Genomic DNA, 140,816 nt, shown 5'->3' with positions numbered 1-140,816 from the left:
ATTCAGCTTGAACTGGAAAATGGAATCCTTTGATCCGAAAGTCCATTCTCCTGCAAATACTTTTTTTAATAGAAAAAAATGGGCCTACAGAGAAGTAGCTAGTATGTTTTTACAGCTGTAGCTATTAAAGGACCCATTCGCAGTCGAAGTAGGATCCAGCACTCCGTGAAGTTGACACAAAGCCACTGAATTAAATGGGCCTTGGACAAGCCATGAAACTCCCTGCAGATAACATATAACTGGATATCAGAAATAAAATGTAACCAGTGCTAAGTTATTGCAAATGATATAATCAAACCCCAATAATATGCTCTTGTGTTTTGTCACACTACTGGTCTGCCACTTAGTTTCTGACCAGCCTTAGATGAACAGACTCCGTGTTAGGTGTCGGGAAGAGCTGGGCTGTAACTCCACTGCTAATCCAGATGTGCTGGGCAGTAGTTATTTAACTGTCCTGGCTAGCTTAATATACCTCCTTAAATACTTTCTCTGGAGGAAGCCATGCTCACAGTCCTCGTGTTCTCAGCAAGCACGGTGCTGCCACTAGACACATAGGGAAGGAAAGGATGGTGCTTCACAGCAGTCAGAGGAGTACAGCTGGTGCGGAAGGGCCGAGAGTGACCTTCTGGCAAGCAAGGAGGCCACCCTCCCACTCCTCCTGCCCTTCTCCTACTCCCTGTGACGCCCTCTTAGCCACTTTTGGTGGAAGGGATGGGTGGGTGCTTCTGCCAGACTGGGATTATGGTGGTCCTATTTGTAGTTTAAGAACTTCAGGGTTTAGGGTAGTTTGAGGGGTTGGTTTTTTGTAACTGTAGTGTACTCTACAGCTGCTCATGGACTTTGCTCTTCTGCCTTTCAGCTGCATGTCATACGGTGCCCTAGGACACTAATTACTTGGGTGGCTGACAGGCAATCCTCCATGACTCCTGCTGCAGCGGTTTATGAAGTAACTTCCCCCAGCTTTCCACTGTGGCAGACAGTTTATGTCTTTGGCTCTTTCATAGAAGGAGTTGAGATGTCTTTGCCCACATTGAAGTCTCTGAGATGAGAGCAACCCTGTGAGGGAAAGGAACAAACAGGAGTAGTTTCCAGTGCCGAGTGAGATTCTTCATGACTCACCTGTCAATGGCCACAGTGAGTCTCACAGCGCCCTTGGGGACTACATGGGATGTCGCTGTTCTGGTCTTATGAAGAAGAATGTTGCAGCAAAAGGGGCCAGTGTTACGATCAGGCACAAACTCTGCAGTGACCTGTTCCAGCTCCTGTCCCACCTTTGCTGAAGCAAGGGACCATCTCCAGAGAAGAGGTGAGTGCTTGCAGCATGCCTGGAAATCCCCAGACATTGCACATAGTCACTGCACGTCAGGATTTAGGTCTATACAAACACAGAGATTTCTTTGTAAATGGTAGGGGCCTTCGGTACGTCAGAACTATGTCCCTATTTGATCTCTGTTTGTTCATCTAGCTTGTTTTGAAGTTGTGTGGGGGTTTTCTGAACAAAAAATGAGGCTTCTGGACATATGCATTGTGCCAGTATATAAATCACTGGCTTTGCTAAGCAAAGGCTCTCCTCTAAATCCCGTGCTGAATCTCTCATGCTGCCTGAGCCATCAGCTGTGTCATTCCTGAGGGATCCTCCCAGGCAGGGCAGTAAACCATCCAGCTACGGAGCATCTTCTTGAAGGTATGCTTGTTACTGTGCATTTTACCTCAATTGCTCAATAGCACCTATTTCTCTCCGTTCAGCAAAGACAGTTAGGAAATATTACACTTCCTGAACGTACACTCTTTCATTTCATGTGCCCATTTCACTCAGGGCACAGGGCACCCTGGAGGCACAACAAAAGACATTTGTCCATTTGATCTAGTCTATTTTCTCTTCTTTAATCTCCAGGGCTTTGCTCTTTTATTCCTCTCCTCTTCCATTGAAGACTATACATTTTGTTTAGTGTGGTGGTTTTCCAGTGTGAGGATACCATCAAGAATATTATAGTAACTCATTCATGCAGCTCTCCTGTCTTAAATCGTTCTTCTGCCCTTCAAGGAAGAGTGGGACAGAGCCAGGATGGAGCCCAGCAACACGCAGGCACCTGAATTCTTTTTGAATGTGTTCACTGACTACTGTCCATTTTCTGCCCCAGCATCACCTACATCACTTATTTTTCCTTCTAGTGGGGTGCCATGATGTCATACAACCACACAATTGTTGTGATTTCATTGGTCTTGAGGACATACACTTCTGAGGTTCTGAAGGAGTTAAATATTGGAACCCGTATCTCACAGGACAGCCTGCTACAGTGGGAAAAGATACTCTGCTATGCGTGCAGTTGCCATTAGATGTCTCTAGCCCCTTGGTGTTGAAAGTGGAAGCAGTCGAGCATGACAGTCGGTGGTTGGAAGCAGAAGATGGAATTGGAAAGTGGTTGTTTCTCCTCCTAGTTAGCAAGCAAGAGCTAATATGAAGTGTCCAGCTGCTTGGAAAGGAGGTCTTGGACTGCAAACTAAACTTCTTATAAAGCAGGGTCCTCTCTGACCTCTGGTGGACCTGGACTTTCTGAAGGAAGCAGTCTAGTGCTCCAGTGGAAACAGAGGCAGTGGTGGAAAGTATGCTGAAATCAGGTTGTTCTGCATGTTATAGACGTGGGCCTACAGGATTTGCTTCTCAATCATTGAGGAGGCCGCAGCTATTTTCATCAGTTTAGTCTGCTTATTTAAACAACACAATGGATTTTCCCTTTGTGATTAACAGGGACTTTTCAAAAAGGTAAGGCTTACTTTTCCGAAAAGACTTACCAAACCAAGCAAAGCTAAGCAAAGCCAAGCTTCTATTATCTTAGTTGGGGTTGGAGTAGACCCTTAATATGCATGAGTTTGCTATTTCCATTTTCTATATGAATAAAACAGCCCAGAGCAAAGTGAAATGACTTGTCATGGCCACATGGAACTTAATGGTAGAGCTGGAATTTGACTAAATGTTCAGTCTGATCAGTTTCTCTTCTTCTAATGTTTTCATGTAGCAAATCACAGAAGAGAATGATATATCTGTGCTTTGCTGTGGGCTCACTGAAAGTAATTAAGAATGGCAATAGGCGTTAAGATGAATGGAGGTCTCAAAGGTAAAGAGATGTAGATAGGAAAAGCTGAAAAGTACTAATTACATGAATTGTGGTCAATTAGAGAAAACTCTCCCCTCCCCTCTTCTCTGAGTGAAAGAGTTTGACTCATGAACCATGTCTGGTGCTCAGCAAAGCTTCATAGGCCCAAAGCTAACTGGAAGAGTCAAAGCAGCAAAACTAGACCAGCAGCAGACATAAGAATGGCTCCATCACCTCAAAGCAGAAGTCCGTTTCCCTCAGATCACCCAAAAGTGGGGGCCTCGGGGTGAGTGTAAGCCCATGGCAAAGGTCTGCTCCCTCCCAGAAGGTTCTTCTCCTTCTCTGCCTGCCACTGGCACCTGGCTATGCCCAGGCTAAGGGGACGCTCACACCAGCGCTGCCCCTGGGCATGGGTATTGCATGTGTCCGCACCATTCGCCTGGGCACCCTGGCTCTTTGTCACACAACCACTGCAGGCACTGGCAACCCCGTAAAGGACAGGTCCCTCATGGGCAGGATCAGGGCGGTCATGCTGTGTTTGGCCTCATGAAACTTTAAATCACTGGCCATGAAGAGCTGCAGGGCCACATAAATAAATAATCATTTCAAAATTTTCCGATAGCTGCTGAACTCCTTGTAAAAAAAGAGTTAATGAAGACAAATGAAGCAAATTCTAAGTGTTTGAGATTTATGGTCTATGTGATGACCTTCCTTTGAAACAGTGTCAGTGTCATTCCCCTTGCTGTCTGAGCGCACACACACACACACAGAGTCTCTGCAGCTCTCCCAGCCCATTTCTTTCTGGTTTTATTTTATCTCCACCCTGATTTATAAGGATGTGCCCTATCTTCATGTCTCAGGGAACACACAGGACTTCCAGTAAATATACACAAAGCAGTTCCTTTTTTCCCAAGAGTCAAGAGGAAAGGGTTCCTCCCCGCAAGATAAACAACCCACTCACCCATTCCCTCAAGCAAATATGTAGGAGAAGAGATGACTGACTTTGTGTTGTGCCCTGTAGACCTTCAGGCTGCTGCACTCTGTGGTGGAGAGCCCCATTAGTGAGGGCTGCCTCTTGAGACTGCCCTGCCATGAGTCACCCCAGGTGAGGTGTCGGGTCTTAGACTCAGCAGTACCTCACACCTGGCTTCTCTCTTACCCCATTGCCAGAGGGACAGGCATTTTTCACCAGGGCGATATAATGCTCAAGGAGCCAGGTTTTACAGACCACACTCCATGGTCTGCGGTAGCTGATCCAGTTCCTGTTGAAGTGATACCCAGTGATTTCTATGGCTGATGGTTGAAATGTCTTTTAAACTAATAGTGTGGTGTGATTTTGATTAAAAAAAAAATCCATTGACCTAGGGACCTTGAACCTTGTCCAATTTGCCTTACGACCTGACCCCAAGACCATTAAAGTCAGTTTAAAGTCTCCCTTTGATTTCATCTAACTTTAGATTGGCCCTTGGAAAATGTTTCAATTAATCTTTGCCAGGTTCCATGTTTGTAATGAAATCTAAATTCATGTTAGTTTTGTGCAGTTCCTGTTTTTATAACGAATGTTCTTCATCCCCTTATTTCCAATACGGAGATGTACTCACGCCCTACAGACCAAGTAGAGCCTTAGATAGAAGGTAAATCAGTGGCCACATGGGATCTGCATTTTAGAAGGATACCATAATAATGTCAAAACCATGGTGGTTATATTTCAGAGGGTCCCCAAATCACTTTTCACCACATGACAGTCTGTTTATCCCTTTACCCTCTGTACAGGAACAGTCTTGTTATTGGGGAGCAACTCTGGGCTCACTGACTTGGTTACATGAGGAGGGAGGAAAGAATTCCATCACAATAAGAAGAGCCAATATGGTCAAAATACAGGCAATGACACACTAATCCAGTCTCAGACACAGAAAAAAGAAACCACGGGAGAACCAGTTGCCACCAGTCAACTGGTGGAAGACAACGGTCTATATAACTGATCTTAGGCTACAGCATATGTGAGGTCATTCATATTAGCATAGACCTCTCTCATCTCCCCTTCCTTGGAGGATGCAGAGATCTCAAATTAACCCACATACACCACCATGCAAATCAGCAGGGACAGTTGCCATGGATCAGCAGACATCTGATTATTTGTTTCCCAGCAGTAAGTTCTTCATGTCTTCAAACCCATGATGTCCCTTCAGACTGAGAGGTGCTCTGCCACGTTTTGGAGTGTGCCAGGCTTTCTGCCTAGCACTCAGATCTGTTTAGCCCTTTTTAATGCCCTTGTATTGTTGTTTATTTTTAAGAATGTGGTCAGAATTGCAGTTCCTGCTATTTTTTATTAACTGGCATTTCTTGTTATTCACCTGCTGACTAGAGTGATTATTTTGGATTATCCTTAGTCCTTGCCCTCCTCTTCACTCCAGTTTGTGGACTATCCTTTTTGGCGCTGCTCATTTCTGGGAGGGCTCTGTGTTTGATGGTATCTCCTAGTGGGGATAAATCACTCCCAGGTGGGCTGTGAACACTCTTCCTTCAAACTACCAATATTAATCAGGCTCCAGCCATTATCTTTTGTATTGCTGCTGCTTGTCTCCCTTATCCCACCAGAAAAGTTTGAAACTTAACCAGAGCCAAAGGAGCTTAAATTAGCTTTCAAGGACACAAACTCTACACTATATTCACTTCCATTCAATTTTGTTTATGTTCTCAACAGTGTTGGCTCAACGATATCCCTATATTCCCGTCCAGTGCTTACTCAAGATCGGTCTGCAAAGCACATCTTCTGATGACAACGTGGGTTTCCCATTTGTAGTCCACGAAGGGTCAGGTTGTGAAGGTGGTAACTGGTTTTGGTGCCTTCTAGAATAAAACCTTGCACAGGCAGAAGCCACAGTATGTGTCAATCTCTCAGCATATCTGAGCAGAAAGGCAGGCTGGGTAGCACATAGCATATGGGAGACCTGGAAAAGTTGTTTTAGTGCAAGTCGAGCTTCCACGGCAACCAGCAGCAGTGTCACATCCTCGTGGTATGTTCTGCTAAGGAAACTTCTGCTGACGTGATGCTCAGACCTCACTGTCACCCAGGAGCCTTCTGAGGGATAAAGCAGTGTGGCATTCCAGTTGACATCGTCGCCGTTCTGCTTTTGTGTGCCATTTCAGTCCTGCGCGCCATGCCCAGCGTGGGTTTCCGCAGAATTAATAGTACATGCTAATAATTAAATGATGATGGTCTGCATGTTCTGCAGAAGGATAATTGAATACATTGGAGTCCCTTGCTGATCTGCAGTTCGGGTGCCTTTCTTTATCTGGTAGTCAGCTGCATATCCTGAATTAACACAGATAAGCTCAGCTGAATAAAAATTCCTTTCATTCAGGGTTTAAGGCCCCATTCCTTGAGGAGGTAGACAAATGTGTACTAAAAAGCCAAGTCTTATCCCAAAGTATAAGCTATCTTGGCTAGTAACACACTGCAAGAGATAGATTTAAGAAATGTATGGTATTCTTTGCAAACTCCAAAATATTGTGTTGTGTTGCATTGTGCATGTTGCGTTGTGTTAGAGAAGTTGTTCCAAGAAAAGAATGGGTTTAATATAAGGCAGATCCTTATGTCTGACTCAGGGTAGTTAAAACAACAAAAAACCCCTATAAAGCAATAATTAGAAGGACAAGCAGGAACAGAGAGCAAAAGCAAATGCAAAACATACAGAGCCTTGGAAAATACAAGAGAGCAGAAAAAGCCTATAAATACTTATGTCAATAACAAAAGCCACTGGCCCTCATTTAATTAGCAATTTTTATTAACAGTGGTTTGTTGACTAGTGTAGTGTTTACCTAGAGCCTGCATAAAAAGCATTACAATCAGTAGATAGTGGCATTTTAATCCCCCTATTCCCAGTGTAGAAATGAAAGTGCTAAAGTGGTCATTTGTGTCCATCAATAGACAAGGGGCGGAGAGAACAATCTTTGTATTTTCTTTGGGGGATGGGATGCAGGGGGCTACATCCGTGGGCCCAGCTGAGTTGGAGCTTGCAGAGACGCAGGAGGTAAAATGACTTTGGCCGATGTTGTTTCATCTGTTGCACATGGATTTGTAAGACTGTGGCCAGCAAAGCAACTGCTGGTTCCCAAATCCATCTCTTCCCACTGGTGGTGTAGGTGGATGTGAACCTGAGGTCACGTATTTTATGTTTGATATTTAGACTCAAAACCCATTAATTAGAAATCTGAAGTCTAGTCTACATCTGAAGTGTAGGCTTCCATTCCAGCAAGACAGATACACTGGAGAATTCGGGTTGGAGGCAGGGGGCCAGGACCCACCTCATCAGTTCATTTACCACAGTGCTGGAGTTCTTCTCCTCACTCTCTGTTGCCAAATAGGAAACAAGGTGGTCCATGATGTTGTTTGGGTTTTTTTTTCCAGAAGTAAGGTCCTCTGTAGAATTCAGAAAACATGGCTCTGTGCCCCATTTCTGCTTTCTTTAATCTGAGGTCAGGTAGGGACTCAGCCAGATCCAGAAATTGCTTAAAGGGGTCAAAATAAAGTATTAGATGGGGCTGTTTAGAGTGACCCCAAGAAATCAGTGCGTCACTGAGGCTTGCTAGTCCCACTCCACTCTTTCTTAGTGCCCTGTGCCTGCCTAGAAAGGCCTGCGCTGCGAAGGTCAGGGGGCTAGTGGCAAAGGGCTGGTGATGCTGGCCCTGGGGACAGGGTGGGCTTCCCCTCCACTCTGTCTGTTCCCAGTGAGCCGTGTAGAGGAAGCCAGCTGGAGCAATGTGGCTGGCTGGTGTAGGTGGAGGCCAAGATATTGTCTGCAGTCCTGGCCTAGATGCAGCAGTGGGTCATCCCCATCGCTGCTGGACCCTCAGCCTGCTGAGTGGACTCCAGGGATCGGTCCAGGGAAGGCTAGGGTGGCAGGAACACAACCTATCTAAGTTACATTACATCCAATCCCTAATTGCAGCCATAGAATCATAGAATTGTAGAACAGTTTGAGTTTGAAGGGACTTTCAAAGCTCATCTAGTCCAACCCCCCTGCCATGAGCAGGGACATCTTCAACTAGATCAGGTTGCTCAGAGCCCCGTCCAGCCTGGCCTGGGATGTCTCCAGGGATGGGGCATCTACCACCTCTCTGGGCAACCTGGGCCAGTGTTTCACCACCCTCATTGTAAAAAATTTCTTCCTCATGTCTATCCTGAGTCTTCCCTCCTCTAATTTATAATCATTATTGCTTGTCCTATCGCACCAGGCCCTGCTAAAAAGTCTGTCTCTGTCTTTCTTTTAAGTACTAAAGGTCATCTTTTAAGTACTAAAAGGCCACAAGAAGGTCTCCCAGAGCTTTCTCTTCTCCAGGCTGAACAACTCAAACTCTCTCAGCCTTTCCAGATACTTCCAAGTCAGACACAAGTGGCTAAACTGATGTGGACTGAAATCCTCTTCCTGGTGAGCTGGCTGGGCTCCAAGGAGGCAGCTGGTCCCCTGCCAGGTGGCAGGAAGCCGACCGACACGTTGCAGGGCTTTCTTGTGCCTGCTCCATCCCAGCTCTCCTCCTGTCACCCCACAGCACACAGAGGTCGGGCTTTCCAGCTATATCCAACAAGAACCCCCCAGCATTTTTCGGGCTGAGGCCAGCAGCAGAGGCACAGCGGTTCCCGGCTTCGCCCCGGGCTGGGGGCTCGCAGGCGGTGCAGCCCCAGGGGCCACAGCCTGAACCCACGGGCACAGCCCAGCTCTGCCTTTACCCACCCGGAGCGAGCATCCATCATGCCCCACCACACAAGGTCATCCTCTGGCTGATGCAGACATCTTTCTGCTTCCTCAAAAAGCACAACTAACAACTATCCCACCTCAGTCTGCTGCAGCGGGCGGTGAAAAAAATGAGCTTTTTTTCCAGCTTACCTCTTCCTCAAAAATGAAGGAGACTGATCTGCGCTGTGCTGCCGAAGCAGGCGTCAGGATCTCCAGCTTGCTGCCTCTGTGGCTGTGCTGGGTGTGAAGCGTACCTGACGGCTGATGGCATTAATGACCTTTATCTCCAGGCACGAGGAGACGAGGGATAACTCACAAGTGGCTTTAATGGGTGAACATAAATATAACAGGAGACCCGCAATCATGTAATTGTCTGTCTTATCCGTCCATCTGTCGTACACACACTTTATTGATTATACGAACACACACACACACACATAACATATATCTGTAATATGTATATATATTTGCAAAGCGCTTAACAAATCATCCACGGACTGGAAGATTTATCCTACTTGTCATGACCATGCAGGCTGCCGTTGCCATTATAGCTATTCTTTTCTAGCGTGCCTAACTTTCTTCAGCGTGGCACTTTTATGCTGGTGCTTAAACGTTGTGTTTCAGCAAAGTTTGAAAGGAAAAATATGAAGAGATCTTGTTCAGCCACTTCTAGGTTCAGTAAAAATGAAAAATTACTTTCCCCACATTTTTGTGTTAATAACAAACTCCTCTGCTCTGTTTGACTGTTGATGAGACAATTTACCTGGGAGGCATTGCAATTCTCTCAGCAAAACAAAGCAAGAAACTTCTGTAACTCTCCCTGGTCCTCACTGCCTCAGGGGAAGGGAAGGGAAAGGGAAAAAAAATGCAAATAAGTCCATTTCCTTCCCAGGGAAAGAAAAATAAATGTACCCAGAAGAAAAAAAAAAAAAAAAAAAAAAAGAACCAAACCTTTACAGGTGGATATGTCAGCACTATTTGTAAACATTCTCTAAGCTTGAAGCTTTTTCCTTCCTTCTTTTTAATAAGAAAAAATGTGGGAAGGGGTTCTGTCTTGTTCCATGAGAAGAATTCATTGCAGACAGGCCTGCCATTGCCCTGCTAGCCCAGTGCTGCAGAGCGGCGTTGCCAGACGAACAGGAGAGCCGTGAGGGACGTGAGGGGATGGCAACACTTCCCCAGGCCACTGCCTGCCAGGTATGACCTACATGGTAACATTCAGCTGCTCCCTCAGTAACTCTCTTCAAGAAATAAAGAGGATTTTTGCCCCCTTTCTCTCCCTCCAGCACAAATGAACAAGCAGCAAAATAAAGACCCAAAACGGAAATTTTGAGGTAGTATAGTTTTCAAAGGTTAGGCTATATATAAAATGAAAGTAACCCTGATTTGAGTGTTGTATTTCTTTTGTGTTATCAACAGAAATGGGTGGAAATAGGAGTGCTTTTAAGGCAAACAGCACCTGTGGGGTTCTGCCCTCTGCCCTGCCTTATGCAGGAGCTCAGAGGGATTGCTCAGGCACTCCGGCTGCTCTGGAGAGCTTCATGTCCCAGAGGTGTTAATGGGAAAGCATCACAGATGTGCCCATGGCCGAGATAACTTTGTCCTGGAGCCTTAACTCCCAAATTTCCTGGCTTGAAGTTTGTGAGTTAATTGTGTGGGCCTAATGACTCTCTTAACATAGTGTTTGGCAGGGAAAGGAAGGGAAGGGAAAAGGAGGAAGGAGGAAGGAGGAAAAAGGACTCTAATAAATGGTGAGAGTAATCAGGCTTTATTACAAGAGGATACAAAAGACACCTTCTGCACATGGAGCCAAGGTGTGGAGTGCTTCTGAAATCAATCATGGCCTAAATGCCCTAAAACTGTGAATGTGGCAGCACGCCCAGGAAAGCTGGACTCCTCTGATGTGTAACCATGGCCCACTGGGCTCTGGCGGCACCGTGGGGCTGGCATCCTCAGCAGTAGCCTCTGTGGTGGAGGTGAAGCTGGCTACCATTGGGCTCCTTTGTTTAAGACAAATCTGACCTTTTTGCTCTGTAGCAGTCCCTGACCCTCATCCTCACCCCTCCCTTCTGGAGCCGAAAGTCAGATATGCCAAGACAATACCTGTAGGGCAGGAGTTGTTGAGCCAAAGTTTGCTGAGGCTGAAGGATATTTCTGAGAGTGAGATCACTGTGTGTGTGTCCTGCGCTTGTACTCCTCCCTGTGCAGCTGTGGCCAGCTGCTGTTGGAGAAAAGATGATGGGTTAGGTGGATCTTTGATCTGACCTGGCACAGCAGGTCTTATTTTCTAATATGTTTTCTTTAAAAACTAGTCCCTCTCTGGTTTTGCATATTATGGCAGACAAGGTGCCAGCCCAGTGCCTTTTAAATGCATTGAAAAGCCATGAAATTTCCTGAATTCCTACCTGGGAAAAACACAGTGATGGTACTGCTACACCCCCGTGTGCCAGGAGGCTGCTTGCATGGCCATGCCAGTGGTGATCAGAGTGACCTAGAGGTTGGGCTTCACGCCAGGCTGCAGATGCTTGGAAGCAAGACCAGGGAAAAGGAGGTCTAGGGGCTTTGAAGACAGTGTGATATCGGTGTAGAAGGTACGTGAGAGCTGAAGGTGGATCGATAGTGAATTCAGGCTTTGCTGCTGATTGCCAGATTTTGAAGGATTGCCCTGATAAGAAAGGTGTTTTTGTAAGCAGGAACAGATTGGATTTTTTTTTTTTTTTTAATGACTGGGCTTTCCTGTCTTGAACATATATGTCAATCTTTCTGTGGTGTAAATTAGTCTCAGCTGATGATTTAGACCTACCAATAGTCTGCTCACATATCCTTTTGTTCCTTACTAACTTGTTTATGGCTCAAGTTATACTTCCTCCAGGGCCATGTTGAGCTTGCGGTGAGGTCCAGCAGGCTGTAGAATTTGCTGGAATACAGCCATTTCTCACACAGAAGCCGCTGGAGGCTGAAGGCCCCATGCCAAAACACCACAGCCCAGTTGTGGCCATGGCACACTTTGGCATGGGTAGGTGGGATGGAGCAACCTCCCTGCCTGGTCCTGGGGCTGTGCCGGCAGTGAGGAGGGCTAGCACTGGTCCCATCAGGGCTTCTGACCCGCCTGCAATGCTGCACACTGCAGCAGTGAAACCCCAGCGTTAGAGGCTGCCGCCCAAAAAGCTGGCATCGCCTGGGTGTCTCTGCCGTGACAGCGGCATCTTTGAGGAGTGTGCAAGTCCCTTCATGCCACTTGGCTACCGAACCATGGCCCTCTTCTAAAAAAAACATCACTGCCTCCCTGCTGGGCCTTCAGGGGGCCGGTCAGCCCTGCCAGATCGGGCAGCACGCAGCAGCAGCTCCCGAGGGCCAGCAGCCGCAGGGAATGGAGCAGGGAGAGGCGAGGGCTGGGGACATGAAGCGGTACCTCCTGGGTAGCAAAGTCCCCGGGCACGCAGTCGCCTGGAGCCAGCAGCCCCCCTCCCTGACTGCAGGATTCGGGACAGCCCAGCGGCCTGCCTTGCATGCCCCGGCGCTGGCCGCATACATAATCCCCCGGCGGGAGCTGTGTTTGAACTGCACGTGAACCGTAAATCCCCGCTCCTAAGGCTGAGGGCAGTTCCCGCTGGCACGCCTGCTGCGGCGGCTCGGCCTGGTCCCCGGCACTGCTGCCCAGAGCAGCCGTCTCATTTAAATTGCTTTATAAATGGGCCAAGGAACTCCGGCTCCAACCTTCATCCAAGTAATAAATACACAATAAAGCGGCCACAGTGGCTGGGGAAGGCCAAACGATCAACGCTTCCAAAACAGGGAGGATGCTCTTACTGAAAGGAGGTCAGCTTTTGTAATGTTTTAGCCCTTTTCTGCCCCTTCTAAGGATCCCTCCTGGAGGAGATGGCAGTAGAGGCTACATTTAGCCAGCTGTATGCCCAGATGGTCACAACACTTATAAACACTATCCCCTAGGAATAATTGTATTAAGTTTTCTTTGGATTTTATACTCCTGGAGTTTAAAAAAAAAAAAAATTCTCTCTAAAATTAATGGTTTAGTACTTCTGCCTTTGATTACTGTATTAAGAAATCTGTCAATACCCGGCAGATTCTTGTAGCCACCTCCAAACATGAGACATCACACAGACCTGTGACTTCCTAATGAAAAGCTAGAAAGTACATGATCGAGGCTGAGGTAGAACGTGCTAACATGCCAAAAGGACATTTGAACCCTGTTATACCAGTATGCCCACACAGGTTAAACTCCATACTCACCAATCAGGTGAGGAGCTCTTCTCGCATGGACAAGAAAAGCCAGTGAACAGCCTCCTGTTAAGCAGCACACATGGAAAGGAAAGTATGCTCTCTCTGGCTTGAAAATTTTACATCACCTATTGCATTTCCACCCGCTTCTTTCTTTGGGGTGAAAGAAAAGAGAGCAACCAAAGAAAAGAAAGCAAGCAACAAGAGAAAAAACAATGAACCATGGCAGAACACTCTGCTACTCTGCTGCACACACACATCACACTCGCCTTGAGAAAAGGCAGGGAAGAGCAGGGGGGTGAGGGACGAATCAAGGCAATGCCACACAGTTCAGTTAAGGAATATGCTGAGAGACAAGAGAGATGATAATGCAAAAACTTTTCAAGGAGACTGTTTTGAAGGGTATGTAAGTTTTTAAAGCTAACATGCACTTCCCTGGTACATCCCAGTGGAGGATCGTGAAGTGCTTGGCAAGCAATGTAATCCCACAGCAGAGCCCTCCTCCTACCCAACTCCTGCCTAACGATGTACCCATTTTACAGGCAGGGACACTGAGGCACAGAGAGCTTATCCAGTTTCTGCAACGAGAAATCAACTTACATTAGGGATTGCAGAGATCTGATCCTGATGGTCAGGAGGTTCTTTCCCAAAGACTTACATTTTTACTTATTTGCAATATCGGAAAAGCCAAGAATTAGAGACGTATGAAGGATCTGTAAAACATCCACCCCATACGCCAGGGTCACCAATGCTTCCCTGCAACCCATCGCAAACTGTAGTAAATGACCTGCAGCCACAAGTGTTATATTCCATAAAAAGGACCTAGAAATGGCATGACTGGTGGTCTGGATCCTTGTGATAGAGTACCAAATGGCTGAAACAGAAATGAAGACTGTTACTACCCTATTAGACCTCATCCAGCAAGGTTTGAATACCACAGGTAAAGCTTGCTGGAGATGTCCTACATGGCGAGCACGGGAAACCAAATCCATGCTTCCCCAAAGCCATAGAAGCCCACACAGCATCACACTGCAGGCAAAACCAGCTGTTACTGACCGAGGAGACCCCAGCAGAAACCAGTTGTCCAGTGTCAGAGAGAAGGGAGCATTGCTGTCTACCTTGTATTTGATAGTTGACTTCTGAAAAGTGACTGCCACAGGACTGCTTGTGTCTGGGTGCAACAGCCTCAGCTGCAAAAGGCTGCTCTGATGGCTGGGAATAACAAGGTTGCAGCCACCTTCTGGCTGTGGCCCATTATTCCTCACCATGGCCCTTGTTTGCACACCATGGGAGGGTCTTGGCAGGGTATGAGCGTGTGATTCCTGCTCAGCCACCCCATTCCTCAAGACTCCGGCAAAAGGTCTTCGCTGCCCCTCTCTGCTCCTGCAGCACTGCAGGGAGCCACAGCAAACCACATAATTTGGCCTCCTGGCATTATCCTCCTACCTCACACAGGATTTCTGTCTCTAAAATGGAGCAGAGATGAGATTAGCATCTTCTCACTCTCTTGCTACACCAGCTTTTGCCAAACAGGCAGACAGGAGAGTAGTACATGGTGCACGGATAGAGCTGTGAGTTTTGATAGAAATTGTCATCAGCCTCATAGCAGAAGTGTCAGCTGGGGACAAGGTATCTCTGACCTGCTGCAAGACACCATCTGGAGGAGAAGGTGGCAGAGAAACACAACATGGTGTGAAGGGGCTTTACCTCTGCACTGCCCATGGAGTGAATGGGGATAACAAACCTCTGCCTCTGCCCGCACCCCAACCTTTAACGCATAAAACCCTACAAATCCAAGTCACACGATTCACCCTATTGAAAGTACTACTGCAGCCTGCAGGATCAGGCTTGTACTTTAAACCAAATTAATGTATCATTCAAAATTAAACCAGGTCGTTTTTACTTGTCTTTTAGAAGACACATTTTTTCATTATATATGCACCAAGTAGAGGCTAAAGATCCAGAAACTATGGCTATGGAATTCTGGCGTTCCCTCTCATCAGTTTGGTTAATTGCTCGTTTCATTTACTAGCTGGGTTTTAACTTGCCTATGGATCACTTGGCTCTTGAAATTCCATAAGTACTGAAAGTCAGCAAATTTTGGAAAGTGTTCTCTGGAGGAAAGTCCTGGAACTCTTACAACAGGCATAATTTTCATTTGTGCAGGTTTAGTGCTCTCACAGAATAAATAAGCATTAACTATCCCACAACCATGCCAAAATGCCGTGGGTTTGTAGCCTGCCGTGTGCTGTACTAGAAGCCTAAGCATTTTACCTTGCAGGCTAAATGCCTCTGCGAACAAAAATGACAGTCATTACTCAGCAGATACCTTCCAGCTGAAACCTCACTCAAGAATAGCTATGTCTGGATTTAACACGTATAACATCAAGACAGCGGTATTTGCATTTAAATGCTAACTTTTATGCAAGGGGAAACATGAGAGACAAAGGTAAATTTTTTATTAACCCTTCTAGCCACTGGGTGCCACTGGTAATTTGTTACATTAACAGAATAGCAGCAATCTTGCAGCTTTACAGGAGCAATCCACACATTAGCGGTTGCAATAAACTGTTAATACATAGGGAGCTCACCTTTGGCGTACTCAATTTATTTAAAAAGCATCCATCCTGCATGCCTTTGATTTCCCTCTCTTCCAATTTTCAGTGACTGCATTTCAGTGTTGGGGTATTGTTTAAGGTGCTGATTTAGAGGCTGTGTATCCAGCTCTTACAAAGCCTGATGAAGCAAGCAGAACACTCAAGCTTATGCTTACCTTTCAAAGAACTGAGTAGTGCCCTTGCAATCAGTGAAACTGCTCACATGCTTACAACTAAGCATATATTTGACTGCTTTGCTGGAGTAATGCGTGAAGTAAGGGGAACTGAAGATGTGGTCAGCAAAGGAGCTTTTGAGCTATTGTCTTTGCTACCGGTTATCTTCCCCAAATTCATCTTTGCAATGCTGACTCAATTCCATATCCACACACAAGATACATATAGCTATTGCTATTAATTCTTAGCAGGGGACAGGATCAGACCACTGGTTTTAATGGTCTGCTTTTCGTCTCTGTAATCCCTATCCTATCTCTCATTCTGCTTTTCACTTCAAAATATCCTTTCCTGCCTCCCCCTCCTCCATCCTTATTGTTCTGATGTTCCCCGCCACGATTTCTCCAAAGGCAGGATGGCGAGGTAGTTCAGTAAGAACAGTCCATTTCCACAAATAGGCACATACAGGTTGAAGTATGTATATGAATTTAAGCTGCACCCGAAAGCATACAGGGCAAAATAAACCCCTGGGATCTACTTGAATGCTGTACCTACAGAGAGGTCTCCACTGTTTTTTTCATTTGATTAAAGTGATATAAATTCTGTGTAGGGCCAAGTCTTAAATAGCCGGTAATTTGCAAGTGCACATTAAACCCCTACAAGCCAGGTTTAAATTGAAGCTGGGCCCTTGAATAAGAACACCAACAGAGGAACACGTTGCTGGAGAGTAAGGAGCTACTGAGTATCAACTGCATCGGGGGAATTTGCTGGCTTGCAAATGCCTTTAGCCGGTGCTGCCTGCACCGAATGCGATGCACCCCGTGTCTCTGCCCACCCTGCTCCGCACATCTCCAACGTGAGAGCAGGCACACGGACTTTATACTAGACTGGCTGGTGTAGGTCCACACATCCATACATCTCGCAGTAAAAGCTCCCACAGACCCCAGTTTGCCCTGTTCTTTCTTTCCTCCAGAACTAGGCGTATCCAAAGTCCACTGATGGCTCCGCTCACCCTTCCCACATTCCCCGCTCCCCAGTGCTGCTCCAGCCGCAGGGGCTGGCTGCTCTCACGCTTCCATTTGTATGTCACTCACGAGGGTCTCCCCACTCAGAGCTGTCTTCTGTTTCCTGCTGCCAAGAATTGTCTCTGTTTGAGACTCCCTCTCGAACCCATGATTACCAGAAGCCTTGTTCTCATCTCATCTCTCTGCAACTCTTCCTTACTATTCGCTTCTTGGTCTGCATTTAATTTTTGTCTGCAGTTGATTGCTCTGGGGTAGGGAAGCCCCACGTGTATTCACTGCGCTGCAGAAATGACGTGACAGCATGCTCCTTGCTGCGCAAAAGTGGCCTGGAGAAATGGGTGCCTCGTCAGCTGAGGGTGGACAGGACAGCAGCGTGACGATTTTTTTAACTATTATCCCTGGTTCTGCAGTCAGGAACAGTCCCATGTCTTCTTCCCATCAGTGAGGCAGCTCCTGCATCAGGAGTATGGGAGAACAGGAGCAGAGGTGACATGCAGCTGCCTGCAAATCTCAGCTGCTCTGCTCTCCTCTGGGCCACCTTCTAGCATGGGCTGGAGACCAGGCTCAGAGCAGCTTCGTGTGGCAAGCTACAGAGCATACTGACGGGAAGCTGCGGGTGCAGAGAGACTGTGTGACTGAGCCAAAAAATTAAACCAGAGTTTCGTTTTCAAGTAGCTGTGCTAGGTAAGTGGGGCAAGGACACAGATGGGTAGCATGCATTGCTCAGGCCAAGTCCATGGACCATGTTCAACTGCTCATACCCAATGGGACTCTCTTTTAAATTAATTAAGGTTTTTCTCCTTTAGATATTTTTAAAATTGCTCAAACAGTTCCTCCGAGCTACAGGTTTCACACAAGAGAAGGGTTGCCAGAAATCACCATTTAATTAAATAAACATCTCTTCAGCTGATGACCCTTCTCCAAACTTGGGCCCTCCTTGCCATCATTACAGCCCCACATAAACCATAGTAGTTAGCAGTCTGCTTCAGGATTACAGTGTTCCCAGCAAGAGAAATTGCTCCTGAGATCATTTAACCTCCCCGGGGAGATGACAGGAAGGAATTAATCTTCTGCTGCTAATCCGCCCTGTGCTGCTGGATCAAAAATTGGCATCGATGGGGGTGCCTGCGTAGGGGAGCCTGCGGTGGCATTTACCATCCATATGTACTCCCTCCCTCCTCCTCCCCCGCACGGCTGAGGAATCAGGGGGCAGCTATTTCAGGAAGTCTGTGTAACGTGCTATTAAACTACTTGTGCTGGCTGGGAAGGAGGTTTAGTTTCTAGCGTTACTCTCCAGTCCTATCTATGTCAAAAAGGTGAATGCTACAGAAAAGCTTTCACTTCAGTCCATGAATCAGCCTCTTCATCAGTTTTGCTGCTATTTGCAGTCTTTTTTATATTTATTTGGGGGTTGCTATTACTATTATTATAATTATCATTATTATATTTATTAATATTTTTCTAATAACATTATTCACCAGTGCATCAGGTTTGTATTCCCCAGAGTGCTCATAGGAAAACAAAATGCACTGGCATGACCCCATGCCCATGAGAGCCTTTCTATTGGAAATAGCTCTGCAGCTGTTTTGGAAATCTCCTTTCTTTTTTTTTCCTGGTGAGCACAATGGATCCAAGGAACAGTTCGATATGTTTGTGGACAATCTGCAGGCAGAGAGGGGGTTCTGGTTTATAGACCGGTGAGACCAGTCCTGGAACTGGGACAATACCTTGGGATACAGCGACCAGCTGTAAGGCGTGAATAGCAAGCAGTAAATGCCCTTAGCAACTGGCTTGTGGAAAAAAAAAATAATTTGCTAAAGAGCATTGGTACTAAGTTGCCTTGAAGAGCTGTAAATCACAAGCCTGTAGATAGGGAAACTTGCTCCTGCGCAGCCTGTGAGCAGGGACAGACTGTTAAGATGGATTGGACTACTCCTAACTAGCCTGAACTTAATAGAAAGAGCTCAGAAAATAGTAGGCTCACCTAAATCAAAGGCCAAGTTCCCACTGATGTTGGCAGAGGGAGAATGAGAGTCAACAGGCAGATTTTTCCCAGTTGAGGACAGCTGTCTGTTTCCTTCTCTGCAGCACTCAGGTTTTCAGCCCAGGTCCAGCTGCATCTACTGAGACCTTGTGCTCCCAGAGCTCCCACAGCTCCCACCTCACCAGGCAGCAGGACCAAGGGGTGGGAGGCAGGGTGCCCAGCCCAGGACCTTTCCCTGGCATGGAAGGTGCTGTGGGTAGGAAAGCCAAGCCCTGAGTGGGACAAAGCAGCAGTGAGGGCTCTCAGGAAGGCTCTCACCAGCTGGAGAAGGGGGCTGCCCAGCGTGAGAGCAGCATCAGTCCCTTCTGTTGCTAAAACCGATCCTAACACAGGCTTTTTTCTCCCCTGACTGATCCAAACACTTGCAAAGGGCAGGTTTGCATGCCACCAAATGGGATTTGCAACAAGGAGGTGTGAAGGATAACAGCCCACCCCTCATGCCCGACAGAGCCTGCAGGCTTCATTTGCTGCTTTCACACTTCCCATGCATTAATCCCCACAATAACACACGATCACCAGGAAAAGCTTGGGAAATAGGGGGCAGGGGGATACATACACTCTTCAGAGAGAAACGTATAAAAGGAAGCAAAGAACATCACAGTGGAAAAATATAGGTCATGTGCTCTTCCATTTTTTTGTCAAATGGTGATTAGAAGAGAAAATAGTCTTTCCATACCACTCAGGAAAGGAAGAAACATGTTCCACTTCTCTTAAAAAAAAAATCTAATGAAATAAGAGTGATGTTATTTCTCTAACCCAGAGAAGCAAGGCAATCCTCAGGGGTCTGTGAAGGTTTGTAAAGGTGCCTTTGCAGTTATTGTCCCAAACACTGAAGAAAGCTTGTTTCCCAAATGTTCAGGGTGGCACAGATGACTCCTCCAAGATGCTCGTCGGTTCCTGGGTATCCCCAGCTATCTAAACCTGCCTCCAGTGTCTCTCACCTGCAGTTTTTCAAAGTTTTCTGTACATGTCCTGCTGATTGTGCAGCTCTCTGGAACTGCTCCGCCATTTGTCTCAAGATGTCATTGAGCCTTCCCAGCGCTGGTGTTGATGTGGCTTGGTCTTGCTGTGCCCTCCAGATGCTGATGCTGGAGGAAACCAGGGCTTCCTCTGAACAGATCTTTTGTCTTCTCTGCTACAGGTGGCAGTTAGGATGTACAGAATACACATGTGGAGCACGCAGACTTTGATATTCTTTATTTCTGCTCAGGAATCATGGGTTATTGTATTTTAAAATAAAGGATAGCTCAGATGAAAAAACCACAAGTTTCAGGTCACCTAACAAGTATATTTCTACTTAATTTCTTTTCCTGAGGTTTTCTACACTGTGATGCTTCTTTTTTGTACACTGAGCATTTTCACCTGGGCCACAAGAAATGTCTGGATGTGTTTAGGGGGACCCTACTCTGCATTTTGTTTCAAGGACAGCACATGTAGGTCCACCGAGGCAAGTCCAAAGAGCCTACGAATGCATCAGCTATGGTAACAAGCACAAGAAAACGTGAGCACGGCGCTGAACTCATGTGGCGGTCAGGGAGGCGCTGGGTGGGAGCTGCCTGGTCAACATGCAGCAACGAATGGGTCAGTACTCCCGCATGGCTGTGTCACCCCTGCGGGCTCTGCCACCACACTTCAGCAAGCCCTGGTGCCCAGTCATGGCCTGCCTTGGGTTTGTAGGCACTGAGGACGTGCACCAAGCACAATACAGTCTGATCTAATGCAGTCCATACAAGGAGTCATGCAGGCTAGCAGTTGTAAAATAGGTATATTCGACATCACCCTTTGACAGTCAATTCATGTTCCCTATCTAACACAATATGGTTAAAAACAAACAACCCAGTACAAAACGTAAGTAGCTGCAGCAGAATGTGTATTTCATTTTTACATTAAAAACTACTTACCATGATAAATGATAGCACTGTACAATCCAGAAACCAGTTGCCTATATTATGCATTAAATCAATATTTATTTTAATTCCAAAGAACTGTAGTTTGGGGACTTATAGTAAAATAGACGCTGTAAATGGTATCCTGATGGATTACATTTTGCACACAAGTAACTTTACTTGGACACCTCTGAATTCTGTTTGTCACTTTTTCTTCCCTGAGTTTTTCAGCACGCTGAAAAAAGAAATGATGGAATAAAAATAGAGCTAGCTGTGTATCTGTGCTGAGAATTATTTTCCCTGGCAATAGAGCGCAATTGCTCTCCAATCCTAATTACTGCCTTTTTACTCTCTAACAATAGATCTGAAATTGTGTTTTGGGGATATGGGGCTTTGCTTTACAGAGCCTTTGCTGTGTGAGTCTCTATGTCAAGGGACTGCACTTTTCCCCTCCCCCCACTTAATCCTTTCCCAATACTACTAACGTACCACCTAAGCAAATACTATACACGTATAGCATGCTGCTATATGCAGAGCATATTGCCTAAGCACATAACCCAAGCTGAGGCTCTGCCAGCACTGCTGATGGTGCTGACTCCACTGAGACCCAAGGCAGAGCTGAGCAGGGCCAGCCGCAGCCAGAGCCCTGCATGCACAGGAGCTTACGCTGGCTCTGAGTGACCCAGGAGCTTACGCTGGCTCAGACTGACCCGGCAGTAGCAGTACCCCAAGGCCACTTCTCTAGAAGAGACAGAGGCTCAGCATTTGCAAGCCTGATCCTCAAAGACCAGTAATAAGGGAATTTTGCTATGTCAGTGACCAGCAAGGTTTTTCCCCTGCTCTTTTCTCACAGAACCAAGAGTGAGGTATCATAGAAAACACAACATGGGAGTTATCAAAAAGGAACACGGACTGTTTTCATTCCTTGAAAATGCATTTATATTTTTGCATCTTTTTCAATGCATAGTTGCCTGTTTTGATGGGCAGCATGGCTAAAATATAGCATTCATTCGTATTAAAAATCAGAAACAGCGAGTTATTTCTTCGGTGCAGCCCTGTTTATTTGCAAACTCTTGATTCCTAGAATGCAGAAGGAATCAAGCAAGAGGAGAAAATTTCTTTGCCTACAGCTTCAACATTTTTTCAGAAAGCACTTTAACCCCAGAGCAATTGCTCTGATTATTTTCCCAGTCCTACTATAAGTGGTGTTATGCTTACTGCTTGCTGACACTTTCCTGAAGCTGCCCATGCAGTTTCTCTTACCTATCATACATACAGGGAACATCTTCTACCTTTTCCATAGCTACCCATTTCAGTTTAATCAATCTCTTAAATGAGAGAAGGTGGGTGCACACTTCATTTTCCCTGTAGCTGTATCAGCCAGGTTGATGATAATTTTTAAGACCCAGCACTGTCTTGGAGATACTCAAATCAATGAGCATTGCTTTGTTATCACTGTTACCACAATGATCTGGCATCATTCAGCCCAAATACTTTTGGGAGACCACTTCAGAGGGAATCAGGCACTGCCATATGGTCTACCAGTCTGTGCTCCCCTCTCTTCTCCAGGATGACTCCTATACACAGTATAGTACCAACATCCTCACTGCTCCTTGCTGGAGTCTGAGCCCTAGACTGCTTCATCATGGGGAGCCAGGGCAGAATCAGGGTATCATTTCCTCCCCCGGCACTGGAGGACTCAGGGTCCACCACAACAGCTGCATGGCCAGGACCTTCCAAATGCCTCTGTTGCAGGGAGTGAGTCTGAGGCAGGTGCCTGTGATGGGACTCAGTTTTGCCTTGGGTAGTTTGCAGCAGACCCAGAACAAGCTCAGCCTTCGTACGAAAAACTTCATCATCTCCAGACTGCCGGCTCCAAACAGGAGCATTTCTAAAACTCTTGAATTGAAAAGATCTCCCAGCAAATCTAAGAGAATCAATCTCACCTCAGAAAACAGTTTACTAAAATGTTATGATGCTTTTAGTATTGACATTAAACTGCCACCAAATTTTACTGGGAGGTGCTCAGTAGCGACAAGGCTTTTTCTGCACTTGCATTATTTAAAGGTTAACAGTAGAAGGGCATATTACTTAAGATATAGGACAGCATATATATGTAAGGTTAATGATTCTTCAAACAGCGAGCCCTGAAAAGGACTGTGCAGGTGTAGCCTAAGAAACCACATAAACATCAACCAATTATTTTTACTTTTTTTTCCTTCTTAGTGTAAGCTTCAGCAGCTGGGTCCCATATGAATATGTCATGACAGATGACAGTGACATGAGCAGATGAACCCCACGGCAACCCACTGTCCTGTCAAGGAGAGAGCAAAGCAGGGTCCCCTAAGTATGCATAGGCTGTGTCACTGACAGAAATTCACTTTAGTGGTCAGGTGCCTGGAGTCTGTATTCTTCCACAAGAACCAGATTTTAAAGTATTTTTAGACATAAATACCATTAAAGTTTTTCTTTAGTAAGAATCACTGACAAAGAAAAGTCAAATCTTCTACAACCTGGTGAAATTTCCCATTTTCTTGCATCTGGCATTTGAAACAATGCTTAACTAAACCCCACTAGCCTTCTTAGCTGTCCCATACAGGGTAAGGTCAGGAGTGTCATTTTCACCAGAGGCCACATCAGCCTCGCGGTTGCCTTCGAAGGGCTGAACGTAATTTTAAGACTGTATCAATGTAACTACTCCTACATTCATACAGTCCTAAAATTACGTTCGGCCCTTCAAAGGCAACCACGAGGCTGATGTGGCCCCTGGTGAACGTGAGTTTGACACTCCTGGTCTAGAGCACATTAAGCTGCAGAGAGAGAGGAAAAAAGGTTAGTGGAATGATTTGTCATAAAGTCTTACATTATTGTAATTGCGCTTACACCTGTGTTTTGTCTGGCTCTGGCCATGTGGTTCAAAACACTGAAGATGGAGGCAAATACACAGTTTCTTCCTTTAAGGTGAGGCCAGAAATGTTTTTAGTGTCAGTAGGGTGAAAAAGAGTGGCTAATCCATCACCTCCATCAGGAGTTGTATAAACAAACCAGCCACCTTGTGATACTGATAAGTACAGCCTGTTGCTCTAAAGCTTGGATCAGTTCCTCTTCTGGCATGCAGCACGGGCAGCACGGAAAAAGGCAAGATGACTGTTGCAGAGGTGCGTATGACAGTGCAAAGCAAGGGCCAAATCTTGCTCCCCATGCCTCTGTAATTGGTTAGGTTCACAGCCTGGTTTAAATATTGTCTTTCCTTTTCCGTATCCCACTTTCAGTTGTATTCTCTGTTAGAAATAGCTTCTCTGCTCTCAAGAGGTGACCAAACACTTTCCATGGCATTTCAAAGGTGTGTCAATGATTTCTTATGGCAGGGATTCATATCAAGGGAAGCCGGTATGCATACTAGCTAAAATAAACTGTCCTCAATCTAATAAAAGAGAGGATGTCACTACTGAGGCCATAGTTTACAATTATTTGGAATTTTCAGCCAAAACAGGAATCCAATTGCACTGTATCAAACTTTTCTGACTAAGTTTAATCTCCAGGTTTTAGAGACTAGCTCTTGCATAAGGCAGGGAGGGGTTAGCACATTGTTTTCTGGCATATTTAGTCATTTCTAAATGATGTTCATTTTCTTTCACATTTATTTCTAAGTAACTGCAAATACCAGACTTTACAGATGAAATATCTGATGGCATCTCAAGACTTCTGTTTCTTTGTACCTTGGAAATTTCAGGCACCACAAATCATTCCTCCTGTTCTGGGTGGTGGATCCAAGTAATGCTGAGTTTAGCCAACAGGACTGGTTGGGTTTGCGATTAATGCAGGGTTAAAAGCCTTCTGCCTTTTGCATTGCTCACCTGAAAATAGAAATTACACAGGTGAATTTTCAAGGTACCAGGGGTGTGAGAGGAGTGGGATACGCGCGTCTGCGCGCGCACACGATGTGACAAGCGAGTGGCTGAGCACTGGATGTGTGTAAGTGGTCAAGCCCTGCTAAGCCCCAAGTGCTCCAGCCTGTCTCTGCAGTAGAGGAGGAAAGGACTAAGCCTGGCCTGGGGCCCTGAGGTACTGCACCACATCAGCAGCGCTTGAGCAGCTCTCCTTGTGGATGTCTCCCCCGTGTCACCTTCCACTTCTCTGCGCTCAGCCCCTGCCAAGGGAGCTGCATCTCTGTGCTGGTGTGCACCAGCCCTGACTGCACCACAAGGCTGAGGCAAGAGCGAGGGGCTCCTTCTGAGGGCTGTCCCCATGGGGGTGCAAGCTTTTAACCCTCCGGGAACCCAGCCCTGGTTTTGCTCCCTTGGTCTCTCCTCCCAGCATTTTGGTTAGCTGTGCCATGGTCAGCTTGGCTGGCAGGGGCAGAGGGGATGCAGCTCAGCTGCAGCAGTAGGGTTGTGTGAGGCAGCGTGGAAGAGGAGGGAAAGCCTAGAGGAGAGATGTTTAGGGGAGAGGGCTGTGCAGGCTTTGTCAGCATGCAGTTCCTCTGTTTCTCCCTGCTCAGACCCATTCTGGCTACAGAGCCAGTTTTCTCACATCTCACTCCCCCTTGGAGCTTATCAGTCCTGCAAACCCAGAGAGCACATTACAGACAAGCCCCCACCTACATTTCAATATCTTTACCACACCTCCTCATGCTGCCCCTCCTTACTATCCTATACATATCCCCTTTCTGTTTCCCTGCTCCCTTGCCACCTTTATTTTTTTCTTGGTGCCCATATATATCAACTCATGTGGCTATTTCCAGTGATTCTGTATAAATGAGCAGTGAAAGAGCAGACCAAAGAGTCAGAAAACAGAAGAAAAGGGTTAATTTGCACTCTAGGAGCAACAGAGTATAGATTAAATCCAGGACATGGTCTGGAAAAGGAGACAGAGAAGGGGAGTCAGATAAAGAGATCATACAGAAAGAGGGGTGATATGTGAAGACTTAGGGTTTTGCAAGACACTACGGGAGCATCAGACATGAAAATACCTGAGCTACCCATGCCATCTGTCAGTGTTTGCACAGAAATCCCACCAAATAAAAAATATTGTTAAAAATCCATTAAAGTTGCTCATGGCACTTCCCACCAACAAAAATATCAGAAAGCCGTGAAGTCCTTAGCCAAGCCTTCGCTCCTGTTTTGAAGCCCTTAACCACAGCTTCACCTTCAGCACATCGCTCCCCCAACTTCTAGAACCCACAGGTTTCCTCCCTCCCTTCCCACTCGAAACCTTCAACCTGAACCCTGTGCACAAACCCCTCCTGCCGAGAAAACAAAATGCAACACTGTACTTCCTCGTTGCACCACCGAACTCACACGATGGTACAGGGAGCAGGTGAGAACTTCTCAAAACCACGAACTCTCCTATAATCAATTCCTGCTTACAAGAAAACTAATGACTGGCATCAACCACGATCCCCTGACATAGCACCCTTCTACCAGCTGCTAAAATCATATACCCTGGACTTCAGCTGCTTCACAAGACACCCCGATCCACACAATTGCTCCTCTTGCAAACCACACTGCAGGGTTTGAGCTTATGGTTATACAGCTTGTGTGGGGATGGAGAGAGGAAGCAGGTGGGTTGTGGGTGGTGGATGTGGCTGACATCATGTGGAGAAGGTGAAATCATGCTCGCAGATAGTCAGAGCTGGCTGAGAACTACCCTGGACATTTCGTTGATTATTTATATGGCTCTGGTAGTGCCTTGTATAGGTGAGACACTTTTCTGAGTAAATTCAGAGAGAAGGTAAGGAGTGACTGTGAAAACATGACAAAATTATATTTTGCTGTCATTCTTTCCAAATTGTTGTACTGTTAACATGTTAAGGTCACAACTATTGGCTTCACTGAGTTTTTCCCCCTCCCACTTCTCTCCACATCTTGGTGTGAATACATAAGAGTGGGTTTTTTGCCATTACACTGTGCGCAGGCCACTGTGCACTGTGCACATGGCCATAGCACCTCACAAAGCTCCAGGCTGTTGCAGGATTGGGTAGGAGGAGCAGATGGCCTGAAAGTGCAGTTGTTGATTAAACAACAGAAATCAACTGTACTTAGCAAAGGTAGCAAAGTAAATTATTCTAAAACAGGTAAACTCATTGTGCAGAAGCAGTAGAAAATATCTTAAAGTGCACCCTCTGGTCACAGTTTTCACCATCCTCCAACACTACTGCACCTTGCCTCCACGTCTTAGCATTTTTATCCATCTTTGGCCAACCAAAATTAAGCTAGGCATTTTTTTTTAAGTAGATGCAGATTGTAAGTGCACCCGCTTTTGCATACAGGGTGTAGCTGACTGCTCCAAAAATGAAGACTTCCATAATAAGTGCCTATTTCTAAAAGCATCTCCCAAAAGACACCTATCCAGTGCACCGAACCTTTTTTTCGGAGTACTTACAACACAGAGAGAGAGCAAAAGCACCATTTTTCTCCTGATGTCAATATCTGTAATGAGCATTGCTATTCCAGTGGTACCACAATTCAAACTGTGCATGACCCCTGACGACTCGGTGCCAGTTGATGTGATACAGGCATGAGCAATACCTGTCTTACACCCACTGGGAGCTGCCTTGTAGCCTAACCTAGCCTGGCTGCACATCCACCTCCTCTCCACCTGCCTCGAACTCCCCGCACCAGGGTCCCGCTCTTCCTCAGAGCTGCAGGATGCCTTCCCTGTCTGAGTAGCTGGGAACTACAGGAGCTCTGCACCCTCCATACAACTCTTCCTTCTCCCAGTGGCATGCCCAAGCAGAAAGGATCCCCGAGGGACTCAGTGTCCATGGCTCCCAGGAAGCGAATGAGTGAAGGAAGAGGGGGAGGTTATTGGGGTAAGCAGTCCTATACCTTGGGGAAAGGCAGGGTAGGAAGAGAAACCAGGCTTCATCTTGCAGTATACCTTGGGTTTAGTGTAGCCCAGTTACAGGGCTTGATCGCCTTGGTGAGATCACATCAGCCAGGAGACAATGAAATTGCTAAGTACCTCTTCTTCCACCCATACCATTCTGCGACTGAGGAGATTATGATCCTCTTTGCACTACTATAAAAGAATCAAATATTATATTATATTATATATCATTATTTAGTAGGGTACATTCTGAAATCACTGACAGCAACTAGAGAAGTAAAGAGCAGAGCTCATTTAAACAGAAAGGAGCAAAAGCCACTGCTTGAAATCTGGCAGCCTTGCTCTTTGCAGGGCCGGCTGGCCGGGTGCTCTCCTCTGGCAGCCAGATCAATGCTTCCAGCCAGATGCTACATTCAGAGGAGCGCTTCCCAGCAAATCACAAGTCTCCGAGAGAATCTTTGCTCATCAAATGCTTGGCTTTTCTACCAAGGTTTCCCCAAAAGATACCAGTTGTGATTATACTGGCTACTCAGTCCGGCTTAGCTCATTGAACAGAAAACATAAGCTTAAAAAGACTTTAAGGTAACCCCGGACATGAACTTAGTGCACAGGTTAGATATTACCCTGCATAAGAGCTGACTTGAGAGAGAACTGACATGGATCTTTCCAGTGACCAGTACACTGATTTCTGCAGATTGTAAAAGAGTTTGGATCAACCCAAGAAATTCTGCCTATGCTAAACGTCACTTACAAGGTGCCAAGTGTTGTCAGAGCACCATTGATGTTATCGAGGCTGGGCCCCTATGTACAGCACATGAAGGGTCGCCCGTTTTGGGGTGTTTGTTTGACCAGGTCCCTAAATTGTAGGAGAGTCCAGATGTAACGCAGAAAGAGAAGTAGACCATACAAGAGCATTTGAACCAGGTGTTTGGTATGGTTGCTGGTGCAGAGGCCACCGACAGATAAAGTAACCTAAACCAGTAACATAGTATAACATAAAGCCACAGAACACGACATAAAGTAATAACATGAAATCGCTTGCGTGCTGCGGCGGGTTTCCCATACGGCAGGAAAACATTTCTCCAACAGGAGGAGCTCTTTGCTTTGGTGAGACGATGTCAAAGGAGTGGCCACAGTTTTACTCCAAGCCCCCTCCTCCTCTCCCTCCCCCTTTTTATACGAGAGCGGCGGCTTAATTGATTTGATAACAAAATAAACAGCAGCCCAGGGCTGCCCGCGGGATACGGCAGAGCAAGCTGAAGGATGCTCGTTGTACGGCCCATCGCGACTTTCCCTTGACGCCGCTCTCCGGCTCCGGGGGGTGCGAGGTGCGGAATGCCTCTGTGCATCCCGGTACCCCCCTTCCCCGCGCCTGGCACACCGCGGGGGCGCAACTTGCGCCTGGCTCCGCAGCCCTCCCGGAGAGCTTTACCGTGCGGAGCCGGTAGCAAGGCTTTCCCTGCCCTTCCCCCGGAGGAAGAGCCGGAGGATGCCGTGCAAAGGCGATGGCTGAAAGCACAACCGGGATCAACTCCTGTGGCTCCTGAGCGGAGCGAACGGTCAGATCCTGGGATTTCCCCTAGCACTACGTGCTGGTGATGGTTTGGGCTGCTCGGAAACTTGGAGGGAGCGGGGTGGGGAATAATGGGCAGCGCTGTCCGCACATTTTATTAGTCTGTGGGGACGGAGTCGGGGGGAGTGGGGGTCCTCCCTGAGTTTGCGGGGTAGCTCTTGTCTTCAGGGCGGTCGCTGCTGTCACCTTAAACGTCCTAGAGGATCCCAAACTCACGGCGGGGAGAAGCTGCATCGCTCCCGTGGCTCGCCCGCTAAGTCTCGATCCCTCTAAACACGGCGGCCGTGGTGGTCGCAGCCGGCCTCGCATCTCCCACCTAATTTGCCACCCATGCAACAACACCCCCCACGCCGCCGCCTCAAGCGATAGCAACTTCGTAGCACAACTTAAAGTGCTTGCCATTAAGCCTCTGCGCCGTATTTCCGGGAACTAACGCACCGAGTGCATTAGGGAAGGAGCCCGCTTAAAGGTTGCCGCGGAGGGAAACCGCCGTGGAGGCTGAGTTTGCCCGCGGGGCATATTGTGAGGGGGAAAAGTGGTTCCCGAGCAGCCGCAGCAGCAGCAGCGGAGGAAAAGCCGCGAAATAACTGCGCTAAGCTGTACGCGGCGACACTCGTCCCCTCCCGTGGGGACTGGCTGCGACCCTCGCCTCCCGTGGGTACTGCGGGCTGTGCTCGGCCTCCTGGGACAGTCCCCACGCTGGGCCTCGGCAGCCGTCTTTGCCACGGGAGGGTCACACCTCGAGTCCCTCCCCGGACCCTCCGTGTCCCTTGGGCAACCGCAGCGCGGCTTGGAGCCCGGCGACCTTGGCCGGGGGCTGGTGGGATCCCTCGCGGCTGCCCACGCGTGTGCGTGCCGCCAGGGTGGGGAGTCAGCGGGCAAGACGGCGGGCAAGGCATCAATTTGCTCTCTCCTGCACGGATTAGCGCAGCCACGAGCAGCAGCAGCAGCGCGGAGTTCCCAGTGTCTTGTCCGCAGTTTCAGCTTGGTTTTCTTCCCAACTGTTTTTTAAAGACTCGATGACTTCTCTGTGTGGGGTTTTTTTTGGTTGGTTGGTCGGTTGGCTTTTTTTTTCTGGTTTTGTCTGCTCTGCTCTGCTCTGCAATGGGGATTTTGAGCTGTAGAACCCGAAACCAGGAACCGTGACTAATTTAGGGGTGTATTTCTTCAGCGCATTCATTTTAAGACAGTAAAACTTAAGAGATGGAGTTGAGGGGCTGTGAACCGGAGAGAGGTGCGAGCAGACACCTAGAGCTCTCCTTGAAGTTTTATACACCTTGAGCCACGGTAAAGTCGGGTCAGTGTGGGGGGCTGGGCGGCGCGGGGGGGCACACGCAGCAAGTAAGGAGCAGACTGCCGTATGATCTAGAAGGATGATGAGGTTTATCATTTGAACACTGATGGGAACATGAAAGCTGCAATTGACATTCTTAAAAACAATTAAATCGGTGGGGAGTACTGCTGGAAAATCGATACGTCCCAATGTAATATGGTTTGACTATAAACAGATTCCTCCTCTAGTAATAAACCACGAAGTGAGTGTGAAGTACGGCAATTCCCCAGCTGAAAAGAGGTCTTCAGCGCCCCAAAACGCATCGTCCCTCCCCCTCGCAAATGCTTCCCGGCTCCCGCGGCGTGTCCTGGTGAGCCGGGGCGACAGTACCAAATACCCTTGTGAAATTCTCCAGCAGCAAACGTTCATAACCCTGAAGGGAGGTCGAGGAAAGTATTTAAATAGCTTCCCGAATAAGTAGCGAACGCCTTTGGTCTAGGACGAAAATAAACTGGGAGTTAAGCTTTAAATATCCAGGCTTGATTTAAGAACAACATGCACTCGGCTGAGTAGCTCTCGGGGTGGGTCCCGGGAGGGGGGCGCGGGGAAGGGGAAAGGGAAACGTGAAGAGAAGGCATGGAAAGGGGAAATGAAGAAGAAAGCAAAGGGAAGGGAAGGACGCCCCGGGTCCCCGGGCCCCGGTCGGGCCGTGGCGTCCCCGCTGCTCGCGGCTGAGCGCGGCGAGGAAGTTTCCTGCGCCCGGAGGCGGTGGCCCGGTCGGAGGCGGGGGAGAATAGCAGACCCCCACCGCCGCGGCCCCGCAACGAGCGGCGGTTTCCAACAGGGGGCGAGGGAAGGCCGGCTGCCGCCCGCCGCCGCGCTGGGAGGCCCCGCTGGAGCGGGGTCGGCGAGGGGGGCCCGGGGAGAGCTCGCCTCCCCGGGCCCCCCCAGCTCCGCCTGCGGCTCCCGCTGGGGAGAGGCCTGCCCTTCCCCGGCGGCTGCGGGGAGCAAAAGGGGAAACCGGCGCCCGGCAAACCGCGGGGACGTTTGCGGGGCTGGCTTTTATTTCGGGTTTGGCTGGCGAGCGGAGCGCTGCGCCCGAGGCCGCCGAGCCCCGCTGTGCCCGCGGCTTGGCACAGAAAGGCAGCGCAGACTGCCAGCGCCGCGCCGCCTTCCGAGAGCTGCGATCGTGCGGTTTGCAAAGCAGCGGCTGCACGCCGGGGGCCCTCGCCTGCGGGCGGGGGCCGGGAGCCCGGGCGGCGGCCAACCCCCCCGACGACGCCTGGCAGGGCCCAGGGGCCGCCGCCGTGCGCCGGGCGGGGGCGGAAAGCACCCGCTTCCCGCGGAGCTGCCGCTCTCCGCCGGCTGCGAGAGAAACAGGATCTCGCTGCCGTGCGCTGCACGGGAGCCTGTTCTGGCAGTCTCCGGCTTCCCAGTGCCTTCACGGAAGAGGATACAAGTTGAATATTGTTTGCACGGCCGGGACAAAATGTCCAGAGCCGGCGGAGGGGGTCGCGGGGACGGATTGTGTTCGTCCGCCCGTGATGAATAATCCGGGCCGGCCTCCCGGCTGTGGCGGCCAAATCGCCCTCAGATCTGCCAAGAGATCAGCCGGTACCTCTGCCCGCGCCTCGGGCGCCGTTGGCCTTTCCCCGGCTGGCTCTGGCAGCACGCACATCGCAACCGCCGAGCGCACGGCGCTAACCCCGCCGGGGCAACCCGCCCGCGGGTCGGAGCGCAGCCGCAGCATTAGTCTGGGACGGAGGAATGGAGCGAGGTGGGGGGAATAAAGAGTATCAGCGAAGCGAGAGCGGGGCGGACGTGTCCCCGGGGCGGGGTTGCTCGGTCGCAGGTGGAGTCCTCGCCGCTGCCCCGCGACCCTCGGGCTCCGCGGTACCGGCTGACCCTTCCTACCCCCGCCCGCCTGGCCGTCTGGTGGGAGCAAACACAAGCTGTTCCGGACCGGGGCCGCGCAGCTGGCCCGGCAGTGGCGGCGTAGCGCTGCCAAAGGGGCCGCAGGGAGGGTCCTCGGGTTTCCCGCAAGCGAACACACGCGGCCTCCCGGTTACGGCGCTGGGGCCGCCCCCGCGGGGCCGCCTGCCGCCCCGGGCGTGAGCGCCGGAGGTTCGAGAGGGGGAGGCATGTACGAGTGGCGACGTGCCCGGGGAACAGCCGAGTACGGCGTGCAGCCACACACTCCGTGTGTGGAAGTCTGCGGCGGCGAGTGCCTGCGAGACGATGCGCATGGGGGATCGGGAGCGTGCTGCGAGGGAGGCAGCGCGCGTGTGCCTGCGTGGGAAACCCTGAGCGTGTACGATCGCGGGTGCGGGTCGGTGGGAGTGTGTGTGGCTGTGTGGCAAAGTCCGTGTGTAAGAGAAGGGAACATGTGGCTGCGTGCGACCTCCTCGGCGTGTGTCCGGGGTGAGAGAGGTGGCGAATGTGAGAGCTGGCGGGCTTCCCCGGAGGAGGCAGTGCCCGTGCGAGAGAGGCAGCAAGTGTGCGTGGGAACAAATGTGAGTGTGACACGGAGCGCGCGCGAAGAGGCCGTGTGTGCCACACGCAGCGTGTGCGTGACACTGTTCCGAGAGGCGGCGTGCCCGTGTGACTCAGCGTGCGTGCGAGTTCACGCGTGGGCGAGAGCTGCCGAGCGGCGCGGCGGGTGGGCGCGCCGCGGGGCTGAGGACGCGAGCAGAAACTGCCCCGCTGCCGTGCCGGCGCTCTAGCCGGGCGGCTCCCGCTCCCAGGAGCGCCCGCGGAGGCCACTTCCCACCGTCAGCCCCGTGCCTTCGCCGGACGGAGCCCCCGGGCCCATCCTCCTCCGCACACTGCAGCGCGGCCCGCCGGGGGAGGGAGCTCCCGGGGCAAGAGCCGTGGCTGGGCGGGCAGCGGGCCACGGAGGAGGGACCCCACGCCCTTCCCCTCCCGCGCAGCGCCGAGGGCCGCTCTGCCCGTCCCCACCTTGTTTATGTGCGGCAGGAACTGGGATTTTCCATCTGCCTGTTCCGCTGGTCGTGACCTCCACGCAGGGCTCACAGTCAGCTGCCGTCCTGAGCGGGGTGTGACTGCACGGGCAGCGGGAGCTGCGGCCTCCTCCGTGGTGGAGAAGGCAGGCTGGTCCTCGCACAGGCTACCAGTGTAAAAAGGGGACGATGGCAACGGCGGGAGGAAGGGATGGAGCCGGTGGTGGGAGGCCCTGGAGACCTGCCTTTCCCGGGAAACCCTGCCAGTGTTGTCTTGCCTCTGCACGTCCAACTACTTTGCACAATTTTGCTCTTTCCCTGCCCTGGCCCGATCCCTCCTCCCGGGGACAGCATAGGCCCTTAAAGGGGTTTTGGTTAAAGGGGTTTCGGGGTGGTGGTAGGGATCCCCAGCTTCCCTGCTCTGCATGGAGTAGGCAACCCTGCTGCAGCTGTTGGAATACTGCCGGGAGAAAGGCCCTCAGTTCAGCGCGGGGAATGGTGCTGCTCCGCTGGGTCCCAGAAACACGGGCTCCTCCATGGGAAAGATGCTGCGCTGGCGCGGGCGCCAGTTCCCGCTTGTGGCTGTGTGACTTTCGCCCGGGGAGTGGGGGGCAGGGACACGTGTCCTGCTTTCCCTGGTAGGGATACGACTGCCTGGGGGGGCTGGATGCGGGCCGGGCCGTAGAGCTGCCGCGCTCCCCCGGGAGCCACGTTCCCGCCGCCAGCGCCGTGCCGGAGCGCCGAGGATCCGCGCAGCCCCCGCGCCGTGCGGGTGTCGGATCCGCCCGTCCTCGCCCGCTCCCGGACAGGCGAGCCGACGCTGCCCCGCTGCTACGCTCACTCCTGGGGGGTGGGAGGTCCCTCAGGAAGCGGACGAGGGGTGCCGGCAGGCTTCGCCTGGAGGCGGCACGGAAACAGCGCTGCGAGGGAGCAATGGCTCTCCTCCTCCGGCGCTGTAAAGCAGAGGCTGGCTCTGCCTGAGCAGCCATCAGTGGTAAGAGCTGATTTACAGGTAGGGGTGAAACGTGCTCTGAAAACCTCGTGACACTTTCCTCCGGTGGATTCAAATAATATATAAAGACCGTGAGGTGGCGATCTCCCGGGTAGCTCCTAGGATGCGTGGCGTTGTTGTTAACACATGTTTCAATTTTGGATTGAGACTGTCAATTACCCGCTGAGCTGCGAGTCTTAGCCTCAGGCGGGCTGGGGGAGAGGGGACGGGTGTATTTATTAACCTCTCAAGCCTGGCGGAGCAAGGCTTCCAGCCTCTCGCTCGGGCTTTCTTGCACTTGCCCCCCCATCCCAGCCGGTGCTACCCGGGCTACTCCAGCGTTCCTGCTGCCTGTGGCAGCCGTACTTTGCCTCCTCCGGCCCCTGAGGAGGAGGCTTTCAGCCGTCACGTCAGCGGAGCACCGCTGTGAGTCGAGCCGGGAACGGCTCTCTTGGCCGAAACAATCCCGGACGGAGAGGGGAAATGCACGGGCAGCGTCTTCCCGCTTACCAAACGAGCTCTCGGTCGGGAAAACAGGCCAGCTCTGCTTGGCGTACCAGACTGGGTATAGTTTTGGGGTTTGGTGTTTTGATTTTTGTTTTCCCCCAAGAGGAAGAGACCCCCGTCTCCCCCGGAGCAGAAGCAAACAGCTCCGAAAGCCAGCTTCAGAGGCAGAAGCGGAAGGGCTGATAATTAACATTTCATCTGGTGGCGGAGATCTGCAGACAAATCGCTCGGGAAGCGCATCGCCCCCTCCCGCGGCATGCCCTCGCCGCATCGCGCGGTGCCTGCTTAGGACTCAGCGCCGTTTCCCGAGGGGCTTTCTTTCTGGAGGAGCCCTCCCGCTGCCCCCGACCCTTCCTCCCACCGCCCTCAGCATCGCGGTTTGCCCTATTTGCGCTTTCGCCGCTTCTCCCGTCGCCTGACAATCAGCCACCCTAAATCGTTAAACGCGGCGCTTCTGCCGCTTGTCTTCCTTTCCCCCACCCTCGCCGCCCCGAGCTCCCAAATTTCGGTGGCCGCGGCCAAACTGAGCCCGCCCCGCCCCCCCGTACGGCCCCGCACGCCTCTCCGTGCTGGGAGCCGCGAGTGCGCCTCTCCGCACCAAGCCTCCGTGACGAGAAAGGCATCGTAGGCAGCCTATAAATAATTTCCATTATGTTCAGCTGACAGCGCGAGGCGATTAATTTTAATAGCTGTATATTTGCCTGTTTCTCCTAATGCTCTGTAATGAGATGAGAAGCCATCCAACCCCAGATGGCTCCAGCCGCCTCGTTATTTATTTATTTTGTGTGTGCGTGTGTGTGTGTGTGCAAAAGGGAAGGGGAAGGGGGGGAAGATGTTCCTGCGGGGCCGGCAGCCCCCTCCCCCCGCCCCGAGCTGCCCGCGTCCCACCGCCCCCGATGCTACCCCCGGTGCTCCCGCGGGCCGTGGGAGCCATCATGACACTGCACATTCAGACGCCGGGGACCGGCCACTCGTGCGCACCTCCGCGGCCGCGGGGCCGGAGGAGGCAGGGCCGGGGGCCACCACCGGCTGGATATTTCGGGGATATTTATTTATTCTCTCCGGTCGCGCAGAGCGTGACTGCGGGAGAGCCAGGGGCCGGTCGGCGCGGGAGTAAATGCAGCGGATCGATGTCGTTCGGGGTGAGGGGAGGGCGAAGGGGACCACGGATCAAAGCCCATCCTATTAACCTAAATTTCGGCTCTGCGTGGCTTGTGGTCCGGGGGCCGGCGGGAGGGGAGAGCTTTGTGGGAGCCGGGAAAGCAAACACGCCGCCGGCACCAGCCAGCGCCGTGGTGGTGTGTGTGGCGGTGTGACAAAGCCTCGCCGCGCTGAGCAAGCTGTCCCTCAGCCCGGGCGGCGGGCGGGGGAAGGGGAGGATGAAGGAGATTTCGAAATGTAGGAACGGTGGAGGGAGTCTCAGATTTGGGGACTGCAAAGGCGGGGGAGGGGGGTCATTCCCTGGTAGGACGAGGCTGCTCAACCAGGTGGAACAGCACCGACGCAAGCACTTGTGTCCTTTTCTAAAAGGCGTGTACTGATAATTACGAGAGTTAATTGCATTGCTTTGAAGGTCATTTGAAGTTACGGGGCTGTGTTTTCTTTTCAGGCTAGCAGACAATGCCTGTGCGCTGTTTTAAATGTAAATCAGAGGGTATCCGCATAAACCTGTATTGTAGGATCGAGGCGTAATGGATTCACTCCGGCTGTGCCTGAGCTCGCCACAATACAGCTGAGCTGCCGAGCTGGGAGCGCGCCGGGGTTTCTCTGCGGAAACGCAGTTGCCGAAGAACATGAAAAGCATTAAATCGTGACGGGAAGGGGGCGGCAGCGGGGGGGATGCGTTTACGGTCGGTGGGGGGGAAGCTTGGGACCGGAGGATGCGTTGCGGCGGCGCAGCCACCCGTCGCTAGCAGCCAGGAAGTTTCTTACCCCGAAGAGGCACGGGGCTGGCGTGTCACGCACCGGGGCACCGACGAGGGCAGCCCCGGCATCGCTCCTCCCGCGAGCCGAGGGGGCACCGTCCCTTGTGCCCCGCCGTCCCCCACCTCGGGCACGGCCGTTCTCAAAGGCTGCTTGGCCCCGAGGGTGCCCGGGGGAGAGGGGCTGCTCCCCCGACTGGCTAGGGGACCTTGTCCTCGCCGCCTCTGCCCCCTCCCCAGAGAGGGGCGAGTCCCAGTCCGGCCCGAACCGGAGGAATGCGACACAAGGGGCATCGGCCTGCAATCCGTCCCAGCTGCTGCTGAGCCTTCATTAATCGCACCGCCCGCGGCCCGGGCGTCCCGCCGAGTTGACCTGCCATGCGATTAGCCCGACTCCCTGGAGTACGGCTCTCCCCGGCAGCGCTGCCAGCCAGCCCGGCCCCCGCTGCCCGCTCTCCGGCACCTGAAGGCGACTCCGCCAGAGGCGAGGACGGGCAGCACCGAGCCCGCAGAGAGCCTTTCTTCCTTCCCCCCTCCCCTTTCCCCGCTAATAACAGGGCATCGCTCCGAAGACGGTCGCGCCGCACCAAACAAACGCTCATTGATATCCTCTGCCGGGCTGCGGAGAGATGCGGGCATCCAGGGAGCGGGCAGCCGCGGGGAGCCGAACCGTGCTGGCCCCGCATTTGGGGATGGGGGCACGAACCGGAACGGTACCCGACGGGGGGGTGTGTTCCCTCGGGCGCATAGGGTATGTTTCGGGGGCCGACTGTAGGGAGAACGCTCCTCTCCCCAAACATGTGCCGGTGACTCAAGGTCGCCTCCCGGGCGGGCAGCCGGTCGGAGGGGCCGCGGGGCGAGCGGCGGTCGCGGGACAAGTGGCCGTGGGACCGCTGCGGTCTGTCCCTTCCCGCAACGCCGGCCCACCCTCGTGCAGATCGTGGCGTGTCACCTCCCTAATGGCAACCACCACCTGCCTCTCCAGAAAAGTCGTCAGCCCGGTACCGCCGCTTCCCCTGTTGTCCACGGCAACCGGCGTATCTGATTGAACCTCGTTGTAGGCAGTGACACCCGCGTAATGGATCATTCTGTCAGTGCTTTTTTATCACAGGCATTTATTTTGGTCACGGCTGGTGATAACTTTGGTGTTTATCCCTTGTGTCGTTACGGGACCGGCCGCGATCTCCCTTCTACCCCCACTCCCCGGCGGGCGAGCGGGGGGACGTGGTACTCCGGGGCGGCTGGGACCGAGGCTCCCTCTCCCTCCTCCCCCGACCGCCCGGGTGCTGCTGTGAGGGGCGCCCCCCCGCACCCCTCTAGGCTGCCGCAGCTCCGGCTGGGGACAGATCGATCTGTTTGGTTTGGTTTGGTTAAGCACCCTCCCCCGCTCGCCCCGGCCTCCCCGGGGCCGGGTTATCTTGGGTCATGCAGAGCTGGCGCGGAGCGCCGGGTGCGGTAAGAGGCTCCGGCGGAGCCCCGGTGCAGGAGGGAGCTAGGGGAAGAAAGTGCCGTCCGCAGTGTTCCATCAATCCAGACACTTCAAAAGTAAATAAAGCAAGGCAGGGAAAGGCCTCCAGGGAGGGGAGAGAAGAGGCCTCTGACAGGCGATTGTCCAGGGCGGAGCCAGGGCTATTTCCAGCCCGGGAATAAAAACACTGGGGCTGCGGTGGCTCCGACCCGTGTGTCCAGGAAAGACCGGATCGGGGTGTTTGTTTTGCCTTTAATTATTATTTTGACGGCGAGCTGGCGCAGCGCAGGCAACCAACGACCCCAAGCCATCCGAGAGGGGCACGGGGTGGGGGGGGGAGCAGCACCGCCCCAGCCGAGGGGGAAGAGCCCAGCGATGGGGCGGGCGCGGGGCCGGGTTTGCTGCCCCCGCGGAGGTCGGGGCCGAGGCCGTGGGGCCAGGAGGAGCCCGCTGGGCCCGGGGGCAGCCGGGAGGCGGCCCCGCGGGGCGGCAGCGGGAGGCGGCGCAGCGGGCAGGGAGGACTGGTGGGAAGGCAGGCCGGGGCCCCCGGCGAGCTGGCTGGCGGAGGTGGAAGGGAGGCCGCCGCGCTTATCTGGGTCACTGAGGTTAGAAGGAGCAGCTGATAGGAACAGAGGAGCTGAGCTCCCGCTGCTGCAGAGATAGAGCCGCGATACGGGCCAGGCAAGCACCGAGCTGGAGGAAGGGCGGGAGGGAAAGAGGGAGGAGGAGGAGGCGGTGGCTCGTTCCGGCTCCCGAGCCGAGCCCAGGTGCGCTGTGGTTTCCCTGCGCTCAGCGCTGTGCTCGGCAGCCCCCCTCCCCTCGCTCCCCATCCCCCGTCTTCCCCCCGCTCCGTCACCCTCCGACGTTTAACCCTTTCCCACCTCCGCGGGGCTGGAGGCAGAGGCGTGCGCTGGCCCGGCCGCGTCCCCTGCGGTTCCCCACTCCCTCCGTGGCAGAGGCTGATCGCGGTAGGCGAAAAGGGGGGGGAGAAGGAGAGAGGCTGGCCTTGTGGTGCCAAGTACCGCCCTCGGGCAGCTCCCAGGACCCGGCTTTGTACACACACACGCACGCACACATACACACACACACCCAGCTGCGCCGAGTCGAGCCAGCCCTGGGGCCAGCCCACGCCTGCCGTCGCCGCCGCCGCTGCTAACGCGGCCGTTCTCGGTTGCAGTCAGCCACGCAGCGGGGTTTGCTGTTGCAGCCGCCTCCTTCCTCCCTCCTCTCCGGTCCCCGCCGCCCTTTTCCTTCCTGCTCGGCCTGGGCTACCCCGGAGCTCCCCTGGCTCGGCGGCGGCGGCCAGTCCCCGCTCCCGGGCCGCTGCCGGCGGGGAGGCGGATGCGAAGCGGCCGGGAAGAGGAAGGGCAAGGACTCTCCGAGCGCCCCCATCGCGCGCCCAGCCCTTTAATCAATTTCACCCTATTAATTATTAATTTTACGCCAGTCAAGCTTGCCCAGGAGGAGCGAGGCGGGGGGGGGAGGGGAGGCGAGGCTGATGTCAGTCGGAGGCGGTGGCGGGGCCGTGTGCCAGGCTCCCCGCTCAGCCCCGGCCCAGCAACTTTCGGCTCCGCTGGCTCGGGCAGCTCCGCTCGCCGAGAGCCGGGGGAGCCGGCGATTCCCATTCCGGTGGATGATGCGTCCCCCCCTCACACACATCCACACACGCTCTCTCTCTCTTTTCCGCTCCCTCCCCTTCTCTCCCCGCCCGCCCCCCGTGTAGACACATCCATACAAGGGCCCATTGCATCGTAGCGATGATGGATCGTGCCTGGCGGGGGTGATTTGGTGTTGATCGCATATTATCACGGGCAGGTTGGACTGGTTGCTGATGGACGGCTTTCTAGCAAGCCGCTCCTTCCGACGCTCGGGGAAGCAGCTCGATCGAAAAAGCAGCTTGCTTTTAACTCCTTCTCTCACCAGCACGCGTAGGGCAAAGCTTAGCATCTGTCACAACAGCTCTCCGGGTAGCACTTTTCCCTCCTCCCACTCCATTTTCGCCTCGGCAGCCGCGCCGCCGGCTGGCTCTCTCCAGCACCGGGCGGGTACCGGGAAGGGCTGGGGGCTGGCTGGCGGCGAGGGCCACCCCAGCTCTTCGGGCAGGAACGCTGCCTGCCGAGCGGCGCGGTGCCGCCGCGGAGGGAGATGCCCGTCGGGGTACCCACATTCGCCCAGGGAGAGCCCCCAGCCCGCCGCCCCGGCTCGCTCCTTGCTTGGGGAGGGCTGCTCTCTCTCCCTCGCCTCCTCATCGCCTCTTTTTGTTTCTAATGTAAGTGCATGCAGATACAAAGGCGGTTTCGTAATGCCTCCCGTCTGCAAAAGCTGGGGACCTTGGCTAACCTTTCGTAAAACTGATGGCAAGTGCCCGTTCACAGTCCGTGCTGACCGCACAAGGGCACCAGGGGAGGGTCGTCATTTCAGTGACAGGCGAGGTAGCCATGGATCCACGGCGAAAGGCCTGCTCGCAGCCTGCCTCCCCAGAAACGCTTCGTGCGAGCGCTTATTCTCTGGCGAGAGAGGAGGGCGGTGGAGGGGAGGCTTAACCCTTTCGCTCCGCGCCGCCAGCCGCCTCCCAGCTGCCCGCCCGTCCGCTTCGAGCCGCGCCGGCCCGGGGCTGCTCCCGCTGTGGCCAGAAACCAGGTTCGGCCCTGACCCGGGACAAACTGCCCCTTACCCACGTGATTGTGCATGACGGGGAGCCCCTATATGCCTTTTTTTTTTTTTCCACACAGGACTCGAAAGAGATGGTAAAGGGAGCTGCCTCCTTATCTCGCTCTTCGCGGCCGGTTTAACTCCTTCCTGCAGCCCCAGCACAGGTTCCTCTGGCCGGGGATTGTTTTCTGTTTGGAAACCCGAGAAGAGGGGAGGCTATCGTCAGGGAAGCAATAGCTCGCTCTCTCTGGAGAGCTGCTCTCCAACAGGCAGCGCCTTGAAATCTATTTAAAGAGAGGGAAAGGCGCGGGGGGGGGGGAGAGAACAAAGGGGGAGGAGGAGGAGGGGGCCGAACCAGAGCCAGAGAGAGAGGGAGAAAGCGATGGATCAGCCGGTTTGCAGTGTACATCAAGCTATCACATCTGTATATGCTCCGATCGATGAAAAGGATGGATAATATTTGTCAGCTGCAGACCTTTTTCTTCTCACTTCCTAGGGAAAGGACAGGAGGGGGGAAGCAAGAAAGGTAATAGGGAGCTTCAAGGCCAGAGGCACTTCCTGATACACCAAATAGAAAATAAACCCTGGGGATGATTATTGTTATTAATTATTTTTATTATTCTACAGCAGCCAAAGGGACGATCAGGGGACCGTGCAGCCCTCTTTGCCTGCTTTCTTATGCTTCCACTCTTTTCTTCTCCCCCCCTGCTTCTTTTCTTTTTCTTTTTTTTCCTTATTTTTTTCTTTTTGTTGAAACTCAGCTGCTTTCGTGCAGAGCTCCGAAGATTTAACCCTTTGCCCGCGGAGGCTTGAGGTGTGAGAGCACAAAAGCAGATCGCGAAAGCCTTGGACTGGAAAAAACAAAACAAAAACACGCGCCCAGCGAGAAGTCAGTAAAACGCACCGTTACACACACAGCGACGTGGTTTGGCTTTAGGGAAGACGAGGGGAAAAAAAAGCGAGAGAATCTCCGCCGGCCCCCCGGCTCTGCCAGCCCCTCGCCTGGTGCCTGCAGTTGCACTCTGAGTAAATAGTTCCCACACATGGTCCACATTTTGCACAGCAGCAGCGTGTTTCCTCTTGGTCTCTCGTTGCTGCACTCCGAGCAAAGGAAAAAAAATAAAATAAAGGTTTAGAGGAAGTTAAAAATCAGGCGAGCTGAGAAAAGTCTCTGTGTTACACACATCCTGAATGAAAGCGAAAGCCCAGCATTTCGGCCCTCTGAGCGCCAAGCTCTCACCTCCTTAGTAATGTCACTAACATACGTGTTGGACATATCACAGTAATTGCTTACACCCGGCGGGACGGGCTTTCGGGTGTTCGCAATAGCCGGGCTCCCCGTGGGGAGGCCGCCCGGCTGCCTGGTCGCTGCCTCCTTGCTGCCGGCGAGGCGGGCCAGGCTCCAGCTGCCCGGGGGTAGCGCCCCGGGGAAGTCGGGGTCCTTCCCCGCCGCCGGGGGATTCCTCGCCCCTGGAGACGGGAGTGCCCGGCAGCGAAGCTGTGTTCGCAGAAACGGCGATGTCCTAACCCGCCCGGCGTTCGCTTTCGCAGAGCAACGAGCGTCTCTGGAGGGGCGGCGGGAAGAGGGAAGAGGGGAGAGGGGATGCTGATGTGCCGGGTGGCCCCCCTCGGAGGATCGTGCCCGTCCCCTGCACCCGCGTCCCTGGGCCTGGGAACTGCTGCCTGGCCCGTGGCTGAGGAGCTGGACTTCAGGGTCCCAGGGCGATGTGCGCCGCTGGGAAACAATTATCTGGCGTCCTTCTTTTCTCCTCCCGTCAGGCCCCGGCTCCGTCCCAGCCTGCACTAAAGCCGGGATCAGGCATATGATTCTCCAGCCGTCGGCTGAGCGGCCGCCGCTTCGTGGGTAGCATTAGGGCTCGGCCACTCCGCGCTCCCGTGACCTCGCCACGTCTCTCTCTCTCCATCGCGGCCCCTCCAGAGCCCGGTGCCTCACCAGCTCTCGCTGTGTGATATTTAAAAGAAGGGTTGCATTCTCCCCAATAGAAGCCCACTCGTTTCCTTGTTGCCAGGAACAAAGCGTACATTCAGAGGGGTGGCTGTTGACGGCTCCCTCTGTATAGCACTGGAAAGCGGGTGGCCTTTGGTTACTGGCAAGGAAAATTCTAATCAGGGTGCTTGTAAGCGGGGCTTTATAGAAGCTTAGTTACAAAAGGCTTACACCAGAGTAATGCAATAACTATAATAACAGCCAGGGAGCCCTAAAGAGGGTGGAATGTGCTTGTGTCTGGATGATTTTCCCCGCTAGCACAGAGAGGGACTGTTTACCGCGAGTGCCATTAAGTATTGCTGGAAATTCACCAACCGCAGACTTATTTCAATATACTTTATTGTTGTATCTGCTCTAAAAGCTGCTTGCTTCGGACGACTTTTAGATCATTCTAGAGAAGAAGGGGAGAGAGGCCGCTCTCGAGGTGTCAGAGGAGGCTCGGAGCAGAGAGGCAGTGCCAAGGGTGAGGGAGCTGCGGGCCGGGGCCCGCCCGGGTAGGGCTGACCGGAGCGCGTCCCGGCAGGCAACACCGCCTCCGAACAAAGCGGCGAAGAGAAACGACTCCCCAAGCCCAGCAGCACAAAGCTGTCGGGCTCCCGCCCCCCGGGGTGGGCAACGACGTCGTCTCCGCCGCCCTCCTCGGCTGACACCACCGATAAGGGCGAGGGAACATCGGGGGCCCACCGGGGGGAGCATAGTCCTCCCGCCGCTCCGTCCGGTGGCCCGGGGCGCCCCGGGCAGCGGTGACCCGGCTGTTCGGGCTCAGCCCGGCTCCGGCTCGGCGCGGCTAATGGGATCATCCCCTGTTCTCCGCCACCGCCGTCGTGTGTTGATTTTTCCATCCCGCCGCCGCCGATTCTCTGCCCTGCCCCGCTGCCCGCCGTCCCCCAACCAGATCCAACTACCGCTTGGCCGCCGGCGAGGGGCCGCGGCTGCGAAGGGCAGGAAATGTCTTGGCTGGGGAGCCAGGGCGGTCACCCCGCCCCGCCGGGATCCCGGGGCACGGCGGCGGCGGGCGCGGGATCGGGCTGCGCCGGAGGACGCCCCGGCAGTCCGCACCGGACCCAGGCGGGACGCGTGAGACGGGCATATCTCCACTGCCCCCCCCAGCACCCCCGACTTTGCAGCGCTTTATTTTAACGGAACAACGGAGCGCAGCGAGCGAAGTGCTGCTCCGCGCAGGGCAAGAAAAATGGGTTTTTAATAGGCAAGGTCGGCGTGCTTGGCAGCCGGCCACCGCGGCCGGGGAAATAAACAAACAGAGGAGCTGCGGCTTCAGGTCGGAGCAGAAGTTACGCTCCCGGCGAGAGGAACCCGCGGCACGGTCCGCGGATCGAGCATGCAGCCGCTCACGGAGCCGCCGTGGCGAGCACGTCCGCCCCCCCGCCTTGGCCCCCCACCTCGCCCCGCTCTACGGCTCCGGGGGCGGTGTGCTGGCTTCCCGCAGCCCCGGGACAAGAGCGGGCCGGGCGGCGGGGTGGGGGCATGCTGTCGCCCTGCGGGGCCGGGTGCGGTGCCGCCAGACTCGCAGCGGGCGGAGGGCAGCCGGCCGTCCTTGTTTATCGCGCTCCGGCGCTGCTGCACGCGTAACCGCTGCCGTGCGGTGCGGCACGGCCCCGGGGAAGCAGGCAGGGAGTGAGAGCGGAGTCTCTCGATCGCGAAGCGGCGGGACGGCGTCTGACGGACGGTTTCCAGCCGTGCCGGCGGGGCTCCCGCTCCACCGCCGGGTCGGCAGGGCTCGGCGGTGCCGGCCCCGCTGACCGCACCGCGGGGGCGCCGCGCTCCCTCTCTCGCCGCGCGTTCCGGGCTCGCTGCCGAGAACTCCCGGCTGCCGCTCATCAGCCTCCCCGCTGCCTCCCGCCGCCTCCTCGGTCACTCCCGGCTCTGCAGGCGGTAGGGCAGCGCGGATCCCGTGGTCTCCCCAGCGGCACTGACCGCCGACTGGCCGCCTTGCGTCCTACTGCAGCTCGTGGAGGAACCTGGGGCGGCCGTCTGTTTATACGTTCGCCAGCCATCCCCCAGGTCCCTTCCAAGCCTCTTTGCAGGGTCGTCCGCTGCAGGCCCACGCGGGGCAAGAGGCGGCCCTCTGCCCGGGGAGGGCTTGGTGGGCACAGCCATCGCTTCAGCACAGCCCGACAAACCGGGCTAGGGAAGCCCCACTGCCCCCCGAGGGCGGGAGAGACTGGCCCAGCATGCCCTCAGGAGAGGGGGCGAAGGGAGCCGGGGCAGGAGAGGCGAGAGCGAAGTCCAAGACTGGGGAAGCTGGACGAGAGCTCGAAGAGAGGTCGGCAACCCCCACCCCGGCGGTCACAGCCCTTTCCCGGCGCTGCGGAGACAGGCGAGCACCTTTCGTTGCTGCCCTCGGCTGTCACCGGAGCACGATCCGGGCTGGGGCCCTGGTACGCCGGGAGAAGGCGCGGGGACGAGCCGATCCCCCCAAGTTCCCACGGGTCCGCGGCCTAGGCTCCCAGTGTTGATTCATCGTAACCATCACCTCCCGGCCACACCGCGGCAGACGGCAGAGCCCCCCCGGTCCCATTCCCCCCACCGCCGCTTTCCCCAGCGCAGAGCTCGCAGCTGGTCGCAGAGACAACGGGGTTGCGACCGGGACGGGCGCCGGGCAGGGCGGCGGCGGCTGTCAGCAGCACTCCGGCCCCTCGCCGCCCGGGCAGCTGCCAGCTTTTTGGCAGATCGCTCTGCAGACGTCTCCCAAGAACTCCTGCAAGGGCTGAGAGGGGTCACAGGGAGCAGCTGAATAGTGCAAGAGGCCGGGCTAACGGAAGGCAGCTCCGCCAGGGAGTGAACGGATCGGCTAGGGTGGAGGAAAGGGAGAGGTGGAAAGAGTCGTGGGGAGACGACAGGCAAAGCCACCAGCCTGCAAAATGCTGAGTTTGCAGCATGCCGGGGAGCACTGCAGTCCCCAGAGCCAGGGAAGGGGTGATGAAGAAGCAGTCTGAGTGGGGCAAAGACTGTCTCTTACAGACCTGGCGTGACCTATGGCTTACAAAATCTGGCTTCCCGTTCTAGTGCCAGGGTGTACCTACAGGGTAGTCTCTGCCTCTCTGTCTCCCGTCACATTATTCCAGTAGTCTAATCCTTGTGTTGTGACCTACAGCAGCGCTCTGATTTATTTTTAATGCGTTCCGATTCCTGTTCTGTTGTCAGGAGAAGCATTGAGATTCATTTTCCATCACCTGCTTTTCAGACTTCTGTTCTGCTGGAGGGTCCTGCCAATAGAGTTTCATTCGATTTGATACGATTTAATGAACACCTTTATCTTTTGTTTTTTTTTAGCAGGACGATGAAGAACACAACTGCATTCAGCTTTTGCTAAATCAGACACGTTTCCCACTGAAATTCTATCGGGTGACACACACTCACTGTAACATTTCATTAACAACCACCTTGATATATTGATTTTTAATATTTGTATTAAATGTTGTGTAAAATTGAACTCAGGCGTTAGAAGAGATTGTGCAAGTCACAAGACATGACTCCTACTTAATTGTTATTTTTTTCGGTCCTAGAACAACAGTTGGAAAGAGGCCAGCAGGAGGAAAAAAAAAAAAACAACAAATTATCCACGGGGGGAATTAAGGGCCGTGCCCGGGAAAGCGCGGGAGAGATGGAGAGAAAGCGCACTCCCTCGGGAGCGCGGGCGGCAAGGCCGCCCTCCCCCCGCCCCCGTGCCCCCCAGCCCCGCAGGGCCTGCGGGGGTCACCTCACCCGCCCCAGCGCCCCGGGCCGCCTGGCTCCCCACTCCTTTCCTTGCTCTCCCGACTCGCTCTCTCCGCGTCGCCTCCCTCCCTTCTGCTCCATATGGTTTCTCCCCTCCTCCTCCTCCCATTCTCCCCCCTCCATGTTGTCTCCGTGACTCTCCCCGCTCCATGTTACGCCTCCGGCCCCCGGGGGAGCGTTTCCCCGGCGCGGCGTGGAGGGGCCCCGCAGGGCGGCCCGGCTCGGCCGGGATGCCTGAGGCGCTCAGCCGGGCCGGCACGCATCGCGGAAGGGCGAGGGGGTGGGAGAGAGACAGCAGGGGGGAGACTGGGGGTGGAGAGAGGGCCGGGGGGGTGGTACCAGCCAAAACTCCTGGCCAGAGTTTCCTGGGTGTGCGGAAGAAGAGCCTGAAGAAGTTCATCGCCCCACGCTTCCCCCCTCCTTCTTGTTTTCTTTCTCTCTCCCCCCAGGAATACGAGGCATTCAGAGATCAACATAATTCACCTGCATCAAAAAAACCTCGCGAGCTATAAACTAGCGGCTGATCCTCCGCTTAGACTAGTGTTTAGCCGTTCATGCATCATGAGTGTCAAATAAATGCCTGATTGAGGCCCTCAGCGGAGGAATTAGCTTTCCTTGTGCTGGAAATGCATAATAGAGAAAGTGCTGAGGCATCCTTCCCGGAGTTAGCTCGGGCTTCACTCCCTGCGCTCCTCGTTTCGGGACCTTTCCCTCCCGCACCTCGACTCCATCCCTTCCCCGCCCATTGCACGCCCTTATCAGGACGCCCAGCTGGCCAGGGGCGAAGGCAGCCCTCCCGGGGGTCTCGGACAGAAGGGGCCGGGATGGGGGCGGAGGGAGCAGCTGAGCATCCCTCCCGGTGCCCAGGTCTCTGGCACTGCTCCGCCGGTGCTGCGGGGAATCCGCGGGAAGCGCTGCCCCGGGCCAAGACGGCGGGAGCGGGGAGGACCAGGGGGGAAGCTCCCTTCAACGAGCAGCTTGTCGCTTGGTCGCCCTTCGGTGCCTGGGGCCTCATCCTGCCGGCGGGTGCGACTCAGCCCCGAAGTGTGGTGGCGAAGCTGGGTGCAGCGCTCGGGTCCACTGCCCTGGCGCCTCTCCGCGGCTCTGCACTGGGCTCGCTGCTCGGACGGGGCCGAAGTCCCCCCAGGCAGGGAAAGCTGGCGGCCGAGGCACACAGGGGTTAACTGCGCCGCGGCCGGGAGGAGCAGTTTAAGTGCACGGGCTGCAGATGCTTTTCAGGCCTCGGTGTCTACCGTTTTAAATTAAAAAAATGCACCCGGCCCGACCATGCACCAGTGACCTGCAATTTCCCCTTCTTTTCAAACTGAAATACGGCCAAACTATCTTTAAGTTAACTTAGGGGCTGGGGACGGAGGCGGAGGAGGGGGGGAGGAAATCGCTCTGGGTTGAGATCTCTGTGTCAAGTTTCATCCCCTCCTGACATTTCTGGCTCCGCGCCAAAGTCCTGAAAATGGAAAATTGGGAAAGGGCGGGCGGGGGTGGGGTGGGTGGAGGGGGGGAGCGGGCTAGAGCTCTCGGCGGAGCGGCAGTAACGAGAGGCTCTGGCCAAGAGGGATGCATGAGCGAGCCCGTCTGAGCGGAGCGCGGCGGCATCTTCCGCCATCCATTCTGCCGCCCAGACGCGTGGAGAGCCGCCGGCCGCTGCCATTGTTACCGGCGGGCGATGCGGGGACCGAAGCCGACGCTCCAGCGAGAGATAAATAGCCCCTGACAGCGCTGTTCGCACCCGCAGCTCGGCAGATTGCACTCGGCGGACAGCCGCAGGTCTGTGTCGCTCCCTTTCGCGGCAGTCCCTTTAAATCACCACTCCCTCCCTCACCTCTCCCAGGGGATGCTGGCGACCTTCTCTCCCCCCTGCCCCGCACACCGTCCTCTGCGCGCATCCCCTCCTGCAGCGGGCTGCAGCCCCGCTGCCAAGGCTTGGCACGGCGCGGAGCCACCGGCCCAGCGTAGAGCCCCGCCGGGGGGGGCGGGGGAGGAAGAAAAGTCTCTGCTGAAATACTTTCGGCGGGCTGTGCCTTTGCCAGGAGGGGTCTTAGCGCCGAGTCTTTTGTCTTGGGGACTCCGCCTGCGTCCCCCGGGGCGGCTGTCGGCTGTCCCGGGAAGAGCCTCCGGGGAAAGCACCGAAGCGTCCCGGGCTGCCGCCGCGGGCAGCACCGCCCCGGCCCCCCGCTACCAGCGCCCAGCGGGCACTGTTGCAGGCTTGCCTACCTCCCCGTTCCCCTTTCCCGCCGCAGGAGCCGAGGGGCTCGGGCTGAGTCCTGCCCTCCGGAGCCCCGTCCTACCCGCGCCGCCCTTTCGCGTGGTGAGCGTGACAGTGGTCCAGGGTAGGGTCCCCTCGCCAGCCGGGGTACTCCCCTCCACCGGCCGTGCCGGGAAGGGGACCGGGGAGCAACTCTCGTAGCCAAAGCGTTACTTTCCAGCTGCCCCGCCCTGTGCCCGGCGGCACCGGAGCGAAGCGGCCAGGCATGTGGGTTCCGGGGCCTCTAGCACCTCTCCGGGCTGCTTTCGCTCGGGACACCGCGGAGCGCCACGTCCCCCGCGGGCTCTGTGAGCAGCTGCGGCGTGAGGCGAGCCCTCACTTTATTTTTTCCGGCATGCCTTTCCTCACCCCTGCGCCCCAGCCGAGGCCAAGCCGGTGTGTATGTGTGTGTGTGCGAGACGAGGTTATCGCCAGCCCGAGTCATTATTTCCAGGCCGGCTGCCGCGGGAGTCTCTCCCAGGTGGAGCCGGTACGGGCGGCCGGCTCCCGGGGAGACAAAGGCGGGAGCCCGGGCTGCGACTGGAGCTCCGCGGCGCGGGCAAGTCCGGGCGCTGCCCGCCCAGCCGGGGTCGGCTCGACCCCCTCGCCGCCGGCGAGGATCGGCCGGGGCCGCAGGGTGCTGCTGCCGCACAGGGGAGCCCGGGCTGGGTTTTCCGAGCGCGTCTTGCCATTTACATTGAATGCACTTTTAGGCGATTTTTTTCCCTTTCCACTTGTTTGTCTCCTGCTCGCCTCGTAAACTGCCTCATGATTTATTACCTAGGCTAAGTGCTTAATTTGTGAATATGAAACAGATTAAAAGGAGATCGGCGTATTTTAGCAGGCAGGCCAGAGCAAAGCCCGGCAGCTGTTTCGAGTTTATAGGCATCTCCAACCAACCTCGTGTTAAGCAGGCTAGGCTGCTAGTGCTCAAGGGGGTATCCCCGGGCTCTCTCCGAGAGGCCCACCGCCGCTGGCTCCCCGTGCGCACGGCTGGCGCGGAGACCGGCCGCGGGATGGGCGCTGTGGGGCTTTTGGGGTGGAGGACACACCGTCAAAGCGACGCCCACGGCTGTGGGATTCAGGACACGCTGTGGCCCCGCCGAAGGCGGGCTCTGCCGGCGGAGGGCCCAGCGGGCACGCACAGGGTTAACGACGACTCTGCCCTCGCCTTCAAAGGACTCACTCGAGATAGAGTAAATACGGTTGGGGGGGGTGCCGCTCAGGCCACATGATGCAAAAGTAAGACAAGCACACTCCGGAGAACAAAGGCTTCCTACCCCCTTCCTCCCCCTCCCCCCAAAATCTGTCTTAATTCTGCAAGTAAACTTGAGCAGCTATAAAACAAAGGGGAACACTGGAAGTTATAGCCAAGGGACAATCAAAATAAATACCTTTGATGCAGTCCAAGCACGCACTCGGTGTTTTCTGGAGTCCCCCGTACCCTCAGCCAGGCGGGACATCGTGAGCTCTCCCCACGACAGGGTGATGTGCACTGCCAGGATTGTGACTCGGGCTGATCTAGGCCACATCCCAAAGTCCGGGGAACACCCGCTGCTGGGGCAACCACCACCTCACAGCCCCACAGGAGGCATGCCGGACTGTGCCGTTGGGGCTGGGGCCTGGAGTGGCAGCAGTGAGGCAGGGCTGCCCCAGGTGTCCCACAGGGACAGCTCTCTAGGACTGTGGGGATGGGACATGTCCCAGTAAGCGGTGTGCAGGCCCTCGAGGAGGCACGGTATGGGGCTAGAAGGAATGTCTGGCCCTGCAGCGAGCCATGCCCCAGCCCCACGGGAGCCTGACTGGAGCCAGCCAGGGTGGTTTGCCTCCAACCTGGTGGTGGCCCTGGCCCCGGTTTATGCAAGTGACACCTCTCTACCCGTGACCCCTTGCTCCAAACTGCCCTGGGTTTGCAGAGCAAGCCAACTGCTTTCATGCTTGTCACCAGCACCCTGGAACAATTTCCAGCTCCAGTGCCCACTGAGCCTACCTGCTCCCTCTGTGTGTGTCCCCACCTTGGCCCAGGGGAGGATTTAATGCATCAGGGATGGCAGGGCAAGTGAAGGAGGAAAGCAGCAAGCCAGCAGCCTGTGCAGTGGAGCTGACAGCATGGCCTGCCGAGTACAAAGCGCTGCTGCTAAGCTCAAAAGCCAGAGAGAGGCAAAAATCTGTAACCTGGCATGTACCTCTGAGTGCTGCTTAAGAACTGGGAGCAAGCGCACAGCAGACAGGGCTGGTTAGGAGGAGAGTGACTCATGTGCCCTTGTTGCACCTTAAGTGGTTGCTCTGGTGCTGTGGACACAGCTGGTGTCAGAGCTGTGCAAGGAGCAGGAGATGGAGACAGACCCTGGGCAGAGCATGCAAACCAGGTGTGGGGTGGCACGTGTCTGGCCAGGCTGAGCCCAGGTCTGCCAGAGGGCGGGAGAGAAAAACACCATGCACACAGCGTTCAGAAAGATCCTTGTGTGTGTGTGCATGAAGATGTCAGAGTAACAACTCTTGTCTGGGCAAACCTGAATATAAGCTGTGGCTGGTAAACAGTCCTTTAGGTACATGTGAGTGACGGCCTGGGGACACCCAGCAAGGAAGCACCTGAAGGAAGAGTGCAAGAGCGAGACAGTAGTGGATATGTGTGTGTCTACGTAACTATTTCAGGTTGGCTTGAGACAAGGTTCTTCTTCCATATTTGGGGCAAGGTTTGTGGCAAATCAATGCTGGAACCCATTTCCCAGTGGTCTGATGGGGTTTAGATGTAGTTGACGGGTCCTTGCCTTGTGACAGGAGAGATATTGCATAGGTATTATACGCCACCGCTGTTTCTAGCCCTGGGCCTCATTGTTCACTGACTGGAGGTAGGATCGAAACTTTTCAGCAACCTGAAAAGCAGTAGGCAAAAATGGCCCCAGGGTCTCCATACCTCGCTGTAGGTTCTGCACAGAGCTGTTCTCGCCAGCATTTTAGCAGGGAGAGATAAACACAGGCTTGTGTCATGATGATAAGATACAGTGCTTTTCTCTTCGAGCAGTATACATAACAAGAAGCCGGAAAAAAAGACAGTGGCAATGGAAAAGGAAGAAAACCCTTTCCAACTTGTTGGCTTGGTCTTTGCTGTCATTCCTACCTCAGGGAGAGCTATGGCCACAACGTTAAACCTTGGTTACACTACTGAAATCCACTACACTAAAAGTCACCTGGTCTCTCAAGCACTCTTTTAAAGCACTCCAGGTCCCCATAGAAAATGTTTTGCGTGTGCTTAAAACTATGTGAATTGGATTTGCTTCCAGCAGCGCATAATGCCAGTTTCAGCCTGATCCCGTCTGGCTTTCACTGAATTAACGCCTGGATGGATCTAAGTCCAAATGTCTCAGACCAAAGTGGTTCAGATAGTCCTCCTGCTGCTGTTCCTCATTGCCCTGAAGGCATTTTAAAAATCTCCTTGGAAGTGCTCTTATGCAGCGATGGCTAAGCCTCAGAAACAAAGCAACGAAGAGCACTATTAAAGCAGAACGGGTAAACCCCAATGGTTTGGAGCAGTCAGCAGGGACACCGAAGCATATGAAAGCTGCTTCGGTTTGGAGCACAGGCACATCCAGTCTCGCTGCATAGCCCCATCCCTTTCCTGCCACCAGCAGCAGGCTGCAGGTGCCCCATCCCCGCCAGCCTGCAGCCCTTCTTGCAGCCGGGCTTACACATTTGATGTTTGCTCAGTAACAGTTTGTCAAGTCACAACATCTTTCTTTTTCACCACTTCCTAGCATCTCACCACCTCCAGAATGCTCCTGAGAAGGGGAAAAACGTTTCAATAGTCCTGTTGTCGAGATCTCTTAAAGACCTCTACATGACCACCTAGACAATTTCTTCATATTCTTATAGCCTCTGTTTATGCTGCCTGTCTGGGCTCTGTTTAGATTTGTAAGCTCTTCAGGGTATGACTCTGCCTTGCATTGTCTAATGTACTGTGGCTATGATCTAAACACAAAACAGCGGGGAGAAGTTTTGGACTAGGGTAAAGCTCAGGACGTTCAAAAGTAAATGGAGGGATGGACGCAGGCTAAATTTTAGTGGTGTTTTATCTTGCCAGGTTCACGAGTATTGTATTACCTGCTAGCAGCTTTAGTGTGCTGGGCACTCTGTACGCACAGGAGGCAGATTGTGTCTGCCCGCCCAAAAAAGGGAAGCAGAACTGTAAAAATTACAATGGCAGCTGACCAGGAGAGCCATGCTGGTGGTATAGTGAGGCAGGGAAGCTCCTGGCTTCAACCTTGGACTCCTTTGCTGCGACTCTCTAAGGCCACCGCTCCCAAAGCCTGTGTCCTGCAGTTAGAAGAGAACAGTGTGTGTTTGTGTGCGTGTGTTCATGTGAATATAATTTTGTTTCTACATAATGTGGATTATCTTTCTTTTGGCAGCAAATCTGTTCAGGGGTTTAGATAAAAAGAGAAATCCCGTAGCCGTTCCGTCCCTGGAAAAGGGCATGTCTTCTGTCACTTTCCCTGGTCCTTTTTCCAAGCAGTCCCCAAACACCCTTTTTCCTAGCTCAGCATCCAATCTCAACTTGAGAACGTGCACACTCTCCAGGTGAAGCACTCTCACACGGGGAACAGGGGGAAAGTGTGAGGCATAAGACAGGGCAGGCAGGGTGCTGCTTGGATGACTGGGAGGAGAATGGAACTGGGGTACAGGGGTGTGGAAGTACCCCAAAGTGGCATTGCACTAGGTAGTGCAATGTGGGGGTTTCACCCCTACAGCCCCCAAGGAAGCCCCCCAGCAGGGAGATGGGGTATGCTGTAGGTGCAGGACACCTAACAGCTCTCTTCTTCTGAACCCCAGTAGGACTGCTTGGCTTTACAAAGTGTGAAGGCACCCTTGTCAGGAAAGAGAGCTCCATTGATTTAAATGCAAAATTACCCTCCTGCAGTTCTCATTTCCCAGGCGAGGGCTGTGCAGGCTCTGAAAACATGAAAGTTGTTGATGTATTGGTTCAATTAATTTTTAAAATAAGTTTGAATGCCATTTGTTTCAAATTTTATAGGAAACTGCTGTAGATTTTTGCAAGTGAAGACTGAGGTGAGCGTGAACGGTGTATTTTGTATAGCTTTGAAAAAGGGGCTTAAATGAGGCATTCATTTAGTACCAGGGCTCCGCGCAGCAATGAGTGAGACCCGCAGTGAAAGAAAAAGACCTGAACATCTGTATTTGCTAAGTGGCACCGGCAGCAGTCAGCCAGCTCGCGGAGAAGAGCAGACGTGCGGGTGTGAGGCCCAGCGGAGACTGCTGGGTCCCTGGTGCTTTTTAAAAGGAAATAATAGCTTGTGGGGGAACCCTTTCTGGTGGCCTTGGCTCCCGTGACCCTCCTCTGATGTATGATATTTAAACAAGGAAATGTCAATATTGGTTTTCCACATACAGCCTTGTTCTGCTCTCCATGAAAACTAATGACAAACCCCTCAGAGGGTTAGAGGAGAGCAGACCCCAAAACAGCCACTCAGACCCAAATACTGTTGGCTGCAGCAGCCTGGAAGGAAGAAAGAGCAGGTTGGCATGAGCTGCTGGGTGATGTGCACTTGCAGGTAAATTAGGAAGCAGAGAAGCAATCCCATCCTGCGGTAAGCAGTCCCTCAAAGCTGTGCAAGTCTGATGGTTTGAATTGTTATTGCTTTTTTAAATTATAAATTGCATTTTGGTGCAGCGAGTGAGGATAATATGATGCTTACTAAAATTACGTACAACTCAAAGGTGTTTTGTTACAACACAGGTGACTTCCCTATGCTTGCTTTTTCATGGTTGGAGCTAACAGAGAATTTGATTTGAACTCGATGGCTATCTAGAAGTGGTTTTGGAAAGGGGTGATGCCAGTTGTATGAGAAGACACCCATAAACTGGGCCATCAGATGTATCTTCTGATATATGTGTCCTCTGAGGCAGGAAAGCGTAAGTCATAGGAAGAGAGGGCAAGTGTGTCTGACTCATAGTAAAATGAGGGCACGTGGAAAGTATAAACGAAGGGAGGGCTGCTACTAGTAGGGTGTGCAGGCTGTGCCATGTGTCATGGGAAAAATAATTTCATTGTGGATAATTAAAGCTTAAAGGGGCGGCTGTGGTGCAACTGTGTGGCATAGACCAGGAGGTAGGGCATATACACAAAAGCAATTTAACCCTTAATCCTGTGCTGCTCTTGTCTTGGTGTTGGTTTATGCAGGCTGGGCCTCTCTGGGTGTTGCAGCAGTAGCTTCAAGGTCCTCTAAAACAGTGTGAACTTCATCATAGTTCACCCCAGGGCGAGAGCATAACTACACAGGCTTTACACTGTATTGGCGCCATGTCCCTGGAGGCAGTAGTATGAGTCCCCTAATCATTTCTGTGCAGATGGAGAACGACTAATATATGGGGAACAGCTTTCCTGGACTGGTAGTAGCTGCTTTCCCACTAAAAGGTGCCCACAATGCAGGCCCACTACGCTCACCTGGTCTCCAGCACATACCATGACCTCTGTTAGGGCAGAGAAGTCAGTGGGAACAGCCTGTGGAACTGAGTGAACTAGAAGACACTGTGGGCCAGTCTGATTGCCTTTGGTGGGAAAAGCACCTTTGGTCTGATGCATGACCATGACTTCATGATTAACGTGAATCTCCAACAGGGACTATGGAAACAGACCTATAATTGGTAGGAAAATAAATAAAGGAGTGTTGCTCATATATGAGTCCTGTTGGGAAGTACAGGGACCATGTATAAAGCTGAAGCCAGGCCATTTCCAAGACAGTGTCTGTCCTACATGATTTTCTGCTTTTGAGGGTACAAATGATATGAAATGAGATCTTTGGGCTGCAGACTGTTTCACCCTCATTATACAAGACCTGGCACAATGCAGACCTAGATACAGCTGAGACTATTGAGTGCCAGTCTCACCTAGATAATCCAGGGCATCTCAGCTACAACTCAGACCATGCCTCATGCAGAACAGAGTCCACGTTTGCAGCACATAGTGCAATGGCACTCACTGCATGTGGCGTTTCCTGGTGTAGCTTGAGAAGATCAGAGATTGGGAAGATACTGGAGCAGTGTAGTTAATGCTTCTCTAACACATGGAGCTTGGTCCTCCGAGATCCTGCAGTTCCACACTGCCTTTGCACAGCAAGGCTGTCCCAGGAACTGAGATAGATTGAAAATCAGATGGGCATCAGCAGGATGGCCAGAGGAAGGACAGCTCCTCTTTCTTTATCAGAGGACATGTTTCATCTGGTATCTAGTGGGACAGCTCTGCCTTGCTTACTGTCTGTCCTTTGGAGCAGACGTTCATGCATGTCCATGAAGGGGGAACCCAACCCCCCCATAAAGCAGGCCATGTTCCATGGTTGAAGGAGCCCTCATGGAAGCTGTCTGTGAACTGCCTGGGGAGGAATGCCTCAAAACTGAGCCCCACCATGGCCACTGAAACGACTGAACTACTCCTAGTCTTTCTGGAACTTAACTGGGGTTTGCTGCATTGCAGGAGAGGAAAAGGGAAAAGAGGGAATGATGTAGTGGAGCTCTGTGTATATGCTTCTCTGTTAGTGCACAGCCAGGGCCAGTGCCAGTGCCATTGTGAGAATATGCAGCAGTTCCTTCTTACAGACAAAAGAAAAAAAACCCCAAACAATGAAGTCCTACTGGAGGCTAGGTAGGGCCGATGAAGCACTGAAAAAGTCCCAGCCAGAAAAACTAAGCTAGCTCTGCAGTTTGGTCAAGCGATGCTCAGCGTTGTGAATTTGATGAACAACACTAGTGTGCATGAAAACAGGCGACTTTTTAAATGGGGTTTTAATAAAGTCCATATTGCTAAGGCTATCTATAAAGATAATCTGCATAGGGTTTTAAACAAGTAAACTTAATGATGCCATTAACACTTCTGACGTGAATGAGACCATTGCTGGAATACCGTGCCCGGCTCTGTTGTGGTGTTTGCATGTTAAAATTGCATTGGCAAATTAATACGGGATCAGAAAAGAGCCACAAGAGTGATTCAGGGTGTGGGAATCGCATCTTATTGCAAAAGACTAAAGAAATCCCATCTATTAATTTATCCAAGAGGAGGCTATGACTTGGTTTGATCATAGTCTTTAAGTGCCCTAAGTGTCTCTATGGGGAGATTTCTGATAGTAGAGATCTCTTTAATGTGGCAGACAAAGGCATAATGAGATCCTATGTTGGAAAATGAAGCCCTATGAATTCTGAGCAGAAATAGGTGCATTTTTTTAAACCAGCGAGGGGACATAACCACTGGAACAACTGAGGCAAGCAGTGCGTTTCTGTTACTTAAACGTCTTCAGAGCAAGATTGGATGCCAGGCTAAAAGCTCGGCCAGAATTTATGAGTCGGATACAAGAACGTCTGGCTGAAATTCACTGGCCCATGATATGTAGCAGGTCAGACCAGCTGATCACAATGGTCCGTTCTTCGTTTAAAAACATATATGAATTAGGTATTTTAAGTCCCCTGAGCCCCCATATTGCTGGAGGTCTTGAACGAGTGCATTATAAGCTGTAATAATTTAATTGTAAGCAGGTAGGGGGATTGCCTTTTCTTTTTTCATTAATAAAACTTCTTTTCCAAGAGACTGTTAGGCATCAGGGTTAAGCAGCTGTTGATAAACATGACATTTTAAAAACAGTTCAAATAAGTTGCCTTCTTCTGTTTGCTCAGCTTTGTTTTGCAACAGCACAATTTCATTAACACTGCATCTACCAATACTTCTCCAGATGAAATTGCAAATTCCAGCAAAACAAAATAAGCAACCTACGTACTTAGGGTAGCCCCCTTACTCCATGCCCTTCTTCACGTGCATTCCTTGGTCTCACAGATACGTTTCAGGCTATCTCTCCTCGCCATACGTGAGCAGAGCAGGGAAGTCCATCCGTTTTCTAGTTCAGGCCCCTCAGATAGGTGGGAATCTATTGTTTGCCACAGGAGCGCTTGGCCTTTAGAGCTCCTGGCTTGTCGGAATGAATGACAGGGAAAGGGAAAAAGGTATTAAGGAGACACCTGGTATTCCTGAAATTATGCAAGCTATTAAGCTCATTGAGGTTTCATAAAATGGCCTCCAGCAAACGGTCAGAATGTTTTTCTTACACTGGAGGAGTAGTTTTCAAGACAGCACAAACTTTGTTAATATATCTTCGAAGGGAAGAAGAAAAAAAAAAGTAAAAAGATAACAAAAAATTCAGTCATGGCTCTCGGGAGTCTTAAAAATCATATCCACGGTTGCGTAAACGTACTAAACCTATGATACATTCAGTGCCTCGTTAGTCTCAGCTATCAAAACTGAAACAAGAGGTGGTAAGGAGTGCAACAAAAGGTGGAGTTTAAAGTCGCTCAGGGACTGGGCTCCAGTCAGCGGGAGTCCTCACCCCCCCATCCGCCTCCGCTTCTAAACCCCGCAGTGTTTGATATGCAGGCAGTGAATCAGAGGGACGAGGCATCGGGGCTGGGTGAGCTGCTCGGCGGAGCGGCCGGGGCGAGTGGAGCTGCTGCCTCCCGGGGCGCGGGCGGGGAGGTCGGCGGGGAGCCGAGCAGTGGGGAGAAAGGTGAACTCGGAGCCGAGCGGGGCACAAACCCATTAGTCGCACATAACTTGGGAAGACGCTTGGCCTCGCCATGGCAACCAGCGGCCCGGGCTGCTCCCACGTCCCGCCGCCTCCCCCGGGAGCCCCTTTCCTTCCAATTTCCCGGCGTTTGGGGGATGCGGGGCTGGATAGACGAGCCCAGTGCGGGTAACAAAAGGGGATGAAAGGGGCTCTGTAGTTCACTTTACACGTCCGAGAGGCATTTTCGTGCTCCGTAATGAGAAGGGATCATTCCGAGGAAGTTCAGATCAAAGCGGAGAGCATCTCGTGTATTTGCATAATTGCCGGATTTCGGAGCACGGGCAGCCGAGGGGCAGCTGGCCAACCTGGGCACCGCACCGGGAGCTGCTCCCCCTCGCCCGGGAGAGTCGGGAAGAGGAGAGACTGCAGACCATGCTGATGCGTGGAGACAGCGAGGCCTGCCCCGGGGAGCGGGGCTATGGAGGCCGCGGGGCGCTGGGCGGGGTGCTGGGGCACAGCTCCGGTGCCCGACGGCAGGGAGCTCTCCGGGACTCCGAAGGGCGAGAACCGATCCCCCCGGCTGCGCGGCCGAGCGGTGCCCAGGTCCCTGGGGGGCCGCCCCCCCTTCCCCCTCGCTGCTGTTGTGAAGGTGGTGCTGGTGGGGATCGGCTCCCCGCTCCCACCCGGCGACATCTGCGCCGCGGAGCCAGCACGTCGCCTCCCCGGGCGGCTGGCGGGTGGCTCCCGGCCCGGCAGCTCGCACCGCCACCAGCGAGCGGGGATAAAGGGATTAACTGGCACACTCGCTCCGCCGGGCGGGGAGGCACTTGGCCGGCTCCAGCCTCCCGCTCCCCCCGCACGCCTCCCCCGCCGCCTGCACCGCCGGCCCCGCGGCGCTGCCCCCGGCCGGCCCCGGCAGCGGGGAGGCACCGGGCGCGCCCACGGTGGCTCATTGTTCCCGTAACCAGACGGGGCTGTCGCAGGCAGCCGCGGTTCTCGGGGCGACAGGGCTAGCCGCTGCTGCTCCCGGGGAGGGGATGCCCGGGGACACCCTTTTCAGCCATTTTATAGCAGCATAGCTGGAGTTTCGCGGCTGGTACCCCGGCCCTCCCGCCTCTGCTCGAAGTCAACTCCGCGCCCGGCTCGTCTCTCCCGGCTATGCGGGGCTCCCCCGCCCCCGAACCCGACAACTCCCCCTCCCCCCCGAACCCGACACCCCTACACGCCCCACACCTGCGGTCCCCGGGCGAAACTCCACCCGCAGCTCAGCGGGGACACCATTTTTGCACCGCGCCCTGTCCCGGGGATGCGGTCAGCCCCGGCCCCTGTTCCTGATCGGGTGCAGCCAGCCCCAGCCCCAGGCTGGGGCGCAGGCTTCCCGGGGGAGCGGCGGCTTCTCCCCGCATGGCTGGGCCGGGGCCGGCTGGCCGGGAGCCAGGGAGGTGAGGTTAGCCTCAAAGCTGGCTGTCGGATGGCATGTTATTGTGAAAAGCGAGCGAGGAAGGCAAATAAGAGTATGGCACCGTATAGGCTCGCCACGTGACCGAAATGTGTTTATCTCGCCCCAGAGAAGCCGGGCTGCCTGCGGAGGCCAACCTTGCTTTCATGGCACGGGCACAACTCGCCGGCCTGCGGACGGGGCTGGGCCCTGCGAGAGAGCAGAGACCACTTCTGTTTGCTTTTGCTGTCGCTTCGGCTCTTATCATTTGCCTTGTCAGTCATCATCAACCTCTCCCGGTCCCACTCCCTCTTCCCCCTCCCCGCCGCCTCCCTCAGGGTCAGTCGGGAAAAGACTAGGAATCCATCTGAAGAGTGAGACGTGGGAAGAAGAGTCGGATGGAGATGTCGCTGGGGCGGAGGGGGGAGAGATAAAAACAGCTGTATGCAGAACAAAGATGCGGGAGGGTGGCTTTTGGTGGTGGAGCAGAATCTCGTAAATGGGAGATTTCCGTTCACAAGACTCCGCTTGCACAGTTTCTGTCCTGCCCTTGAACTGACAAGTGAATATCTGCATCGCAACCAGAAAGTAAATCACACCGAGCCTGGCTCTGGGAGGGAGGGCACAACGCTTCAGTCGGTTGCTAAGTGCGAAAAAGTGGAAGATTTCAGCTTTCCAGCACGGCAGCCCCGTTTCTCCGATACAATATTTACGTTGGGAGCCCGGCGAAACACGCTCAGCGTTTATTACGGAGAGTGCCGGAGCAAGCTCGCATTTGCGTGATTAGGAGCAAGCGGAGGAGCGGCCGTGGTGCGGAATATCAAAGCGAGACCGCCTTGGCAGGGCTCCCAGGCAGGGCTTTACTGGCACCCGCGGGATTCCGCGGGGCAGGGCGAGCGCGGCCCAAGCGGCGGCTGCCGCTCCCCGCTCCCCGCCGCCCGGACACGGGGGGAGCCGGCAGCCCTTCGCGGGAGGCCAAAAGCAAACGTCGTTTCTGCCGTGGGCTCCGCGTTAACGAGGCGCAGCGGCTGGGCTGGGCTCTGCCCGCGGGCTCGGCGCTTCGAAACATCAGCTGCGGCCAGCCGGGCGGTAATCTCATTAGTGCCGTCGCGTTTGGGGAGAAAAGCGCCCGCCGTCCCCGCCCGGCCTCAGGAGAGCAGACAAAGGTCTGCGAGGCAAGGCCCCGCGGCCGTGCCACGGCGGGCCGGCCCTGTTAATGTTCAATCGGAGCCGGGGAGCTGTGACTCTCCTTCCCGGCTCCGCGCCGCAGGGGTGCCGACCCCCGGCCCGCCGCTACCGGCGAGGCTGCGCGGAGGCGGGTCCAACGCAACGCGCCTCTTCGGCTTGGCCCGCCGGGATATTTTCTCCTTGGAAGTTATGCTAAAATAACATTTGTGTGCACGTTAATGATTTATTTATGTGGCTAATAACGTTCACATTCTCGCTGATATTTGTCTAGGCGAAGGACCAGCTGTGAAATGCCCCGCAGCTGTAGCCAGTGCTAGAACAGAGTGCCTTGGAACCAGAAATCAATGCTCCTGAAATGAACAAGTGGACAACTTATTAGGCTCAGTCACTCCACACTCTGTCCCCTGATAACGAAAAGATGAAGTAGGTGCTGGAGAAAGTACGAGTCTAGGAAGGCCACACATGCCCGCTACTTCTAGAGAGACCGAGTAATTCTGCGGGGCGCAGCTGGCCACACGGATATCCAAGGGCAGGGGCTGCGACACGGCACTCGCGAGCTGCCTGGGGTTACATGGCGATAAACACGGCGGGCACTCGGGACAACGGCTCCAGGAGTCATTGATAAAAGTGTCCGGTTTCCCTGCTCCAGAAAGCAAAACGGACAGGTTCAGCGAGATCGCGTAATCGTGGCGTCTCTGCCTGGAAACAGTGGCGCTAATTTTGCATTTTTACCATCCACGGGGAGGAAAAATACCTGTCCTCCCGCAATGCAAATCCTTACGCAAATAGATCTGCGGGCGGACAGGGAGCCGCTGCCACTCTGAGTCGCTCGCCCGGGTTTCAGAGCGGCGGGCCGGCAGCAGTACGCCCCGAAAGGACACAGAATCGTGCGAACTCCTCGGCAGCCCCTCGCAACTCGCTGCTGAGAAAAAAGACCGAATAGGAGCCTGCGGTTAATCTCCGAGGCCTTCAAGCATCCCTGGCGAGCAGCGCCCCAGCGCTAAGTGCAATTAACATAACAGACACGAAAATAGGAGAGAGCGGCGCTGAATTTAATTTGCAGGCTTAAAAAAAAAAGAAAAAAGAAAAAAACCCCAACAACTTAGCACTTGGAGCGGTCTGGTGATGAACGCGAGGAGAGAGGTGGAAGGCGGCAGAAGAGCCCTCCCGCCTCGGAGAGGGGCCGCGGCTAGTCCAGCGAACCCGCTCCGGGAGCTTGGACCACCTTAGTGCACACAGCATCGTAAACCATTTCTAGACAGGTAGATTCCTCCGCCGGGGATGCCTGAAGCTGCTCCAGCACGGCTACCCCCGGGCCTCCCTCGGCGGGCGCTCTCGCGGCGGCTGGGGCAGCCGCAGCGCGACCAGGTCGCCGGCGCGGCCAGACACCTCCCGGATCCTCCTTCCTGCCCTCTCGACAGGCGCACACCTCGATTCGACTCGCTTTCTTACCCCTGCTGCCTCAGGGGAGAAGAAGGAAATAGATGGAAGGGGGGAGAAGCGGCTGGGTAACCCCCCTCCTCGCTTTTCCTCATCTCTCCCCCCCCCCGCCTTCTGCGAACTGCCTCCCATTAGCCGCAGAAGTTCACAAAGGAGCGAGACATAAAGAGAAGGGAGATCGAGGTTTCCGAGAAAAGGGAAAGGCGAAAATAGCGAGGTAGAGATTAAAAAAAAAAAATCGTCGCAACCGAGGGACCCACCGATCGGCTGGGAAGCTGGTGGTATCCGGCCGGGGAAGAGGAGGGGAAGGAAGGGAGAGGGAGAAAAGAGGGCTTTAAAAAACTGGAAGGCAAAAGCTGTTGGGGAGGAAGTGTAAGCCGAGAGGGAGGCTGGGGGAGGGGAGAGAGCGCCATCTTTTCATGTCACAGTCACAGAGACAGCACTGGGCTCGGCCACAGCGTCTCTGTTTCTTTTTAACAGCGGAAAACGTGCGATTAGCAGGCAGACGGGCGGAGACTACCAGCCCTGCGCACACACACAGCCCGCAGCTCTGTCTCCGTGCCGTGTAATGCCAGCGCTCAGCCCTCCTGCACCCCCTCATTAAAAACCCGGAGATTTCCTCCTCCGCTCTCCGAGGAAAACAACGCCTGCCACCGCCTGAACCCGGGCAGCGCCGCCCGCCCGGGGGCCGCCCGGGGGCCCCGCGGCGCTGCCCGGCCCGGCCCTGCCCGGCGGGCTTCGCGATCCCCACCGCTCGGCCCCTGCTTCCCCCCGGGAGGCTGATGCTCTCTCCCCATCCCTGGGGGCCGCCCCCAGGGGGGCGCGCGGGGCGCGGGGGGGGCTGGCTGCAGCCCTTCCCCGCGTCTCTGGAGGCTGCTGCTCCCTTCGCGCCCTCTCTTATTCCATGCCGAGGGCGAGGGTGGGGTGCGCTGAGCCGAAGCTCCCCGCACTGAGGACGGCTGTGGGGAGCCCCGCGGGATCCCCCGGGACACGGCGATGCCGCGGCGGAGCCGGGCACCGCCGGCTACGGCCCCATGAACGGCGCTTTATTCCGGAGCGCTCAAACCCCTCATTGTGTTTGGCAGAATCACCTGCCTCCTCCGGAGCCGGGCGATTAATTTAATGCGATACAGAGCGCGCTCCGTCCCGGCCTCTCCTCGGCGGGGAGATCTCCGCCGGGCGCTCTCCCCGCAGCCGCGTCGCGGAGGAGTGGCACGGCACGGCGGGGCACGGCACCGAGCGGCACGACACAGTAGGCTGGCATCCTCCGAGCACCGGCTCTCCCGGAGGCGCCCGGGGAAACCTTCCCCGCCCGGTAGTGGCCGCGGCGGCAGCTCCGATCGGAGTTACACAAGCAGCCACCGCAGAGACCTGCTCGGTGCCCAGGGGGGGCTGCGAGGCGGGCGGGGGCCGAGCCGTGCCTGGCGAGGGGATTTGCTGGGTCGTTGGCTGCGCCTGGGGAAAGGCGGGCGGGTGGGGGGGGTTGGCTGCGCCTAGCGATGTGGGATTTGAGAGGGAAGGGGAGGGGGTAGCTGGGCTCAGTGGAGGGAGGGGGGACTGGCTGCCGCGACTGCTGGGGACGGCGGCTGTTATTATTGTTATTACTGTTATTGTTATTTTTAGGGGGCGGCGGTGGCTGGGAGCGGGGGGGGGGGCTGGTGCGGGCTGCGCTCGGCGGGGGGTGATGAGGAAGGGGGGCCGCCGGCTGCGCCCGCGGAGGGGGCATGAGGTGAGGGCGGTGGGAGAAGCGTCTCCTCTGTTTCTAATAAAGGAAACGACTTTTATTGAACGATAAATGCAGGGGAACGAAAGTCGTGTGGGTGCGCCTGGTGGGGGCGATTGATTTGGCGGTAGGGGAGGCGGCTCCCCGTGCCGGCGCGGGGTGTTTGGGGCAGGGGGCGCGGGACGGTGAGAGGCCGGCTGGCCTCGGCTGCTTCTGCCCGAGGAGGATCTCGGGGAGGGGGTCTTGCCTGCCCCGGTGGAAGGGAGTGAGAACTGACCCTGTTTGTGGAGGGGCTGGAGAGGAGGAGAGCGGGATGCTCGCGGTGGGGGGTCCGGAGCGGGGGGGGGCGTAGGCCGCGGGGTGGTTCCGCCTGCCCCTCTCGGGCAGGGGGGGGCTGAGGGGGAGGTGTCGGCTGCGCCTTGCCAGTTGAGATTTGATAGGGGCGGTAGGAGACACGTCTCCTGTTTCTAATAAAGGAATCGGCTTTTATTGAAGGATAAATGCAGAGAACCAAAGTCGTGTGGGCTGCAGCCGCCGAGCTTCGTTAGCTGCCGATGTGACTGTGAAGATAAAACGCTCCACAATAAGTCGAGCGCGAAGAGCGCCGGGGATGGGGATGCGCATTCCCCGCTGGCCCCAGCCCCGGCCCCGGCTTTCCTCCCCCACCGTGCCCCCCGCCCTCGGCCTCGGCCCCGACCCCGCGGCGGAAGGTGCCCGGGAAGCCTCAGACCGTGCTAACGGCTCGGCCTTGGGACTTTGCCAAGTTTCTCTGACTTAGGGGAACTCTGGGGATGAGTAATCGCGCTAGGCTGGGGCTTGGGAGGGTGTTCGTTTTTTTTTTTTTCGCTCGTTCTCTCTCTTCTTTTTTCCCCTTGTCATCAGCTGCTGACCCACTCACTTCGAGAGCACGGCACCGACTGTTTTCTGAGAAAGGGCGGCGGGAGGAGACGGGGGATGTGTCGAGCCCGGGGAAGTCCCCCCCACCGTCTCGGCTCCCCGCCGAGCCACCCCGGCTCCATTCTGGCCCCGAGCACGTTTGGACTACGCGGGGTCCCCACCATCCCGGCTTCCATGCAGGGTCCTGGATCTGGCTTTGCCGGGGGACAAAGGGACGCACGCAGGTCCGCGCCATACATTGTCCACTGCTTCGCATGGAGGCCTGAGCGGAGGTTTCCCAGGGCAGCGAGGACACGGCGTAGCTGTGCCTTGCCCTCGAGGAGGTATCGGGAAGCCTTTTCTACTCGGCATCTCGGCTTATCGCAGGTGGCGACGGCTCAAGGACGGCAGGGGGAAACGCTGAGCCTGAGGGGAGGCCCCCGGGGATAGGAAGGCAGCGCGTAGCACCGTGGCGGCGGTCGTGGGTGCGCTGAGCCCTGCTGCCCGGCGGCTGAGGAGGAGCGGTGCCCATATCCTGCCGGCGAGCTCCGTAGCGGGTGCGGAGGGGCCTTGCCCGGTGCCGCTCAGGGCAGGGCCGCCGCCGTGTGCCGTGCCCTGAGCGGCCTCCGCCAGTGCCTGCCGGGCGGCGGCTAGCGGGGGCATCCGCAGAGTAGGAAGAGGCCGGAGGAGCTGAGGGGGTGGACGGGGAGGAAGCCGAAGCCACTCGACGCCGAGCGCGGCCGCCGACGGCGGATCCTGTAGCTTGGCTGGGGGTGATGCCGTCGGGGGTGCTGCGGCGAAACGACCTGGAAAAGCCAGCCCGGGTTTCACTCTGTCTCACCCGCTGCCGCGTGTGGTGCCTGCGTGGGGCTCTTCCCAGCGGAGCTCCCTGCTCGTTTTACACGCAGCGAGGGGCCAGTGAGGCGGACTGCGTCCCCCGCCTGAGACTGCGGTGTAGGCCGGGCACAGCCGGGGAGCTCCGCGGAGCGGGGCGCGCTGCTAATCTCGGCGCCTGGCGGGTTTCAGTCCTCTGATTACCTGCGTGATTTGGCTTCCGAGAGGCGCGCTAGGAAGCAACTGCTGTCCTGGTTTGGGTACTGGGGCGGCGGGGGGACACGACATAGGCAGATGAAGTGAGGACGGGGTTTTATATGGTATTTCTGAACGGAAAATACTTTTATTTTCCCTTGGTTTTTTGAAGCTGCTTTCGAAATGAACATTTTATGCGATAAGAGATGACCGATCAGAATCGCTGGGGGGAGGTTGTAAGCAGACGTTTTGCCCCAGCTTACTGTTATCTTATCTTTCACACTTGCAGGGCGAAAAAGTGGCTTATCTTTATACCCACCCCCCTCTCGCCTTAATTGCTAAAAACACTGTGAAGTGTTAAGTACAGAACTAAAGAATCTCTCCGCGTGTCTGCCATGGGAGTGAAGAAAAAAAAAAATCCGATTTGAAAAATTAGGGGCTTTTCTCTGGAAAAGTACACACGTGTACACACCGAGAGCCCCTCCCTGCCCCCGCTCCGCTGCCGCTTTGATGTTGCAGGCTCTCATTTCATATGTATGCACCCCGACGAGCCACCCGCCGCTGCCGGGCTTCCAGCCGTGGCGCAAATCCCGCTCCGCACACAAGCGAGCCTGGGGGCCGCGCCGCGGGGCGCGGACGCGGAGGGCGGCAGAGGCCTCCGCTGTCACCGCTGGGGCGGAGTGAATAACCCCAGTGTTTATGAACCCGGGCGCAGAATTGGTATTCAGCGCCGAGGCACGGCATCGTCTCCTCGTTTTCTCTCCCCACCCCCTCCGAAACAAAACACAACACAAAAACAAAACCAGGAGGACGGAGGTGATTCATCGACTGTATCCAATTATTAACATACAAGCTGTAGTCTGCACAAACACACCTTCAAACCATGGCGGTTCCCCGGCCGCCGTATTATATTTAAACTCGGGAGCGTGGTAGCAGCCGTGCCTCCGCCGAGCCGCCGCTTGCTGCCGCTCCTCCCAGGCCATCAAGGGACGGCGACGGGTCGCAGCCTGCGTCCCCCGGGGCTGAGGGACCCCACCGGGAAAAAGGAGTGCAGCGCTCGACTAACGTGCATCGCATTCAAAGGCGAAGACTAAACCTCAGCCGCACCGGTCTCCGGCCGCGGCCGGGTTTTTGTCTGCGGCTTCTGTCCTCCACCGGCGTCCTCCCCGCCGAGCCCCGCCGCGCGCGCTGCCCGCTGCCCCCCGCCGGGCAGGGGGAGGCGAGGAGAGCGACAACCTCGCCGGGGCTATTTTTACTCCTCTCTTTAGACTTGTGCGGCGCACGCCCCCTCCCCTGCAGGGCCTTGCCTGGCGGCTGCATCTCCCTGCTGGCAGGAGCAGCGGTCGGGCCTGCCGGCGACCCTCCTTTCACCTCCTGCCCGGCCGGCCCATCCGCGCCACCACCGGCAGGGTCCCCGCGGCAGCCCTTTGCCCAAGGGGAGACAGTGCCGGGGCGAGGCAGGGGGTGACAGGCGCGCCGCCAGCCGACAAAATGGCCGAGGTATGCAAGTGTAGGGGGCAGCTTGCAGCGGGGCTGCCGCCCCTCTTCCCCCGCCCGGAGCACAGGCTGTACCTCCAACCCGTCTCCCGCGGCCGCCCCGGTGGGCTCGGCGTAACGCCTTCCGCACCGAGCTGCGCCCGGTGAGGGCTTCGCCCGGCCGCAGCTACAGGCGGCCGTCGGCAGGCCGAGCTTTCCAGCTGGGGGCTGGCCGAGTCCTGCGTGTGTTTATGTGCCTGTCCCTCCTGGGTTGTCCGTTCCAGACGGCAAACGGGGCCGGGAGGACCGCGAGCATCTCCGCTCTTTTGTCGAGCGGGGAAAGGGTGCGGAGCAAGCAAACACAACTGGAGAGATTTGTCATCCGCCTTTGTAAGAAAGATAGCGGCGCTTAGTCCGTGAACCGAGAGCGTCTCTGGCCCTTCTGGGGAAAAGGAGAGAAAATAATGGATATCCTGTCAACAGAGTGGCCCTGAACTACGAAGTAAAATTATAGTACTTGTGCTATGCAAAACCCCCTTGATTGCACGAGGAGTTTCTATGCGGTGTAACCATATGCTGGCATCGTGTCAGGTCTGAAAGCGCTGCAGACCCTGTATAACGCCAATTGAGGCTTGTCTTGTTTTGTTATTCAGATTTCTACACTTCCATTAAAAACAGCCTTACAATAAGAAATGATAAAGGTCTGATTTAAGACACACTCAAGCAGGGCAATTCAGAGCTTAGGACAGTGATCTGTTATTTATAGGCTTTTCCTAGCACTCATCGCCAGGCTGTCTGAGCACCTCGCTTGCATTAATTCATTTTACCTTCGCAGCGCCCATCTCCCCTCTTTTGTATTTCCTCTGCCCGGGAAGACCCGCGTGCTCCGGTTGCCATTTGGTGGGCAGGGGAGCGGGAGTTGGAGTGGGCCGGCCTCGTCGCTTCTGGTCTTTAACCCCCAACTTTCGGAGATGTGCGAGCCGGGGGCGGAGAGAGGGGGGAGGCTTCCAATTAGAGCCGGCGCTGGAGGTAAATGAGAGCCGGCGTAAAGCCATCCCACTTGGAAGCCTCCTGCGAGAAGCCCATTCTGCCATTAACAATGGATTTGTCTTTACGAGGAGGTTAAGTACTTAGAATTATCGGAGCAGCCGTTTTTGCGAGCGCATCCTCGCCCGGCTCCGCAGCAGCAGCAGCAGCAGGGCTGAGCCCCGAGCATCTGTGCGCGGAGCCCCCTCCCGCCGCTCCCGGGGAGAGAGCAGTGTGCAGCGGCCTGACCCGGGGGTCAGCTCCCTTCGGGGCGTGTGGGAGAGGGGGAGGCGGCCCAGTAATCCGCAAAGCAAGATCATGCTCTTGAATTTTCCGGGGTTAGCTCGGCGGTGCTCGCCGCACCCGCGGCAGGCGAAGGCGGCGCGCAGCCGGGCCGAGCCAGGCCGCGAGAGGAGCGAACTGAAGCCCCAATGTCTTCGCCGGGAGCCGCCAGCCTCCCGCTGCAAAGCTCGGGGACCCGGGGAACAAAAAAGGCACAGAGGCGAACAAGCGCGGGTCTGTTCCTCCGCGCCACGGAGGAAACTGCGTTCACAAAGAAAGTTTAACTGCTGTTAAAAAGAAAAGTGGAGCGAGTTTACCCCTATTTCTCGAAGTCATTAGTTAAAAAAAAAAAAAATAAACACAACAACCCCAACCATCAAGCCCCATGCTGTAGGCGCACACATGTGATCCGGAGTTTGCAGCCCGGGGGAAGGGAAGCGGGCGACTTTTGTGATGTAAGTGCGGGCCGATAGCACCGCGGATCCAGACTTGCGGGAAGAGACAAAGCCCAGATCCATGCAGCCCTGAAGCCGCGGCTGCGGCCACCTCGCCGGGAGACGGGCTAGTTCTGATTTTCTACCGAAAGGAACAATTTTAATGAGGTTTTCCGTAGGAAAGGGAGGAGAAAAAAAAAGAAGAGAGGCCTTTCCTCCAGCTGTGTGTCTGTAACTCACGTGTGTTCAGTCTAATAACTTTTAATGTCTAGCTCTAAAACATCTTTATAAAAAATAGCTTTACAGCGTAATAGGCCAGGTGTCCTTCTGCGTGTTATCAGAGATTAAAAAAGCGTGTGGGACGCTTTTCAGATGCGTGGACTGCCGCGCCGGGAATAAATCAGGCCGGCGCCCCGAGACCGCAGTCTGGCTGCTGCGCTCCGTGGCTCCCCGTGCTCCCCTGCGAGGAAGCCGAGCTGGAGTTTCGGTTTTCAGACGGTGGATATTTCACTTCTGCTTTGAGACGGGCGAGTTTTTGAAGAGCGACATAGCAAACACCCAAAGCCCGTGATGGCACTTCCATGAAATACCAACCCGCTGGCCGTGACCCGGCTGCGTGTGTATGTGTGTGCGCTGTGTCCTCCTTCCGAGCAGCTGGCAATCCCTGCCTTTTCTCGAGACATCGCTTAGATTCTCGATTAAAAACTTATGGGCGTTTTTTTGTTGGGAAGGGGCGCTTTGGTAGAGACCACTTTCGGGAACTCCTGCTTCCCATCCTCGGAGATAAGCAGCAGCGGCGGTCCTATTCTGGTGCTGCTGAATGCTCGTCACCCTGCTTGCTGCTTGTGCGCTCTCGGCGGGGAAAGCCCCCGTCTCCCCTGCTTTTTCGTGCAGCCTCTTGGACGTGGCGATTAAAAATCCCCCCAGGGGCGAACTGTCCGCGTTAATCGCCTGGCGTTTGGCTGGCGGTCGCTCCCACACGGAGCGGCGGCGAGAAGGGCTCGATGCGACGCCGAGGTGGCAAAACTCCCGTTTCCCCGGGAAGGCGCCCGGCGGTGCGGGGGAGCTATGGGTCCGCGGGCCCGCCGGGTCCGCCCTGGGGCCGCCCCGGGATCCTCCACACCACGGGCTCCATGGGAGCAAACCAAGGAGTATCGGCGAGGCTGGGCGTTGTGAACGTGAAATTTACGAGTCGAGCTCGCCGAGCCAAAAGTTGCCTTGCCAAAGTAAATAGATGCAGCCGATAACTACCAACCCGGAGATTAAAGGGCTCCTCAATCCGGGCAGAAATCTTAAAGCAGCCGTAGAAATGCCAGCGAGGGAAACGGCACTTCAGTCGCCACCCCACCCCGGGTTGCCACACCGCTCACACGCGGTAAAAAACCCGTAAAGGGCTGCCAAAGCCGGATCAGGCGAAAACGCGCTTTAATAAGCGCCCCCTCCCCCCCCGCCCCGCGCAATGCAGACGTTGACAAACGAGTGGCTTTTTTCCATCCCGATTCACAGCTTGGAGAAGGGGACCGCGGGGAAAGCGCAAATCAGCGCGTCCGATCCGCGGACCCCACGAAGTTGAAGGCGGCGGGTGGGACCAGAGAAGGGCCCCGGGGGGACCCCCTCCACGGGTGGGAGGCTGAGAGCGACAGGGTCCGTGCGCGCTGTGACCTGTGCGGGGGGGTTAGGACGGCTGCGAGCCCTCGGTTGTGTCCTGGGGCGGTGGGGATGCCCTTGCGCGACGGGGGAAACCCGGAACCGGCGGGTCTGGCTGGGGGCGCGGGCTGCACCGCCGAAGGGGCATTCCGGGTGCCGCGGTGCGGCGGGGCGCGCTAGGGGGATTGAGGCGGGAGGAACGGGTGCGTCCAGCGGAGGGGCCAGGGGATAGCGGGGGGCGGCAGCGCGGCGCGACCTGCTGCGGAGCCTCTCAGCGATGTCTGGCAGCGCCGCCGCCGCTGCCGCCGGGGTTTTGACAGCTTGGCGGAGCGGAGTGAGCGGAGCTTTATGGTAATTGCGGTTCTCCACTGGCCTTCTGGGTAGCGAGCGAGGGGAGTATCGGCGGGGCGGGGGGGCGGCTTTCCTCTCCTTGTCGGCCGGGGAGCGCGGGAGCGCGGAGTCCCCCCAGAGCGCCGCAGCTTGGCAGAGACCTGTGCCAGCCGCGGGGAGCGGGCGAGGCGAGGGGCCGGCGGTGCGGCGGGGGTGGGTAAATCAATTAGTCAGGGCAAGGGGAGGGAGCGGGCGAGCGCCCGGGCGAGCCCAGCCTGGGTAGGGAAACGCAGCCAGGGAAGGGGGAAACTTGCACAGGGAAAAAGCGGTGGCGGCGCTGCTGCTGCCGCCGCTGCTGCTGACGGCGGCTCCCTCGGTGCAGCGCTTGCCCGGGGGGAGGGGAAGGGAGGGGAGGCGGTGGCTGGAGGAGGAGGAGGAGGGAGAGAGGGAGGGGGGATGCGAAGGGAGCGCAGCGTGCAGCAGACGGAGCCTGGTCTCCCAGCGGCAAGGTGAGGAAGAGCGGCTTTCCCGGCGGACTGAAGAGGGGAGGGGGGGGGGGAAGAGGAAGAAAAAGAGAGAGAGAGGAGGAGAAGAGGAGGAGGAGAATTAAATCCCCAGCCACACACACACAAAGCCGCGGCGGCCAGGGCACGGGAGACGGCGGCGCGGGCGAGATGTGGGGAACGCCGCGCTCGCCAGCGCAGGAACTTCGCCCGGAGCAAGCCAGCAACATGGCGCTGCCAAACCAGAGCCGGCAGCCGGAATGAGCATCGCGGGCTGCCGCTCTCGCTCCCGCCGCTGAGCCCAGACGAGCCGAGAAGTAAAGCCCTTCCCGCGGGCACCTGCCCCGTCGGCGCAGGCGGCGGCCGCGCTCCTGCTCCCTGCGCCCTGCAGCTCCCTGCCTTCTCGCACCCTTCCGCGTCGGGGCAAGACGCGGCACACGCACCTACGGAGAAGGGGAGAGGGATCGGGAAACTTTTCTCGCCCCCCCCCCCCCAGCCCCGACGGGGCTGCCCTTCCCGTGAGAGCCGCAGGGCGAGGCGACGGTGTGGGGACCCGCGGCGCGGCAGGAAGGTCAGTGCTCCGCTCCGCGAACAGCTCCCGTGCGGAAGCACCGCCGCCGCCGGGTCCCATGGTGACGGGGTGGCCGCGGGGCTCCACTCGCCCCGCCGCTGGGACGGCAGCGCGGCGGCGCCTCCGCTGAAAGTTACGGCACGGGGCATCGGGAGTTGAGCAGGGGTGGCGGGCAGGCGGCGGGAGGAGAGGGGTCTCCCTGTGCGCCTCCGGAGCAGCGGTGGTAGAGGGGAAGTTTGGAGGCAGTTGCTTGTAAAGATGCCTGTTTGGGGCGGTGGAGGCGGAGTGGGGGGAAAGCTGCCGGTCGCGCTGTTGGCTCCAGCGCGCCTGTGAGGAGTAGTGATGGTGATCCCGTCGTCTCGCATTTTGCGATCGGGAAAGCACCGGGGCAGCGGCGGTGCGGGGCTTCCGCGGGACGGGGCGAGCGAGGAGCGGCGCTGCCGACCCGCGGAGCGAGGACGGCTGCCGCGGCGGGCGGGCTGTGCTCCGCGCTCCCCGCCGAGAGGAGGGGACGGCGGGCAGGTGGGCGGCGGGGAGAGCCCGCTGCGGGCTGCGTTTCCCTCGCCGAGAGAGCCCGGGGCGCCGCTCCCCCCCGCTTCCCTCCGCCCCGGCAGGGCGGGCGCCGCCGCGCACGTGGGGCAGGGCGGCCCGGGGTTTTCCCGTGCGCGGAGCTGTGCTGGCGTGAGGTCCGGCGCGACACGGAAGTGTAGTCAGCCCTAAAATGTAGTTTGGAGTTGGAGAGCGAGCCGGAGGGAGGCTCGGGGCTTGCCATCAAAGGGCCGGCCGTACGGAGACGGCCAGGCAGGGAGGCAGCGGAGGCTGCTTTGTGAAGCCGGGGCCAAGTGGGGCGGCTCTGCGCAGCATATGAGGCATGCATTTGATGTTCGTGGAGCGAGTCCGGGGGCGAGGGCTGCGGAGCGTTCGCGTTCCTCTTTCTTTCTCGATGTGTGTGTGTGGTGTTTTTTGGTGCTCTTTTTTTTTTTTTCCCCCCTCTCTCTCGCTTACGCGATGTCTGTCGGATCCCGGGTTTGGTGATTGCGGAGGGGGAGGCGAAGAGCACGTCCCCCCCTCCCCACGACCAAAAAAAAAAAAAAAAAAGGAAAACCTGACGGTAGTGAGTGGTGTAAAACTGACAAAGTGTGGTGACTGGCTTTAATGGTATCGCCTCGGAGCTCCTCGCAGCATTAATTCCCACTAATGAATCTTTTCCAGAAACTCCGTTCATTGCTTTCATCTGCTCTTTGGGGCCTGCAGCTTTTGTATTCGCGTTTGTATTAAAAGGGGGGGGACGGGGGCAGTAGGAGCCCAGCCCGCACAACGTAGCCCCGTAGCAAAGCCCGGATTTTCCAAAGGTTTCCATTAACTTTTTTTTTTCTTTTTCCCCCGCCCCCTCCCCGCGGCTCTACCGCAGGGGGCGGCTCGGGAGAGACGTGCCCCTCCAGGGCCGCTTGGGAACAAAGCTGGGGGCGAGAGCGGGCGGGCGGTGCAGGGTCTTGCCCCCCGGGGCAGCGCCTGCACCCCCGCTGGCTCCGCCGCGCCTGGTTCGCCGCCGCCTGCACTGCGCCCTCCCCGCCCGCGCTTTTCCCGCAGCTTTGTGCCCGCCGAGCCCGGCGTACCGCTTCCTCCGGCCACCGCTCTCACCTAATTTCGTCCCTGAGACGCTGGTACTTGCCTATCTGTCTAGAGCCCGGAGCCGTCGCGCTTGCGACACACCGATTCATTTCCTTTCGGTTCTGCTGTCGGAGCCGCTGGGTGTTGTTTTGTTGGTGTTTTTTTTTTTTTTTTTTTCCCCAGAGGTAGCCAGCGCAGCGCTAACTCTAATTGCTTTTAGGAGGATTAGGAACAAATTCCTTTTCCATCTCCCCCCCGCCCCGCGTCGCCTGCCCCCTTGTACCCCCCCGGGTTGCCTTCGCGCGCCGGGGCTGCAGTTTATCCCTGGTGCAGTTCTTTGAATTGCTGTCACAAATAGGTGACTCAGAGTTAATTAGGAAGTATGCATCGGATCAATGGGCTGCACAGCTCATTAGTTATTCCCCAGCCTTTTGCAGCGTTGGACCTCCGGCTCCTCGCCTCGTATATACCCCTTTAATACGCAACCCGGAGGGCTGGCAGGGATCAGGGAGCACTTCGGGTGAGGGGGGCTGGGTGCGAAGGGGCGTGATGAATACGGACATTGAAGTTTCCAGGTTGGGAGGTTGCCTGTGGACTAGCGGCAGGGTCCCTCTCGCTCCCCCCGCCCCTCCCGTCCCGGTTATCAAACCTGCCTCCCCAAATGGGCGTGGAGGGCCCTCGCCCACCCCGAGACCGGAGGGACGAGCCCGGAATGTTACCAAAAACAAACAGGCACCAAAAAAAAAAGTGTGTGTGTGTTTATTGGAGCGTACGCTGAGAGAGCAGACAAAATCTCATTTGTCAGGCATGAAGGTGGGCTGTGTGGAAGGCTATAAATATACCGAGGAGGCTTGTATCGCGGTCACTTTTCTGTTCTTCACCATTTCTAAGGTGAGTGGCGGAGGCTGAGGGACCGGGCAGGGGCTTCTCCTGGTATTGTTTGTCCGTCTGTGATAGATCGGTCTAGACAGCCGCTCAGGCTCCCTGCGAGCTCAGGAACCGGAGCCTGAAAGGGAGAGTGGGGGAGTCGGAGAGGAAAAGGTCACAGCGATTTTTTTTTTTTTTGGTGGCTATGGTTGTTAACCCTTAAAACCAAGAGAGGATCGCGGCTGGCTACTCCGGCCTGGAAGGGTGCGAGAGCAGCAGCGGTTGCGGGGAGGACGGGGCAGCGCACCTCGAGCCCCCGGCGCTGCTCCCTCCATCTAATGGCTTTATAAAAGCTGTTTCCCACAACAGGAAAAGAGTTCACGAGGCGAACGCCAGATTATTTCGTTCCCTGGAGTTTCCTCTCCCTGGAAACTCCGCGGAACGCTTGGAGCCAGGGTCGGGCGGTCGTGGCGCCAGGGAAGCCTCCGCAGCCCCTCGGGCTTGGGGGCGGCGGGGCCCCGGGGGTGTCCGAGCTCCGGCAGCGGGCGGGCTCCCGGCGGCTCTCCGGCTCCCCCGGCCGCACCGTGCCCCCCATCCCCGCGGGTTGCAGTGGAAACCCCGCGGCGGAGGTTCCTGACACCACGAGGGGAGCGAGTTTCCGCGGCCGCTTTCAGGTCCCGTCAACTTATGCAGCTCGGCACCCTTCGCCCCACGGGGCTGCGTGCGTGTTCACAGCGTGGGGCAGCCTCCCGCTCGTGTCTGTGCACGCAGAAGCCGGGTGTACCTGCCTCGGGGTGTTTGGAAGCCCATGGGGGTACGCACAGCTCGTGGAGCGCAAGGGCTGGTGGAGAGCGGGGTCTGCGTTAGGGCTCGGGTGGGCCGGGGGTTATTTGCAGCTCCTGCGCGCGTGTGTGCTTGCTTTTGTACCGAGATGTCCTCGGTGGATGAGATGCTGCGCTGATCGTGGCGTGCAAGCCTGGGCGGTACAGATTAAAAGCAGTTAAGGCTTTAGAGCGATAGATAAAAGCTGGTTTTGTTGGATTCGCCTGCAGCGCAGACCATTCCCATTCCTCTTTGTCTGAGCCCCAGTTCCGGGCGCTACAGCCTCATTGGAAATGCTCCCGAGCAGTCCGCGCAGCCAGGGCAGCAGGCAGCTCAGCGCTTATTTACACGTCACATCTAAATACATCTCTAATTAGATAGAAGCAACGCCGGAAATGGCAGATTTGTTGCATATCTAATAGAGACCAGTGCAAACAGACTCAGCAGGGTTTCCCTCTCTTCCCCCCCCCAAAAAAAAGACCAGCAAGACCAAGCTAGTAATCCGAGACTGAACAGAAATGACTTCTCTCATTTGAGTGCATTATGAACCACATTGGCAAATGTCTCTATTCTAATATTTAAAGCAATACTTAGGATGTGTGAACTGAATGCCCAAATATGGACTGGGTCTTGAAACAATGCTGGTGCCTTGGCTTTATTCCTGTGCTGGTGGACAATCCAGGCTCCGTGTCACGCACTGTATCATATCTGCCCTTACCAGGATGTGCCAAGAGCTGCAGCTTCTCAAGCAGTTCAAAATTATTGTCCCTTTTCCCTCCTGTTCCCCCACCCCATGATGATTGAGGTTTTTTTAAGGTTGATGAAGAACCCAGGGTCCACCTAACAGGGATGCCAGGGGCAAGACAACTGAGCTCCAGGGGCTCCTGTACAGTCCATGCAAGCTGACTTTGTGGATCTGTGCAGCTGTGAGACCACACAAAGTTGTTGACATGCTTTTAGGTCTCCGTGTGCGGAGAAAATGGACCCAGATCACCACAGCCCAAAATAATGAATGCTGTGCATACCAAAGTAGTTTTAGCAATCTGTGGCTGTCTTTTAAAAGGTCTCTCAACTTTGACCGGTGAGTGGCCCCTGCAAAGACAGGCAAAAGGCCTGCTCTGGCTCAGGTTGTAGCTCTAGCAGCCACGTTGTCCTGTTGCCCTGAGAGTAAATGTGGCTTGGAGTAAATTGGTGCTTGGCGTGGAGAAGTGGGCTCTGATTTCTGCACGTCTTGACAAAGGTGTGGGCTGTTGCTGGGACTTGGCAGTGTAGTTGAGTTGCACAGGTGATATGCGATACGCTATCTTTCCCCCAAACACCGCACTAGATCACATTTTAGTGTGGGCTTAGAAAGAGCAACATGAAGCCGAGCTTATATACTTCCTCCTTAGGCTGATGTCGCTTTAGAAATAATTGATGGCCAGATCGGGCCTGATCCCCTCTTTTTCTTGGTTTTGCAATTCCCTGAGCGGCAGAGGTGAGCTGGCTGGCTGGGGAGAGCCAGGCTAACCCCGTTTAACTCTGGCGGGCAGCTCTGGCTCTGTGTCTGCATGCGGGAGGCCTGGGCTGCAGGCAGGGGGAGTTCCCGTGGCCCTGAGCAGCTCCCGTTAATCCTCCTGTCCTTTCTGGGAACGGGCTTATGGCGGTCGCTGCTCCCAAGCGACCTTTCCCTCCGACCCGACCCCCTCAGGTCCTGAGACTGTGGCGGACAGGGGCATCTCTCCCGGGGGAGCATGTATTTCGTGGGGGTTTCTCCGGAGCAGGCAGCCGGCATGCCTTTGAATAGCTGAACAGGCAAGGTGGAGACGGAAAGGAGGAGGCCGAGAACTCGTTGCAAATGTGGATTTAGGAAAGTTCTGCCGCTTTCCAGCAGGGAATTAATTTTTCCTTGTTTGCTGGACAGCAGTTCTTGGCCGAGTGGAGGTTTTTTTCCCGTTCCTCTCTTCCACTGCTGGGAAAGTTAGTGAGTGAGAGCATGCTTCAGTACTTGCCTGCTTGTTTTCCTAAACCGTTTGAATTATTTGAGACTCCTTCCCTGTGCAAATAGGTGCTCATCTCACCCCAAACCTGCCTCGTGAGCTAATAGATTCCGTGCCGTGTGATTAGACATGCAAGGAAGTCCTCTTGGAGAAGATCCTGACAGCATGAAATATAATTTGTGATCTGAAAGACAGTTTCCAGTATAATCTCATTATGCACCACAGACTCCCGGTGTTATTTTGTAGAAGGCGGACAATGATCAATTTACATTGACCTGGGGCTGGGCGAGCTTTTAGATGGTAATTGCCATATTGATTTGCATGCAAAAAGAAGACCTGCTAAAATTAAAGACCGGAAGCTAAATTAAACTAAATTTATTGTCTAGGTGCAAACTAAAAGACTTGTTAAAGTCTAGGCTAGACTTGGAAAGCTATGAAGTTCTGAGAAAAAATGTTCTCATCCCGATCACTTTGGAAAATGAATCTACATGACGGAGATGAGCGCTGCAAAGACCCTATTGTGAGCGGAGGCACACAAGCTGGGGCTGTTCCGTGTAAGCCCCGACTCTCTAAACAATCGGAGAATAAAATATCTCCTCTGTCCAATGAAAATCTCCGCCTGAATGTTGGGATTGTCGTGCTAAGGAAAACAAAGCTTTATTTGGATAAGACAATTAAAGTGGAAAGCGCAGAATCCACCAGCCACACTGGGAATGGCTCGTATAAAGAGCTGAGTGTGTTCAATAGAGCGCTGGGGAAAGGGGGAGGCTCAGGGCTGCGCTCCGCGGCTGAGCCGGCACGGGGAAAGCCTGGCATTGTGCTTCCTCTGCCTGCTCCTCGGCCAGGAGGGGTGAGAGCGCTCCCAGCCAAATGCGCTCGCCTTTCCATTGCTCCTGCTGCTCTCAAAGCAATCTGCCACGGCCGGGAGCTGCACCGGCGCAGCTCTGCGCAGGGTCGTTCCCTGTGCACCTCCAGACAGCCCGTGGTGGGTTGCAGTATGCCAGCACTGCCAGCCAGCCTGTTCTTTCTCAGTGCGTGTTTTGTTTTTCATTTTCAGTTGGGGTAGTTCTTGCTCTTTCCCCAGGTGTTCGTTTAACGCTCAGGCATACCTCACCTAGGGGCCTCAGTATTTGCATATTACAAAACATTTGGGCCTGTATCCTCTGTTATAACAGTCGGATCTCCTCCACAGGAGTATCGGAGTCGCTGGTGCCTGGCACAGTTGATAGCAGAGAGAAGTACGCCTGTACTTGCACAGGCAGCAGACCCTGTGCCTGGGTTAGCCCGGTGGCTGTCCTTGTGCTTGCATGGACTGGGTGCCATGAGGCTGCCCGTCCCTCACCTGCTGCTATATTTCCCCGCTGCTCCCCAGGAATGGGGCAGCATTGTGGCCGGGGGTCTCCTGGAGGGGGTGGGAGAGCATTGTGAGGCTCATTTAGCCACAGCTCGAGTATGGCGTTTGCTCATGGTGGCAGGTAGGGAGAGACAAGTGAAATCAAAAGCCTGAGGGGCGTATTCTCAGCTCTCCTTGAAATTCACAGAGAACTTGCTAATAGCAGGAGAAGGGATAGGCAGAGCTCCTCTACTTTCCAAGTGTAAATTCCTTCCCTGAGCCAAACTTTCTCCATGCGAAAGCTTCTGGCTATGGAGAGATCCTACAGGGATCCCTGATCCCCAGGCAATCCCCTTTGCTCCCACGCCCCGGTGTGCTGGGTGGTGCTCTAAGCCTCTCCAGCTTGCCCACAGCAGGAGGAGGCTGAGCTGGGTGTTGAGGGAAGCCCTTCCCACAGGATGCCGTCCTCCCCGGCTCACCTTGCTCTAGCCTGGTAGTGCTCCCTGTGCGGTGTTTTCCTTTCCTCCCGTTTCAGTAGTCAAGCACAAAGCAAATTAGCAAAGCCCCGTGCAGAATTAAGCAGCCCAGTACAAAGTTATGCCGAGCTGCTCCTGGAGGACTTGCTTGCCTTAACCCGGCAGACCTCCGGTGCCGTGCCATGCTTTGCAGTGCCAGGGCAGACCAGAGCCAGCGGGCAGGGGTGGATGCTTCCCAGGGTCTCCACACAGCGGTGGGCGAGGAAATAGCTCTGGCTAAAGTTGTGAGCAGCAGGGGAAGCTGGAACAATACTTGCAAGCAGGAAGTCATCTCCCAGGGTAAATGTTTTAATGGAAGTGTAACCTGGCATTGCACAAAAACCCAACCCAGGGCGGCTGCTGCCAGCTGGGGAGGATGCAGGGTTCGGGGAGATGCGTGGGAGGCGGTGCCGTGCCGTGCTGTGCCAGGGGCGCCCACGGCGGAGCCGTGCGTGTGGAGCCGGGGGCGGCTGCGGTGCGGCCTGCCCTGAGCAGGCGGCTGAAGGTTGTCTTATTTTAGCTACAGAAATATCTCTCTAGATCCGTTACTGTGAGATCTCGTTTGCAATAAACTGTATTGGCTCTCCTCTTTATACAAATTGCTGGTATGAAAGAAAACCCAGCCTATATGCACGGAGGCAGGCATGAGCTAGTGAGATCAGGTTTCCTACTGAGCTCCCGGAGGAGAAGTCAGCATTTGATTGAAGCTACACTTGGTTCTTGGTTCCCAAGGGACAGCAGCCCTGAAACACGAGAGCCCTCCCTCCTTTTTTTCCCCCCTTCGCTCTCTTCTTCCTCTAAAAGCCTTTGTGCTGAAAGAGCCTCAGTAGGCACGAATCGCCAGTCTCTCGCAAGAGTGTGTTGCAGCCTTTGCTGACATTGTTTTGTTAGCAGTGGTTTTTACCAGGCCAGCAGATTTCTAGCTACGTATAGGCAATGAATAGTCGATGATCCTGACCTGTGAGTACGTACTGGCATCATTTGTCGGTGAATCCGATTCGGAAGTCGATTGGAAGGTATCACATTGGTGCAAAGCACCTTACCTGCCTGTGGAGCACTGCCCTTTGGCAGGAGTCAGGCCAAGACGGAGATGTGCTTCCAATAAAATGAGCTATTTTCCGTTGCTGGTGCTGGCTCCCAAACTGCATATAAGCACCTAGAAAGTGCACTTCCAGCTCCTGTGTCCTCTTCAAGAGTTCGTGTGGTACACAAATTTCGTAAAGTTGCTGTGTTGTGGTTTTCCCTTAAAGATGCACAATTTGGGTAGTGCTGGGAGTCAAACTGAGCAAGGAAAGCTTTCCTCGAGTTGATTTATTTCTCCCTCGCTTCTGTTCAGTATATTTCACCTCTCCTATAACTTCGATACCAACAGAAAAATGCTTAAGGGCAGGGAAGGAGGTACGGGGGATTGACACTCAAATTCCAGCTGTGCCCAACAAAAGGCCCGCTGAGAGCGCGCAGCACACTCCTTTGTTGCCAGGTGGTTGTATCGCAAGCAAAGTTGGACTCGTGTTTTAGGTTATTGAGGTGTGTTGTGTGTGTTTTTTTTTTTCTTCCATACGAGGGAAAGGGCTGAAAGCGGAAACTCGTCTCTGCCGGCCGGCTGCGCAGCGAGGCCGGCGCTGCCGCGGGCTGCGAGCGGCGGGGTCATCGCCCGGGGGCAAGGCCGGCGGGGGCGGCCGGCCGCGGCGGAGGGCCCCCCCGGCGGGAGGTTTGCTGCGGTAACAGGTCGGGCGCTGCTGCCGCCAGCCCGGTGCGAGGCGGCAGGGCAGGGGCGGGGAGCCCGGTCTTCCCGGGGACGCGCCGCGGGGGCGAGCTCGCCGTGTGTCGCGGGGCTCTGCGCAGTTGCAGGCGCGGCTTTCCCCGCTGCTGCGGGGTTCCCCCTCGCCCTTTCCAAAAGTCAAACCGAGAGCGGAGCTCAGCTTCGGATAAGGGATTTCGTCGGGCGGGAGTGCGGGCTGCAAACCTCTCTCCGCTGTGGAGGAGAGCCCCTCAGGGCTCGGGACCCCGCTGGCATCGGGTTAGCGGAGCAACCCATCCCCCGGCCGGCAGAATTCCCCCGGAGCAGCGAGGCACCGCCTGACCAACCGCCGGGAACAAGCACGTTTCTGGCCCCGGGGCGGGGGAGGCGGGTAGAGGGTGTTCCTTGTTTCGAGTAAACCAGCTGCAGTAGTTGATGGTAAAGCAATGAAGGCAAGACACAATGCTGCTGTTGTTGGTTTGATCTCGAACTGGGGATTGTTGGTCTGGATTTAACTCTGTGGCGAGGGGGGGAAGGCGAAGGCTGTTTACAGCCAGTGCAAATAATGTGACAGCTGTTGAAGCGCGAAGAGTCCGCGCCTCGCCGGCACTCGCACACAAAAGCTCTCGCTGCGGCCGGAGCAGCCCAGGGGCCGCCCCGCCGCTCCCGGAGGCACCGCCCGCCGCTGCGGGGCCCGGCGGGCATCCCGGGTGGCGGCGGGGCGGCGAGCCCTGCTCCCCTGCCGTGGCGGCGTCGCATGAGCAAACGCGGCTAGGCGGGGAGAAGCCACCCCCCCCGTCTCTCTCCTCCTCCGTTTGATTTATAAGCGCAGGGAAGGGAGGCTGCGGGAGGAGCGGTCGGCTCCGCGCCCGACCCCGACCGGCTTCAGCGCTGGGAAATCCCTCACGGCGGCAGATTTGCGCCGGCCCCCGGTGACTTTGCCGGAGCGGCAGGCAAGGCGTTCCGGCAGCCCCTCGGGAGGAGAGGGCAGCCCTGCTCCGAGGCGGTTCTGGCCTCGGGCAGGGCACGGCGCCGTGGCTGGCTGTGCGGGTTTGCTTCCCGAGCACGTGTTGGTGGTGGAGGAGTTGTTGTTGTCTCTTGAGATGGCAGCGTGCAGCCCCTGGTAACCTGGATGTACAGACACCCTTAGAACAGGTCCTCACTGAAAAACTCCTCCTGCGTAAATAGCCAAAGTGGCTATTTCTCATCAAAGCCTCTGCATCTAAGCCCCTCGGTTTGCATTTTGAGTGTGGGATATAAAATGCTGCCTGTTCTTGACGTTTGCTCCGGTACCCGAAGTACCAGCCCTTTCAGAAGAGCCTCTGGAAAGTCGAGGGAACTTGGAGAACTGGGTTCCGGCCTATATTTGTACCTGACATAGTTTTGCTACCTACAAGAATCGCTATGTTTTATATAGTAAGTGACCTCCACGTACTATTTATTGTCTTTTTGACAAGGTGGCTCTGGGGTGGAAGGCAGGTAGAAGGGGGAGATGCCTATTTTCGCCCCTACCCTCCCTTTTTGCAGTTTTGCTCAGTGGGTTGCCTTATGTATTTCTCTCCAGTCAATCTATTATTTTTTTTCTTTCTCTTTCGGCTTTGACTGTCCCCTTGGTCCTTTATGGATTACGCTGTGCTATTAGTGGCAAAAGTGCGCCAGTATTCAACAATTTTAGCATCAATTCCTATAAAACGGTGTTTTATGTGACATGTGTCATTTTTCTGCAAGAATACTGCTTGTGAAACTAGTTTCGCCTTGGAGCAAAGGCGGAAAGATAAACAAGCCTGCATAGCCAAAACACTGGCAATCTCTGCCTCCTTCCAAATCTTTTAAAGTCACGGAGTAAAATTTTCAGGATTATGCTGCTGCCTCTGAGGAGAGAATGTCGCTGGCGTAAAAAAAAAAAAAAAAAGAAAAAGAAAAAAGCTAATGCAAATTAGAGAAAAATAATTTTCTTTCAGCGATATGCAATGTATTAGTCACTTGTTATCATGCTTAGAGGCAGACCTCATTTGCGCGTCTGCCAACTCGTTCACATCTGCTCAGAGCTGTTCAGGGCATTTTAACCTTGGCGGTGTCGTGTCGTAGTCCCACGGATCAAGAACGAGTAATTAAAGCTCTAAGCAGCAAAAAAATTCATAGCCGCCCATCTGCACGGCAGTTGATTCGCTGCTTTGTTTCGGTGCGGAGCGCCGGGATGGGAAGGCAGGGCCGACGGCGGCCTCAGCGCTGTCCTCCTCTCCGGCTGGGAATCACCGCCACCGGCAACTTTATTCTCCCCCTCCTTTTTTTTTTTTTCCTAAATTTTCTACGGAAAAGCCGAGCCTTGGTGTGTTTTTTTCTTTTTTTTTTTTTCTTTCCCCACTGTTTTCCGGACGGTGAGACGGGTGGTGCGCGCTGCTGGGTGTGCCCGGCCTGGACGTGCGTTTCTTCCAAAGGTCTGGAGAAGGTGATGTGACGCTGGGACACAGAGTTACGGAGACGTTTTCCGAGACGGTTGTAATGCCGCTTTCGGAACCGAGGGCTCGCCAGTGTTTTCCAGAACTGCTCAGGAAAGCCTTTACCATCCGAGAGAAACGTTAGCGCTGTAAACGCAACATAAACTTTGGGGCGAGGCTAATTTTTATGCATTGTTTAACAGAAACCGAGCTGTTTATTTGTTGTTGGGGGGGGGGAAGGGAGGAAAAAGCCCCAACTTCCCAAGCACTTTTTCTTAGATGCGGCCGCCGAAGGTCTCCGTGCACGGGGGGCTGGAGCCGGCCCCGCCGCGGCTGTGCAGACAAAGCCCTGCGGGGAGCGAGAGGTTTGCAGGCCGGCCGCGCTAGGGAAAACGATAGACGGAGGCACCTATGTTTAATATTTAGGTGTTGTGCGCTGGCCATTTGCTGCATGAGGCGCTGAGCCGCCGTCTCCCGGCGGGGATGCCGCGGGGGGGGGGTGAGTTGGGGGGAGCGGACGGAGCCGCTCCCCATCCATCAGCCCCTCGAAGCTGTTGCTCCGTAAATGAGGGAACCACAGGCCCTGTCAGCCGCAATTATGCAAAATGAAGTCGTCCGTGATCAATATCTCCCAACGTCCCCGACGGATGCGTGGGGGGGCCGCCCCCGCCCGGCGTGCCGCGGCGGCTCCGCGCCGTGGAGCGGTGCGCCGGGGTGGCCGGAGGGAAACCAAGGGCGTACGTCCCATTAATCACCCCTCTCCCTCGGGGGTGCGGCGGGGGCTGAGGGAAGGAAACGGGGGCCGTGCTTCGGTATTTCTGCAAGGATAACGTTGCGGAAGTGAGCGCAGCCTTTCGCCCAGCTCTCTCTCGCAGGAGAGCTGGGACTTTCGTATTTAATGTGTGTCTGGGTCGTCCCCCCCCAACCACTTAAATTTCTGGGGATATCGGGGGGCGGGGGGGACGGCGGGGCTCGGAGGAGCTCGGTGAATGGCGAGCCCGTGGCGCTGGGCTCGCCCAGCCTCCCGCGGCCGAACAATGGGGGACGGGGGGGGGTGGGGAAGGGGCTGGCTTGGTGGTATTTTTCTTTTTTTTTCTTTTCCTTCCCTCTCTCTTTTCTTTATATCCCCCTGCTGAAAAGCAAAAGCCACACGGAATAAAGGCAACAATGAAGGGCTCCCGGGATGCCGATTGCGCGGCGGGTTAACGGGGTGGGGGCGCGCAGGCCTGGGCTTTGCTTTCCCTTCCCCACGCCGGGAATGCGGCCTTAAATTACCTGAAATGCACATTTCTGCCCGGCCCGCGGTGCGTGGGGGTGTGTGTGTGTGTCCCTCTCCCGCTGCTGCCGCTGCTCCTCCTTCCCAGCCCGGGCTCGGCTGCTGCGTGTTGTCTCTGGCAGCAGCAGCGGAAACCTCGCTCCCGTGCGTGCGTGTGTGTGTGCGCGAGTGTCTGTGTGTGGGTGTGTGTGCCTCTAAAATGGCGCGGACGGCCTGGGTAGGGAGATGCCGCGGCGGGTGGGCGAGGGAGGGAGGCCGGGCTCTCGCCGGGGGGCCCCGTCTGCGCGGGGGCCCGGGGATATCTGCGGCAGAGCCGGTTTGCCTCTCCCTCTGCCACCTCCTCCTCTGGCAGCCTTGCTCACGGCACGGCCGGAGCGGCGGCAGGCTGAGCTGCCGGGCTGCCCGCCGCGGCGTGCGGGGGAGGAAACCCCTGCCCGCCCCCCCGCAGAGAGCAGCCTGCCCGCCTGCCGCCGCGGCTTGTGCTGGGGAACGGAGGCATCGCCCGCGCCCGGGCGGGCGCCGGTAGCGGCGGTGCGGGGCTGCCGGTGCGGCGGAGGGGATCGGTGTTTCCCGCGAATCCCCGGGAAATCCTTCATGCAACGATGCCTCAAAGTTGGGTACCAGTCTCCTCGCCTCCCCCAGGTGTGTGTGGGGGAGCCTTTACAGTCTCCCTATCGCACGTCTTCGATGCCTTTCAACCGGGGGGCGCGGGGTGGGAATGGGAGCGAAGGCTCTCGCTCTGCGAATGTCCCGTAACCTTCAGGTGTGGGCATTGCCGGGGCAGCCTTGGCCTCGCGGGCTGCCCCACGGAGGCGTGTCTCTGGGGGTCTGGGTCTTCCCCCGGGGCTCCGCGGCAGGCGGTGCCGTTTGGGCTCCGGGGGAAGGCGGCCAGGGTTATTTGAAGGATCGCCAGCCATTTTAACTTTCCCTTATAGGCCTCCTCCCCCGCCCCCTTCCCCAGTTTCTAGGCTTATCATTAATTGAAAACTTTTTTTTTTTTCTTCTCTTTTTGGCTGCCGCCGGCGCTGAGAGCGATGCAGGAATTCGCCTCGCAGCATATGGGAAAGGGGGAAAGCGCCGCTGCCGCTACGGCGCAGCGACTGTCTGTGCGGGGTCCAAGGCGTGACAGACGGCGCGGGGGGGCGGGGGGGAGGGCGCGGGGGCCGAGGCCGCCTCTCCCTCGGGCTGCCTGTGCCGGAGGGGGCCGCCCCCGCCGGAGCCCCGCTGCGGGCGGAGGAGGAGGAGGAGGGGGGGCGTTTCTCCGCCGGGCCGGAGCCAGGCACAGCGCGGCGGCCAGCCCGGAGCGGCCGTGCCCGGCGGCGGGGAGGATGCCCCGAAGGCGCTGGTGCTGGCTCGGCGTCCCCGGTTGTCCTCGGACGGCTCCGCCGCGCCGTGTTTACACGACAGAAAGTCCCGGTCGCCGTCCGACACGTGACGGTGCAGGAGCCGCGGGCGGGGGGGGACGGGACACGGAGGACGACGGGGACGGGCAGGCGGCTGCGGCAGGAGCCTTAAAATAGACGCCGACCCCTTTGCGCTGCCTGCACGCTGCTTAAACCGAAATGCATTACTGTCGTGCATGACTCAATATGTATTTTAAATCGGTTTAGCGATCTCGCTGGCGCATTGTGCTTAGCTTTATGGTTAAATGAAATGCCACACGTCCCGGGTAAAGGTCAAACTTCTTCTCTAATCCGCGGATCCGTGCGGCGGCTACTTAGTCTGGAGCTTCCTCCTCTGGTTTACAAAACGTGTCACTAGCGGTGATGCCGTTTGGAGAGTGCAAAAAATAACCCACCGTGGTGGTTTTTTTTCTTTAAATTGTAACCAACCCTGTTCTTTAAACACTTGCCTAATATTAGATCGCTGGTCTCTGCCAGAGCTTTATAGGGCGCACTGTAAACCGTGCAGCAATACAGTGTCTTTAAAGTCTCCTTTCTACCCGTGGCACAGGTCGTTGTTTTTATAACTCGTAAATATGTAAGTCGGAGGTACAAGATAAACGAGGTACCTAAACACATTCATAAGCAGCTGACCGTATTTAAGCTTATAAATACCGTACAAACACTGCCCTTTAAATCAAGCTCCAGATGAACGGGTAGAGGGCTAATCGAAGGAGATCGCTACGAGTCCCCGATTGCTTTTCAGTCCTCTCGCAGGGATTTTTACAAATCTAGAAATGATCCTTTCAGTGGCCTGGAACCGGGCGCCGACGGAGGTGGGGGGCGATCAGAGCCGGGTAATTTATTGCATCGCTTTTAATTTCCGAAAGGCCGGGTTGTTTGCCGAAGCGCCTGCCGCTCCGTCGCTGCCACCGGCGCTCGCAGACTTTTTTCTTTTTTTTTTTTTTTCACCCCGTGCAGCCCTCCCCGCCGGCTGGCGTTGCGCTGTTGCTGGCTCTGTGGCTTGTGCAGTGGAAACTGGCGGGCTGCCAGGCGGAGCTCGGAGGTGGAAAAGAGTAAAGGCGCCAAAAGGGAACTCGTGCGCCGTTGCAATTCTCCTCCCGCCCCGCTTCCTGGCTCGCTGCAGCCGCCGGCCCCGCCGGGCTTCCGCCACTCCACCCTCCCCCCGCCGCCGTGACTTTCACCTCGCACACTCGGTGCCGGGCACCCCAGGGCCGGGGGGCGAGAGGAGGCTGCCCCGGCCTGGGCGGCTCTGCCCTCCCCTTGTCTTTCCCCGTAGGCACGGAGAAGCGGCCGCTTCCTCCGCCCCCCCCCCCCCCCCCGCCTTCCCGCGGGCTTCGGGTTTTTCTCGTTTCCACGCCAGGAGCGTGTTAACAAAACTTTGCTGCTGCTGGCGTCAATGGCTGCCAAAAGTCTGTTGACGTTGCGAGGGAGACCCAAACGTTTCCCTTTTTAATCAGCTGCCCAAAACAGCGCGGTGCGTGTCTCTGCCTGCCTCTGCGGCGCGGGGCGCGGGCAGCGCGGGGCAGTGAGTGTTCCCGGCGCGGCTCGCCGGGGCCCCGCTCGGCACCACGCCGGGAGGCAGGTTAGTGCTTGCAGGGGCTTTTTCACAACTGGTTTCACACGGCGGCATCGCTGCGGAACCGCGTGTGCGTTGCGCGTCTCGCTCTCCCCCTCCCTCCCTCCTCCGTGCATCACCGTCTATATTTAGCTGCAAATGGCTTTATCGGCCAGACACCTCCCGGAGGAAATGCCGTGCGCTCTCCGGCGGCCGGGCCCCGCTCCGCGCCACGCCGCGCAGCGCAGCGGGGGCGGCCGGGGAAGGGCAGGGGGGCTGCGGCGCCCCGAGGCGTGCTGACAGCGGCGGGGGGGTGCGTGGTGGCCCGGCGGTTAACGGGGAGGGAGGGGGAGACGTGTCCTCGGTTTCCTCTGTGCGCTGGGGCGCTCAGCCCGTCGTCGGGGTTGCATAACGGAGCTGGCTGTGCCCGCCCCCGCGGAAGCTGGGCATAAATAGGAGCGGTGCTCTCTCCCCCCGCGTCCCCGGTCCTCCCTCCGCACTGTTCCCGCAGCGCTGAGGGCTTGCGGAGCTGCCGGCGTTTGCCCGAGCCGCTGGCGTCCCCTGAGAGCCGCTGGCCCCGACGGGCGGCTGCCTGCGGGGAGAGAGAGGAGGGGAGGAAGGGGCGTGCGAAGAGTTAAAAGTCTTGCTGCTTGTTGCAATGAAATTATGGCTGGCAGTGGCGCCGCTGCTCGTTCAGCAGACCTCCACTTTTAAACAGTTCACAAGAAGTTCATCAGGGCGGCGATTATAACTGCACACACACGCACCTCCGGGGCAGTGAGCACCCAAGGGCAGCTTTTGGGGCAGGGGATGACAGTTGGCAGCTGTTGGGGGTATGGGCTCTGACCCGCCTGGGTGGGCCCTGAGGCATCCCACCACCTCCCCACATCCTGCACCCTGGCAGGCTTTGCCCTGCTCTGGCGGCGATGGTGGGACGTGGGGCCTCCAGATTACCCGCTGCGGCTGGGCAAACTCTTGGCGTCCCGTGCAACTTCAGCGTTTTGCTATCTGCACATGTCAGGGTATTGACGGGCTCTAATTTGGGCACTGCGCCTTATCTTAATGATACACTTCCACAGAGGAAACCAGGCGGGTGCAGGCAGCCCCTCGGAGGAACGAGGAGCGGGTGGCCTTGTGTGCCCCCGAAGGAAAGCGGGGAGCGGGGCCATGCGCTGCCAAGGCCCGTCTCCTCCAAGCCAGCATCCGTCCCTCACGGATGAGGTAGCGCACGGGGCGGCTACTAACCTTATGTAAAACCCTAAATCACTCTCTCCATGCTGCTGCTGCCTCTATTGAAAACATTACGAGCGGCACATCTGGAAAACAGTAAATCTGTCCAGAAACCGTCTTTCCAGCGAAATAACTCCTTTTGAATGATAGCGTGGTATCTATTCTCTGTGGATTGTTGTTTCCTCGCAGCGATTTTTTGCGGACTTCATTAGGGAAAGCTAACCGTTCTGGAGAGAGGAGAGTCAACACGCCGTTTCATTAATATACATTTGTTCCAGACGTGGAGTTTTCCACAAAAGGCCTCTTTGAGGGGAGAAAAAAGTGTTGGGGAACAAGGGTTTCCTGCCGTTTCAGTGCTTAAACCTCTCTGAACGTGTGTGAAGTATTGTGTTGAAGGCCCGATCTGGGCTTCTTCCCCATTAAATGCCAAAGTGATCATTTGCATATTTTGTAGCCTGACAAAGGAAATGAGTTTGCTGGGGAAGCATGGATGCTTTGGGAGACGTTAGGCATTAAACTCCCAGTGGTCAATCGCCCGTTACTGGCTTGTGTGTGTGTGTAAAAGGAGTATCATGCCCCCTGCTTAAAGGCTTCTATTTTTGTGAGAGAGGAAGAGCTGAGGGATATCCTGTGCATTAAAGGCTCCCCCTACTTATTAACCCAGCATTTAGCAGCAGGATGCAGGCTGAAGCTCAGTCAAAAGAAACGACTCAACCTCCAAAGAGCAATTAAAATCTTGCACTGGAATAAATCATGCGCCGCGATAATCCTGTTAATAAAACGCAGCTTGTCCTGACGCTTCGCTCATGCAGCAAACTAGAATTTAATGCGAGCGGAGGTGGCGTTAGGCAAGGTAGAGGGGAGGAAAAGCCTTTCCCCATCCACCACTGGATGCAAAAATGTGGTTACCTTTCACCTGCCACTCTGGCTGCACACAGTGCCGATCCTCTTGGACTGCTAATACTTCTCCAGCGAGCCCGCTAATGATTTCTTTCCCTGGAGTGAACAGGCATCATTGAATTACTGAAAGCGCTCGCAGCAGCAGCAGCAGCAGCAGCCCTGATGCAGAAGCCACCAGGGCTCGGTGCTTAATCAAATCACGGGGTGGGGAGCTCGCCAACCCACTTACTATTTTTAACCCCTTTCTCCAAGTTAGTCATGTGCAGATGCAAAAGGGGAGTTTTTTATTTAGATCGCTTCTGTAGCAGCGTCTCTTCAGTTTTAAGTCCTCGCGTGAAAGCTTTATCAGCAATCAGCGTAGCTAATACACACAGTATGTGGCTGTTCTTGCTCCTGTTCCTGCTCCTGTGCGTTCCTAATACAGGGCTTTTGTGAGCACCCGTGGGTAGTTTAGCATGTTCCCCCAACCCACGGGGTCTCGGGGTCTCCCTCGTTGGTTCAGCGTACATGAGATGAAGGTTTGGGGATTGGTGTATACTTGGCTGGCCGAGTCATTTCTTGTTCAAATGAAATGCAGCGGAGAAACTTTTATTTGTCGATAGCCTGGAATGATTCTTAATTTTCTGGATGTGTGCTGGGGAAAAGATCCATCTCCTCTGACCTATAAATGCCCTCAATTTGCTCCTTTATTGCAGGGTATCTCCCTTAGCGGTTAACGTAGGCAGCTCACTCCCCGCACCAATCCTGCATTCATTATTAATTACCCGGAGGGAGGCTGGCTGCTCCGCCGTGATGTTTGCACTTCCTCCTAGACAAATCTGCTCAACTTTTTTTTTTCTTTTCTTTTTTCTTTTTTTTTAATAGAATATAAAACCGTGAAGAAAAGTGTCGATTTTTAAGAAGACGTCATGCTTTCTGCAACTCCCCTGTATGGCAACGTTCATAGCTGGATGAGCAATGAAAGGGTCCGCATGTGTGGAATTAATGAAGACAGGTAAATATTTAAGCTTCTGGCAAGTTAAACCACACTGTAATTCTGCAACGTGAGGTCTCGGAGTTCGCTCGCTTCCCTAATGCCAGAGTAGGTAGCTGCTGCCTTGCATCGAGATCAGCCTGGCTTGCAGGGGGGTGGGGGGGAGAAACAAGACGTGCCTGAGAGCGGTAGAGCAGCCGCTGATTTACTATTTAACAGGCAACCTGGGTCAGTGAAGTGGGGACGCCCTTTAAAGAGATTACTCCCCAAAGCAGCCTTTAAATGCGCTTTTACAATTAATTTATTATTCGTATTTGTGAAGGGGAATTAAACCAAATAGTGCACGCGTTCTTGCAGTGATTCTGTACGGTGGAGGAGCTCCTGCCTGCAACTTGGCATTCCCTGCCTTCGGACCAATGGATTGTCCTATGAAATAGGAACAGCGGCCTTTCTGTCTCCACAAGTCAATTTCTCTTCCTCTGGACATTTTTTACTGTTGAATGTAATTAATTCAATGATTAAAATTGCAGTCTTTAATAATTTTCAATGGAGTGATGCAGGCACTGGCCATTGTCCTCTTCCCTTAAACTGCAGCTTTTTAAAATGCGAAATGACACTGAACAGAAGCTGCAGGTATGCCTGTGGTTCTCTGTGCCAATTTTGAGTGGTTTTAGTGTTTTTCTGTCTTCTCTGAGCCTGTGTTCTCACTGTGGTGTGAAAAGCCTCCGAGAAGCTGGGGAAAGTTTTTGGTCTTGCAGGGAAAACCTATTTGCAAGCATAAACTGGAGGAAAATTGCCAACCGTCTCTGCCTTTGTACCCTCTCTCTCTGCTTTCCTTTCAGTTATTTAGGTATAATATTTTTACATGCTACTTGCAGAAAGGTGTATCTTTGAAAAATGAATAAACAAATACATTAAAATAGCATTTCTGCTTGAAGGTGATGATGTGCCTTTAAGCACTTTGATTGAAAGGGGTTCTTTTGGATAATGCTGAAACTTTCCTTCTGCTGCGCGTCAGCGATTTTTATCCCTGGGATTTGAAATTTGGCACTAAGGTATATTCTTTATCAGTGCTTTCTGTGATAACAAGTCCCAGTGCTGCAACACTGGTATGGCACAGATGTGCAGATCCCTCTTTAGCATGGAACAGCTGACGTTCGTATGATATTAGCGTGTGTTCTAATTTTCTCTTCAGCAGCATGTATGGATGGTACATGAACAGAGTATGTTTAAAATGGGATATTCTCTCCTTGGAAAAAGAAAAGGGCAAGGCTTTGACAAAAATGACTTGTGTTGGAAGAGGCTGTTCTGAGGTGTGCTTGGTGGGTTCTTGCTGTCAAAACCTGTTTTCAAATGGTCCTTGCTTTCTAAGGTAGGGGCTGTGCATTAGTACACAGAATGATAAATATGATATATGGGTCTTCTCTAGGGGAGTCAAAATGTGGAGGTGATATAATCTTGTACTGATCTGAGATGTGCAGGATGTTTTCAGTAAGCTTTTGTTTCTTAATAGGAAAATTCCCGTTAACGATGGCGATGCACCGAAAAGCAGACTGGAGCTGAGGGAAGAAAATCACCTGAATCACAGTGTGGTAAGAAGTTTACAGCTTCATGCTGCAGCTGAATCTGTGTCTGTCCTTCCCACCCCCAGGTGTTATTACATGATCCATTTGGAGAAATTATTAAAATAACTTTCTCTTGCACCTCTAGTCAGGCTTGGGCATGTACCAGTTGTTTCTGTGAAACAGTGAAATGGGACTTTGTTTATTTATCTCATTAATCTCTTGACGCTGACTTCCTGGAGTTTTGTTGTTGTGTGACATCGTATTTTTACTTTTGCTCTGTTATGAATAATGTTGTGCAGCACCCTCGCATGTCTAACGTTAAAGAATAGTTCATGTAAGTGTTAAGTACATCAACACTGCGGCAAAGTTGGTGGTTTTTTCCTTCTGTGAGCATACGTGGGGAGCAGCGAGTGGGGAAGAAATTTGGCAGTGGACTTTCCTTCATGCTGCATCCTCAGATGCCTGAGCCTGTGAATCGTGTGTTGGTGATGAGCCCTGGAGCAGAGCTGTGGTGGAGAGAGAGGTCCTGGAGGAGGAGGAGAGGCTCTCTATCCTCCCTGCTCTCCATGCACCGGCCCACATCCTCTTGCTCTGGTGGGCCTGGGGCTGAGGAGCTGGTTGCCAGATGGGAGCGATGCCACTTGGTGTCGTCTCCAGGCCACTTTTGGCTGCTTGAACTATGGGTCCTCATGCCTTTGTTTCTAACCGATGGATTTTGGGTCTGGAGAGATTTGTATTAATGTGAGTGGTGATACATATTCCTCCGTAGGTTCCCATTCTAACATTCTCCAGTGTGATCAGCCTCTCTGTTTTCCCAACAAACAAGGTGTTTGCATTGGCGTTATTTTTTTTCTAAATGCTGACATGTCTGTAGTTTGAGCGGTAGTCGTTGTAGCGAAATGTGAAAGTAACATACTTCTTGTTCTGTAAAGGTGGATGCGACTACAGCACATCGCATTGACAGTCTCGCAGCTCTGAGTATGGACAGGTCTGGACTCATGCGAGAAGGACTCAGAGTCCCCAGTAGCATTGTCTATTCCAGCTTGTGCGGACTCGGCTCAGAAAAATCACGGGATGCTACGGGTTCAATAGCTGGGCTCGGATTTACTCCTGAAAGAAATCCAGAGATGCAGTTTAAGTCTAATCCCCCTGAAGTGGTAGAAAACGCGTCTGTTTCTGGAAAAGCCCCCAACGGCTTCAGCGCTATATACAAAACGCCACCTGGAATACAAAAAACCTCTGTTCCGACGGGAGAGACGCTGGGTTTGGACCGAGCTGCGGGTGACAAGCAGAGTCCTCTTGCTGTCAATGGTGCTAGTTACCTAAGGCTCCCCTGGGTAAACCCCTATATGGAGGGTGCGACGCCCACCATATATCCTTTCCTTGACTCACCAAATAAGTATTCATTGAACATGTACAAGGCATTGCTACCTCAGCAGTCCACCTACAGCTTACCGCAGCACCTGGCTTACTCGCCTGTATGTACAAACGGTGAACGTTTTTTATACCTGCCTCCCTCCCACTACGTTGCCCCGCACATCCCTTCGTCGCTGGCATCGCCCATGAGGCTCTCGACTGCTTCGGCTTCACCAGCGATCCCGCCTTTGGTGCACTGTCCGGATAAGAGCTTGCCGTGGAAGATGGGGGTCAGCCCTGGCACCCCTGTCGACGCGCACGCTTACCCCCACATCCAGAGCAGCAAGCAGCCCCGGGTCCCCGCTGCCAAGCCGGCCCCCGCCAACATGCCGGCGGACCCCGCGCTCCTGCTGCCGCACTCGCCCCGGCCGTCCCCCCGCCTCCCCCTGCCCGCCCAGGTAGGGGACACCTATGCCGATTTCCACAAACACTTCCCCAGGATCACCACCTCTCCCTCCTCTGCTGTTACCCTCCCAAAGCCCTACGTGAACGTTGGCGGCGAATTCCCACCCTCCCGTCTCCCCAACGGGAAGCTTCCCAAAGGCAGTGATGCTGGGGAGGCACCCCAACCAGCTGCCCCCCACACGCGGAAAGCTGGCCACGACCGGAAAGATGGCAGGTCTCCCCCGCTCCTGGAAAAGCAGACCCCGACCAAAGATGTCACCGACAAACCGCTGGACTTGTCGGCAAAAGTCGTCGATACAGAAACTGCCAGCAAGTCGGACCACAGCAAGAAAATGACGCCGACGGTGCTGGTGCACGGCAGGGCGGGAGGGGGGACGCACTTGTCCGGCAGCGACATCGTTCAGAAGGAAACCATTTCTCCCGGGAACGGGTGCCCCATCTACAGGCCTGAAATTATCAGCACGGCGCCCTCCTCCTGGATCGTTCCTGGTCCCAGCCCCGGCGAGGAGAGCGGGAAGAGCGTCCAGCTGAAAAACAAGGCTCTGGACTGGGTGATCCCGCAGCAACGGAGCTCCTCCTGCCCCAGGATGGGCGGCACGGAGGCGGTTGTCGGCAGCGTTTCCGGGACGGTGTCGGCAGGAGGGCGACCGGCATCGGCGTCACCGGCTCCCAACGCCAACGTGGATTGCGCCAAGACAGCCAGGAGCTCCGCGGAGAGCACCGCCTCGGTCATACAGCACGTCGGGCAGCCCGTCGCCACCCCTGCGAAACACAGCAATAAGGTGGCCAAATCCTGCGGCCAGGAAGCCAACTTCAAGGCGAGCGAGACCGCCCTGGCGTCCAGCCCCATCTTCTTGCCACCCAACGAGGCGTTTCGCTCCCCGCCTCTGCCCTACCCCAGGAGTTACCTCCCGTACCCGGTGCCGGAGGGGATAGCCATCAGCCCTCTCTCTCTCCACGGGAAAGGACACGTGTATCCTCACCCCGTCTTGCTGCCCAACGGCAGCCTCTATCCCGGTCACCTGGCTCCCAAACCCGGCCTCCCCTACAGCCTGCCGGCGGGGCGGGGGGAGTTCCTGACCTACCAGGATGCGCTGGGGATGGGGATGGTGCACCCCATGCTCCTTCAGCATTCGGCTTTGGAGATCAATAAGGAGGAGAAGGCAGAAAGGAGGTCGCGGTCTCACGAGAGGGTCCGCTACGAGGACCCGGCTCTGCGAGGCAGGTTTCCGGAGCTCCTGGAAAGCAGCGGGAAGATGCATTTTGAAGTACCCGGGGACAAGAGTGTGAAATTGCACCAGAGCTCCGGCCATGGTAAAAACTTGGCCAAAAGTGACAAACACCTCTTCCCAGATCTTCTGCGAGACGAGCAAGAGGCTAAAAGTGAAGCAAACATAACGAAAGCCGGCTTTGCTATGGAAAGCAGTAATCAGGCTAATGACCCTACAAAGCACAAGATAGAGCAGGCGTCGCAGCACAGAGATTTTATTGTAATGAGAGAGGAGTTTGGAAGAAATAATGATCTTCATGAAACCTATAATTTCAAGCAAGCCCAGAGTTCATCGGTGTTTGGCTTAAGGAAAGAAGATTTATCTGTCAGCCAGCCTAAAGAGAGAGTGGCGGTCCAACCTTCGCCTGCTTTCTTGGAAAGCGCTCATGAGAGTGATGCTCCGGCTCTGGCTTTTGGCAAGGTGCAGGAGGACGCGAAGCCATTCTGCATGGGGACCGCGCCGCCGAGCATCGACGCCAACCAGACCTATACCAAAGACGGAGCTGAGGATGCGGAATCTGCGGATGGCAAAGTATTGAAACCCAAGCCGTCTAAGTTGGCCAAGAGGATTGCAAACTCTGCCGGTTACGTAGGTGACCGGTTCAAGTGTGTGACAACCGAACTGTACGCAGACTCCAGCCAGCTCAGCCGGGAGCAGCGGGCGTTGCAGGTGAGTCCGCGCGGTCCAACGACCGCCGCGCTTTTTGTTGTTATTTCTCTGTTGAAAGTCGCAGTCAAGTTTAAAAAGTTGAGAGAAGCAGCGCAGGTGGGGAGATCAGAAATTTTTTTGTTACGGTGTACTCACTAGAAGTGGTTTTAAATAGCAAAGTAAGTTTGTTACTGAGAGCGAAGTGATGTAAAGAATAGTATGTATGGTTTTTACATATGTACATGCTAGTAAGCTTTAAAGGGCTTTTACTAAGATCTGGTAAGAATGTTAATGTACGTATGAAATGCTTGTGCAGTTTCAGAGGGGAGTCGGACAGGCATGCATGTTACCTTGGCACTAGCGATGGCTGTGATTTCTAAGCTGACCTGCGGTGCCAGCGAGCAAAGCGCACCCAGAAGTGGCGATTAATATACCAAATGTGCAGTTTGATGGAGAAGAGTCACAGCTGTGCGTTAGCGGGTCTCAGGCAACGTTTGTGCTAAGTGAACACGTAGAAAAGAGTAGGAGCGGTATTGAGGTTGATGCTGAGGGATGACAGACAGATATTGTATTGGAATATCCTTAAGGTATTTTACTTTTAATGAAGGGATGAGTTAAGCCAAATTGTTTTGCATTGTTAAGAAAAGAATTGGTTTATGCTTATAAAAATGGATGAAATTATCTAAATGATCCATTGAGTGCCCATTTTAATTACATAGATGGAAGGATTACAAGAGGACAGTATTTTATGTCTACCTGCTGCTTACTGTGAGGTCAGTTCTTCAAATTTTTATTACTAGACTCTTACATAAACCTTTGAGTTAAATTTCATTTCCAAATACACAAAGGGAAGTTTGTGGGCCATGGTCGTCTTTATTCATTGTATGGTTTTGTGTTGTTTGTTTTTTGTTGTTGTTTTTTTTTTTCTCCCCCCTTTTTGTTTTTGTCTCTTTTTACCTCCAAAATGGAATGTTTTTGTTTTATATACAACATACATTTATATATATATCTTACATATATACACTTATATATGAAAGAATTGTGTGGCTATTTGCATATAGATGCTAGAACACTGTTTTGCAAGTCAGGTGTATTAAACTCCTACCCTAGCTGTCTATCTGAAACCTTGGTTTTGAGCCGATTTTCCTTTGGAAATGCTTTCATATAAGGTAAGGTAAATGAAGTAGCTTTTATTGCAAGACTTTTTTTTTCATATCAATTCTCTTTCTAGCGTGCAATGATGCGCTTCTCAGAGTTGGAGATGAAAGAGAGAGAAGGCCAAACAGCTACCAAAGACTCAGAGGTCTGCAGATTCAGCCAGGCAGACTGGGAAAACTTGAAAGGAAACGGTGAAAAGAAGCCAAAGTCTGTCGCTCTGGAAGATGCCATTGCCGACCAAAATGACAATGACAGATGTAAGCGAATTTAGATGGCTTTCTGAAGCGTGTACGTGTCTCTGTGCCGCGGCAGCTTGCAGCAGAGCCGCGCGGGCAGTGTAATCTTTGTGTTCTCGCGGTGATGCTGGTTAAAGTCACTGACCTTGGCCTCTGCGGGTATGGAGCTGCCATGGCTGGTGCTCTCTGTGCTTGTTTTGGAGTCTGGAAGTTACTGGTTATGGTTGTACTCGCTTTTCAGGAGATAGTTAACTGTCACCAAAGTCACTGTCCTAAAGAGATCGTCTGTTTAATTGATGAAGTACCACATCAACCAGTGAAAGCAAAGGTCTAAGGCTCTGTTTTAAAAGCAGAAAGGAGATGGGGGAAGGGTGAGAGGCAACAAGGAGTTCAGCTTCCCGAAGGTGCTGTAGCGCTGGGAAATGCCAATAGCGCAGCTTCCAGGCAAAGCAGGGATGGAGGACAGGAGGGTGATGGCGAGCAGGAAAGGGCATCATCTGCCAGGCTGGCTTATCTATAAAGGCTGGATATATAAAACTCCAAACTATGAGAAATGAGTTTGCCTGGGCGACTTCTTGCTGCAGTGGCTGGGGGGGGTTGGTTTGTGCAGCTGGCTGGCAGGCGGCGGGATGTGAAATTCCCCATGGGGCCGGCTGGGCTGGTTGCTCCCTCTAGGCTGCTGCAAGGTATAGGAGGACTATGGAAAGTGTGTGCTAGCAGCACTGTCCTGAAAGCAAGACAAACTTAAAAATAAATGGTATCAGTTATGATTTTTAACTGTATGCAAGTTTTTTTTTTTTTTTTTTAACTTGTGGTAAGCATTTGGCTTCGATCCATTTTCCCAATTTTTTTTTCTTTTACCTATACAATTAAAGAATGGATCAGTCCCTCCTGCTGCTACTTTGTTTTTAACAACTCAGAAAAAAAATCTATGCCTAAAGTACTGCAAAACAAGAGGAAACAGACTGCAGGCTGCATTATGTGTGTGTGCATGTGCATTGTGTAACTCGGTGGTTAAGTGTGCTCTTCTGTAGGTTGAGATTCATGAGTAGGGCTAGTAGAAAATTTCATTCAGGCAATTTAATAACTTTGAATTATTGTTCTGGTCTTTGGTTAATGCTTTTGGCAGAGAGCATGCTGGTCAATCGTACTTGCTCGGTTCCTCACCTAAATCAAGTTACTGTGTTATTGCTGTCACTGCAACAGCAGCCTCAACAAAAATCGGCCTGGCAAAATAGCAATAGAAAGTTTTAATTGTGGAAGTAGAGGGTGTGCCAGGGTGGGGAGAGGCAGACTGAGCCCCTGGAAGATGAGCGAGGCTTCCCCTTCTGCAGGCTGCATCGAGGTGGCTTCGGGGAGGAAGGCGCTGCTGCCTTTCAGTCCCCATGCTAAAGGCGAAAGCTCGGCAGGCTGCTGCCCCAGGTCTCCCCCTTACAGCCCCCCTTGCTCATCAGAAGGCTCAGAGTGCCCTGGTGATGTCCTCTGTTAAATCCCACCCTGGGTGTGCTGCGAAGCGTAAAGAACAGCAGCAGCAGCAGGGTCCTGGCAGCTTGTTCTGGCAGCAGGGCAAGGTGGGTCTGGGGGTGAGAGGAGGACGGTGGTCTTTTGGGTCAGGGATGGGCGCAAGGGAGGGAGGCAGAGCCTTCTCAGAGGTGGGGGAATGCTGCTATGGGGGGGGTCGCTACGGGGAGGAAGAGCGTGAGAGCATCATTGTTTGGTGAAACATCCACCCTCCCATCCTTGCAAAAGGCTGATGATATGGTGTGTCCTTAAATTCATCATTTAGTGAGGTGTCCGGCACTTGAATCTGCTGGCTAAAATGTCTTGGAGGCTGTTAAATAACTGTCGGAAGCAGGGAAAGTGCGTTCCATCTTCTATTAGTTTGTTCCTCTCCTCTTCTAATTAGCTCTGACTTAACAGGCTATTTCAGAGTTTGGCCGAATGTCTAAACTCCTAAAAGTGCAGATCCGTTCTGCTGAGGGAGCTCCTCTCCTGTATGCCTGCCTGTACAACAGCAAATACTTACCCGTACAGATTCAGATCTCAGTAAAAGTTTTTTATCGTGGTGGTTCACCTCCTGCCCCTTGGGATAGCAGCTGATAAATCAGGAAGCCACGTTTTACACTTCTTGAATGCCTCTGGTGTAGTGGCTTGGGCTCTGGCGGGGCTTGAGCTGCCAGTGGTCTTGATGCATCTCTCACCGAGCAACCGGCGAAGGAGCGATGTGCTCTGCCTGCTCTTCCCCTTTGTTTATCACCAGCGAGAGCCGGGGCTACTTACCTCTTGCCTTCGCTTTCCCCGCAATTTCTAGCCACGCTGTTGGTGCGTTTGGCTGTAAAACTCTCAAACGGGAACTAAGCTGATGAGTTGCAACCCCTTCCGTTTTCCTTTCTGCCTCCTGCAAGAGCTCTTGCTGCTGCTGAAAAGATGCTTCACCTCGTTTTACGTAGCATTCATCCAGCCCTGACTACAAGCAAAGCAGCGTGCTTTTATGTGTGTGAGCGGGGGGAATTTAGGAGCAAAACGGGTGAGCTGTTAGGCACGACCCCTGCTGTGAGCGCTTCACCTGCCCGGTGTCAGCGGGGAAGAGGAAAACCGCAAGCGAAACCGTGATTGTGGCACGGATCTGGCTCGCAGGGCTCCTCCGCCGCCGCCTCGGTGCGGCCGCAGCCCTGCCTGCCGGGGGTGCAGGGGCCCATCGGGGCCGTAACAGCTGCTCGCCCCCCTGGATCCTCTAAATCTACCAGTGTGACGACAACAACAACAACAAAAGGCTAAATCACACAGGCAGGTGATGCTTACGGAGGGATGGGATGGAAACCCGCTTTTTTTAGCTTGCCCTGGGATTTGCTCATTTTCCTACTTTTATAGCATGGGTATGGACTTTATTTTAAGCAAATGAAGGCAAAATATCAGATTCCTTGAACTTTTCCTCTGACTTGCTCATGTGTGGCTTTCCCATACCGAGAACCTTCTTAAGCTTCATTGTGCCTTCTGGAGAGGGGAAAAAAAGGTGGTGGCGTTGTGGTTTTTTTTTTAAATTTTATTTATTTATTTATTTATTTATTTTAAGGGAGGTATCTGTGTTAGCTAATTAATGAGCAGTTAAAGCTAAGGAGTAAAGTAGAAGTGCTTTAATTCTCTCCCATCTTGTTTAGGTTTTGCCGGGTGTTCTGAGAGCAGCCACGAAGCTGCTTTGTTGCCAAGGTGACTTGTAAATGTTGCTGAGGCGATGCTGCTCCGGTGCATTTCCATAGCACAAACATGATAAATTATGGGATGCATATGTCATGAGTCATAGGATTGTTCAGAGATCAGGTGATTTGAGCTATTGGCATGGACACAGGCATCAATACAGGCATGTGATGATCGCATGTCGGTTTGTAACAAAGCTCTTCCAGCGGTATTGAAAAATCATACCCAAGTGTGAAAGATTGAATAGATTCTACAAGCTGTGAATTTCTTGATTGAAGAACGTAGTTACCTGTTTGTCTAATTTTATAGGAGGAAGACACTGCCCGTTTAAACCTTAGGTGGGAAAAATCTCATATGTTAAAAATGTGATCTTAAGATGTGAGGTCATGGGGAAAAAGTTGAAGTGGTTTCTATGTGTGAAAGTGTATGGTGTATATGGACTTCAGAGCTGATGTTCAGCCATGGAGTGACATGCCGGTGTCTCTTTGCATGGTAATCTGCTGCTTTTCTTTTCTTGCTGGGCTGTGTGTGTACCTGAACAAATGAAAGATGGAGACAGTAAACATGTCCTTTGCCCTGGTCAGTTATTACCTTCCTCTGATGGGACATAGTGCAAAAAAAAAAAAAAAAAAAGAAAAGAAAAAACCAAAAGTCTGTGCAGGGAGAATGGTGGTTGCTTGTCTGTGCAGCACAGTGAGCTTGGGCAGAAGGAAACAAATGTGGAAAGTTTCCAAGGAGGGGTAGTTGGAGGGAAAAATGGAATCAGCTGGGTTCCCTCTGCCCCATGGGATACTCAGAATTGGATGCTGAAGGTGACTTATGGAATCTCTTGTGATCTCTATGCTGAATACTGGGTTTTAGCTTTTGGATAGTCATTACTGTCCTCGGATGAGTAAAGGGTGACTTACATAAGTGAGCACAGTGAGAGGTTGCTCCGGGGAAGAGGAAAGGCTGTTTTTAGCTGCCATGTTATTTGAACAAAAGAATTGCAGGTTAAACACTCAGATGTGTTTCCTTGTTTGCATCCTATGGGAGGACCTGCTCTCAAGCAGCTGACAGCAACAGGAAGATGGAAAAATGAAGGAAAGTTTTTTTTGGGCAGCATGTTTGTGCATACGTGTAACTGTTTCTTGTGAGATTGTAACCCATGCACTTAAGGAGATACTGCTTCAGGCAGAAACCATATGGGAAGAAGCATCTTCTTAATTCTTCCTTGTTTCTAGTTGGGTAGGACAGTGAGAAGTGGTTTTGAGTTGTTGGTGCTGGTTCTCACAGCTGATGTGAGACTGGCAAATGCTGGAGGCTTGAGGAAGGAACACGTTTAGAAGTTTAATCTCCTTACTCATAGAGGTGTGTTGCTATGAGAACTCAGCATTTATCCTGTGTTTCTGGCTACCTTGTCACTGTTTGAATAATGACGATACAAAAACTCCAAGTATTTTGTTGTTTTCTTCCTCGGGCGGAGAAAAGGATGTTGTAGATACATGGCGGGGGGCGGGGGGAACAAAAGCAAATCAATTCTCCTTGTCCTTGTTGGGCGTGCCCAATAATGCTTATGTTGCTGTGCCTCATGTTGACATTTATATCTTAATTTGGGGAGACATCGTGTGTGATCCGCATTGCTTGCAAAACAGTTCGAGGACAGAGTGAAATCTGGTGGTAAAATATTAATAGAGCTTGCGCTCTGCGAGGCGGTTGCCGCTGTGCCAAGGGGAAAAACCTCTGGGCGTGCGATGTGTCCGCGCAAGCTGTGTGGAGAGCCTGTGTCCCGAACGGCGACTGACCTTTGTTCTTTTGCGGTGAAGAGGCGGGGAGCGTCAGCGGCAGAGCAGACAGGCGAGGATGCGGCTGCCCGGCTTTGCCGGCGCTGTCCTCCCGTGTCGATGCAGGATGATTACACAACCCGGATTAACGTGCGGAGATGTCGCTCCTCTAATGGTCTTAACCGCATCTAGCGGGGCGGATTTCAGAGGCGCGTGTGCAGCGGGGCAGTCCTCGAGAGGGATTGCTGGCTCGGCGGCCGAGGAGGCGTAGCTCTGGTTGCCTGAGGGTCCCTCTCTGATGTGACCGGAGAGCGGAGGCAAAGGTGTCGCAGAGCTGTTGGCAGTGAGGGATTTTTGGATAAACTTTTTGGATAAGCTGTGTGCTGTTCTCCTCGGCACGTGGATCCCCAGAGAAACGCTGATGGTGATGAGCTGTTAGCGAGGTTACAGCAAATGTCTCTCCCCTCCTTTTCATTTTTCAGCGCAGATGATGTGAGCGAGCAGCGCTTGGCATCCCTGTGCCAAGTTCTCTTGCAGATAGAGACAGAATTAATCTGCAGCGGGTCGCTTTCGGTGGTGGCAGGCTGGAATTAGTTTACTGTTTCCTGCAAGCCCCAAAGAATTAAAACCATCACCCCCCCTGCTACAGCCTGCTACTTCCTCTGACCCCGTGAAAGCTTCTCCGGGAATTGGTCAGGATGTGCCTGCCTTTTCTCAGGCCAGACAGTCTGAGGAGCAGGAAAGCTTGTCCCAATCTAGCAACTCTTCAGTCACTCCATGGTGTGTAGTTGCTGGGATGGCTGGAGACACGAAGGCTGTAAACAGTGGGAGTGTGGCGGAGAGAGCCCTTACCTGATCTCTTTGGGGAAACCGAGCGTATAAGTGTAATGTTTCCTTACGTAAGGGGGAAAAACAGCAGATTGCATTAAAAATGTAAAATGAAATCCGATAGAAGCATTTCTGAAAGTGATATTTGAAACGTGGCTGGTCCAGCATCTTTCGTTCTGTGTGAAACGGGACTGCCAGTGCTGTCGTTGTGGTTATAGGGTACAGCTGTTGGGCAGCATTTTCATGCCAGATGTACAAGCTCGGGGTGTTGCCAGATTTGTTCTGGTTTGGGGGACACTGGCAATTAGAGGCACAGTTGTTGTAAGCTGAGATACCTGTTTTCTGGAATATGTGATCATTGCTGGCCAAAAGGTGTGTGACAAACTGTGTTTTAAAGTCTTGAAGGGAGCAGGTGTTGCCCAGCCGGCCTTGTGGAGAGGAGCACTGCCAAATAACAGAATGGCCCGAGCATCCCGCTTGCCTGGAAGAAGTCAGCTTTTGATTTGATTTTCTTGGCCAAACATCTTCTGCTGCTTTATAAAGCAGCCCTGCAGGCAGCTTCCCAAGCAGCGTAAAAATGATGATGTGGTGTCTTCTGGTGCTTGCATGTATGTCCAGAGCCCTAGGTACTTCTTAGGGCCGTTTCTAAGTTGTGGTGAAGAAAAATCTCATCAGAGAGGTTTTTCCCCCCCCGCACCCCTCAGCCTTCCGTTGCTGACAAGAGGTGTGTCAAGAACGGTGGTGAAACCAGAGGTGTTGGCAGAGCCGTAGGAAGGTGCTCCCAGGATAAGGCGGGGTGCGCCTAGGCTGCCCCCGGGGGCTGCCGGTGTCTGGGTGCTGGTGTGGTGGGTCTTGGAGGGGACATGTGGGGAGAGGGGGCTGCAAGGGAGCAACGCCCGCCCTGGCGAGGGGGAAGAGCAGAAGTTGATGGCCGGGCTGTATGGAGGAGGAGGCTGAGTAAGGACGGGGAGGGAAGGGGAACGGAGTCCAGGTAGGAAACCAGCAGATGTGTTTGCAGGAAGGGAAGTGGGAGAAGGAGGAAGGGCAAGGAGGAGAAAGGAAAAGGGACAGGGAGCCGTGGGGAAGTAAGAGGGAGCACAGAGCCAGTTTGCCAAACAAGTGGCAGATGTGCAGAAAGAGTGTATTGGTCAGTCAGGAGGGCTAAAACGCATGGGAAAACCAACTCATTTGTGAGAATTGTAAATAAGAAGCTGATTAACCATCTTGCAGTCTGTACCACATGTCTGCCTAATCATGTCTCGGCTAGTTTAGTTAAACCCCAGAAAAAAAACCCTGTTCAATACAATGATAAAGTACCATTTTAAGTCAAGCATCCCTTTAAAATCACTTAAGCTGTCTCTAAATTTGGAGGGAACATTAGAGAGGGGGACCTGAAGTTAGGGCAAGCATGGCAACATGGGTGTTTTTGTGGGTAGTTTGTCAGACTAGTTTCTAGTAAGCTTTTCAAAGCTCAACCAGTCGCTGCTCCTGGAAATACTCCCTGAAAAAAGTGAGGTCTTTTTTGAAAGGGGGTGACAGAGATCATGTGATTTAGAGTGACTGGCTGGTTACTTGAAGTGGGGAAGCCTTTTTATAACCTTGGATTCAAGTAGTGCTTTTTGCAAAATATCACAGCTATTCTTAGTGGTATTACCGTCTATGTGTGTGCGTGCTCCATATCCCATTTATATCTACAGAAGGAGGGACGAACGCTTTTAAGTCAGACTCTGCAATTCGATGCGAGAAGTTAGGGAAGGATAGGAATTAGTGAAAGACTAATATTTTATTACCATCATAAGGTGTTTCTGCAAAGGAAGGCATTGCAAAGTGAAGCCTGGATTACTACCTACCACGGTTTTGGGGAGCGAGGTTGCTTTCTAAAAAGGGTCTGTGCTTTCGATATCAAAAGATGTTTCTTTATTTAAAAAAGCATATTGTGATGTTTCTATGGCTGTAAGTATTGTGAATGTCGTACTTCTTAAATTGATGTAAAAAACCCACAAAATACCATGCTTTTGGGGGGTGCTGTACTAGGCTGTGGAGAAAACTGCTGCCTTAGGCTGGCCAGAGACTTGTTCTGAAGTAAGATTTTCTGTTTATTTGCATGCCTCATAAACCATAAGTCATGGTGAAGATAACATTGAAGAGATCAGAGAGCATAACTTTCTCACAATGAATTGTTTTATATTTATTAGGTCTTGTGGTGTTTGTTTGTTTGTTTTGTTTTTAGGTAACTTTACTAGTACGGAAAACAACCAAGGTCACTTTCTTGAAACTCCTGAGGAAAAAGATCTCTCAAATGAGCAATGTTATTTAGAGAGACATTCTATATATGAAAAAGCAGAAGACCAGCCAACAGACGATATTGGCCAACATCCATGTCCACGTCTGGACAGGAAGCGTAAACACTCTGGTGAGAGAGTGCAAAATGATGGCAGCCAAAATGAAAACTTTGTGGATGAACTGCAGGATGAACTTATATCAAAAGCAAAAAAGAAGAAGAACTCCAAAGGTAAGACAGCATTTTGCTTTGGTCTCTCTCAAGGAATGTCTTGTGAAAGGAACGTCCCTTTGGCTTAATGTGTTTCCATTTTTGAACTTGATAGTTACTAATGTGAGCACTGTCATTTCACTTAAAATTATATATATGTATATATATGTATGTATATATATGTGTATATATATATGTATATATAAAAATCTTGGCATATAAGGGTAAAGCACTAGTCGTTGGACACTGTAGCCACAGCAGTGCAAGTTACTGTAGTGCATGTAACCCTTAATGAGCAAACCTTTAAAATGCATAGTGTGGTGGTAAAGCTGAGACTATATGCCCCGAAAGTGAAATGTAGCTTTTGTTTTAAGTTGAGGGGGCTTTTTGATTAATTTTTAGTTATTTTTCCATTAGATGACTGGCCTGAGAGGGAAATGACAAACAATTCCTCTAACCACTTAGAAGAGCCCAATTGTAATGAGGTGACCAACCTGAAGGTGTGCATTGAATTAACAGGGCTCCATCCCAAAAAGCAGCGTCACCTGCAGCATCTTAGGGAACTATGGGAGCAGCAGGTGTCACCAGAGAGATCCCCGTCCGGCAAGTTGGGCCGGCAAAGCAGGAAAGATTTAGCTGAGGCTGTTCAGCCAGAGGCCACTGCAAAGGTCAAAGACTTCACAGAAGAAAGGCACACCAAGAAAAGGTCAGAGGCCAAAAGCAATAGAAGTTGGTCTGAAGAGTCCCTCAAAACAAGTGACAATGAACAAGGTATGCAGAGACTACTAGGGAAAACAGCCGGCTTTAGCATTTACAGTGACGCATGCTGCCACCGATGTTAAGGAATTGTCTAGAGCTTTTTTTTAAAACTTTTTTTAAAATTATATTTCTGTAGATGTCCATTTGTATAAGGACTGACACCTCTTTAAGAATTGCACTGTAGCTCGTATTTGGCAGACAAGAAAATGTGTTCGTGTATGTGTGTGTAACTTTATGTTTGTGCATGTGTGTGTGCGTGTGTGTGTGTGTTTTGGCTTTAAATACTCTTTCATAGATAATGTGAAGATGAAGTTAATGTCTCTAGAGGAGAGCTGGGGGGGCATACAACGCGGGCATGCTTCTGGGCGAGGGAGGGAGCAAACAGGCTGCTAGTTGTTATAAGAGTGTTTAACCACACATAGGATTTGAGGGGCTGTGACCCTCTGAAATGGCATCAGTGCAGCTAGCAGCTCTTGATCTTGGGAACCCAACGCCTCCAGCACCCTCAGCACTGCTGGGTTTCCCTGTCTTTCCCAGGGCATATGCGCAAGAGCAAGGCTCATCCTCCTCCCAAAGATGATGCCTTGCCGCTTCGCTGCGGGCATGTCCTGTAAACCCCTGTGCCCCACTCCCCACCCCCTTGGCAGAGATCTTCCCAGTGTCTGTTTTCTAAGGGCTCACTTCCTCAAAGCACATCAGCTTTCCTTGACTTGTTTCTGGCTTCTTCTTTCCCCCTCACTCCGCTTACTCCTTTTCCCTCCCTCTCTCCCTTTTCTGCTTAGTCGCTATCCTGGGGAAGAACCCATGGAGGCAATCTGCCAAATTTTCCTTCAGATGGACAGGACAGTCTCCTGTCCCCACTGTCCTCAGCCCCCAGGCGTGTTGTCTGCTCTGCTGCTTTTCCCCTTCCCTGTGACGTTTTCTGCTGTAGCTCGGCTGGAGGACGCGTGGGGAACGGCAGCACGCAGCCCACATGGCTGATCCCTCTCGAGCATCCCCTGCATCTCGTTGTGCGTCCCTGTCTCCTCTGGGCACAGCAGGCAGCCCTGGTCTCCTCGTTCAGCTTTTCAGGTAAAAGGTTGCAAATACTTTTGTTTTCTTCCTTCCTTTCCTCCTCTTGCTCCTCCAAGTCCTCTGCCTGGACTGGCTGTTTTCTGGGAGAGGGAGCTCTGAGTTGGACATTTGGGCTCCTTCCTTCTTCACAGACCTGGAAGCTTCATCAGACTGGTAGACATTCACCCTCCAGCTGGCCTAACCTTTAGTTCAGCTGAGATCCCCTCAAAAGAGAGAAGAAGCATGAGGGGAGTGGATCTTCTTGTCCCATGCCGTGGAAAGGACTGAGTCCAGGTCATCCTGCACCGGTAGAGAGTTTTCCTGGGTAGCATCTCCAAAATGTTCACAGGCAAAAGTATCAGCTTCCCTTCTGTCCTAAAGCTCCTTGTCGGTCTTTCACCCTTTATCTGAGGGAAGAAAACCCCAAACTTTGATGCTTATTGTTGGGGAAGGTTCTCCAAAAGAATCTATGGAGCAGGAGATCAAAACTTAGTTTAAAAGGAGCTTTGACTCTTCCTCCCTTGCTTTATGTGCTGCTTGGTGTGCATGGTATCAGCTCAAACATCCCTGCCCATCACCTGCTTCCCTTTGTACTTTCAGAAGGAGAAACCTTGTAGAGATTAAAAGAGGGTCACTAACAAGAAACCACATTGTGTAAGGATGCTCTAGCTTTCCCCTGCAATGCCTCCCATGGCAGCGACAGGCTTCTCTAACACATGACCTTGGAAAAGAAAAAAAAAATGGCTCCCAATTTATGCACCGTTCCCAAAGGCATTCAGATTCAGTCGCCCCATGGCTATGAAAAACCTCTTGGTTTTTGAAACCGCTATAATACCATAAACCTGACTAAATTATGCCTCGCTGTTCACTGTGCAGAGGCACTGGAAATTGTTCAGATCACTTTGCTCCTGCTCCTCCAGCCCCGTTGAAGTGTAAACCTGTAAATCTCGCACTAGGATGAGGACGTTTTTCTTGGTTGGTGTGACAGAGCATCCTCGGCATGACAGTCACATGGGGATGGAAACTTGCAGCTTGTCTTTCTTGCCCAGGACTAGTCTTCAAACTTTTCTTAAACAAGCAGATGTTGTGAATATGAGAATATACCCTGTCGCTTGCAGCTTTTTTTTCCTCTGGGCCTGGGAACAGCTGTTCCTGGTGCCCAAGCACTGCCTGTGAATGTGTCAGTCTGCTGCTGGAAAGCTGGTTGTATCCCAAGAAGTGGGCTGTAACGGGGCATCGAGGTCTGCCCCTGCACCCCCGAAGCCTTAGTCTAACAGCAGGATGATTTGCTGCCTGTGTCTGCAAGTCTCTGGGAAGATGATGGGTGCTGACTTCTGGGCTTGTTGCTCCAGTTGTGTTCAAGCCAGGATTTTAGTGTAGGAGGCGTCGTGTGTTGCACTGCAAGCCACCACTGGCCTGTCACCCCTCTGTCCCCCGGTCGGTGCCTGCTGGCTGGGTGACCAAGCAGTGGCTGCTGGAAGTGTCACCCCGGTGACTCTTCCAGCTGCTGCCTCCTTGCAGCCTCACTTGCGGGTCAGAACCACGAGAGCCAGGATGTGGCTCGCCCAAAATAATTTCAGGGCCATGCCTCATCCCCTTCACAAGGTGACGTTGCCCATGCCAGCTCTCTGGGGTGCAGCAGGTCCGCGAGTGTGGAGATGCCTGCAACCTCGGGGCACCGTGCCGCTCGCCCGGGCCCGTGGCTGAGGCAGGAGCCGCGGTCTCTGCTGGGGTCCCGGCTCAGCAATCACCTCCCGGCACTGCCGGCGGCGCGGTAGCTGGCTCTTCCAATGGTCCCCCAGGGACGCGCAGCCGCTCACGCGGCACAAGGAGAAAACCCGGCGGTCCTCTTAATCGCCACGCTGCCTGGGCAGCACGGAAACAAAAGCTGCCGAAGAGAGGAGCCGGGAGGATCTCTCCCAGTGGGAAAGCCGCTGCCTGCCCCTCGGAGCCACCGCGGGTTGCAGGCAGCGCGGCGGCCGCTGGCTTGGCAGGCGGGAGGAGGCAGCTGCCGGGGCGGGAGCCGAACAAGCCGGCGTTCAGGTGACGCGGCGGCAGCTGCTTTTCTGTGCGGAGCGTCTCTGCAGCCCGCTCCTGCGGGAAGGGAGGCAGGTCCTGCTCTGAGTCAGACGTGCCACAACCCACATCAGTTGGAGGCCTGTTTTTTTTTTTTGTTGTTGTTGTTTTTGGTTTAGTCAGTTTTTTTCATGGATATTTGGGGATATTCCTGCCCACTCTTGCGGCTTCTCCCTTCACATATGTAGTTGTCAGAAAGATGGGGTGGGATTCCAGGATTAACCGCTTGCCTTTTTCTGCCAGTGTGTCTTGTATTTCCCAGGCTGATGCTCGGCTTTTTCTGGATAGCACTGACCTCTTGCGATGTTATTGATCCTGAAACTCCTGGGCACAGCGTTGCTACTCTCCATCCCTTAGCTGCAGCACCCGTTTAGCCTGGTGCCTGCTGTCACTGCTGTGGAGGGTCAAAGTGGAGCACAGAATTCACATGGAGCTTGCAAGCTGGAGTACCCATTTTTCGCGGTGATTAAACTGCTTTAATTGCCTCAGCATCCCTGCACGGGAAAGCCTACAGTTCTTTGAGACAGGCTCCTCTTCCTGTGTTCTTTTCCTCCGTCCTTTAGGTATTTCTGTCCTCCAGACTTGTGGGGCTTTTTTTCTTTCTGTTCTTGTTTTTCTACATGCAGCAGTTTCTTGCTTCCTTCGTGACCTCATCGCTGCTGCTTTCCATCTTCGCAATTTTCTTAGTAAGTGTTTAAGGAGATAATGGTAAGACTTATGTATTGGAATAAGGCTTTTCATGTGCTACTCCAATTAGGTTAGTTGGGAACAGGAGAATTAAACGCTCCTTGCTTCATGCTGTCTGCAGAGTTGGAAAGACAGCCTTGCATCCGTAGGCTCAGCCTACGACTAGGCAGCTTTCTTCAGGATTGCAATGCCTAAAAAACTTACTGGATTTTTGCTGAACAATCTGCACATCGTGTGTCCCGTAAATTCCCTGGCATCTGCTTGGCAAGCCGTGGTATGCATCTTTTTCTAGAAAGCGGCTCGAAAGAACTGAGGGATTTCTGTTTTCATCTTTAATCTAGAAAGCCTTCTGCAAGTTACTTTCACAGATCTATTTAAAGGAAGACAGAAGTGTGAAGCTGCCCACCAAGAGGATTCTAGATTTTATTTTCTTTTTTCCTGACTGTCTCTGGATTGAGTTTCTTTAAATAAAGGTCTCTCTGAGCAGCATTGAGCCTTATTGCTGCCGCCATCTCTTCCGTTCTGAAAGCAGCATCACTTCAGAGACTTCTCGGAGCAAAGGAGCCTCTTTCAAGTGTGTGGGGATTTTTCCGTACCTTCCCTCAGTGGCGTGGCATTGTTTGGCTGAAGTGTCCCTTCCTTTCCAGCAACCTTTAATTCATTTTTCTGCAGAGGAGTTGGTTCTGAGGTCACCTCAATTCTCTTCCCAAGGGAAATTCAGACTATAAAAAGTCAACTTTCCTGTCCTTGTTTTGTTGTAAACCTGCTTGCACTTTTGCAAAAAAAAAAAATAGCTGTGCTTTTTGCATGTGGCCCAGATCGTGGGATCCAGCTTCTTACAGCTAACCCGGGGAGAAAACCTGGCCTTGCCAGCGTCCTGCCATGGGGGGCAGAGCACTGGTCTTAGTTGCCCGATGTCCTGTAGGGCTTTCTCATCTCACAGAAAGAGTCACTTTGGGTCGAAGTCCTTGGGAAAAACACAGCTGATAGCTTTTCCTGCAAAATCCCTGCACTTTTTGATAGAGGGTTTGCACAGGGCTTCTGTAGGGGCGGCTGCTTGAGTAGCCTTTCCTCTCTTGGCTTGCTTTTCAAGCAGAAACACCGCTAAGGAGTTGTTCCTCATCTTATTGCCATCTCAGGGCTAAACTCACCATTCCCCCTGTGCTGCCCCATGAAGACCTCATCCATGCCCCCGCCTCTCTTGCCTTCCCCTCCTCCCCTGCCATCCCTCTATCTGCCCTGCCACTACACCGAGCCAAAGGCGGGCGAGCCCGGCCGGGCCCAGGCTGCTGGAGGAGTTGGTTCCCGGTCACATAAAGCAGTTCCAGGTAAGGAGGCGAGTTTTTTTTTCCCCCCGGCGAGGTGGTGCGGCAGCGGCTCTCCGCTCCGCCTGCGGCAGCCCCGCGCGGGCACGGCGCGGCTCGGCACCCCACGGCCTTCGCCCTGCCCTGGCACCCGGCACCGGGCGTCTCATTTAGAGGTTTTTTTTTTTTTAAATCAGCGTTACAACCGTTAACCTAACGTTATAACTGGCAAGATGCTATTTACGATTTGAACGTGGAACGCTTAAAATATTAATGATTTGAAAATGTAATTGGTAGATCTCTTAAGCAGTCGAGGAGCTTGTGTTAAGTGCTAGCAATGTGTTTTCCTTTTAACACACCATGCAACGTGTAATGCCTTTCCTTCCCATTTAGGCTTGCCCGTATTCCCAGTGTCTCCGCACATGAAGAGCCTTTCATCCACCAATGCAAACAGCAAAAGGCAGGCTCAGCCAAGCTGTACTCCAGCCTCGAGGTTGGCTGCCAAACAGCAGAAAATTAAAGAAAGCCGGAAGACAGATGGGCTGTACACAGACGAAGAGGAGGATTTCCAACATGCATCTCTGCTGCAGAAATACAGCGAGTGTGAGAAGCCATCAGGGAAACGTCAGTGTAAAACAAAACACTTGGCACTGCAGGAGAGGAGAAGGAGGTCATCTCTGACAGGGGATGACACCACAGATATCGAAAATGCTGAAGATAAGGTATCTTTATTTAGACTTAATTGTCCACCAGCCTCTCAGAAGGCAGCGCCAGCCTGCTTAAAACTGATGCGCTGTCATGCATGCAGGGTAGCGGGGATTGCATTCAAATTCATCTGTGGATGCTTCGCACATTTCGTATTTGCTTCTCTTAACCCGAGTTAAAGGCACTATTGCAGGGGGTTAGACGTATTGCATTTAAAAGCTGTAACAGGTCTTTCTTAAAAAAATTAATATCAGGAGGAAAGTGTAATTCTTTGTCAGCAAAATATAATGCTGTCGCTGTATTGTAAAAATGAGGCTAGAAAACCCCTCACAATAATGGTTTTGACAGGTCACGGTAACAAGGAAAGTCAGGAAGCGACCAGAGCCTGCTTCAGACTGCGACTCCTCACCAGCCAAGGCGTACGAGCAGAAGCTGTACGATCGCCTGCAGCAGACTCCCGCATTGCTCCCTGCCTCGCAGCCCTCGCAGCTGCCGATTGCAAGCCCCCCTCAGGACACCACCCCGAGCCGGCCCATGCCGCCCGAAGCCCGGAGGCTTATTGTCAATAAGAACGCGGGGGAAACACTGCTGCAGCGAGCGGCACGCCTGGGCTATGAGGTAAGGGTCTCTCACTGCTCTGCCTGAGGTTAAAACCCTCTTTCCCGTTTCAGAGGTGGAGAGTTTGCCAAGTGGCAGCTTTGAGGCTGGTCGTTGAAATTTGCGAGCCCCCTTTCCCTGCGGCGTTCCCTTTCCCGGTGTGCTGGGTCTGGAGGCAGGTCCCTGCGGGAATGGGTCCCCACGGTTGGCAAGGATGTAGCGTACGCAGCATCGTGTGTGAACGAGCAAAGGGTAAAGTTTTATTGGGAACCCTTGCTTCTGTTTAAACATAAGCCATCTGCAAACAGACTGGGTGTCTTTTTTTGTTTGTTTTTTTTTAAAGTAGTCTTTATATTGATCTTTAATGAGCTGTGCAATTTTTGCTTTTGTTATTTGTGAAGAGCATGTAATTTAGGAGAAGAGTTTTATTTTTTGTTCTTCTCTCCAAGGAGTATCTAGGATGTGACACAGGATGTAGCGCTTGGAGTGTCCTCTTGCATGATCAGATGCATCGTAGGAGCACTCTGCATGCTTTATGCTTGGAGTCTGGAGATGCTCAGTGTAGCTGGAACAATATTGTGTAATGAAATAGCACCCCTGTTGCTACAAAAATCAGAAACCAATGAATCCCCTAGCTCTGCTGTTTTGAAGCATGCTTTTATTGGAGAAATAGGGGCATGTAGGTGTGAGCATCATTGTTGCTCAACTTCAGATCTCGCGAAGAAGTGTTTCATCGCAGGGAGTGATTGTTGCCTTCGACACAGCTGCAGGGTTTGCCTTGTTGGCGAGAGGACCTTGGACCTCAGAGCTGGACTTGAAGCCCTCCCTGGAAGGTGGCATCAGCCCAGGTCCTGGTGGGACCTGCCCAGCCTCAGGGATTTGTGGAAACCTCGAAATGCCCTTTGTATAGCTGGACACCTTTGTATGGAGAGGGGCCTTCTCCAGCTCTGAAAGACAGGGTTTGTTGGAAAGGTTTTGTTTACTCTAGACAGAGGCTTCTTCTAACCCAGGGCACTTCAGCTCCAGTTAGGAGGACAAGTGGTTGTTGCAATGTTGCTATGGTAATCTCCATAATTTAAATTATTTAATTTCCTACAGACCTAAAATTTCCCATGGATCAAAATGTGCCGTAGCATGTGCTGCAAGCTATCGGAGTGTATTTTCTTCCTGCACAGCAGTGTCTGTTGGGGCGAGTACCACTCGCACGTAGCAGGCTGCCGTGGGATGCTTGTGCGCTTTGCTTTCTGCACCTGGAACGCTCCGCTGAGCACAGCTCAATGGGAGCAGCTCCAAAACTTAGTGATGGGCTGAGGTCTTGCTCAAGCAGGGGCCGAGGGCTCTCTGTTTGCTTTGCTGATAGCAGGAGCTCTCTGCAGCGTTGGCCACTAGCTGGCTAGTTGCAGAAACCTGGAGATGCCCGTGCTCACCACCATGGGGGTCCTGGGGCCATGGGATAGCCTTGTGTGCTCACCATGCCTTCCCATCATCAGCTAATAGGGGATTTTGATTTTCTGACTTGAATTCACCCAAAAGTTCAAGTGAACTGTTTTAGTAGGCTTAAATATTCCAATCGTTTGACTTGATTGTTTGGCTGGCATTGACAGTGCAGCAGCAGGTCCTGTTGTTGGCAGAGTGTGGGACAGAGGGGAGAGCCCGGTCTGTGTGCCCGAGCCACTGCCAGCATCTCGCGTCAGCTGTGTCTTTCAAGGACCAGAGCAGGGGGTGGCTGCACCACCCAGTTGGGGCTTCATTTGGCCTGGGTTGAGCTGTGGTAGTTTGGTTAGCTGTGGAAGCTCTGTAGCTGTGTTGTTTTTCTTGCTAGCGACCAGAGTACTGCAGTTATAAGAAAGCCGAATTTCCTCTGTCTCCAGAAAAAATTAGAGTGGTCAAGGAGTTACAAATTCCTCTATTTAAAAAATAAAAGAAAGAAGAGCTCAGTGGCTCAAGCTAATTTGCTGGTTTGTGACCTGTGACAGCTGCACACATCTGTTTTCTGCCGTCCCCGTTAGCGGGGCAGCAACCTTTGGTGGCTGCAATGTGATGGCTGGGGGCTGATCCTGAAGTGGGAGCGCTGGATGCTCACGGGCACGTGGGGGCTTCTCATAGCTGCTGCGGTGGCAGCGGGCAGCCTTGTGGCCCCTCACCAGCCCGGCGGCAGAGGAGGAGGCAAATGAGTCTGTGCCACTAGGGCTGTGGTTTGCGGAGGGATGCCAAGTGCTGGTGCAGGACTCGGAGCTGGAAGTAGCTGGCACCAGCAGATGCCACCGAGCCCTGATGGCAGCAGGGATGCTGTTTTGGGGCAGAGCAGCACCAGCAGCTCTGCTCTGAGACCGAGTGAGCTCGTGCCTGCCCTTGGCAGCCTGCCTGCCTTTCAGCAGGGATGCCTGGCGCCCGTGCAGAGATCCCACCCCAAACCCAGAGGTAGCACCGGCGCCTTTGGCATGCAAAGGTGCTGGTGAGCTGTACGTACCGCTCCTGGACCCATGGGGAGCCCAAATGCTCAGATGCCTCTGCCCCACTCTCAGTTGCACAGTATGGATGTGCCCCAGACAGTTGCGGGAAGGAAGACACAAGCAGTTATGATTTTTCGTGTAAAAGCTGACATGAGAATGAAATGTGGAAGGACAAATGCGCCTTAAGAGTAGTCAGGGATAAATTGCAGGGCTGCAGCCAACAAGGCTACTTAAAGACAGTGTGGCAAATGGTGTTCGGTTCTGGAAATCCATACGGTCTGAGCAAAACCCCGCTGAAGCTGGTAGGAAGCTTTGCCTTGTCTTTGCTGGCCAGGCCGTGCTTCATCACGATGTTAGCAACCCATCCCAGTGTACAGCCGCTCTCGAATACATTCTGTTTTCCCCATTTGAAACAAATGACTTGAGATAATAGTAGCCTTAAAACTGTAATTTACTTTTTGTGAAAGGAGAATTATAGGGAGCGTAAAGTCTTTTTGGGAAAAAAATTACAAAAGGCTTGCGTAATGAATTTGATGGGAGAGGAAACACTGGCTGTCTTTGTGCCTCTTGTTGCTTTTTGGTGTGTGTCTGGACTTGGAAAGTTCTCTGGTGAATTTGGGATTCAATCCTGCCTGGGAAGGCAGTGAAATTAGAGGTATGTGTGGTATGTAGTAGGGATGTGGGAAATATGCAGGAAGACATGGGTTATCCAGGCAGGGGAGAGGGTTTGCCCTAGGGATACCTCACATGAGGGTCTGGCCCTGGGTGGCACCACTGCAAGAGCTCCTGAGGATCCTCCTGCTCTTGCATAGCTCCCCTGGGGCTCCCGCACCCTCCCCGGGAACAGGCATCACTTCTGGGGTTTGCCACGGCATTGCAGGGAGGCCTTTCGGTTCAGGTTATAGTGCCTTGCCTAAGGGCCACGTTTTGGGGTCCGGATGGAGGGCAGTAGTGCTTCTTGTTGGCGGCGTGCCTGCCCGGGGCAGGTGGAATGCGCGGGGGGATGCTGCCCCCTTCCCTTGGGAAAGGGGCAGGAGCCGCCTCAGAGCGTGGGTGGCAGAGGCTAAAGCGCAGGGCACCGCTTTGGAGATGGGGATGCACCTTTTAACGTGGCTGTTTGCAATTTGGCTAAGAACCTGCCGGCTGCGCAGCAGCGGCACAGATCTTGGCTGTTGACGTGCTAGCTTGGACTCTTTGGATTAACTACTGCAAGTGATTTTCAGACTGCTGGTTTAAACAGAGCGCCTGAACAGACATTAAATTGCCCTGTGGCACTTTCACAGCCGTTTTCTAACATTAGCAAAGGATGCTTATGAAACCAAAAGTGTGTTTGTGGCACCACATGTTCCTGTATTAGGCAGTGATGGCTAATTTTTTTGTAAATTGAATAAATCATGTTAAAAAAAGTTAATGAGGCATTTAATTAATTAACGATGTAGGGTTTTATGGTCTTTATGGTTACATTTTGTGGTTAATGACATTCTTCTTATAGCCTCTTAACATAGAATTGCCCAACAAAATTAGCCTTTTTGTCCAGTAGTAGGTATTCCACCCTAGGATGAGCCTTTCCTTCTTACAAAAATAGATGAAAGGTCTTTTATTTTGAGTTGCAGAATCTATTTTAAACAGTAACTGCATGCTAAAAGTGGAGCCGAACACGGCAGCCGCTTCTGCTACCTATATCCATCTGCTAATTTGCTTGACAGGGTGGTCTGGTTTTGAAGGAAAATTCGTACCTCAGGGGTATAATTTTGCACAGCCCTTTCTCATGTGCTTGAGCGAGTGCAGGGTAAAGAGCATCGTTTCTAGACGGACTTTTATCCTTTAAGAGCCTCTGTTCGGTGAGAGGCGGGAGTGTGGGGATCCCAGGTTAAACTTGTGGGTGCATCAGGGGTAGGGGTTGGACCGCTCTGTCCCGGCGGCGGGTGAGGGGGATGCTCTGGTGCCTGGGACGGGCACGTCATTACCTCCCTGCTTTAGCCTGCTTGGTGAGGGCCTGCTAAAAGAGCAGCTTCATGCTGTATCCTGGATACCAGCTCTCGGGTCAGGTGTACCCAGAGCACAGATTGTTATGGGCTTTCCGGTAGATTTTGAAACGGGAAGAATAAATGCGTCGCACTCGGCAGTTGTTTTATTCTCTTCTTTTGGCAAAGCAGACACTCGTCCCCTTCATGCCGCATCCCGCTTTGCGAGGACGTCGCTCAGCTTTCGAGAGGAGCAAATGCAAAATTAATGGCTCGCCGCTAATCTGGGAATGCAGAGGCTATTTTATACATGCAGCATCACTTAGAAATGTGTTTTGTTTTTGTTTTTGTTTTTTTTTCTTTTGCATCTGGGACAAATCGAGGAAGACTCACAGCATCCTAAATTTTTGTTTGAGTGATGGAGCAGTCATTGTTTCAAGGCCGCCCGACAGCGTAGAGCTGAGTCTGGCCTAGCTTCTCGACCGTGGTATATTTGACTGCAAGATGAATTGTGTTAAATTCACATGGCTTCCCACGGTGCTGGGCTCATTATTGGAACCTGGCGCCTGGCTTTAGTTCTGCATGCAGAAAACCAGGGTGGGTGAAAATGGGATTTCCCCAATCCTGATAGAGTTGGGCTTTTTTTGTTTGTTTGTTTGCTGATAGCAAACCGTCCTTTGTGTGTCTTAAATGTGTTTTGTTTCGGGTCATGCGCTTTTTTCTTTTCAAAATCAAACTGACATCTGCTGTGCTGCTGTTGTGCTTTTGGAATTTTCTGCTAAAAAGTGCAAATGTAAGAGTAAAAACCTTCTTGCTAGCTTTATGCATGTAAGTTTTGAGAAGCGGAAAGCTCTGAGTTTTCTCGGTGAAATTTGCACATTCCCCCTCTGCAATGATTCCTGACATTGGGGGCTGTGGGGAGCTCCCTGCAGAATGCGGGGGCTCTCGGTGCTGCTTCACACAAGCTACTCTGCTCGTGGGAAGCTGTGGTCTCTGCTATGTCTCCTGTAGAAACACGACTTTCAGTGGCTCCCCTTTTTATTTTCCTTTTGACTGACTCATCTCAAAGAGGGTAACTTAAGGCATATTGTAGGGATTTCGTGGCTTTGCCTTTTTTCCCCCCTTTTCCTTCAAGAAGAGAAATCTCCGCAGCAAGAAATAACTCGGACGTTTCTGTTTTTCCTCCTATTTCCAGGAAGTGGTTCTGTATTGCTTGGAAAGCAAGGTGTGTGATGTGAATCATCGTGACAACGCGGGTTACTGTGCCCTGCACGAAGCCTGCGCCAGGGGCTGGCTGAGCATCGTGCGGCATCTCCTCGAGTACGGGGCTGACGTCAACTGCAGCGCTCAGGATGGAACCAGGTTAGCAGCACCCCCGCCCCAGCACTGGAGGGGGTCACCGACACTTTTTTTTCCCCCCCTTTCTTTCCTTCTGGGAGTTTTAATAAGTTTTTTGGGTTTGTTTTTTTTTAAGAGTTTGTGAAATTTCCAGCTGCAGGACAGGAAGGAGTGATAGACACTTGAGGTGCAGCCCTGCTCGTGTTGTGCTCCAGGTCCTCTGAGTTGTGCCAAAAGAGTGGCCTTTGCCTTGTCGGCAGGGTTACTTTTAAGAGCGCTTCAGGGGTTTGTGGCAGTTGGGTGTGAGTGCTATATACTCTATATAAAAATGTTGTTTTGCTGAACTGTTAAACTATCTGCTCACTTGATATTTTGGATTTTTTTTTTAATCCTGAACTAGCCTTTTAAAGTTTCCTTCACGGTGTAGTAGGGTTGCTTAGTTTCTGTGCTCGCAGAATAGTGAGCTTTTCTTTTTTGCTTTATGGAGACAGAAATGCTGCTCTGCCCGTTTTTTAAGCTGCTTGTGCATCTCCTAAAGTACCTCTTTGACCACCTCTGCAGGGCTGACCTTGGGATAACTTGTCCTCAGCATATGCAGAACATTATCCAGTCTATGCATTTTGGGGACAGGTCACTTTGTATTCTGTGAAGCTCCTGCGGCTTGTTATCTTAAATGGTTTATCACATTCATTATCACCATCCAAATAGCCGAGGAGGTAAAATTAGCATAACTAAGAGTCTGCCTCTTTTGTTTCTAAGTTCTTTATTTATTAACTTGGGAAGGAGGGAGTCAGGAAAACAAAAGTCCCAAGAGGGCTGGTTAGGATGGTCCATTAGAAGTTCGTGATGGTTAGTCGTTACCGGCCCATCGTGGCCCAAAGGGAACATTTCTGGAGAAACACTGAAACTCTGGCTGGATTGTCAGATTCCTTCTCCCTCCCCACTTCTTTGTAAGAATTCTCAGCTTTCTAGGCTGAGAAACAGCCTCGTATTTTCTGCTGTCTCCAGCTTTAATATGTGACCCATGCAACAGTGGCAAGTTGCCATGAAAAGAATCCTAAATTATTTTTGTCTCACTTGCTGGAATAACCTTTATAGAAAATTAACCCCAGGAAGTTTCTGACCACTCTTAATCACCTGCCAGTTCCGAGTCCACCTTTGATTTCTATTCACAGATGGGGCTGATTTTTCAAGAAAGAAACTTGGCTTCTGTACCCTGAAAAGTTATTTTTGGGAAAATGCATTTTAGAAATTAACATAATAATGATCTGATCATAAATGGTAATGTTAGAACTCAGCTATTGGTTCCCTTTCTTTCGTGATGGCAGACTTACTTTTTGTTTGAAAAGCTGCTCAACAGACGGTGTGAATCCAAGATGCATCTAATGTATAGGTGGGAGATGGTCTGGCTGCCCTGATTTGGGCAGGACAGAGAGCAGAAGCTTCTGTAAGGAACTTTTGGTCAGTGTTATCTGCTGCTTTTTGATAGGGCCAGACTTCTCTGTTTCTGTAGAGTAAATCATTACATGCATAAGATAAATCCTTTTTCTCTCTTGAAGCCTCAGTAAATTTTTCTCCTTTAAGTTTTAGGAGGAAAGACGTGTCAGTCTTCCTCAACTGTGTTGCTTTTCACATACAAATTCCTGGACACGTTCACCCCTTTGAAAAAATATTAAAAATCTTAAAAGCAAAAAACCCCAAACAAACTCCCCCTCCCTTGCTTTTTTAATTAGTTGAATATGCCTTATTGCCCCCTCCGCCAGCCCACAAGCCCACTAGCCAAAGATATTTTTGGTTGCGCTGAAAGCTCTCAAGTCTCCAGACAGTAGCAGTGGATGTGTTTAGTTCTGTTCAGCCAGTTATAGTAAATCCACATAGCGGAGTGATGTAACTGCACAGGCTGTGATGTACCTGCATTCGCTGCATTTGTTCGTGTGGCAGCCTGGGGTGACACCTGGATGCCGGCTGCCTGAAGCTCCAGTTTGCATTACTTGCTGCCTGCCACTTCTGTGGTCAGCTTTTTGGAGGACAGTCTTTGAAAAGTTGTGACAAGTGAGGGTATGGCTTCAGTGTGCGTGAAGTGTCCATATGAACGTGAAGGCTGTAGGAAGTTCTGTGGTGGTTTTGCATCCATGTGTAAGTTTTGAAAGTGAGGCAAAGACCTGAGCCTCTTGCTTTGGTGTTGGCTTTTATGTACCTGCAGCCCATCTGTCATCTGAGTCCAGTCGATAAGATCTGAGTTCAGTAGATAAGATCAGCTTTCAGCCTCTGGTTCCTGATTACTATCATAAATCTTGGTGAGGCCAAAACCAAACTGAGCACCAGACCGCAGTGGCAGGGCAAGGAGGGGATGGTGTTTGGAGGGTGTAGGTATGGTGGAGTCCTTCCCTTTACCCTCAGCTCAGTGCTGGGGCTCTGCCTGCACACCTGCAGTGCACAGTGTCCCTCTGGCTGTCCTATTTGCAGCACATCTGGCCGGGCTAAGTGCGGAGTCTGATATGTTTTTCCCCTAAAACTCTATGCTGATGGTGGTGGCTCTCCAAATGCAGCACCTGCAGACCCTGAATACACAAGTACTCTGCTGCTTGAATTAGTGGCTAATCAAAGATTATCGTAGAATGGGGCGAGATCTTTAAGACCCGTCTCAGAGGTGCCACAGTCACTAAAGGCTCTTAATCGTCTTACCTATAAATAATAATAGACCGTGCTTAAGAGGTGAGTGCTTTCCTTCCCTGACAGGACCCCAGTAAGTGCAGTAGCTCAACAAGAGGCGGTTTGATGACCAGCGCCTGCTGTTAGCAAGGATGGTGTTTGGCCTCATCCTTGTTCTCCTCTTGCCTCCGCAGCATGCCCTAGCTGAACCAGCACTGCTTTAAGAACAAAGCTGCATGCCGAAAATACAGGCATCTCCTGCCTGTTAGCGAGGCCTCCCGGTTGCTTCAGAGTCCGCTCGCTAGATTCGCTCTCCGCAGCCGGTTTTGCTTTATCCTTCTCGCTGGCGGCTGATGAGCTCAGCCTTTTTTATTTTTTCCCTGGGAGGACCATGCCAAGATGGCTCTCTCCCTGCGTCCTTTCAGCTGGTCTTGGCAGAGCAATACCCTCCAGCAGCTAACTGCATTAAAGGAGAGGCAGCCGGTGTAGCTGCCCTCCTGCAACTTGTGCCTTGCCTCTTCCGTGGGGCAGCGTTGCATAATAGAGTAGATGGAAATAAAAATAAAACGCCAAGATACGGTATTGCTCGGTGAGTTACGAGACCTCTTATTGCAGTGAGGAAGATTCTGATGGTGCCTGAAAGGCTGAGAGCAAACCCTGGCTGGTCTAAATAGTTTATAATTTTGGTGGTGGAATCATAAGCCCCCAGTGAAATGTTTTCGTAACTCCAGTAGCGGTAAAAATAGTAGGAAGAATTCGACAGTACACGAGAGAGGGTTGAGATGTGTGTCTCCGGTAGGATATTGCAGATCTCAAATGTCCCCAGATCCTTCTGGGGCCTTTCGAAGGGTTTGTTTTAGAAACGAGCTCTACTACTGTTAACTGTACCATTAGGGATAGGGAGTGTTTATTTCCACAATGCTCAGGGCGGAAAAGATTATATGGGCAAAGCAGCCCAGGAGAGGACTCCCAGGGATCTTTTTTTCACATCTGAAAAAGTTGCCGAATCCAGTAGTTACTTTTGCATCCTACAAAGAGGATGATTCAGTTCTGCCAAGACTGAAAAACACTCTTTCCTCTGCCGGCCCTGGTGGGAGAAGCAAAGGAGTAGCTGTGCCTTTGCATGGTCCTGCTCGTGAGCTTGCCAAGAAGCTGTGCTAGCCAGTAAAAGAGTCTGTCAGTGCTCTGTTATTGCGTTTTTTTCCCCTGCCTTATCTATGGGGAATCTCCTTCCTCCCCCCCAACCCCCACTGCCCAGTGTTTTCTTTCCTTCCTTTGCTTCCTTCTATTTATTGTTCTTCCTCCTTCTGCGCAGCTTTACCGCACCTTTCCTTCCCCTTGCCTCTATGAAGTCCCCTCTTGGGCCCGGGGCTCCAACAGGGGACAAAGATGGGTCTGCCTGCCCCGCTGCCTCTGTCCCTGTCTGCACCACCACACCGAGCTGGGTGACCCATAGAAAGGGAGAGGGGGTCCAATTCTGCGGTTACAACCCATGCGCTACAATTTTTCCTTCCCGGGGGGATGCCCAGGCGCCCTTTAATAATCTCGTCAGGGTGTCGTTAAATCGATTGAAACACTGGGAGGTGATTTAGGTGCTGTTTTTCATAAGTTAAGGTGTCATATTGAATTTGTTACGGCTTCAAAAACCACTGAGGTAAGTCAGTTAAAACAAACAAACAAACAAAAAACACAACACAAAACCAACCAAATAAAATCCCAAACCAAAACAAAAACACACGCAAAAAAACCCCAAAACAAAACAAAAAAACCCCCAAAACCTGACAAACTCACAACACTCTGCACCCTCCTCCCTCCCCAACCAGAAAAATCCTAATTCTAAAATAAAATGCAAACCAGTTTGAAAGTAAGACTACATCGAAGTAAGGGAGCAGGGGAGAGAAAGTGTCCCCAGCATTTGGCGGCAGCTGTAACTCTCATCTCTTCCCGGTGCCTGTTGCCAGACTTTCAGCCAGGGATGCTTCGTGCCCAGTGGGGGACAGGAGGGTTCGCAGCAAGGCTGACCTTTCCCGCTGTAGATGCTCGGAGTGTCTTGACCCGACAGCTCAGGCCTCGGATGCTCGCTGACAGCCAGGAACACCCGACACTTCTTCAGCCTCCGTGTCAGCACCCCTGTTATTTGTTACCTCTCACGGTGTATCGCCTCGCATGTTTAGCGCTGGCCGGATCCGGGATGCGCTGGGTGCTGCGCAGGGACATGATGCTGCGGCCGTCCCTGAGCAGAAGCAGAGTCAGTAGGTGGAGGTGGGAGGCTGAGGCTTGCGGGGAACCCCAGGAACGCTGGATTCTCCAGCACCCTCTATCTCAAAGGTGTCGGATAGTTTCAGTGTTACGTTAAAGACTTCCCTGAGAAACTGAGAAGGGATATCCTGACCCTTTGCAAGTGATCCTGATGGACCTGTCTGTTCTTTACATTCAAAAGTGGCTTTCCAAGGCGGCGTGTCAAGCTTTGAAAAGTGTGCATGTGTGTAGTGGTTTAACCCGAGCTAGCTATATAACCATGACAGTCACTCGCTCACTCTCCCCCCTCTCACCCTCAAACAGGGCAGAGAATTGAAAGGGAAGGGCAAAACTTGTGGACTGAGATAAACACAGTTTAATAACATAACGAAATAATATACTACTACTACTACTATATATAGAATGGAAATAGAATACATGATAAAAGATACTAAACGCAATTCCTCGTGGACTCTGTTGACACCGAGCCGCCAGGAAGCAGCACCTGGTCCCAAAAAGCCGATCCTGGAGAGAGAAAAGATATAAAGGCAGAAAGGCCCAGAGGCCTCTGCAAAACCACAGGCTGGCAAAAGGCTGAACCAAAGAAACTCCTGAACAGAACTCTGCTGAAACAGAGCAGAACCTGAACAGGTCTCCATCCCTGTCCCTCGCTGGATGATCGCGACTCTCCTTAAAAATTAAGCATGACACTGATGGGATGGAATACTCTTATTGATCAGGCTGGATGTCAGTCAAGCTCTGCCCCATCCATGCCCCCTTTCCTCGATGTCTCACACCTGTGGGCAGAAAGCTCTGGAAGGCCTTGGCTCCCAGACGACAGCGATGAAAAACATTAGGCCTGTCCCAGGGTGTTATCTTCTTGTTCTCACGCTAAACCCGAACAATGACCGTGCTAGCTACAAAAAAAGAAATGTTTCTAACTGCATGAAGAAGATTAACTCGCTTTCAGTCAAACCAGCACAACGCATTTCACTCTCTGGTGCTATGGTTCTGAGGGGTGGCACGAGCTGGGTTGGGGACTGTGCTCGGCAGCTCAAGAGTCACCTGCTTGTTCGCCGTGTTGGTGGCCTGCGGTGTGCAGGAGGCAGGCGTTGTGGGATGAGCCCTCTCTCCATAGGGAACGAGCCACAAAATTTCCAAGCGCGCCTCCTCATGTTGATGCAGCGTGCATATGTCAGAACCAAAACTGCATATGGCTTTCCAGCTAGATGGGGGCAAGCGAGAGTGCTTCACGTGTGACACACTCTTCACTCTATGTCACAGCCTACTGGAAAGTACTTGGAGTAAACACACTTGGAACGTACTTCTTTTTGAGACTGATCAGTCCCCCTCCTCCCAGCAGTGCTGTGTGATAGATGGGGCTGGTTTGATCTGCCCCTCCGGCCCAGAGCTCACATGGATGGCAGCCCATACCAAAGCGGTGGTGGCGCAGAGGGGACGTTGCTGTGTGTGGCAGGAGGAGTGGTGGGACGTGGTGGCCTCCTCGCCAGAGGGAATTTCGTCCCTGGTCATTAACCAAGAATTGTTTGGCGGATTGGTAGAGGGAGCTGAGGGTTTTTCTTGTCTGTGCTTCCAGATGGCTTCTCCTTGTCACATCATTCTGAAAGCCTTCCGAGAAGGCAGTGTGTGATCCTAGTAAAAGTCCTTCTTTACTTCTCTTGCCTTTTAATACATCCGTTTGAGAGTTTGAAAGCCTCGTTGGGGGTCAGCGGTGTTGACAGCCTAAAGGAGGAGAAGGAGTGCAGAGTTGAGTTGAACCGCCATGGCCACTGGTCATACCTTGGACTCCCCTTTCAGTTCCCTCTTCATCGCTGTCTAAGGAAAAGATGGGATTTTAACACATCTTCATTAGTCTGAAGGGTAATATGTTCTACTGCCGGACTACTCTCCGTTACGTATAATCAATTTTAAAAGCAAAAGTTAATGTGATTTATAATTAGTGATAAGGAATTCTAAACCTGGAATTGCAGGCATGTGTATTAATGAATAATCCTTCTGTAGGCTCACAAAATGTATGTCTGAGCTTGTATAGATTGCTCATGCCACGTAGAATGCGTTAACTTCTGGGTGGACTAAACTTAAAATAACATGTGTTTCTGTCCTGTGAGTAGAAGGGTTGAATTGTGCTCTAAATATATTCACAAGTGCTATTTAAAGAGGATATAGCGCAGAAGTTTAATTCCCAGCAAATTTTCATAACTTATTTCTGTGTACATAATTTAGGAGTTTTGGGTAACTGATTTCCGCACTAGCTCAGAGACAGGCTGAATGAGCCCTTACTTCAAAACATGCTGTTAAATTGGCAGAGATTTGGAACGGTAGAGTGACTTGCAGGAAAATGATGTTTGTGAGGCTCCATGCAAACTCCTGCTTTCTGTTACAGCAGTGTAATTATTTTGCTGGCCCTCAAAATATGTGCGGCAATGAATAGACATAACAGAAATATCTGCTGTGAGCAGTATGACTGTGGAAAGACAAGAGGGGAGGGGGATGATGCGCAAGTAAAACCAACGATGAGATGATTGGCAGCTGTATCAATAGTGTTATTTTCTATAAATAACTTTGATCTGAAGTCAGAAGTTTCTTGTCAAATACATTTGCATAATACTATCGAGTCAAAGTGTAACGCCGTGATCCTTTTTATTTCCCTAGACCAATCCACGATGCGGTCGAAAACGATCACTTGGAAATCGTCCGCCTGTTACTGTCTTATGGTGCTGATCCGACGCTTGCGACCTACTCGGGGAGGACCATCGTGAAGATGACCCACAGTGAGCTCATGGAGACCTTCCTCACAGGTGCGTGGCCGTGTCGCTTGGGGCTCTGCTGGCTGTACTGCCGGGGGGGAGGACACGTTCCCTGGCCCCCCAAAGCCCCTGCAGGGACGGCTCCATGCCGAGGAGTGTGAGGGTGCAGCAGCTCCTTCTCTGCCTGCAAAAACCCAGCGGCTGCAGGTGGGAAGCGTAGCCACGCGTAGGGGGTCCTAATTGAAACTCTTAATAAGTCATAAGGGTTATGCCACTATCAGATTTGATAGGTAGGAAGTCAGCAGGGTGTGTCAGTGCCTTCACTTTTCTTTTGAAATGAAAATGAGAAACTTGCTAGATTGAATAGCTGTTTGTTAAATATAAACATGTTTTCCCATAGTCCTGCTTTTTATCCTTCTAGTACTCGTCTTTTTGCAACTTCTGCCTCATTTTGTATTGGAAATGCTGTAAACCTATATTAAAGGCTCTTGTCTTTAAACACGTCCATGTTCTAACATGGTTTTATGTTTTTTTTTTTTCTCCTGTTACTTTTGGATAAAGACACTTGCACTACCTAATAACTGATCTCTGAAAATGTTTGCAATGTTCCTAGTTGATGAGTTTAAGTGCTTATCCACTTAACTGTTTAAATGGTGCAGTGTAGAAAGTGCATAGGTGTTATCAGGACTCCAGTCAAGTCCAGTATCTTGGACTTCTTAACATCTTGAGTCCCAGTATCTTTTAATCAACTCAAGTAATAAATCTCCCAAGTGATGTCTATAGAAAAGAATTAATGTCTTCTGAATGTATCTGTGTGGAAAAACCTTTTCCATCCATTTCTTTGGGGACACTGTTTCACACCCAAGTTGGTGTTCAGAATAACTGTGCAGACTAAAAAGTGTGGTACATCCTGTCTTTCACCAAAATAAAATACTGCTCTTGGTTTCTCAAGCTTAAGGTTGAGTCTGTCCCTGTTAGACCTTGGGTGATTATTTGATGTGATGGGTCATAAACTGATGTGATGGGAGAAAGGATGCAGGAGAAAAGCAAATTCCAGGAATATTAGTGAGAATGGTGTGTATGTGCTGTTGTTTGTAGCATGCGCATCAGGTGTGGGATTTTGTTGACGGAAGGTATGGAGGATGCATAGTTAGGCTGTATGACACATGGTCTGCTAAACTTGCCAGGTTTTTGTTTTCATCAGTATGTTTTTGTTGTTGTTTTTTCCTCTCCAGAGTATTTAACTGACCTGCAAGGTCGAAGTGTTGATGACCCTGGTTTGTACTGGGATTTCTATGGCAGCTCTGTGTGCGGTGAGCAAATGTTACCCTTTATTTCTTTGTATGCGAAGACTTTCAAAACATGCGGCACGTGGGGGTGGGGGCTGTTTTGTTTTTATCGTAGAGGAAGCTAGGAAGGAAGCAAACTGATTTTATTTACAGATCACGTTATTGGAAGAAAAAGCAAGACTTGCAACAGTCTCTTCAATGCTGACTTGGCACCTTTATTCATTTTTATTTAGATCCAAAAGATGAATCTGGATTTGACATCTTGGCAAATCCTCCTGGCCCAGGTGATGAAGATGAAGATGGCTTTAGCGATGTCTTTGAATTTGAATTTTCAGATGAGCCTCCCTTGCCATGTTACAACATTCAAGTGTGTCTCTCTCAGGGGTAAGAACAAATACAGGGTTTGGGGTAAAAATAGCCGAGATGATCTGCTTGAGATGGCAGCAGTTTGTGTCTGTGGGGAAATGTGTTTGCATTTATTTAATGTAAATGAGAGAGCAATACTGTAACTGCTGGGCTTTTTAGAAATGAGCTAATAGGAGATGAGGGGGGGAAAGGCTGACTTGTCAGGGCTGTGTTTTGAGTGCCATACTCCTGAACTGAACAAATGACGTTTGAACACAGATTCTTTGCCTCACCCCAGGCCAGGCGTCTTGGTATAACATACAAAAATACAAGTGCTTCTATCGCTTGAATTTGGTTATCACGTTTGTAAGGTGTTCCTAATTTTATTTAATGGGCTTTTCTGTTTTGCTGAGTGGACACACTTTCGTGGATGAAAAAATGACACTGTTACAGCTGTTCTAGACTTTGCAGCAAAACTGGATAAAGCCCTGAATCATATTGAACGAAGAAACATATTGCAGAAGATACTATGATACTTAATAATAAACAAAGACCTGGAAAATTTTATCATCTGTTATACTGAAGATATAAATTAGCTTCATAAACAGCTGCCGTTTGTCATTTGAACCAGTTTGTCATTTGAACCAGTTTTGATGACAGCCATGGGAAAAATTGTTTTAAATATTCATCACGCAGGAGTGTGGGTTTTAGCATTTTTTTAATTTGAGTTATGTATATAACTTAAGTTATTCGAAGTGGACGAGTACAAAGATTGAGTTAAAAACTGTATTCTTAATCTGAGAAAACACCCTCTGTTGGCTTGTACTTAATATTGGCATCTCTGGAAGTCAGAGGTGCTGAAATTTCTGATTATAACTCTAAACCATCTCCTAACTTGCTAAATGGGAGTCGGGCTCAGCCAGGCGAACCTTGACCCGTGTGAGCAGCTGTTGCGACGGCTGCTGACCCACGTGTGTGCTCAGGAGCCCGGGGTTTAGAGGCACCAGTGCCCCTGCACGCCTGGTCCCCCTCCCTCCCCCAAGCTGTGGGCAGCCATACGATGAGTAAATATCTGTTATATTTCCCCGCCCTGGGCTATGGCCTTGACTTCAGGGGGGTTGTTTGTGCGGGTACGGTCAGGGAGGGTTTGTCACACAGCGATACGGTGAAGAATCAAGAAGCCTGTGGCTTACTGTTGGTTATTGGAGCCTCTTTGTCCTTCGCTTCCACAGACCGCGAAACTGGCTTCTGCTCTCGGACGTGGTGAAGAGGCTAAAAATGTCATCTCGCATCTTCCGCTGCAACTTCCCCAATCTGGAAGTCGTCACCATCACAGAGGCAGAGTTTTACAAACAGACTTCCCTCAGCCAGTTGTTCTCTTGTGCTACGGACCTTGAAGCTTTTAACCCGGAGAGCAAAGAGCTGTTGGACTTGGTAGAGTTTACAAGCGAACTCAAGACTTTGCTCGGCTCCTCGCTTCACTGGTTGCATCCGCACGAGGACCCTCCCTTCGACATCCTCTGGTGAACCATCAGGCCGTTTAATGTACAGTGCTCTATACAGTTACTTCTTTATGTATATGTGTTCAAATGCAATTGTTTCTGTAAAGAAAGGACACTATTAAATATAAAAATATCTTTCCTTTATATAAGAGATCTGAATTCCAGTTGGACAGATTTTGGAAGAATTTTTTTTTAACTTCAATCAGTTTTTACAAAATTGTTATATAACGTTTCTTTAAATGCACACAGGCTTTGGGATAAGTTTGTTATTACTCGGAACACGTTTTTTTTTTAAAGAACACACCCACACATCGACTTTGTTTCATACAAAGCACTGATTACACAGGACATACTTTTTCTAGGTGATGTGATCAAAGTCATGTGGCTTGTTTGGGAGATAGAATTCGGTAAGGCACTTGGTGATATTATTTTTGTTTTTTTGTTTACAGAATTACCTGCTTTGGCCAGGTAAGCACTATTGAATATAATTCAGTAGTTTGTAATATAAATTAAACCATATCCATATGCATCAACTAATTGTAAGAACTTTTATATCCTAATTTAAAAGCTGTGAAATTTAGTTTTCACACATCAAACCGGATTGTTTATATATGTTTAAACATTTTATGCTCTTTATTTAAAGAAGACTTTGAACTATTTTTTCTGTACCTTGTAAAATATTGAAAAACTAACATATGTTGAAGTTGCTTGAAACTGTACATAAACTAAATTTTCTGAATTGTGTGTTTATGTTTGAGATCTGTGTTTTAACTTTGTAAGTAAATCTCCTGCCTTTGTATTTATATTTTACAAAAATTTTCTTAAAGGCAATAAAACTGTTGAGAAATGAAGAGGCTAAAGGGACTCCCATTAATTCCGTGCCTGGTTGCAAAGTGAGCTCTGACTCATTAATGTTTATTGAGAGGAGGCTCCGCGAGCGGTTCCTGAAGCGGAGCAGAGCTGGCACAGGTGCTGGCGAGCAGCTGATGAAATCTGAGGTACAATCTGCCTCAGCTTTCTAAATTCAAGGTTACAAGAAAACATCGGGCAGGCACCTTTTGTGAGACAGAGGTTTAGAAGCGGTATTCACAATACTTTCTGCATCGCCTTTTAGTTAGAGAATTGTGAATAGGTTCAATTATTTTCCCTTCTTTGTCATCATTTTAAGTTGAATCGACTGAATTCTTTTTTTCAGTGGTGTCTGCAGAGGGGAGGAAAATAGTACTAAGCTAAATGCTTTAGTTCTAATGTATAGCATTAAAGCTGTGAGCACCTTTTGGAGGGATCTAAAGGGGGAGTGAACAGAATGTGACTTTTACGCAACTTGGGAACTGGCACCATAGGAGGCTGAGCTCCCTGGGCTTGGGCAAGCCCTCTCTTAAGGGTCTGGGTCTACCCTTTGTGGAAAGAAGTTCTAGCTGTGCTCTGAGTTCTGCTTTGGGGCTGTTTTTAACAGTAGCGTGGCCTGTGATGGCCAAACGCTTCAGCTGAGACATTGAAATCGTGCTGCTCTTACAAGGGCCAGGACACCCACCAAAAGGGTCTTGAGCAGAGCACCTGGTACCTCTGAGGAAAACATCTGGAAAAAGTTTCCCTGTGGAGCAGCAAAACTCAGAGGTTTTGATTAATGGTCAGTGTACTGCAGGTTAAGTCTTTGCTCTTGGGGAAGCTGAAGAGACAGTGTGAATTACCCTGGTCCTGAAGGTAAGGGAGAAGGATGGCTCGTTCCTGAAGGTGCCCCAGAGGGAAAGATGCAGAGCTGATGCCTCTTGCGGTGTGTTGCCGTCAAGTCTTTTTGCCAAACGCTTGTATTGTGTGGTCTACTGTGGGAGTGCTGCAGGGGGGCAAGGTGGTTTTGTAGTTGAGCCAAGAGATGAGAGGGGGGTCTGAGAACTGCTGCTGGCAGCTGAAAGTCCCATTTCCACACAGGACAGGGAATTTTTAGTCCTAATACAACCGCCGACATCTTTGTCCAGACTTTGGATAAGGATGATGATGGTGTCTCCTGTACAGCTTACACACATACCCTGGGTTTCCTTTGAGCCAACCTTCAGCTCTGCAAGGAACTGGGACACAGACATCCCTACTCTCCAGTACCAACTGCTTTTACATCCTGATTTTCTCGGGAAGCAGAGGAGGGCCAGAAAAATGAAGGCAAGGGAGGACGTTAAAAGCAATTGTTACAGACACATTTATCTGATCAGCTGTCTAATGCTTGGATGGTTTGAGCTGAGCATAAATCAGCTTCGTACCATGTCCAGGGGTGCATGGCAGACACCTCACTTTTTGCCGTGCCCTGCAGGCAAACAGCAGATTGATGCAGCTTCCACTTTTGGCCGGCTCCTCAAATGATCCTGAGCATGTGCTCCCCAAATGTCTGCGCTTAGTCAGCTTTCCACTATCTCCACCGAGTACAGTTGGGTCTTCTCCATGTTGGCGCTGGCATCCGTGCTGAAATACAGTAACAGCCTCATGCTGTTGTAATGCAAGCGTGTGCCTGCCCCAGGGCCCGTCGTCTGCGCTCTAAAAATAGGGCTGTGGCGGGGAACACCTGATCACAGTCCCATCCCTTGACACAATGCAACCATTTTATTTTATAGGATGTACTTTTTTAAAGACTTTGCTGTATGAGAGTGCTTGAGAGAGCACCGAGGGTTCAGTGAAGGAGGAGGGCAGCATCCCGTGCTGCTGGGTGCATGAGGCTGTCTTGGCTGCCCCTATTCTGGGAGGTTTGGGAGAGGCTGTCATGCGAGGGGCTGGCTGCATGCGTAGTTTTATCATAGAATCATAGAATAGTTTGGGTTGGAAGGGACCTTCAAAGCTCATCTAGTCCAACCCCCCTGCCATGAGCAGGGATATCTTCAACTAGATCAGGTTGCTCAGAGCCCCGTCCAGCCTGGCCTGGAATGTCTCCAGGGATGGGGCATCGACCACCTCTCTGGGCAACTTGGGCCAGTGTTTCACCACCCTCATTGTAAAAAATGTCTTCCTCATGTCTATCCTGAATCTCTTTTAATTTAAAGCCATTACCCCTTGTCCTATCACAACAGGCCCTTCTAAAAAGTCTGTCCCATCTTTCTTATAGGACCCTTTTAAGTACTGAAAGGCCACAATAAGGTCTCCGCAGAGCCTTCTCTTCTCCAGGCTGAACAACCCCAGCTCTCTCAGCCTGTGCCCACAGCAGAGCTGTTCCAGCCCTCTGATCATCTTGGTGGCCTCCGCTGGCCCCTCTCCAACAGGTCCATGTCTTTCCTGCACTGAGGCTCCAGAGCTGGACACAGGACTCCAGGTGGGGTCTCACCAGAGCAGAGCACAGGGGCAGAATCACCTCCCTCGACCTGCTGGCCACGCTGCTTTTGATGCAGCCCAAGATATGATCACCTTTCTGGTCTGCAAGTGCATGTGGTTTTGCAGTAGGTGAGCCAAGGGAATAGTTACCTTGGGGAGAGGAGCAATGGCAGCATGCCTGCAGGGAGTGAACTCTGTGACAGTAAATGTAGGCAGGGGAGTGGAAACACTGGCTGCCTTGCCAGCACCGGGAAGGGCCAAATTCTGCATGGCGCAGAGCTGGAGACTGAGCTGGCTCCAACCAGCACGGCAGGGCAGGGCTGGGAGTGGGCTGATGTTCAGCATTTCAGCTTCTGGACTCTCGCTGCTCTCTTTTAAAACACTTTCCCGTGCATCCTCCTTGGACCAAAGACACTCGCCTCACACCGCTGGCATCCCTCCAGGTTAATAAAAAACAAGGAAACAGAAATGCAGCCTTTGGGGATGGTAAAACCCTGCCAATCCCGTGTCCTGCCTTCTGCAAGGTGAAAATGTGGTGTTGATGCTGTTGGGGCCCAAGCCAAGGTATTTCCTCGAATTTCCCCTGCTTATCACTTGGATTTGCCTGGCTGGGAGGCTCTGCTGCCTGGTGGAGGTGTTGGAGAGCCACTGGTGCAATAGGGGAAAACCCCGTCTCCAGCTGGAGCTGGCAGGTGAGCTTCACTGAAGGGAGTTTCTTTTGTCAAACTTTTACTTGGTGCCGGCTGGGAAATCCCAGGAAATACCCGGCTCCGGGCTGGCTGCCTGTCAGGGCGATGGGGCAGGAGGGGAAGCCACAGCATGGGCAGTGTTCGGAGGTTTCCCCCAAGATAAGCAATGCTGCTGAGGACAGCGAAATATTGAACTTCTCCTTTGCCTTCTTGCCTTACCCAAGAAGACTGGGTTCTGCATAGTGGAATCAGCCCTGAGAGTTTCCAATCTGGGTTATTTCTCCCTCCGGACACTCTTCTCGTTTCTTCTGCTTTGCTGTTTTCTCCCCCTTTTGCTCTGGTGGCCTGACTGGACACTTGTGCCAAAGACACTGATACAGTGGGTGGCAAGCAAGGCACAGAAGCGTTTGGTCCTTGTTTGTGCTCTTTGGGGAGCAATCTGCTAAAGGGAGAGCCTAGATATGCACTGGAAGCCCAACCCAGCTTCTAGTTTTTAGGATCACAGGAGCAGAATGGAAATTGTCTTAAAAACTGCTCCCAGGGGCAGTGCTGCTCACTCCATGAATCAAAGAGTTTGGAGCTGACTCCTCCCTTCATTTCTGTGCTAAGTAACAAAACTATGGATGAGACCCATCATTTGTGCATTAATATGAACAAGGCATCAGGGAGTGGTAAATGCAGGCAGCTGCCATTCCCAGGCTCTGCGGGGCTGCTGGTAAACATTCAACATCATTTCTTCAGTTCGTACAGGAAAAAGGCACACATTGCTACTTTAAACTTGTATAGATGCAAGCTAACTGAAAAAATAGCATGATATCTGTTTAAAATTGTTTGCAGAACATCATATTTTCATTTCAGTATGGGTCCAGGGTTGGTAGGAGAGGGCTTGGTGCCACTACACAAGCCAGAATAGTTGAATGCCACAGTTGTGAAGACATGTATTAGGTCTTTTTCCAAAGTGCTTATTCACCATTGCATTTCTGCTGGAAGGAGGGGCAGGAGAAGAAAGTGACTGGAATCCAGCAAGTTTCACTTTGTGAGCTTGTAGTGTTGTCAAGAGAAAAAAAATGCCCCAAATAGATCTGAAGAAGATGAATTTGTCTTTAAGTACCGTGTCTAGATGTCCACGCTGTCTTCCCACTTACATCAGTCTTGTTAGTTCTGCATTTCACCCATTAGTGTGCTTTGCATGGGTTCACTGTGATTGCAGAGTGAAGAGATCGTATTTTCCTGCAAGTTAAGTGTGATGGATCATTAGGAGCAATGCTGCCTTCTCCCCTTGGGGGTGAAGGCAGCGTGTTGCCTGTTTCTGGTTTGCCAGCCCTGAAGCAAATCTTGTCCACACCATGTGCACATTTTGCTTCAGCAGACCGATGTGACTGTAGATGGTTGCTCTCTTGAGCCAGGTATGAACCACAAATCTGTCACTAAATAGATTTTCCTTTTGTTGTCACATTAATTTGCAACTCATTAATAGTGACAGCAGTGAGGTACTGCACTGATGCAGATTTGCATATTCATGACCAACTTATTATTAAACAAATAAGATTTCCCTAGCTGAGGAAGCACCCAGAGTAATGCCACATCGTGCATTATATCAGCCTGGATGTTTTATTTTCTCTTTAATATGTTAATAGATGCAAGAGGTGCTTGTTTTTTTAAGTAAATGTGCATCTATAAAATAACACGTAATTTAAAATATCAGAATCGTTTAAACAGTAATCCATTAACAAACCTGCCAATAATTGAGAAGGAATACCTATTTAAAGTTCAAATCAATTAATCAATTCTAACTGCTGGCTTTGTTGCCTAATGACCATAACGCAGGCAGTACCAGCAAGGCACAACTAAGTCACTGTACCAGTGAGGTGGGCGAGGGGCAGACAGCTGATCCCGTGTTTTATGGTGCGTTACGGTCAAATGGTTTGGTTTTCATAGTTGCTCGTGTTTCTTTCTCCGGCTCAGCCCTGGGGAGGAGACCAGAGCTCCAGCCCTCGCTGGTGTCACGGTGGCCCCATGGCAGGGACACTGAGGCTGGTGGCGGGTGGTCGGCAGCATCCTACCCCACCGGTGCAGTGGGGAAGGTGCATCCCTGTGCTGAAGCAACTGGGGGGAAAAGTCCCCTGGAGATCAATAGCTGCTTGAAATCTGCAGGCAGGAGGAAGGGGAGATGCAGGGTGTGGGGCTGACCTGCAGGTGGGTGTTTTGGTTTGCTTGCTGGTCGTGGAGACAGTTCTGTCCCACGAAGTAGTATGACTTTTTTCTGTCAGGCTACTGAAGACTTGCTGATACGCATATCAAAACCCTCTTCAGATCCCTGCTGCATGCATATTTTTCATTTGGTTTTGGCTCTTTTAACAATTTGTAGGGTAGTGGGCATAATTACATGTGGAAACCAGCTGGTTATTGAGAAGTTCTCCTGAGTCCCCAGGTCATTTTTTTTTCCTGGCTTGACTTTTCAGAGGCCCTTGACGGTGTTGCCTAACCATGAGGCCAAATGCGGTTCTTACCCCATCCTGCGGTTTCCCTATGAGTCACAAGCCACCACTTTTGAATGGCAAGTCTGTGCCTCCAGCATCCCCAGGCTCAGGAGCTCCTGTTGCTAATTGCCAAGGGTGTATGGCCCTGCAGTGACACAGCTAAAACGGAGGATGGTGAAAGGCAGCCACAAGTCACCCCAAAGAGCACATCCCTGCAGGTGCAGAGCAGCGTGAGGCTGTTTATAAAACCTGTATACAGCAACCTCCCGGCGTCCTTATCCAACAGGGGATAATTTCGTTTCCTGATGTGGGATCTATCCTTATCTTCATCGCCTCTCTCGAGTCCTTCCCTGGCACACCGATGGGTGCCAGCGGCACTGTATCATGATTTCCACTGCTGAGGGCCTGCAGCCATTTCCACGCACTCAGGATGTAGAGGGTTAGGCAACACATGTGGCAGATGCTCCTGATGTCAGAGACAGTGTTTAGTATTTGTAGCTGTCGAAATTTCAAGGAAAAGGCTCCCTAATGAAAACCCTTTTCCAATATGCCATAAAACTCCTGTTTAAGTAAAGCCTACATGAAGGCAAGTCCTGACAGGCCTCCTGAAATGAAAAGGGCAGATTATTTAACAGCTGATCAACACTAATAACTCTTGGCAAATACTGTATGCAAATTTAGCACTGGAGCCAATATGCACCAAAGGGACTCTTCTCTAACAGCCTGGCCTGGCTGCTCTCAAATCCCCGCTGTTCATCACAGAACCCAGTGCTGGGAGCGAAGGAAACCTGGGCTGTGATGGCCATGTGTTAGGTCAGTGGTCTGTGGGTGCTTTTTCAGAAGTTCCTCCACCATCACAGGAATCTAATGGGTGTCTGAACGCTCGGTGGGACCAGGCTTGGGCTCTCTTGCTGAGATCCAGAAACTGCTGGCATAAAGCACTGAAGCAACTGAAACAAATAGTTTGAAGCTGGACATCTCACCTCCCCCGCTCCGTGACATCTATGGGGAAGGACCAGTTTTAAGTATCTTTGTAATACGCCAGTCTACACAAAAGAAATCTCCTTTTCTGATTGGGACTTGCCCCTGGGCAGAGTTGAGCATGGGATGGGAGTTGGGAGCGGAGTGGAGTTCATCCTTCTGGCCCCCAGGTCCATGTCATGAGGGTGGCTTTGTAGCTGCTCAGCTGCCCTGGCTGACCGGGCTTCGCCAGCCCAGGGAGCCTGCCTGTGCTACCCGCTGGCCGCTGCGAGCACCTGGGGATTTGGGGCTTCTGACCGCAGGGTCAGCTCAGCAGGGCAGTGATTGTGGTAGCTACGTGACAGAGCAGGGCCTGTCTCAGGGGTCGCTGCTGCTGGATGGGGTGGTCCCCTTTGGGAATGTCCCCTGCACCCCCATGAGCTGGTTGCACTCACCCAGCAGAAGCCAGACCCAGGAGACTCTCGGGGTGGGGGGGTGCAGGGTGGGTGAGCATCCCAGCCCCCTGCAAGGGGAGGAGGCAGTGCTGCCTGGCCGTAGGAGCAGGGCAAGGGGTCAGGGATGGGCAACGAAGCGTTGCCCTTTTGGTGGCAGTGTGGCTTTACCTTGGCTCAGAAAGATGGGTGATCCCATGCCTCCCTCCAGAGCCTAGATGCTCAGCCCACCCACCAGCTTTCCACACAGCTGTTAACAGTCTAGTGACCAAGAGCGCCTGGTCCCCAAGGGGTTACCTCGCCTGAAATGGCTGCCATGCCCAAAGAGCCAGCGTGCCTTTGATTACCACTGTTTTCAAAGGCTCAGGAGTGAGCTTGATTAGCAAAGTCAACAAAGACATGCAAATACGCTGCAGCAAAAAGGTGCCTTGTTAGTTTGTGAATCAAGGCCCTGAGTAGCCGCAAGCAACAGCTCTTGCTGTTGGGAAACATTAAAGAAGGGAGGGTGTGTTATTCTGGAGAAACCAGTGGCTCAGACCAGCTCATGTCTCTGTGGACACAACGCAGCGTCTCTGTTTTCAAGGTTATTTAATAGTAAACAAGTGCTGTCGGGAGGAAAGCAACCCACTGCTGCCCAAGCGCTCGGGCTTGGGCTTTTTTGTGAGCGCGGCAGGAGCTGTGGCAGGGGCAGTGCAGGTTGCAGAAATGCAGAAAACCCCTTCCCGGGCTCATTTCTACAGCTAAATGTCAGCTGGAAATGACAGACTTGTGCTCAGCCCATGTTTGACTTGCCAGGGCTTCAAACACCTGGCTAAGTTTCTAACAACATTATAGTCTTTCCCACTCAGTGTTTGCCTTAATTTCACCTGTGGTAACTCTGGGTGCTTGATGGGGCCCTCGGCATTGCATTGGAGGCAGAATAAGGTGAGACAGCCCCATCCCTCACCCAGCCAGTGCTGGAGGAGGAGGAGGAAAAGAGCGGGTCTGCTCAGCAGCTGGTGCCATCACAGCAAAGAAGCCCCAAGGACGGTCCCTTTTCTGCTGCCGGCGGCTTCAAAGTTCAGAGGAATGCGGTATCCCAGGCAGTCTGTTTGTGAAGGTGTAAGGCATTTTTTTAAATACACAACAGAGACTTCTGCAGGGCTCGGTCTTTTTGTAAAGTAAATTTATTTGACAGGTTTATTTCTTTATCAGGTATTTGTCTAACCCTGTGACACCGAGCGAGCTGATTTCCTGGTACAAATGTTAAAATGTAAACTCCCAGAGATGTGTACTGTCACAGCCAGTGTCCAAAATATCCTCACCCCAGTTTCACATTAAGTGTCCTGGCATGACAGCAGGGAACCCCGGAGATGCTGGATCATCTAAGCAATGATCACACTGGGCCACCATGATGTACAGGAGCCAGGAAAAGAAATGGCCCCATTAAGAAGACAGGAGATGCTTCTGGCAGGTCTTGGCTGAGTGGCCAGTGGATTCAGGGGTTAAACCCAAGCATTTTGCAAGCGGTGCCTCCCTCCAACAGGATGGGGAGATTAGAAACACCTTAAGCGCCTGAAGGTTTTGCAGCACTGCTGACTGATCAAATAAAGATACGTGAATCATAAATCAATGTAATTTGAAGCAGATTTATTTAGAAATTGAGATGGGCACTAAGGGGCTTATCCAAATCAGGCTAACTTGCCATTAGCCAGCCCCCCCCCACAACAGCATGTGCTCTCTTGGGCTAGGTGAGGTGGGGGTGCAGATGTGCTGCCTCCCGTTTAAATCGGAGCTGGGCAGGGGGCTGGGAGCTGGGACAGGGTGATTGGGGAGGCACCCGGGGTGAAGGAGGGACTCAGCTGCCTGCTCACCCCAGGCTGTTGCCTGGCACTGGCCACTGACAGATGACTACAGGACAAGAGGAGCAGGTGCATGGTGTGGCTGCAGCGTGGCAGGATGTCCCAATGCAACTCAGAGTGTCAGGGAACATAGTCAGTCCCTGCAGGGATGGACATGCCAGGGACTCCCTTCCGTCGCTCACTCAGAGGCTGGCTTAACAGAGAGCCTTTGCTGTGCCCCCACTGTCGCCTGCTGTCTCCTCTCCACAGCATGCAGCAGCCCCAAGCATCTGATGTGCGGAGACGCTGCAGTTCTGCACAGTGTGTGCACATGCACGTGTGCGCTGGCTGCAGGAGCTCCTGTTATCTGACCCAGCGCAGAAGCCAGGGGGAGGAAGGTTGCTTCCCTCTTTTCATCAGGCTTGCATTCACCCTGCAAACACATTAGTTTTCCTAAAAAGGCATGGGAGAGCTTGAACAGCAAAACCACCGTGGCATTTATTAATTTTTTAGCATAGCTCTCCCTCTCCCACCCACTGTGATTTGCATACCTGCTAATTCTCTCCCTCCTGCAATAATTCTGGGAAGGAGAGGGAAATTATATCTGAGAAATAACTCCTCGGCTTTGAAGCTGCGGAAGACCCCGCGTGCCGTCACGCTTGGAGCAGAGACTTCCAGCAAGTGGAAGCAGGAGGTTTAACCTCCTTAAGACCTGCGTTACACCTACAAGACCCAAGGAAAACCAGCCATCTTGAGTATGTGAAACCCAGCTCTGCCAGCTCCTGATGGCTCTGCCCCAGGAAAGTCCTGGCCTCTGCCAAAAGTTTGCCTCGAGAAAATCGCTGTTCCCTACTGGCATTGTCTCCCCTGCAGCAGAGCTGCTTCCCAGGGAAGAGGGGAGGAAAGCCCTGTGCTCTGGAGGATTCAGCACTCCCCAGCCTTGCCTGGGGAGTTGGGGATGCCACCCCCTTTCTTGCACGTGCTGGGACTGAGCATCCCACAGCAGGTCTGTGCTGCAAGGCTAGCTCTGATCCCATGAGCTTTGGATGGCTTCTGATGAACTCTTGTCAGTTTTAGCCAGCAAGAAGCTGCAGACAGATTTGTGACCCTAGCAGTTTAATTTATCACTTTTCTTACTGCTGCCTTTATCCTCTTCCCCCCAACTTATTTTATTTGGGTTAGTGGCTGAATGACATCTCTTCCAGTAAAAGTCCTAAAGATGGGCTAGTCAGATCTGGGGAGAGAAAGAGAGCAAATCCCTCAAGAAATCC

The 140,816-nt window shown here is 52.9% G+C and overlaps 1 protein-coding gene across 7 annotated transcripts; it reads left to right on the top strand.

Moving 5' to 3' along the window:
- Window positions 1-48,287: 48,287 nt before the first annotated feature.
- BCOR (BCL6 corepressor) lies at window positions 48,288-130,462 on the top strand. Of its 7 annotated transcripts, none has more exons than XM_065640588.1 (15): window positions 48,288-48,503; window positions 91,042-91,171; window positions 92,664-92,742; window positions 93,648-96,476; window positions 97,175-97,228; window positions 97,687-97,870; window positions 105,866-106,147; window positions 106,544-106,897; window positions 112,399-112,727; window positions 113,059-113,328; window positions 118,920-119,086; window positions 126,626-126,771; window positions 127,956-128,033; window positions 128,243-128,393; window positions 129,587-130,462. In XM_065640588.1, the coding sequence occupies exons 2-15, from the start codon at window positions 91,086-91,088 to the stop codon at window positions 129,879-129,881; spliced, it is 5,304 nt and encodes a 1,767-aa protein (XP_065496660.1). In that variant the 5' UTR covers window positions 48,288-48,503; window positions 91,042-91,085; the 3' UTR covers window positions 129,882-130,462. The 7 variants fall into 7 exon arrangements, with proteins under 7 accessions (XP_065496660.1, XP_065496669.1, XP_065496658.1 ...); XM_065640597.1 differs by lacking the exon at window positions 48,288-48,503 and adding an exon at window positions 71,878-71,939; XM_065640586.1 differs by lacking the exon at window positions 48,288-48,503 and adding an exon at window positions 72,007-72,504.
- Window positions 130,463-140,816: the final 10,354 nt, after the last annotated feature.

Source organism: Caloenas nicobarica, chromosome 1 (assembly GCF_036013445.1).
Source record: "Caloenas nicobarica isolate bCalNic1 chromosome 1, bCalNic1.hap1, whole genome shotgun sequence".
Taxonomy (NCBI): Eukaryota; Metazoa; Chordata; class Aves; order Columbiformes; family Columbidae; genus Caloenas; species Caloenas nicobarica.
This window is presented reverse-complemented; position numbering and strand designations above follow the sequence as displayed.

Excerpts from the sequence above, each read along its gene's own strand:
- BCOR (XM_065640588.1), top strand. The coding sequence starts at position 91,086 with ATGCTTTCTGCAACTCCCCTGTATGGCAACGTTCATAGCTGGATGAGC. Across the intron at positions 96,477-97,174 it reads GGGAGCAGCGGGCGTTGCAG|ATGGAAGGATTACAAGAGGA; the intron begins GTGAGTCCGCGC and ends TTAATTACATAG. Across the intron at positions 128,394-129,586 it reads CAAGTGTGTCTCTCTCAGGG|ACCGCGAAACTGGCTTCTGC; the intron begins GTAAGAACAAAT and ends TCGCTTCCACAG.